General features: G+C 46.1%; 1 protein-coding gene across 1 annotated transcript; it reads left to right on the top strand.

The window, feature by feature from the left end:
* Positions 1-31,803: 31,803 nt before the first annotated feature.
* Positions 31,804-102,437, top strand: C7H5orf15 (chromosome 7 C5orf15 homolog). The gene is made up of 3 exons (XM_069199200.1): positions 31,804-32,026; positions 92,058-92,671; positions 100,009-102,437. Exons 1-3 carry the CDS (start codon positions 31,819-31,821, stop codon positions 100,138-100,140), a joined length of 954 nt encoding a protein of 317 aa, XP_069055301.1. The 5' UTR covers positions 31,804-31,818; the 3' UTR covers positions 100,141-102,437.
* Positions 102,438-144,179: the final 41,742 nt, after the last annotated feature.

Genomic DNA, 144,179 nt, shown 5'->3' with positions numbered 1-144,179 from the left:
ACGAGACAGACACCACGACCACAGACAAGACCACAGCCACACACCACCATCACCTATACACCATCCACGCACCTTACAGCACACACCCCAACACATCACCCCACACACCCTCACACACACCACTCACACTACACCCATGGCACCACAAAGACAACCAAGGTTCTCAGAGGAGAAGCTAAGGATCATGGTGGAGGAAATTGTCCGGGTACAGCCACAGCTATTCGGATCACAGGTATAGCAGACATCCATTGCTAGGAATATGGAGCATTGGCGGAGAATCGTTGACATGGTCAACACCGTGGGACAGCTCCCCAGAACCAGGGATGACATCAGGAAGAGGTGGAACGACCTACGGGGAAGGTGCGCTCCGTGGTAGCAAGACACCAAATAGCTGTACAGAGGATTGGCGGTGGGCCCCCACATCCTCCCCCATAACTAACAACATGGGAGGAGCAAGTCTTGGCAATCATGCATCCTGAGGGCCTGGCAGGAGTAGCAGGAGGACTGGACTCTGGTAAGTCAAATCTCTATTACTAACACCCCCCCCCCCCACACTTGCATGCTATCAAAAAAAAAACACCCGTACCCTCACTCCCATCACTCCACCACCTCACACATACTCCACCATCACAAACATCCAAATACCAAGCCCTGCATGTAACACCAATGCACGGACCCCCATCACAGACCTGCATGGACACCCATCACTAAAGCATGCACACTAGAGAGAATCACCTAGCCCACCAATTAACTACTCACACAAGGCTAAGCTGCATGGGCAATAGCAACCATAGAGGGCAACACACCCATACAGAAGATGTCACACGCAGAAACAATAACACTGCATTTACATCCCACAGGTCCCCCACCCAACCTCACCGGAGAGGAGGTGCCAGCAACATCCAGTCCCCCTCCTGAAGAGGCCATCAGTGATGACAGCAGCTCTGGCCGCCTGGATCTGGATGACCGATGTGTCCGATCAGTGACCTCCGGGCAGTCGGTTACCCAGGCACAGTCCCATACCACTACAGAGCCTCCCCCCTCAGGAAACACCAGCACAGCACCCACCCAGCGGGCCCATACCTCTGTCCCCAAGACACGTCAATCAGCTACAGTGACCCCAGGCCATCCCACAAACACAGGACAAACAGGGACCTGGGGTCAGTGGCAAAGGCACACAGTTCAGGGGACAGAGGCACAGGACAACAGGGAAGCTGGGAGGACTGCTGTGCGACAGAGGGAGGACAGGCCCAGGGAACCACCTTTCCAGAAGGCACTTGCAGGGATCCTGGGAGCACACCGCCATTCCCAGGAGATGAATGGCCAGATACTGGACAAGTTGCAGGAGACCAAGTGGCTGCAGGAGGGACAGTACCTGGGGATCAGGGAGGACTTGAAGGACATCAACACCACACTGGTCACCATTGCAGGGGTGCTGGCAGACATTGCCAACACCATGAGGGAGGCAGTGGCACACCACCAGGCCCCTACCACTAGCCAAACCAACAAACAACCCTCCACCTCCACTGCCGCTAGTGGCCAGGAGTCCCCGCCACATGACCAACAGGCCACCAGCACCCCTCCCCCTGCAGAAGGAGAACCACCCTGCAAACGGACCCTGCGATCCAGGCAGAAGCCAGAGACTATTGCCAAGACCAGGAAATAAGACTCTCATGATTGTCACCTTTGTGTCCCACTCTGTCACCCTGTCCACCATGAACTGCCATGGCTCCACTTCCTATGCCCACTTGGATAATGCACCTGTGATCCACATAGACTGGACTCTATCCTGGACATTCTTCCACCATCACCCCAGCCCATTGCACCCCCCCCTCTACTTATTGGCACTTAAATAGACACCATTTGAAACAATACAAGTATGGAGTCTGTCAAATGATTGAACTATGTATTCGTTTAACAAGCTTTAAACACTGCAATGCAACTCTACAGTAATGTATACATAGGAATGACCTGTAGTTGACTGCAGTCAACACACCAGGAGCGATAGTGGGGTACAAATATCTGAAAATAGAGATGCCAAAGGGTACAGTAAGTGGCCATAGAAGTGAGAAAATCAGCCTGCCAGTGACAATGTAAAACACAAAACTGTCATTGTAAAGTGCAGCTACAGTGTCTTACCTGTGTGTCATTGGAAGTATTGTCATATTATTGCACTTCTGTTGCCCTCATCCTCTGCCTCCTCATCTTGACTGTCCACAGGGTCCACTGCTGCTACACGGCCATCTCCAGCCTCATCCTCCTGCAGAAAAGGCACCTGGCGACGTAAGGCAAGGTTGTGAAACATACAGCATGCCACGATGATCTGGCAGACCTTGTTAGGTGCGTAGTACAGGGATCCACCTGTTAGATGGAGGCAATGAAACCTGGTCTTCAGGAGGCCAAAGGTCCTCTCTATAATTCTTCTTGTTCGCCCATGTGCCTCATTGTAATGTTCCTCTGCCCTTGTCCTGGGATTCCTCACAGGGGTCATTAGCCATGAGAGGTTGGGGTAACCAGAGTCACCTGCAAATATTGAGGGACAACTGTTAGACACACACTAACCCTTAGGGCCCACACCATACCCATACACCCACATCTATTGGGTGTGAACCAGGGCTCACCTATTAGCCACACCCGGTGCCTCTGGGGTTGAGCCATCACATATGGGATGCTGCTATTCCTCAGGATAAAGGCATCATGCACAGACCCAGAATACTGTGACACTGACATGTGAGATGCACTGGTCCACCAGGCACACTATCTGTACATTCATGGAGTGAAATCTCTTTCGATTCCTGAACACATGTTCTTTTCTCCTTGGGTGGGACAAATGCAATATGTATACCATCAATAGCCCTAATAATGTTGGGGATATGTCTCATTGCATAGAAATCAGCTTTCACTGTGTCCAAATCCTCCACCTGGGGGAAATCGATGTAACTGCACATGTGTTTAATCAGGGCAGACAACACCCTGGTCAGCACCATTGAGAACGTTGGCTGTGACATTCCTACTGCCAAGCCCACTGTTACTTGGAAGGAGCCAGTTGACAGGAAATGGAGCACAGATAGGACTTGACCAAGAGGGGGGATCCCGGTGGGTTGACGGATAGCAGATATCACGTCAGGCTCCAATTGGGCACACAGCTCTGTGATTATGGCCCTGTCCAGTCTATAGGTGAAGATGATGTGCCTGTCCTCCATTGTTGCCAAGTCCACCAGGGGCCTGTACATGGGGGATGTCTCCATCTCCTATTCATCTACAGCGGTTGCAATCTGGGGGGCAAAATGGTGAGCAGCTGGTCAGTATTCCATATTTCCAAACACTACACTACATTGCATGTTGTGACTGTAACAGTATATTGTTGTATACGTCCAAATGGTGCATATGTGTACTGTGACGCAGTTAGGTGCCATTGCCTGCCCCCCCCGAAATGACGTCCACCTGTCCTGTATGGAGGGATATGTGAAAATTAGGTAATTCTGATGACGTTGTGTGCCATTGCGGGAGGCGATCGAGAACCACCGTGCAACTCCTCATTGGTTAACATTGGGACCTATGGGTTACAGTGGCCAATGGTGATGTACGCCGGGGGTGATGGTACGCACCGCCACGGATGTGACTGCCATTTTATATCTGTTCACTAACTTGCTACCTAACCTTCAACAGGAGAGGACCTACACTGCAAGTGCTGCTGTGACCTGTGTCGGGAACCAACCATGTCTCGTGTCACTGGGGAAAGGGCCCCTGCCTTCACTGCTGCGGAGTTAGAGAGACTGGTGGATGGGATCCTACCCCAATGCCGAATGCTGTATGGGCCTCCAGACCAACAGGTGAGTACACTGTGAGGACGATGCATGGGGCATAAATGCATGGGGTGCTGCGTGTGAGGGCCTTGTGTGGGGGGGTTGGTGGAAGGGCCCTGGACAGCGTGCTGCATGGATGGTGGGCAATGTCTGTGTGTAAGGGGATGTGAGGGCTATGGTGGGACATGAGTGTAACAGGCAGGACGGTTTGATTGATACCTTTTCCTATGTGTATTTCTCTGCAGGTCAGCACCCATCACAAAAAGGGTATATGGTGTGCCATCGCCAAGGACGTGTGGACCCTGGGGGTCTACGGCAGGCGGAGCACCTACTGTTGTAAACCATGGGAGGACCTGAGATGCTGAGCATGGAAGACGGCGGAGGCCCAGCTGGCGATGGACTCCCAACGAGGAAGGGGTGTCCGTTGAACCCTGACCCCCCTGATGGCCTGCATACTGGCGGTGGCCTATCCAGAGCTGGATGGGTGCTTGGGGGCATCACAGCAGCCACAAGGGGGTGAGTATAGTTCTCTAATATACTACTTGCGCATGGCATCCGGGAGGGGGATGTGGGCCTGTGGGTGCCCGTAGGCCAGGCGGGCATTGCAGCGTAGGTCCTATGTTGGGCAGGGTCTGATGTAAACCTCCTCCAACCAAGCTAGTAGGCATCCACTACTGGGCAGGGGTCTGTGGGTCTCAGGTATGCTGCAATTGGTGTTAGGTATTCCTGTCCATTGGCTGGTGACTAGCATTGTGACTGTTAGTGCATTGCCTAGTGCGTAGGGCTGTTCCCTGTGTGTGTGTGTGTTGTGTACACCAACGGTGGTGTTGTTGCCTCCACTGACCAAGTGTATTCTTTGTCTCTCGCCCCCCTTTTTGTTTTGTCACCCTGTACTTCTGTGCATTAGCATCATCTGGCGGAGGAGCAGAGGGACCGGCGATGGAGGGAGCTGCATCCCACAGGGCCCAGGAGGCCGAATCCACCGACGGTGAGGGCACCAGTGGAACGGAGGGGAAGGGGAGCACCACGGCGGAGACTGGAGGGGACAGTTCTGACAGTGATACCTCCTCCGATGGAAGCTCCCTGGTGGTGGCAGACACCTCTGTGTCCAACCCAACTACAGGTACAGCCGCCACCCCCGTACCAGCACTGCCCTCCCAACAGCCCCTCAGCGTGTTTCCCGTGCCCGCTCACCCAGGAGGGTGGGCATCTCCTTCGCCCCAGGCACTTTAGGCCCTGCCCAGTTAGCCCTGCTGCCCTGAGTGAGGAGGCTATTGACCTCTTGCGATCCATCTCTGTTGGGCAGTCAACCATTGTGAATGCCTTCCAGGGGCTGGCGGCCCATTTGCAACAAACAAATGCATTCCTGGAGGGCATTCACTCTGGCCTGGTGGCCCAACAGAGATCAATCAAGGCTCTGGCCTCCTCTCTGATGGCAGCCGTTGTCCCTGTTTCTAGCCTCCCCCCTCCAACCCCACATCCATGCACACGCCCCCTGTGTCCTCTCCCACTGTGTCTATGCCCCCTCCTAAAGTACACAAACGCAAGCACTCAGACACCCAACAGCCATCCACCTCACAACAACATCCAGCCCATGTACCTGCACCCAAACACAGCAGACAAACACCTCCTACAACCATGTCCTCTTCCTCCACTCCCAAACCTTCACCCTCATCCCACCCCAATGTCCCTAAGTAGCTTTTCCTTCCCACCCTTGACCTCTTCCCTGCCACTCCACCCCCCTTGTCCTTCAAGTCGGCCAAGGGTGGTCAGAACCCAGGAGAGCACCTCAGCCACCCAGTCCACGGCCACAGTAGTGTCAACAGCTACTGCAGGAGGGAGAGGATCCTAGACACCAGCCAGCAACACTGAAAGAGTGCCTGCACTAGGTGCATCTAGGAAGGGCAAGGAGGCACCAGCAGCTGTGACAGGGAAGGGCAAGGAGGCACCACCAGCAGCGTCTAGGAAGGGCAAGGAGGCACCACCAGCTGCGACAGGGAAGGGCAAGGAGGCACCACCAGCTGCAACAGGGAAGGGCAAGGGGCAATCCCTGGCTGCTGACAGGAAGGGCAAGGGGCCTGCACCAGCAGGCAGGAAGGACAGGAGGCCTGGTGCTGGGGCTCATTCGGAGCCCCCGCCACCAACCATGGTGGTTCAGCCATCCGAAGCTGCAAGGGAAGGGCTGGAGCCTCTCCCAACCACTGACAGCACCAGCACCATAATCAGCCCTGCCACCAGCACCACTGCCAGCAGCAGCAGCCCCAGTGAGCAGCCGTCCGAGGATGCAGGGGATGGGCTGGAGCCTCCCCCCACCACTGACAGCACTGCCACCACCACCAACACCACTGCCAGCAGCAGCAGCCCCAGTGGGCAGCCGTTCGAGGATGGAGGTGATGGGCCGGAGCCTCGCCCCACCACTGCCAGACCCTCCACTGCTACCACTGAGCAGCCGCCACTGCCGGCGGACAGTGTCTAGTCCTGCCTCCATGGGCCGTTGTGCATCCTGGCCCTTGCAAGGATAAAGATCACTGGCAAAAAAGCCCCCTCCAGAACCAGTGGAAGAAGTCATCCACTAGAGAGACTGTGGCCTTGCAATCCCTAGGACCAAGCAGTGGAAAAATCACCCACTTGTGAGACTGTGGCTTTGCACTCCCCAGGACCAGGCAGTGGGCAAACAACCCACTTGAGAGACTGTTGCTTTGCACTCCCCAGGACCAAGCAGTGAGTAAACCAGTGAGTAAACCACCCACTTGAGAGACTGTGGCCCTGCACTCCCCAGGACCAGGCAGTGGACAAACCACCCACTTGTGAGACTGTGGCCTTGCACTCCCCAGGACAGCACACAGGGCATGTAGCCCCCTCCAGGACCAGTGGTGTTGTACCATCTTCAGGCTGAGGTGTCCCCCCATTCCTCGTCCCCCTGAGGTGCCTGTGTATTTTTAACCTGATGCCCCTGCAGTGTTCTCTCCGTGTTGTTGCAGGGGTGAGGTAGGGCCTTGGCCTATGTGATGTGGCCCTTGGCCCACGGACATTGAGGACTGGGCAGTGTCCCAACATTTGCAAATATGTAGATACGTTTAGATTGTGATGCACTTATTCATGGCATTTTATCGTATTACACTCACTTTCTTCAATTCCTTTTGTCCTTGCATTATTCCTTTGGGGTATGGGGTGTATATGTAATGTTATTGCATCTGGTTGTGTGTATGGTGTTGGGGGTGTTGCGTGTTGTGTGTGTGTGTGTGTCACTCTCTTTTTCCTCCCCCCTCCCTTGTGTGCTAGGCGGCAGTACTCACTGTGGCCGACGTTGATCTTCATAATGCAGCAGAAGGTAGACGAGTATCGGGAATATAAGCAACTCGGGCTCCATGATGTCATGGTTCTTCCTTGAGTCTCCACAGGTGAGTCCTTCTGACTTCTGTACAGTGTTTCCGCCAGGCTTTTGATGTAGTTGGTACCGCCCTGGAAAAGGCGGCAGATAGGCCAGTCGTAATAGTGTGGGCGGTACATTGTCTTCCGCCTGGCTGTTGGCGGTTACCACCGTGGTGCTTGTTGATTCCGCCATGGCGGTCGGTGTGTTAGAGTGGCTGTCTTTCTGAGCGGTTTCTGCAGTGGTCATAATTTCACCACGGCCTGTTGGTGGTATTACCGCTGCTTTATCACTGACCACCAGGTTGTAATGAGGGCCTTACTCTTTAATTCTTGGTGCATGAGGTTAGCATGTGGTTGGCAGACAGAAGCCGCATGAATGCTCATCTTATTTTAGACTAGAGGGTAATAAAGCACATTGAGTTCAGACAGGCATCTGGCTTGGGCTTTCAATGACTAACCCACCTCTACGCCACATGTGCTCTTTAGTTTGAGGACACCAACTGGCATTAGTCCCACTCCCACCCTGTGATCTGCACTGTGTGCACGGAGCAGTGAGCACATGTGCAGTGAGAAACTAGACTGGTAGGACTCCCTCCTGATGCCAACAGTGAGAGCAGTAGTATCCAAGTCACTGGCAACACAGACCGTCCCCAGCACCTAATTGTCTAGGTTAATGCTCAATGACACTGTCTGCTAGCTGAATTTTGATCCGAGGTGGACTGGTTTTAGCACTTCGCTCTCCTGCAGTCCTGACTAACCAAACGTCATTTGTTTTGAGTGGGAAGTGACGCTCTATTACAAGAAGTAATGAGATTTGTTCTTTTTTTTAAAAACAAAGATCATTTTAAATGGACTTTCCTTCATTTGGCTACCCTTCCACTAAAGCTCACAGCACACTTTGCAGTGTGTAACAGCGGTTTACGGGTCGAGCACATCAAAGTCAGGTCGGGTAGATAGTCACTAGTCTGTTCATATTTTAAGATTTTTTGAGCCCTGCTTATTTATGCATACACAGTAGGCATTCCCTGATTTAGATTGCAACAATGAATACTAAACTCGAACATACATTAAAAAAAAAGTAGCTCCTAAGTTGTAATTTTTCCATCTTAGCCATTACCTCAAGTTTCACCCATAAACTAATCAGTCATAGACTTAACAGTGAGCCCGGAATAAAACGCTTTCAGGGTAGTTTTAAAGTCTTACCAAAACCTATTATATTGCTTAACACTCAAAACTAGCGATTTTTTAATGGATTTGCAACTCAACCTCCCTAATGAATATTAATGAGGTAGGTCGCAATCTGCAACAAATTAGGTATCACAGTCATAATGGGAATGGTGGCCTGCTGAGGTCATCAGACCAACATATCTGTGATTGCTTTTTAACATTTTTTATAAAGCAAACTTTTTTTTTCAATGCAGTCCACCTTCCTTAAACGAAAACAAGATGTGTTTAAAAAGAAAAACTTTGAAGTTTCATTTTTTAAGAGGAGGCAGTGGTCCATTAGACCAGTGCCTGCTCTTAAAAAATATATTTTCCATTCTAAAGGGGAAGTGAGAATGGGTTACCATCTCCTTCAAAGAGTTGGTGAAGTATTAATGTTTAGCGACCAGCATTGTTGTCTATTGCAAAGCCAATAAAATTATAAGCAACTTACACAACAATATCAGGGGAATAATGAAAATGCATCTATTGAAGTTATCAGAGGTAGACTGTAACATGAGAAGTAGGGGTCACAAACAAGTATTGGAATAAAGTCTTGTTGGAAGCTGGCCTGGTCTGTGGTAGGTACCTAAGGTATTTACACCTTACACCAGGTCCAGTTATCCCTTATTAGTGAAATGTAGTCAGTGTCTAGTAGCCAGGCTGTCTAGAGGTAGATGTAGGCAGAGCAGCCAGGGCTGAACTAAGACAGATGCAAAGCTCTTGCAATACCACTGTAGTCACACAGTACTCACACAAATGAAAGACAATACTCAGTGTTACAAAACTAAAGGTACTTTATTTTAGTGACACAATGCCAAAAATACTTTGAAGACTACTCCCTTAGGAGGTAAGTAAATTACACAATATATACACTAGTGACCAAAAGCAGGTAAGTACACAGTAGGAAAACAGTGCAAATAGAGAAAATCACAACAGGTTGCAACGGGCCTAGGGGGAACACAAACCATGTACTAAAATAGTGGAATGTGTAAGTCAGTTTCCCATCTAGGTAAGTGTAGTGTATAGAGGGGCACTTGGAATGTATGAAAACACCAAAGGTAAGTAAAATACCCCACCCCAGAGCCCAGGAAAGCAGGAGTAAAACACAGCAAGTTTCCTAAAACACATTGAAAGTTGTGATAGAAGATAATGCAAGAACCAAAAGAGACTGCAAGACACCAACAATGGATTCCTGGACCTGAAGACCTGTGGAAGAAGGGGAACAAGTCTAAGAACCAATGTAGAGTCCAGGGAGAACAGGAGCCCTTGATAACCCGGATGAAGGTGCAAAAGAAAAAACACTGGTGTGAAGACAAAGTCAGTATTGCACCAAAGACGACAGATGCGGGTTCCTGGTTGGTGCAGATGTCCCACGCCGGATGGATGAATGCGGTCTGGTTTGCGTCACTGGATTCCACCAACAAGCCTTGGCTTACGCAAAACACGCAGTTGGCAGAAAATGGCACAGCCCGGGACCAGGAGGGACCTGGTGGCCTCTACCCAGGAAGGGGAGCCAAAGGGGGCTCTCAGCAACTCAGAGAGCCCTCAGAAGACCAGGCAGCGTGCACAGGAGTCCCACAGCATGGGGACAAAAGAGGTGCAAATGGAGGCCCACGCCGCACAAAACAAAGGATCCATGCCGTTGGAGAACCACTCAGGAATCTGTGTCACAGGATGGAGTGCTGGGGGCCTAAGCTGTGCTGTGCACGAAGAACATCTTGGAAGGACGCACACAAGCCTTGGCAACTGCTAGTCATGCGGTGCAAGGGGGTACTGTCATGCATGGGAGGCAAGCTCTTACCTCCACCAAAGTTGGACAGCTGGACGTTGGGATTGTCAGAGTCACTTTAGTCCACCACCCGTGTTGCTGGATCCACGCCAGTCACCTGGAGTGGGGACCCAAGCCACCGGTCGTCGCTGCAGAGAGATGCCTGCTCAAGCAGAGAAGTGACTCCTTCACTCCACGGGAGATTCCTTCGGTTCTTCTAATGCAGGCTGAAGACAGGCAGTCCTCTGACGATGCACAACCTGGAAACTGTTGTAGTTGCTGGCAGGAGCTGATGATACAGTGTTGCAGATGTCATCTTAGCTTCTTTGTTGCAGTTTTGTAGGGTTCCTGGAGTAGTCATCGGTTGATCCGTCAGTAGAAGCTAAAGTAATGGATGCAGAGGATTCCTGCTGGAGTCTTGCAATCTGAATGTAAAGAAACACCCAGAAGAGAGACACTAAATAGCCCTGAGAGGGGGATTGGTCACCTAATCAGGTAAGCACCTATCAGGAGGGGCCTCTGACTTTATCTGCTGGCACTGGCCACTCAGATGCTCCAAGAGTGCCCCACCACCTTGGAATCCAAGATGGCAAAACCCAGGGACACTTTGGAGGAGATCTGGGCATCACACCTGGGGTGGTGGTGGACAGGGGAGTGATCACTCCCCTTTTGTTTGTCCAGTTTGGGGCCAGAGCATGGACTGGGAGTCCCTTAACCGATGTAGACTGGATTATGCAGAAGGGCACCATCTGTACCCTTCAAATCATTTCCAGAGGCTCTGGGAGGATACCCTTCCCATGCCTGTAATACCTATTTCCAAAGGGAGAGGGTGTAACACCCATCTCCTAAAGGAAATGCATGGTTCTGCTTTCCTGGGATTGAACTGCTCAAGTCCCAGAAGGGCAGAAGCCTGTCTGTGAGGTGGCAGCAGCTGGGGCTGCCTGGAAAACCTCAGAAGGCTGGTATGGCAGTACTGGGGGTCCACAGTGGAACTCCCAGAGTGCATGGGATCGTGCAACTAATAATGGAATTGGTATTGGGGTACAATTCCCAGTTGTTAGTCACCTTACTTGGCTATATTTGGAGTTAACATTGTGATGCTGTACATTGACCTATGCCCAGTGTACACTTAAAATGGCGTCCCCACACTCAAGAAGTCTGGGAAAATGGGAGTGGACGACGTGGGGGCACCTCTACTAGTGCAGGGGTGCCCCCACACAGAGGTACTTTGCACCCAGCCTTCAGGGTTGGAATGATATAGGTGACTTGTAAGTGACCTGGTGCAGTGAAAATGGCTGTGAAATTGTGCACTCAGTATTTCACACAGGCTGCAATGGCATTCCTGTAGAAGCCTTTGCATGGGCTCCCTATGGGTGGCAAAAGAAATGCTGCAGCCCATAAGGATCCCCTGGAACCCCAATGCCCTGGGTACCCAGGTATACTAGGGACTTATAAGGGGGGACCACTATGCCAATTTGGAGTGACATACTGGGTTACCAGTATGTAAGGACACATTTGGAACCAGAGTGAGCATGAGCACTGGGGTCCTGGTGAGCAGGACTCCAGTGACACAGTAAAGTATACTGACATAAACAGTGAAACATACTGACAAGTAGTCCACAAACCATAAGCACTGTGTTCCTGACTAGCAAAGTCCCAGTGACACAGTCAAAACACACTGACAACCAGGCCACAAATGGGGCTAACCATGCTAGAAAGAGGCTACTTTATCACAAGTCTTTCCAGGAGGGCAATGTAGAAACCCAGAGGGAAGGGGTGGACAGGCCAGCATATAGCCAGGAAGGTTGTGCCACCATGGGGAAACTGTGGGATTGGGTGAAATAGGGCAGACAATGACTACTGCAAAAGTGATAGGGTTACCCCTAGAAGCTTTTTTTCACTATTGGTTTGGGAGAGGCCAGGAGTCATTCTCTCTGACCTTCCCAAAGGCTAATGCCAGGCATAAATGCAGCATCCCTCGGGACCCTCTCCAAGCCATTAATGGAGCTGTGAAGACAGAAGAAGGACTGCACCTGCTGTTGAGACATAAGACCTGAAATACTGGACCTGCTTCCACTTGTACCCAAGGATCCGCTAGCTGACCTCTTGTTAAGGTACAAGGAAAAAGCTAGCTTCTATAGCACTTTTTCTCAAGAGTCCAGCAGACCAGTTCCAACTGGACCTGCCCTGGACCTTGCTGGTGGATTCTGTTGGCTTCTGTCTTGCCCCTAAGTGCGTTTCCTGAGTTGCTGGGACCCTCCTGTGTCAAAGTGTACCCCTCCTAACATCCTGAAGTACCTGGGTCTTCTAGAAATCTTTTGGCTCCAAAGACCTCCAGAAGACCGGGACCAACTGGCACAAGTCAACCCTGACAAGATGCATTGTTGCTGAACCAAAGATACAGGTTTCTCTTACTCTAAACGTTTCTACAGCAGCAAATCCGTTTCAGCAGGATATCATGGAGAGGTTGGCTGGCCTCATTAGGTTACAGCTTGCATCTTTGTCCCACTGGAGGAGTCTGAGCTAAAAAAAGTGAATTTGTCCAAACAGAGAAATCTTCATTGGATGACACAAAAAGTATATAGCGGGCCAGAGACCTTGCTTAGATGCAAATTTTGAATATGCCCCACTCTGAACTCGCAATGGCTTCACCGGGACCTCGTTCAACGGCTAACTAGCCTCGTGAAACCCTTCTGGGCCACATCCATGTGCTGCTAAGGATTTTTGACTTGCATTTCTGAGACTAGTCAAATGGTAATACTTCCGACCAGGATAAACCTGGTTTCTGTACCCATGCTCTATTGCAGTCAGCCTTAAACTGCGCTTAGGTACAGGGCAAGCACCAACAGAAGACTGCGTTTGGTGCTTAATGCTTTTTGGTGCTACTTTTATTGAACATGTAAAAAAATCATATCTCTGGTTCCCTTTATTATTTTTTTCGTTTTGGTGTCATTTTGTTCATTAAATTATTCTTTATTTTGAGAAATTAGAGTGGAATCTTTATTGTGTTGTGTGTTCGATTTTTAAACTGTTGCACTTCTAAATGCTTAATCCATTGCATCTGCTCATTGTTTTCTTGTGTGGGGAAGATTTCAGCTTCTATGACTACCTAAAGCACCATGTAACCTTTGCCTGCAGCATACCCTCACCACAATGAGAACTACAAAAAGACTGGTATGGAACAGAGCACAAACTGAACAGCTACAAGCAGGATCCGAGCTCTGCTATTAAGTTGGGATTATCCCTATTAATGTGGCCATTATTTGTGTGCATATGAGTAGTGAGCAGTGTGAGCAGAGTAAATGCAGGGTAAGTGGTTTGCTTGTGTGTGTAATGTGTGACCAGTATGCCTGTGTGAGTGCAGGGTGAGCGGCAAAAGTGAAGGGTGAGCTGTGGGAGCGAATGGTGAGCACATAGTGAGAGAAGCAACTACAGGGTAAGTTCATTCACACTGTTCACAATCACCCAGCACTTACATAAGCGTACCTCTTATGCTAAACAAATAAAAAGCATTGGCAAAGCCCGATGTTGTATTCAATATGTCTTGCAAGTGAGAGTGCATGCTCAAGCATCACATGCGCTGTCACAGGGAAGACCTGAAAATTACCCACATGCCATGAATATACACATTTCTACAAAGGCACCCCGTTCTTTCCATAGAACTAGATACCTAGTCAGTTCCAGCTGTAATTACGTGGCCGGTGCTAGAAGGGAGAGTGAACTGAGGATGAGGGAGAACAGGGCTGAAGCTTTGGAGGATGGTGAGGGATTAAGCATCACGCTGAGGCATTAAGCTGGGATGAAGTGTTTATTAGGTACAGAAGGAAAGCACTTGCAAAGGCTGCAGAAGTGGGAAGGAGATACAACAGGCTAAGGATGAAGCAATTGTCAAGCCTGTTTGTCCCACAATGTTGATCAAGTTGCTTGTTCCCAATTCCCCCTAGATGTTGCGTGCCTTCCAAGTAAATGCACATGATCAGCACTGGAACGTCACGAGGGAAAGGGCATGAATGAAGAGAGAGAGAGAAAGACACTGGAGCTGCAGGTCCGGATCCTAATGAATAGTGATGGTTCTCGAAGAGCCAGAATTTTCTATGATAAATTACACATCAGTCAAAGAACTCTTTACTCATAACCCATGTATATACTAGTCTCTAACTACTATGTGCAAGCTAGTTGTGCCTGTAAGGGTCCCCTTTCTCGCTTTAGATGGCTCTCCCTCTCTCTCTAGGAGTTTTCGGGAAATGCTCTGGATTCGCTGGAATTAAATAAGAACCGTGAACCTCCTAAAGTATTTATGACTAATCCCACTGTGACCCCAGATTGGTCCCAAGTCACCTCAATAAGCACCTACCTAAATGTTCTTGAAGTTCTGTGGATACCTTGCTTGATTCACTTGCTGAGATTTCCCAAGATCTTGACTCACTTGACTTCATAGACATTTAAATAGATAACAATAATGACAACAAATTCTTAGGTAATTAGAGTCTGCAGGCATTCATGGGTTAATTACCACACTGTACTTAGAATTCCAAGGAACACGATTCAGTGTTTTTGATCATACTGGAAACATAGGATTAATATCAAAAGATCATGGTGCAAAGTTTGCATCACTCTGGGAACATACGGTTAATAACAAAAGATCACAGTGCAATATTTGCATCGCCCTGGAAACACATACTTAATATCAAAAGATCACAGTACAAAGTTTGCATCACTCTGGGAACATAGGGTTAATATCAAAAACACAAGCGATCTGTTTGGTCAGTTACTTCACAACGTAAATTGAGAATAGCAATGACAAACTTTCATGTCATACACAGAATGCTCTGTATCACCAGCATCAATTTAGAATTATGTAAATATTAAATTTAGCAATAACAAACGTATTCACAATACATTGTTTTAATAATGATAGCGTGAAGGAATTTCCTTTCTGCAAAATATAACAAGCTACAATGATAAGCATTACTACGTGACAAGCGGAGAACATCCCAGTGACCTTAAACGCCAATGATGTGCCCTTTTGGGTGCATCGAGCTCCGAAACATCCAACTGTCAAAGATTAAGTCAGCAAATGTCAGGTTTTCACAAATGAATGCCTTTTGAGTGCGTTACTGCATTTTTAGAAGCTACTTCTCTCGATCTCATCCTCTCCTTAGAAGTGGCATCCAAGATACTGGACTGAACGTGAGGATCAAACATGGAGAAACAGAGAATCCTTCTCTGTGACCTTTACTGCAAGAAATTCACTCATGCGGGGTGTGGTTTAAATACCTGCTGCATCCTGCCACACCCAGTCTGAGTCATAGGGAGCCACACCCAGTCTGAGTCATAGGGATGCTGGAGGCTTGAACAACATGTATCCTCAACAAGCATTGGTCTTAAACAAGCATTGGTTACAACAAGCATTTGTCTTTGTAAACAAGCAATGGAATCTGTCAAACATTCTTATGGGGTTACAATAAACATTGGTCACTGCAAAGGCAGATGATTGGCTTAAGAGTTCTTTACTGGAGGACATCCAGGTTTGCAGGCCCAACAGCAATATGACAGAAGCTGTGAGCTGGTGAGGGAACAGAATTGGGACTTTAAGCCAATGGTGGGGTGTGGGTGGGAGACGTAGCACTGGCTCCACAGGTTTTTTTTTTTATCCTTCACCTGGGCCCCCTTGCCCTGCATAGGAGTCTGGTGTTTTAACTGCTGCTGAAGCCATGACATAAATCTCTGACCTGCATGATGGCAGTGTTCTGTTGAGGCAGAGACCACAGTGGAGAGCTGTCTGAGGCTGTGCGCCCCAGCTTCTGTAGGACATTTGGGTTCAAGTATCAGCAATATTTCAGCTGAGAGGCTGGGGCCTGTGACAGCTCACCAAAGCTTCAGCTCTGCATGGGAACACAGGCGCCAGCACTGAGGTTTCCTGTTCATCTTCTCAGTTCCATCACGTTCAGTTGTTGCTACTACACAGCATGACTAAAGGGCTGCAGGTGATGCTAATGCATTGGCTCTGTAGCCCCTTGAAGCTGTCACTGTGATAGGAAGTAAATTTTTAGCAAGCTTCAGTGTTTTAAAGGAGTTTGGATGTTTGACAATTATCACTTGAATTTTAACATTTGCACACAACAAGAAATCTTTGCACTTTCACCAATTCATTGTTTAATCTTTGATTCAATTCTTTAAAAATAATGGTGAAAAACACAAAGTGAAACTTGTTTTTAAAACTTTTTGCATTGTTTCCAATTGTAGTGTGTGACACCTTCAGCCTTTCCTGGCTTTTCATATACCACAATGTTTCATTCTGGAACTATTGGCTTTTAGGTTTTTTTATATTGTATGTTGGGTCTGAAAATCCCAACATGCAAAGTCTTACTGGACAAAAAACATATCTGTCAAGAATTTCATAAGATTAATTGGATGCTGTGATATTATTATTTTTAAAAGAAGATAAATGTGTTTCCAATAGTGTAACTAGTAATACAGTGCTATAATAGTGCATCACTGCACTAAACAAGTACCTTAACTTTTTTTGACTGCCGCATGGAGCTATGTCATGGATTGCCATGACATAACTCATTAGCCAGAAGCAGTGCAGTGTTTTTTTTTAACCCTCTCAGTTTTTATTGAAAATAAGTTTTAATTTCTTTAATTTCATGCATTTATTGCCAATAATCTTACACAGTTCCTGTCTGCACCAATTGTGCCTTTGGCTGTCATTGAAATCCTAATAAGTGAACTACGTGGAGCTTAGGTAGTGCACAACAGACAGTTGTCCTGACAAAATATGCATTAGAATTAGAAGTAGACTGCAAGGAAAGAAGACTGGAGCCAAGATACCTGATGCCTGCCTTGCTTCATTGGAACCTGCCCCATGTTCTGTAGGGAGAGATGACCTGTTGCCTGAAGAGTGGACCGTGGTCAAGAGACCTAAACATGAGACAGGATATCTGAACAGGGAGAGCTGACAATGAGTCTCTGGATCGCAATGACTGTCCCACTGGAAGAGTTCACAGGTAAAAGGGTCCTCTAACCACAGTACTTAAAGTAGCAGTACCTTAGGACATCCTGATGCCTTGGCAGCACAAAGGCCTCTGTACTTTCCGTTGCTGTACTCCTGACAACATTGCATTACTTCAACCCTCCAAATGATTTTAGAACGCCTGCTTCCCTTTCCATTGTTCAATCACAAGTCAAGCAGTGATGCACAGTTCACTAGAAAACAAATTATGAAAACAACCACCATTTACTCACCTTTAATCTACTGACCACACAGGACTTCATTAAAGCTGTAAAAGGTTGTAGCAAAGCATGATCACCGGTAGACCCATGTCCTGCTCATATAAGCAAGAGTATCCTCATCAAGAGCTCTGCAGCTAAGCTAGGCAGAACTATCAACAACTTCTTAGATAAAGGTCTCTTCTCAAAAGAATTCCCTAAAACAAAAGGCCTTCAAACAATGGCTCCTTCTAAATTCCAGAAAATAATAAACTATTTCTATCAGTGTCGAGACAAATAGCTATATTCATCGAAGAAAGTAACTTTCTCTTTGATAACCGAAACAGAATCTGGTATAGATGTGGCACAAAGCAACAATGACTTCCACACTGAATGACCTAAACACTGTAATGGATTCAAATGGAGTATTGACACCAGCAGTGGTTCCTCCATGGGAGTGGAGGAACACCCCCCCCACCCCCATAATGCTGTACAGAAAGTGTCAAAAATAAAATGGTAATCAAATTATTTTATTTTTTATGCTTTCTGTCAGCAAATGGAGTGCGACGGCTGAGTGGGCCAGGGCCAGAGCATCATTGCTGCCAATGATTAGCAGCAGTGAGAAGTGGTCACTTAAGTCTGAAGTGCACATGTTGGTTTGGCTGGCTACCTTGCTACCGCCAAACCGACATGCACAGTTCAAACCTCTCCAACCTGGCTGTCTTGGACAGCTGGGTTGGAGAGCAGGCACAGGACTACAATGCCTTTTGGAGTGTGGATCCAGCCAGCTCCAGCCAATCAAGACGCTTTTTGCATGCTGCTTAACAGGAAGAGGGAATTGGCTGTGGGCTTCGCGCTCAGAGGACATGCTGCAGAACATCGAGTAAGGCAGGTGATTTTTTTTATATATTTATATTAGTGTGTATGTTATTGTGTATGTTATGTCTAGTTTTTTGTTGATGTGTTTTGCTCTCCTTCAATATAATTTGCCACCAACTGCCACTGACTGGCATGCCACTTACTTGACCTCTCGCTTGCCTTGACTTGGAATTGGACAAATCTTAAAAATAACTTTGTCTCTAGTTAGCTAGACCTCTGCCAATTGTAGTCCGTACAAGACAACTTGTTTTACCAGTTTGCCATTAGCAGTCTGGTGCATTCCTGCCTGGATGTGGCTCAATATGCTTACATACATGGGAACTGCTCAATGTGGCATGCTAATAACCACTGGATTTTTTAGTGTAGCACAGGTGTGTGGCAGTGCATGCAGTAATATTACCAACTCACTGGCACACAATTAACTAAGGAAAAAGGAATGGTATTTGGGTACACAAAGCAGTACTTAAGTCATAAAATAATAAAGGCTGTTGCCGAAAGATTTGCTCAGGAGCCTGTGATCAGCAATTTCAAATATCAGGAGAGACGAATACCAAGACTGCCTAGACATGATTCTATTGTGTGCCATTTTAATCCACCACCAGACACCTCCTACCCTATTATGTCACTCTTGAAGGTTCTTTTTGGTTTTTTGCTTTCTCCCTTTTTTTAAAGTTGTTTATTGGCTTTTTCAAAAACATTACATCTCATGTTCAATATTCATGCAATGTGATATTAGCTTCATACACAGAGTCAGTGTTACTAGCTCCCAGCTGGCATTGCAGTGGGTCTATGCCCATGTCATGTTATTACATTAATTCAGGATCAATCTTATAACATATGTATGCCTGCACGTCATAACTTATAGGATGTATATCAAATATCAAGGATGCATCAATGTCCCATCTTAACAAAGCAGAACTTCAAACAAACTCTAAACATAGCGCCTTTGGATCTTCTTTAGACAGGAGTTCTTATGGTAGTTCATCTGGGGGGGAAAGTACCAGTATGTGGAACCATCGCCTAAGGCTGTGTAGTCTCTAGTTTTAGTGGGTGTCCACGCTAGCTAATTGTGATGAGTCTGCAAAGACCATGCGTGTGACTAACACACCTGACTGCAACGCGCCACCCGTGGGTACCATTCATCCGTTGCTGCCACTGGTCGCGAAGGTGCTTACCTATAGGGTGTCCACTTAGGTGTGTCCCTCTCTCGGGGTCTCATCTACTCAGGGGTCGGGCCTTCATCTATCAAAGGTGCCCGCACCATAACTCCTGTCTCTCAGTCCTTATCCTACTCCCATGACTCCAACACCTCCACCTCCTCAGACCACAGAGAGGCAATGGAGCGCTTATGCACCCCCGCGATTCCTCCCTCTTCAATGAGCGTGTTTCCACCTGTGCCCACTTCGTCACATCTCTCCACCATTCCTCTAGTTTCGGGCCCACATGAGAATTCCAGGGCATGGATATCCAGTATCTGGCTAGCACCAATGCCAGATCCAGGAATCTGCTGCCAACCTTCCCAGAAGTCCGTCTAGGGAACAATCCCAACAGGCAGAGAGAGGGGCCAGCCGTCAACTGTTGGTTCAAAGTGCCCCCCAGCATTCCCAGAACCTTAAGCCAAAACTGCTGTACACCAGGGCACTCCCACGTCATGTGGTCAAAGCCTGGGTCCGGAGCATTGCTTCTTGGGCACCTCCTAGGTTCACCTCCGTACATTGTTTGGAACCTGTGTGTTGTTAGGTATGTCCTATGGATGTAGTTTTATTGGAGATATTTAAATCGCGAGCTCCGGGAAACTCTGTGGAGGTAAGCCAGGACTCTCTGCCGCTCGGAATCTGTCAAGCTCCTTCCCTAAGGCCCCCTCCCATCTGGATCTCAACGCCTCCAGGGACTTTAGAGTCAGTTTGTTTAGGGCCCTATAAATCTAGGTGACTAAGTGAGAACCAGTGCCCACTGACAGTAGGAGCTGCAGTACTCTATACACATCTGATTCTGCCTTCACTGTGTTCCACAGGCTCTGTATGGCTTGCGTCAATGCACTGTAGGTAATGAACTGCCAAACCCCTCAAGCCTGTCCCAGCAGTGAGGGACTCAAATGAGACTAGTACACCAGCCCAAAAACAATCCCCCAGTGTCGCCACCCCTACTTCCGTCCATGCCTCATCTGGCGAGTCGTGAAAATCCACACCGGAGTGCCATAAGGTACTCCCACTAGCGGTAGTTCGGGTGCATATGGGACTCCCATACCAGTGCACCTCAGGCTCCGCTTCCAGCAGGTCAGGGCCACCGTCAGAAGAGCACCAGGATGGAAATCCCTGAGTCGAGCATTCTAGCTATTAGTAGGTCACCATTAACCTTCCCAGTTGTTACACCAAGGTCTGTGAGATTCCTGCCTGCCAGCCACTTCGCAATCCACTATAGTTTGGCCACCAGAAAGTATAATTCAAAGTCTGGCACCCCCAGCCCGCCCTCACTCGTGGGACGACGGAATGTGGACAGGGACGTCCGCTGCCTCCCGCCATCCCAAAGTAATTCCCTAAGGAGGACATCAAGATCCCTGAACCAGAGTCCTGGAATGGACACTGGGAGGTTAATAAAAAATATAAAAAGCAGGGTAGCATAATCATTTTAGTCAGGGACACCCGGACCATCACAGGAAGCTTGAGGGAGTGCCAGAATGCCATGCAGGACTTCAGTGATCTGAGTGCTTTACCCAAATTACCCTCCAGAAGGTCCAGTGGCTCGTGGAATATTTGTATCCCCAGGTATTTGAATGTGTGGGGGGACCAGGGAATATTGGGGGGCAGGTGGCAGGACGGACTGTATCCGTGAGCAATGGAAACTCACATTTGTTTCCTATTCACCTTTAAGCCTGATGTGCCTCCAAACTCCTCAAGTATTTGTAAGTCCCAGGGAATCCGTGTTGTCCCATCCCACAGGTGTTCCAACAAGTCATCTGCATATAACGAGATAACATGATTAGTGACTCCTCAAACATGACCTTGCTGTTGGAACTGTGCTGCAAAGTGCTCAATAGCTATGGCAAACAGAAAGGGGAAAAGGGGCACCCCTGCCTGGTACCGCGATATATGCTGTAGGCCTTAGAGCTCGTCCTGCCTGTCTTCACCCTCGTCACTGTGGAGCTATACAGTAACTCCACCCATCAGTCACCCAATCCCATACGGATCATCACTGCCCTTAGATAGTCCCACCTCAATGAGTCAAATGCTTTCTCCAGGTTGACTGAAAGGTGCATAGCGCTGGGGTGCTGCAGATCCGGTGGAATGTGTAAGAGCAAGTGCAATCATCTAAGATTCAGGGAGGTGCTACGTGCAGGTATAAAACCATTTTGGTCGTCATGCACTAACTGAGTGATCTGTGTGGGGCAGTCGATTAGCCATGATCTTGCTCAATATCTTGAAGTCGTAATTTAGCATGGATAGAGGCCGGAAATAGGTCACCGAAGCTTCTTTAGATCAGGTTTTGGGCTAGGGGACCACCAGCGCCTCCCTAATTGTATCCGGAAGAATGCCTTTTGCGTACGCTTTTGTATATAGCTCAGCCAATTTGGGTGCTAGGATGTTGACAAACAACTCATAGAACTCCACAGGGAGGCTGTCTGTGCCTGGCGTTTTGCCCACTGCCAGCTGTTCAATAGCTGCCTTGACCTCATCCAATATTATTGGCTCTCCCACAGAGAGTCCCTTGTTTCAGGGTCAAGTGATCGCAACGGTAGTGTCTGCAAGTGATGCTCCAATGCCACGGGCAGGTCATCGTCTGGCTGTCTATAAAAGGGCATATAATAGGTTTTAAATGTGGCATTAATACTTGAAGGGGAGTACTCACATGTCCCGTCCGCCATTCGCATGCTAGTGGTCGGGGTATTCTCACTTCCTGGGTGCACCAGTCAGACAAGTGCCCTACTGGCCCTACCCTCCTCCTCGTGTACTGAGGTCAGGTACTTCTGGTAGTTGTGGTATTGCAGTCTTTCCAAGGTCTCATTGTATGCCTCACGTGTGTGACGTATCCTTTGTTGTGCCCCTTGGCTTGCACCTTGTTCATTGTCTCTGTCATGTATTTCCCGTTCTAGTCGGGTAAGATGTTGTTCAAGAGATCTCCGGATCCCCACAGTCTGGCTCATACAGTGTCCCCGTGTCACTACCTCTAAAGTCTCCCACTCTATGGTCCTGAATGCTGTGGACTCCTTATTAATGGTTATGTGCTATGTTAAGTGTGTTCTGAGAGAGTATCTAAAAGCCACATCTTCCAGTGCTGTCGGCTGGAGCTGCCAAGTGGGGATCAGGAGTCTATTGCTAGTGCAGTGCCAGGTTAACAGTAGAGGACTGTGGTTGGATAATGTGCACCTTAGATATTCGGTATGCACTACATCAGGACTAATAGATTTAGTGCACACAAAATAGTCTATTCTAGTGTGGAGGCAGTGGAGGTCTGAGTAATAGGAGTAAACCCTATCTTGAGCGTGTTGTGTTCACCATATGTCCTCCATACCCCAGTGTGCTACCCATTCTACCAGTCCCTTTGATATCTTGTGAGCCACAGCTCCAGGTAGTGGGGGCGTAGAGCGGTCCATTTCAGTGTCAAGGATACAATTAAACTGTTGTTTCTTGTATTCTTGCGTGTTGTTCTCGTGCCGCACTGGCTCGTGGGTGCACAAGAACAACACGTTTGATCAAGTGCAGGGATTCTATAACGGAAGGACACGCTGTACATCATGTGTTAAAATAAAAGCAATTGGATTCAAATTTACCGTGTATGGTGACTTCCATGTCTTGAGAATATTATTTGGCGACGAGTGGCGAGAACCTTTTCGCTTCAGCGTGTCCCTCAGGAGGTCTTCATCTCTATGTGTGCTGTTTGCTGGATCTTTATTCTTCGGCCCTTCTTCAGAGTTACGGGTGGAGTCTGGTCCTGGCTGGAGGAGCCTTAAAGGGGCAGGCAGCTGGAGCCTTAAAGGGGCAGGCAACTCGTGGATTGTGCTTTTATTGGAATTTGTATGAGCCTTAAGGAGGCAGGCTTGCACTTTCAACACGCTGCCAGTTGATCCCTTGGGCACGGAAGAGCCCTTAAAGGGGCAGTCTCCCTTCTGCATTGGTGCTGTTTGCAGAATGCTATTGTGATCCTTTGCCTTTCCATGGAGACTTAAAGAGGATGGCACTTTGTTGCTAGCTGTTTCTGGCTTTTCTTTGCAACTGGAGTATTCTTAAAAGGACAGGCTCGCTCCTGACAGGTTTTGCTATTGGTGCAAGCTCTGTGTGGGAATACAGGGCTGATTAATGGACTGAAATGGAGACCTCAACGAAGTGTTTGCTTGCAATTTTTGGATCTCTTTGTCTGTTGGGACAGTTTATCAGCTGATTCTTTCTGCATTTTTTTTCTTCTCTTCACCGTTGATGCACTTCTTGTGAGAAGCCTTGGAAGTGTCGGTTTTTCACTGTACATTCCGGAGACTGATATACAGACCTGGTGGATTTTAGAACTTATTTTACTGCAATTTATTTTACCAATGTATATTTCATTTTTGTTTTTGGTGTTTTCATTTCTTTCAAAGTGTTATGCACACTCACTTTGTGGGTGTTTAGCACTGTCAACATTTTGCCTTTAATGCATGTGTATTTTGTGTGCATGAGTGTAATTCTTTTGACTGGTTGGGTGTTTTCTTAATTAGTGCGTGGTCCATTTTCAGCAAAAATGTCCAATTTGCAAATGGCAAACTTACCTACTGTCTTTTTGAATGAGCTAGCGTTGCCAAAAGTTAGATGGAGCCAATGGTTAAGATCCTTCAAAAGCTATATGATTGCAATAAATGGGGAAGGGTTTCCCGTAGGCAGGAAAAAAGGCATGTTATATAATTGTCTAGGGATGGAAGGTCAAAGAATTTTTTATCATTTACCGGTTGCAAGTCCAAGTGCCCGTGTTGATCTGGATGAGTTTCATGAGGCTGTCTTAAGATTGGAGAGACATTTTGAGAAAGAACCTAGCACAATTATTGAAAGACGTACATTTTTCACACGCAAGCAGTATGAACATGAAACGATAGACAACTTTATTTCTGAGTTGAGAATCTTAGCTTCCTCTTGTGAATTTGTCGGTCCCATTGAACAATACCTTAGAGGTCAGTTGGTGGTGAATTGCTTTGATCTCAAAGTTCAGGAAAGACTTTTATGTTGCAGGAACCCATCATTAGCAGAAACACTTGAAATTGCAAGGGGCATAGAAAGATCTCGGGTGGCCTCCAAGGTATTACACAAAGACAAGGTTGCATGTGAGAATATCAATGCCGTTACATGTAAGACGAAACCTACATTACCAAACAAGGGTGAGGGGAAGAAGAGTGTGAAGAATACCTTATGTTTCAGATGTGGTTCAAAGTATCATTTAGCTAATGAAGCAAGTTGCCTTGCTGTAGGTAAATCTTGTTCGAAATGCAAAAAGATTAGGCATTTTGCATGTGTGTGTAGGAATTCAGCTAAAGTGATGTTGGTGGATGATGTTCAGGTGCAGGTTCAGTCTGATGTATTGACTGAGATAGAGTTTGATAAAAGAATGGTTCTTTCAATAAAAATGGTTGAAACCAAAGTAGATGCATGCAAGGAGTTGGGGGAACCTGTATGTGTGATTAATATGGGTGACAATTGTTTGGAAGTCACTGTGGACTCTGAGTCACCAATCACTATAATTTCAGATAAATTGTTTGAGGAGAAATGGCAGGGTGTAGTGTTGCGTCCTCCTGATGTGCGAACAATTACTTTTGGTGGTCAAGAGATCAATTTGTGTAAGTATTTCATGGAAAGATTGCAGTATAAGGCGAGATCTATTAATACAAAGGTATATGTGGCAAAACGAGGGTATCACATCTTGGGATGGAAGGACCAGGGTAAATTTGGGATGGTTCTTAAGCCTGCTACTGCACATCCAATTTCTTTGGTGGACAGTATGGGCAATAACTATAGCTCTTTGGAAGAGGTGATAACTAAACATAAAGCTGTATTTGAGGATAGGTTGGGGATGGTCAAAGGTTCTGCACACAAAATATACTGAAGACTGATGCAATTCCTGTCACACATAAGGTTCGCAATGTCCTGTTAAGTATTTGGCAGAAATTGAAAGATCATCTTACACAGTTGTGCAAGGATGGGGTGATCGAACCGATTGAATCCTCATTATGGATTTCTCCCTTTGTGGTAGCAGTTAAGAAGACGGGGGACTTGAGACTCTGTGTGGACCTCAGGTCTTTAAATAAAAATATACAAGTTGACTGCTTCCCGTTGCCTAGGATTCAAGACAAGTTGGCTCGACTGGGTGGTTCGAAAAAAAAATTGATTCTGGATTTGAGAGCTGCGTACCATCAAGTAGAACTTTGTCAGGAATCTAGAGATCTCACTGCATTTAATACACCATTTGGGGCTTTTCGGTTCCTGAGGATGCCATTTGGTCTAGCATCTGCAGCTTCTGTATTCCAAAAACTGATGCATCAACTTTTTGGGGGAGAGGAAGGAGTATTAATGTACCAGGATGACATTTTGATAAGTTCGGACTCTGTGCAATCCCATTTGGACAAATTAGACAGAATTTTGAACATTCTTGAGCTTCATGGGATGACGGTGTCTAAGCATAAATGTAAATTTATGTTGATAGAAGTGGAGTATTTGGGGCATCGAATTAGTGGACACGGCATCAGGCCCAAAAATGATCTTCTGTCTGCAATTGATAATTGTGCTTCTCCAAAAGACAAGGATCAATTGAGGTCCTTTTCGGGTTTGTGTGAATATTATTCAAGATTTGTACAGAATTTTGCTTCGTAGTGTGAACCTTTACGCAAATTGTTGCGCTAAAATATTACGTTTGAGTGGGGGGAAGAACAGTGTGAAGCGTTTAAAATTTTAAAGAGCCTTGTTATGAATGCACCTGCCATACAACCGTTCAGTGATAGTGCACTTTCAGTTGTGACAGTGGATGCAAGTAATGCGGGAATCGGAGCTGTTCTCACTGAAATCTAGGATGGTCTTGAACACACAGTCGCCTTTGCCTCACGCAGATTAACGAAGTCTGAGCACAACTATAGTACTATTGAGAAAGAGGCTTTAGCTTGTGTTTGGGGGGGTCCATCATTTTTCAACATATTTGTGGGGCCGGTAATTTGTGGTGCTCACTGATCATAAGCCGTTGATGTATTTGTGGAACGAAAAGGGGATGGGAAATGCAAGTCCTCGGTTGATTTGATTGTTATCCAAAATACATGTAATCAACTTCAGGATGAAACATATTCAAGGTGGGCAAAATTCCAGGGCAGATTTTTTGTCATGCTGCCCTGTCACTAATGATGCTGAAGAGTCAGATAATCGATCTGAAGACAAAGAGGTGGTCATTGGTATGGTGGATGGGATGGTGATGTCGGAAGGAGTGGTGTTGAAGGAAAGTTGGGAGAAGGAGGTTAACAATGATCGTTTGTCAAATATTTTGAAGGATTATATAAGGAATGGCTGGCCCAGAGGAGGCCAAGTGTTAGAAGATGTGAAACCATTTTTCAAGGTCAAGGATAAATTGAGTGTGGAGGGAAATTTGGTGATGAGAGGTACAAAGTTGATCCCTCCTGTTGTACTTAGACATAAACTGGTCATGTTGGCACACAAAGGGCATGTGGGTCTGACAGGCACCAGAAAGAAGCTTTGCCTGTACTATTGGTGGCCTGGAATGGATTCTAGTGTGGAAGCGATGGTTGGCAGTTGTGGAGTGTGCGTGCATGCTTAGAAGTCCGTATGTGTGCAGAACACCCCAATGTGTCCGGTCAGGTTTTCTGAGTCTCCCTGGGAGAAGATTGGTATCGATTTCATTGGTCCTATTGGTGTCATGAATGAGGGTAGGAGATTAGTTTTGGTTGCCGTGGACTATCATTTCAAATGGGTATCATATACATTTTTGAAGGAACCTTACACAACTGAAGTAATAACATTTTTGAAGGACCTATTTCATTCAGAAGGGGTGCCAGCGTTTGTGGTAACGGATAATGGGGTACAGTTTGTGTCTCATTCCATGAGGAGGTTTTTGGATGAGTTCGGAATTAAACATTTGACTCCAGCATTATATAGTCCACAAGGGAACGGCATGGTGGAGAGAATTAATTGCATGCTTAAAGACACAATTCAGATGGTGATGCAGGCTGGTATTTCCATTCAGGAAGCTGTTGCTGAAAGAGCATGGTGTTATTTGAACACTCCTCATGCCACAACTGGTGTTACTCCTTTTCCTTTGTTGAGGGGAAGACATTTGTTTAATGAATTGTCCCCTAAGTGGGTTGTTGAAAAGTCTGCACCGGACAAGTGCATACCTAATATGGATCTTATTAGGAACAAAGTGGAGATGTCTCAAAGTACAGCTAAATGCAGGTATGATGAACTTAAAAGAACCAAAGAAGTTGATTTCTCAGTGGGGGATTGGGTGAGAATAAAAAGATCTTTCAAGTGCAAAGGTTCTAAGTATTTCCCAGCGTGTAAAGTGGTGCAAGTGTCTAAGCATTCCGTCTTGGTTGATGGTGGGAAGTGGTGGAGCAAGAGGAAGGTAGTAAAGGCAAAGGGAGTCATGGGGTGTGAGGTGCATAGAAGTTGGAATGAAGATGAAGTTTCTGGTGGAATTCTTGGAGGTGATTTGTTCGAGATGGATGGTGTTGGCAGGGTGTTTGAGAAGGACTGTGAGGGCGGTTCAAGTTTGAATCTTATATGTGGAGAAGGTGAAACTAATGTCCTGGATGGGGAGGATGTTCAAAAATCTAAAAGAGTAGTTAGAAAACCAAAATATTTGGAGGATTATTTGTTGGGTTGATTTATTTTTGTCTATTTATTTTTGTTGGGGGTGTCTAATGTTTTTGGGTGTTAAGGGGGAAGGGGTGTTGTATCTTGTACTCTTGCGTGTTGTTCTCGTGCCGCACCGGCCCGTGGGTGCATGAGAACAACACACAAATGTGAGGGTTTGATCGGGGGCTGGGATTCTATAACGGTTTCGGGACGACGTTGAATACAGAGGCAGCACGCAGAGGGACACGCTGTACATCCTGTGTTAAAATAAAAGCAATTGGATTCTAATTTACCGTGTATGGTGACTTCCATGTCTTGAGGAACACAACATAAACTCCCCACCCAGCAGTAGGGGCCCTGTCAAGCGAGCCATCCGGCCCGAGAGGGCATGAAAATGGGATCTGGTCTTGGTATTTGCATAAATACATCCTAGGGTCACCTGTCTTCTATGCAATCTACCTTCCACCAGTACATATCAGCCATCCTGGTCTACATCTGTGGTAATAACTTCAAAAGGGACCCCAGCCTTCACCCATATAAGTGTGCCTGTGTTTGGCCCCTCCACCTACACTGGAGCCAGTCAGCCTTGCACGCAGCAATGTGTGTTTCTTGGAGTAGTGCTATGTGGACCCCTTTCCTTTTAAGATATGCCAGGATCTTATGGCGTTTAGCAATAGATCCCATTCCTCAGATATTCCACGTCACTATTTTATATCAGCCATATTGGTAAACTGAGGTCAATGCAGGGACGGTCCCTCGGCCCTCGGTACCTCTGCCAACGCTGGGTTTCCTTCTCCATTCGAAGGGTACCGTCTGTTACAGCCTCGTACGTCTTCAGCCAGGCCCATGCCTTGTCTGGCGTTTGATAGAATATGAATATTTTGCAACATCCAAATGGGCAAACTAAGTTCTACATTCAGTCATTAATGGGACAGAAGTACATTTCTGGACTTTCAATTATAAATATTTTGCAAGCAAATGTGTTAAAATAACTTTGTGAAAACATGTTGTTATGAATGGGGTCACTAGTTGGCAGTGGTTTACACCCTGTCCAAGTAGGGATCCACACTCCAGTCAGGGTAAGGGAGTAACACAGCTAAGATAACCCCTGCTCCCCTCATTTTGTAGCTTGGCTCAAACAGTCAGGCTTATCTTAGAGGCAATGTGTAAAGTATGTGTACACACACAAGTGAAAACACCACAAAAGTACTCCACACCAGTTTTGAAAAATAGCCAATATTTATCTGAGTAAAAGAAGACCAAAACGAAAAAATCCAACATACACAAGTAAAGATACAAATTTTCAAAGTTTAAATCTTAGTAAATCGCTTACAACACAATAGCTCCAACTGGGGCTATCACGGCATCCTGACAGAGTCGTTTCCAACAGTCCGACACCACTTGTGAGGCAGTCCGGGCGGTCTTGGAGTAGCAAGGACCCCAGGTACAGTATCTCAGAAAAAGATAAGGAAACAAAGAAGTTGCATAGAGCCGAGAAGAGGAGGTGTCACTGAAGCCGTTGCGGTGTTGGCTCCTTACTGCTACCAGGGAGTCGAGGCGTCAGTTCCCTATGACCCGGAGTGGTTGATAAAACCAGCAGACTAAGATGCAAGGCCTTGATTTTACGGTGTCGCCGTCATACCACGCGGCCATAGGTGCTGCAGCAGAGTCGGAGTTGGGTGTCCTAGACGTCGTGGACACGGCACTCGGGACTCACGCTGTGGCAGGACCTCAAAGGCACTGCAGCAGCATCGAGCCTGTGTTGAAGGTCACGTCATTGCACTCAGCAGGGACCACGGCTCCAGTGCAGGCAGCTGCGTGGCATTAGAGAGCGGTGCCGATTCTGAAGTTACTCTGGAGTTGATGTGCTTAGTTTCTTCTTAGTTGCATCCATGAACTGTATTTAGCACCACTTGGCACGTCAGGAGTCTCAGCAAGAGAGCCCAGGCGCTGGCAGGTGACGTCTTTGATGGTCCTGAGACTTCTTAACAGGAGACATGCTCAGTTCAACCCCTTGGAGAACCTTGTAAAGCAGGATGTAGAAAGCAAAGTCCAGTCCTTTCACTCCCAGGACAGAAGCAGCAAGCAGCAGGCCAGCACAACAAAGCAACAGGCAGAGTAGTAGTCACTCCTACAGCATTAAGCTCTTCTTCCTGGCAGAATGTCCTCAGCCCAGAAGTGTTCTAACTCTGTGGCGTCAAAGGTCCAGTACTTATACCTATTTCTATCTTTGAAGTAGGCAAACTTCAAAGATAAATTTTTGTAGTGCTCAAGACCCTGACTTTCCCTGCCCTGGCCCCAGACACACTCCAGGAGGTTGGAAACTGCTTTGTGTGAGGATAGGCACAGCCTTATTCAGGTGCAAGTGTCAGCTCCTCTCTCCGCTCTAGCTCAGGAAGACCCATCAGGAAATGTAGGGCACAACTCAGCTCCCTTTGTGTGACTTCCTACAGTGAATTCACAAACAGTCCAACTGTCATCCTGACCCAGATGTGTATTTCACAGACAGACAGAGGTACAAAATGGTTAAGCAAGAAAATATCCACTTTTTAAAAGTGGCATTTTCAAACTTACAATTCAAAAAACAACTTCACAAAAAGATGTATTTTTAAATTGTTACATCAGAGACCCCAAACTCCAAATCTCCATCTGCTCCCAATGGAAAATTACACTAAAAAAATATTTCAAGGCAATCGCAATTCCCCATGTTACTTTAAGGCAGGGGTCTTCAAACTGGGGGGGGGGGGGGGGGGGGGCTTAAGGTGGCCTCAAGTGATCCCAGGGGGGGGGGAGGGGGGGTGGGTGCCAGGCTCTGGCCAAAAGAAGCATTATGCTGATAATAGGGCTTGGCTTTAAGCTGCAAAAATGTGAGCAGCAGTAAATCACTTTTGTAAGGGCCATCACTGTAAATCGCTTTGTAATGGCCATTACTAACATGCTTTGTCATTCTTATCCAAGCTGGGATGTGTTCAATAGGAAAGGGACTCCAAATACCCCTCAAAGTCCCCACCCCCACTTCTACTAATCACACTGTGGATCATTTTACATTATTCGGCCTCATCTGACCAGAATAGTATGATTAGCATCATATATTTGATTGCATTTTTAAAACAGTATCAGTACGTTCAGACATAATTAAACATTGCCTATTTAGAGGAATACTTGTGACAAATTCGAAGGGGAGCCGATGATTTTTTAGATTGAGAAATGGCATGCAATTTAGGCTTTTTTCATAATGTGGCACTTTTGAGCAGCTCTGCAAGTGCCTTTATGATATGTTTATGACTGCAGTCGAGTCGAGTTAGCTGATTACGACACTGATTGTTCATCCTAAAATAATTTGTGTAACGTTGAATGACGGACAGGAGCAGGCGTTAAGTTGGAGGGAGAAAAGGAGGGCATTTGAAACTCTCAGGAAAACTAGAAAGTGCGACCCAGATTTAATTCACGTATAAGCTTTTACTTTTAATGTTATTTCTAATTCTCAAAAAAAAAGGCCAATAAACGCTGTTTTTTCGTGTACTAATGGCAGGATGTGGGTAACCATAGCCTCCGCAAACCTAGAGGGTAAACAAGAAGGGACAGAAGCCATAGGATACCTGGAACAGCATTATCCTAAGGTAAGACAAGGGATAGTAGTACTAAGAAGTAACCACTGTGGTGGCTCCTTGTATCTCTGACGGCAAACTTTGTAGAACCGCCCTCACATGCCACGGCCAATAAGGCGCGTCCGCTAACACTTCGGGCGTGTTCGGAGGCGCGTGAGATGACACGTCACACAGCCTTCAGCAACCAGCCTCCAGTTGCCAGACAGGAGCAGCAGCAATCTCAGTCGTCGTCCTGTTTGGTGACGCTATCCATGGCCGCTTGCAGGATGGAAGGGAGTGTTACGTGTTACCGGGGCGCGTGGGACCGCCGCACGTTCGTATGCTTGCTCGCGCTGTTGGCCTTCCCGTCATGCATCGCGCCCCCGGGTGAGTTTTAATAAATCGCCGCATTTTTTCCTGATGTTGGCTGCTGTAGACCTTCAAGGACTCGTTTCCTGGTTGGGAGGGCGCTCTGCTCTTTGCTGGTTCGCGGTCCTACCTACTCCTACATACCAACTAAACATGAAAGCGTCAATTACAATATAGATTAGTGTAGTGGGACAGTGCCCGGCGCTTTTTTCACGCTTCTTCGCCTAGTGAAAGCTCTGTGAACTTTATCTGGATTTATCTTGTTTGATGCTTGTAGTAGGAATTGTAACCTAGTAACACGTCGCTGGCTTTAGTAATAAACCTAAGTATATAAAAGGCAAAATCAGTGTCCGTTAAGCTGATGTGCAACTGTACCTTTCTGCATTAGCATGCCATTTCTTATACCTGCCCTTTTATAGTCACTTCCTTAAGGGAATTCCTTAAGTTATTTTGACATATTAGCTCCGCCTCATGGAATGGAATTTATCAGTTTTCGATGAACTGTGTCCTTGTGTTCTCTCGAGTATTCCATTCACCCTGTTTTTTAAAAGGGCTCCTACGATTTCAAGGTTACACAAGTGAATGGTTTATTTTCTATTCCGTGACAGACCAATGTTCAATTTATTCGTCTAGGGATCGTCCCATAGATCCGAATATGTTCCACCCTCTCATATAATCATCAGCAATAATGAGGCGCGGTCATCGACAGTGCTAATTTGTCAGTACAGATAGTAAGTACAATTTTTCCAGGTACTGTTTCATGTATTTGTAGGGTTAAGGTTCACAGAGTTAGAGCTCGTTTGCAAATCCAGAGCATCCTTCTAGTGTCGATCATATTTTACACTAATTGAGCCTGTGACGTTTGATCTGACGTCAATGGCATCTTTTATTTCCATATATATATTCTCTCGCCAAACACTAATCCCTTTTATGGATTTATGTTAGTATGGTGCTTAACGTAATTTGTAACTCTCTCATGGATTATATTCTACACACAGATTTTATAAATAGTAGTCTTTGCGCCTTACCTTTGGCTTTCTGAGGCTGCATACCTCATGATGGGTTCTTCCTTGCTTTATAATTGATTTTTGACGGGGAAGAGGGGCAAACATTGGGGGATAAAGTTCATTTTTGAGAGTTCAGTCTTTTTTATTGTGTCACTTTTGTAGGATTTCTTGCTACCAGTTTAAACACCTCTTCGGTTGTCATAATTTTGTGTTCTCCCGTGGCTCCTTGTCCTGTGTTTTGTTGATTGCCCTTCATCTCATGTTTCCAGCATGGAGTATAATAAAGAGGTCACAAGGTCTTGTGAGTGTTCTACTTCTAGGCTGATTATTATATTAAGACCGTTCATTTTGATGGACTAAGTAGAAAAACGTTACCATGTTACATCAGAATTACAACTTGTTTTGTGGAACTCTCCGGGCGAAACATTGAGGAAAAGCCAGGCTCGAGTCACTATAGACACAGAAATTCCCACGTTACTCGTTAAAATTTTATAACCCCCAAAACTGTATAATCTCCATTAACAGTAATTCCGAAATTACAGGAATGTTATGAGATTTTAATGACTAGCATGAGGGGATTTTTGGTTCCGTGCTGATGCAAGCATGGTTTTGGGGCATTCCATGGTATTTATTTTCTTGTGTGAGATGTGGATAGTCGCACACGGGTGTTATAGGGGTGTGCGTGATGTTTGGTTTGTTGAATGTGGAGCATTGTGAACGAGGATACAAGCAGTTGGTGAAAGGAAGACTTACTTGCTGCAATATCTCCTTATTGCCCCTGTTATCTATTACTCAATAAATGTCAGCTGTGTCTGCCCTTAAGTGCTTGTCTTTGCTTCCTCTTGCAATATTGGAGACAAGGAGCAGCGTTGGGTTTCTTTAGAACCTATGCCACCGTTGGAATTGACAGGGTAATTAGGGGAAGGAGGAGATTACCCATAGAAAGGCATTTACAACTTTCAAGGAAGAGATAGTTCATGCTCTTTGTCTCAAGTTGTTTGATGTGGTAAAACAATGCATCGTAGCAGTTGATGCTAGCAACAATTATATTAGTAGGGTTTTGAGTCAGTGTGATAGGCAAACTGAAATGTAGATTCGCAGCTAAACTCCAGGCTTTCCAGTTTACTGTCAAGTGTGTGCAGGGTTAGAAAAATGTACAGGTGGATTGTATATCCTGGTTACCTTTTTACGAGGGCCTATGACTCAAAGTAGAGCTTGAAATGTGAAGTGGCTTAAATGTTTAAGGATGCGGAAGTGAGAATCAAATAATTTCCTGCTACAGTGACTTTGGAGGAAAATAGGAACAGGCAAATAGAAGTAAATGTTGCCAGAGTGTTGGCCTGAGGAACCTAAGCTCCAGGGTGATTTGTGATCATTTTGTAAACTTAGAGGAAAATTGGCTAAGGAAGGAGGAATGCTATTGAGAGGTTATAAGATCTTTCACCAGCGATTGTATTGTGAAACAAAGTTATGAGGGGCACCCTGGATTTCTGGAAATCAACAAAAGCCCAAAGAGAGTATGGTGACCTGGTATGGATCAGGTGAGATGTGAATTTGGCATTGCAAGTTGTACAAGGTCACTGATAAATCAGGGAAAACTTCTTTGGCTCACTCGCGTCCAGCTGGATTATGGGATGGCCCTTGTTTGAAGTTAGCAGTGATAGTATTGGCCCTTTTGCTCTTTGTTCTGACCTATGTTTCTTGTGGCAGTCAATTTTGTTGTCAGAATTGCTAGAATTAAGTACAGGGAAAGAATGATCTCTAATGTTGGGATTAATTGTTTCAATTAAGTTTTCTGCAGGTAAGGAACCAGTATCTGGGTTCTGAAAACGGCCCACTGTTTGCGAGTATGAAAATGAAGGAATTGTTTTTGTAGATGTAGGATTCAACTAAAGAGAATTGCAGTGTCCCGTTCTGCGGTCAATTGATGTCCTTAACTGGGTTATCAAAGAATCCTTTTGCGGTGATATCCAAAGGTAAATCAATCACACCGTGATGAATATCCCAACGTTAGATGAAGTTTATTCCATTTTTAAGGACTCTATTCTCCAGTACATCTCCTCCCTCTCTCCCATTCCACAGAGTCACGAGAACAATGAGATCAGAGAGTTTCATTACACAAGCAATTGTAAAAACAGCACCCCCAACACAAAACAAGATAAACCCAATAGCTAAAGAAAATAAATAAAAATAAACCTGCATAAAGGAAGAGACGCTAAATTATAATAAAGCTTCAAATCTAATAGTTCAATTAAGGTAATGGAGTAACCTATAGTAAAAATGGTGAATGAACCCGGCCCACGCAGACTGCAATGGCAGGTCTGCAGAACCCTTTGCGTGGGCCCCCTTTGGGTAGCATAATAACTGCTGCAGCCCCTGGGGATCCCCTAGAAATCCAATGCCCTGGGTACCATATACTAGGGGCTTATATGGGGGCACCAGTATGCCAGTTGTGGATGAAATACAGAGTTATGGGAGTGAGAGCATAATCAGGCAGAAAAAGGGGGTAACCATGTCAAGAAAGAGGGTACTTTCCTACACCTCTCTGTGGACATGGAGGCAGTTTTTAAAATATTCAAATATGGTGACTGTAATGAGTGCCAGTCGAGCTATTGCCATGCAGCTTTACCCGACTCTTCGGTGAGCCGTTGATTTGGCGATTTCCACCTTTTGAAACTTACTAATCAAATCAATTTACCTTGCAGACCAAATTATCGAACCTGGCTAGTTTTAAATAAAATTACTGCTTTATATTTATCAAACGCTAAGATTTTTTTCGAAGTACGGGGGCCTCACGCCTACGCTGGTATCACATGTTTACTTAAACAATTATTTATTTAATGACTACCTTCATCACAGTTTACATGCCTTGTTAGCCTAACTTCTCAATACATGTATTTCTAGGAATACACAGAGGCGTGTTTCTGTTGCAATGTAGGCGTCCCAATTAGCATTTACTTAACATTTTGTAACGCATATTCACGGACCTTTACCATATCCAGACACATGGGCATATCCTCATATAAAAATAGTACACCATCAGTCTGCAGCAACATGAACAATGCTGACTTTTTTTTTTTTCTTCTTTTCATTACATGCAGAACATAGAGCGTGGACTTACTTTGACAACCAATATCAGTCAGTAGTAACCAGCCACATTAAGTATGTCCAACTTTTTTTCCCATCATAACTGAACATCAAGTGTGGGATCGTTTTAACAAACGATATTAGCTTACAGTAACCAGCAACATGAACTTGACAAACTTCATGTAAAACTTGATATCGCAGTCAGTTTAGAACTGTTTGTAAGGGAAACCTTCAATGTACACGATAGCACCTTTCCTGATACTGAACACCTTCCACTGCTGGATTTTACTTACGAATATTGGTGTTTCATTAAATTCCAGACGGCATTCACAGCACGATCCTAACACTAATGCACATTAGGCACGATGACCATTTTAATACTTTTGCATGCTGCTATCTGTTAATTAATCTGTTTACTGAGGTTGAATGGAGTTTGCTCACATAGATGTTGGATGTTTTACAGATACATTGACACCAATTGTCACTACATTCTACTCCAATTTACACAACCTTTATCCCACTCAACTCTGCTCTACACCACTCCACAAAACTCTATTCGGTACTCCACAACACTCCACTCTGTTCAACTCTACACCCTTTCACTATACAACACAATACTCCCTACACTACCCTCCGCAATACTACATAACAATTTATAATACTCCATACCACTCAACTCTACACCATGCCACTCCATAACACTACACGCTACTCCACTTTACAACACTTCACTATACGCCCCCTTACACCAATAGATTTGAGCCATTCTGAAAAGCAGCCACACTAGTGTGTACAACATGTCTAAAACATATTGGCAAAGCCATATGCAGGACCTATTGGCTATGCCAATGCTTGTTTAAGTTTGATGTTGTGCTTATCATTTTTTTAAACATCCAATTTTCCTTGAAAACAAATGAGGAAATTCTGCTATAAGGTCTAAAGCAAACAGATCATTACAGTTAACCTGAACCCAAGGATTACCATTGGGGTTTAATGTATTACCCTGGAGTTTCTGATGAGGCCAACTAAGAATAGTATCCAAATAAATAGAACATAGACTTTGCCTTCTGCCATACTGACTTTAAAATTGAAACAACCTTCAAAATAACCAATTAACTATACCACTGTAGACCCAAGTCGTAACAGCCAGTTCAAACTACTTGACTTTTCCCTTGAAATATTTGTCAAAGTTCACATCAGATATTCAAGTCAATTTTGCTTCAGAATCCATCATCATTTCAATGTCCATATCATTTACTAAAACCACATCAGAGGGATGATCTACTTCATTTTTATACCATTAATGGTATCTTCAATTTGTAGAAGAAAAGGCTCCTCACCAACATTATCTTCATTGATCTTTGTACCATTATTTTTTTTACGATTGTCAGATACTTTCTCATTACTTATACCACTCTTCTCAAAATGCCATTTTCCCCCCACACATTGTATACACCTCTGATTGCTGGACAGTCTTTACTGTTTGCCCAGATTCTGGCTGTACCATACCTGAACCAGACACCTTTATTCTTTGGCTCCAGCTGTCTTTGCTCAAGATTGGATGCTTTCATGTCAGTCTACCCCGCTTTGCTCTTATTCGTTGCTTTCCTTCCTTTCTGTGTTTGACTTGCCCACAGGAGCTTTTTGGTTTCACTATGTAAATTCATCTTGCTCCTAGCGCAGCATTGTATGTAAGACATCAGTTCCATGTTTAAACATGTTTGCTACATTTAGGTGCATCCAATTAGTCACTAGAAAAACTGTAGGAACAGGTGCATGGTTGGAATGGCTGAATTTTTCTCAGCCACAGAGGTGGCTGTATTTCAGTTTGGTTTTTCACACACCAAGTCACTCTAGACAGAGGCCAGCATAAGCAAATCAGTTTTGACCCTGCTACTCATAGGAACAGTGTGTCTCAAATTGCCAGATGGTTTCACCCTTCTTGGGGCCCGTCAGTAGATTGTAGCTTGGGTCCTGTGGCGCAGTGAACAAGGGATCCACATTTTGGCATACCCATCACAATTTAGGCATCTGCCTCAACAAAAAGAAGTTGATGAATGAAATTCTTGAATTAATCTCAATAAATCGCAACTGTTTCAGACTGCATTGAAGTCCATCATTTTTCACCCCCACCATGCCACGCTTGATACAATTCAGATCTGAGCCTGCTTCACATGGAAACAGTCTGTCCTGAACTGCCAGATGAGTCCTGCTCCTGAAGGGTCCACCAACCGCCCCTCACTGGTTTCACCCTACTTGAGGAGACTGCCAGTCGGATGTAGCTGAAGTCCCTGGGAACAGGGAGCACGAGACCCACACCTGGCATACCTGGTGTACTTAGGGTGTGAACTGCAACAACAAGAAGAGGATGGATTAAATGCTCAGTGTTAGAAATTGGGTTTTTGGTTGGCAGTCAGGTTGCCCTCTGTCCAAGCAAGAACCCTCACTCTAGTCAGGGTAAGTCACACACAATCCAAAATCAGCCTGTGCTCACCCTCCGGTAGCTTGGCACGAACAGTCAGGCGTAACTTAGAAGGCAATGTGTAAAGCATTTGTGCAATAAATCATACAACACCATAGCATAACACCACAAAAATACACCACACAGTGTTTAGAAAAATATATAATATTTATCTGGGTATCTTCAGGTCAAAACGATCAAAGTTGCAATAAGAATTTGTAAAGATATCACTGAAAAGTGATATAAAGCGTCTTAAGTCTTTAGAAAGTAAACAGAGTCTCTTTCAAACACAAAGTACCTGGTTTCTGGTGGAAAATCTCCTCAGAGGGCCACAGGAGAAGAGGTGCGTGGAAAAAGGGTGTGTGCGTCGATTTCTCCCCAGCACACACGGACTTACGTCGTTATTTTTCACGCGGGGAAGTCGGCGTCGTTTTCCGGCGTGTGGACAGTCTCTTTCTGTGGATCGCGGGGATTACCAGATGTCCCGGGTCTGTGCGTGGATTTTCCTGCTTGTTCTCCGGCTGCGCGTCGGACTGCGGGGCTGCGCGTCGAAATTACGATCTCACGGCAGGCGTCGCGTCGATTTCTCCTCTAGACTTCGATCTGCGGGGCTGCGCGTTGAAATTACGATCTCACGGCAGGCGTTGCGTCGATTTCTCCTCTAGAGGTCGGGCGGCGTTGTCCTTGCGAGGCCGTGCGTCGGATCTTCGATCGTCCCCAGAGCGTTGCATCGATCAGCGTTGGAGTGCGGCGTTTTTCTCGCCGCGAAACAAGCTGTGCGTCGAAATTTGCGGCGCACGGAGCGTCCAAGTAAAAGAGAGAAGTCTTTTTGGTCCTGAGACTTCAAGGAACAGGAGGCAAGCTCTATCCAAGCCCTTGGAGAGCACTTTTACAGCCAGACAAGAGTTCAGCAAGGCAGCAGGCCAACAGCAAGGCAGCAGTCCTTTGTAGAAAAGCAGACAGGTGAGTCCTTTGAGCAGCCAGGCTGTTCAGCAAGGCAGCAGGCCAACAGCAAGGCAGCAGTGCTTTGTAGAAAAGCAGACAGGTGAGTCCTTTGAGCAGCCAGGCAGTTCCTCTTGGCAGGATGTAGTTTCTGGTTCAGGTTTCTTCTCCAGCAAGTGTCTGATGAGGTAGGGCAGAGGCCCTGTTTTATACTAAGTTGTGCCTTTGAAGTGGGGGTGACTTCAAAGAGTCTCTAAGAAATGCACCAAGCCCCCTTTCAGCTCAATCCTGTCTGCCAGAGTCCCAGTAGGGGGTGTGGCAGTCCTTTGTGTGAGGGCAGGCCCTCCACCCTCCCAGCCCAGGAAGACCCATTCAAAATGCAGATGGATGCAAGTGAGGCTGAGTACCCTGTGTTTGGGGTGTGTCTGAGTGAATGCACAAGGAGCTGTCAACTAAACCTAGCCAGACGTGGATTGAAGGGCACAACAAGATTTTAGTGCAAAGAAATGCTCACTTTCTAAAAGTGGCATTTCTAGAATAGTAATATTAAATCCGACTTCACCAGTCAGCAGGATTTTATGTTACCATTCTGGCCATACTAAATATGACCTTCCTGCTCCTTTCAGATCAGCAGCTGCCACTTCAACAGTGTATGAGGGCAGCCCCAATGTTAGCCTATGAAGGGAGCAGGCCTCACAGTAGTGTAAAAACGAATTTAGGAGTTTTACACTACCAGGACATATAACTACACAGGTACATGTCCTGCCTTTTACTTACACCGCACCCTGCTCTAGGGGTTACCTAGGGCACACATTAGGGATGACTTATATGTAGAAAAAGGGGAGTTCTAGGCTTGGCAAGTACTTTTAAATGCCAAGTCGAAGTGGCAGTGAAACTGCACACACAGGCCTTGCAATGGCAGGCCTGAGACAGGGTTAAGGGGCTACTGAAGTGGGTGGCACAACCAGTGCTGCAGGCCCACTAGTAGCATTTAATCTACCTGCCCTAGGCACATGTAGTGCACTCTACCAGGGACTTACAAGTAAATTAAATAGTCAATCATGGATAAACCAATCAGTAGTACAATTTACACAGAGAGCATATGCACTTTAGCACTGGTTAGCAGCGGTAAAGTGCCCAGAGGTCAAAAGCCAACAACCACAGGTCAGAAAAAATAGGAGGAAGGAGGCAAAAAGTTTGGGGATGTCCCTGTCAAAAAGCCAGGTCCAACATGACCCCCTACCAGCCTAAAGCCAGGGGAGAACAATCACTACCCTGATGTACCTACCTGTTTGAGGCGACAGAACAAGGACCCAGGCCCACAACAGCAGGGGCATGCTCCAGTTTTTCGCCTTCCGGACTCCAATTGGATCCCTCTGTCCATACTCTCAGGGCCCACTAAGCCAACCCATGGGGAACCTTTCTCCTTACCTGCAGATCCCATCTGTGCAGCACCTAACCTTACTTTGCTCACAGATGTATCCTAGGAGCAGGATAGTACCACCATGACCAACACAGTGGTGTTGCCCACTCTACCCCCGGGGTGTGACACTTGTCCCCTCCCCAGGGATAACTCTGTCCACCCGGACAGCAAGCCACAGTGGTTACTAACAGTTGCCAGGGATGAGAGCCAGGCCCCAGGCCCCAGGCCTCTCAAAGCTCTCCCCCCACTGTGGCTGTGGAGAGTGGGGGGCGGTAGCCCCAGGTGCTGGGCACCCTTTAACCACTCTCCCTTCCACCAGGTCAGGGATGACAGCCTGAACCTGGTCCTCCCCTCTGGGGCTCTGTACCCTCCCTCCTGGAGCGGTACCCCCAGAGTCCAACATGGTCAGGGTGCTTATAGAAGTCGCCCTGTACCATTCCTCCACCAGTGCAGGGCTGTTTTTTTTTTAAATCTGTTTATTAAACACAATCTTCACACAACAATACAATAGCTGTTCGCCATTTTGCAATACGTTTGTACAATTGTATAATTTTACACAGCATTGCTACACCGTAAGATGTCAAAGAGAGAAGAGGGGAAGGGGGGATAGAAAGAGGGGAACGAGAATAACTGAAAGGGAGAACATTTATAACCAATCCTAAGAGTGCGAGAAAATTAAGGGCGGAGTGAAAGGAGGGTACAGTGGCATTTAGCGTGAGAGCTATTATGGGGAATGATTGCGGCTTAAGGGGGTCTGGCCAAACTCTGACGGCATCCGTAATTGAGGTGAATTACATCTCAAGGGTGTAAAAAGTGTCTGTGGTATTGACAGATACAAGGGCAAGAATATTTTACATGTTGTAAATGTATGTTGCATGCCTATGTTAGCGCGTGGGGTGTGAATGGGTGCAGCTGGGAAGTGTCATTTGAGAGAGAAGGAGAATATTAGCAATGAGTTCAGTTAAGGACAATCAGAACTGGTACCGTGTAGCTAAAGTATTAACGGCGTCAGCTCAAGCTGTGTTGTTTGTATGTTGTATCCTGTTCACGGGGGGTACATGTCATCTCTGGCCTCTATTGCCACCACAAACGTGTCCCAAATCTCCGGGCCCGAAAGAATGAGACCTCTGTGCTGTAGCAAGTGCAGCGTCTGTGCTTCAGCTTGAGATCGGCTATGTAACTCCCGTAGCCATGTCGCGTGGGAGGGGGTATGTGGGGCTTTCCAATGTGTTGCTATCAAACGTTTATACACCACAAATGCCAGGTCTATAAACCTGTGCGTATGTTTATCTTTTTTGACACGATGACATATGCCGAGTAAACAGGAGTCAGGTGTGGGTACCAGGGTGTGAGATGAGATCTCTGCTGTGATCTCCGTCACTCGTTGCCAGGCCAAGTTTATGGGATGGCAACTCCAAACCATATGATAGAAGTCAGCTGCTGGTGTAGCGCATCTGGGACACGTTGGTGTTGTATTGGGGTAGATTTTTTGGATGCGAGCTGGTGATAGATATGATTGGTGAAGATAATTAAATTGGGTGTAACGTAGGCGAGGGTTACGGGATATTGATTTGATTGTTGCAAGGGCAGTAACCCAGGTCTTCTGTGGTAATGGGGTAGAAAGGACAGAGTTCCAACGCGCTTTCGCATGTGGCAGTGTTGTGCATATTGCCTCAAGCAATGCTTTATATAGTGTGGTAATAATGCCCTTTGAGCTGCCAATAGTTAGGATAATGGTGAGCAGTGAGGATTCGGGAGGTTCCGAGTCTCCTACGCCCCAGATGTTGTTGAGCAGTAGCTTTATAGCATTAAATGTTAGAAAGGCCCCATTTTGCATAATGCCTGCAGTCACCAGTTCCGCGAACGTATGCATCGCGGAGCTAGAGTATAAATCACCTATTTGGAGCCTATTCATTTCTCGTGTATCGTGGTGTAGTGACAGGGTTTGGGTACCCGGCAATTGAAGCAGTGGCAACAGGGGCGAATAGGGGAGAGATGTGGTCTTATTTTGGACATATCTGCGCCAGCAGAATCGGGCTGCCTCTAGTAATATTAGTCTGGGAAGCGTGTGAGGAGCGTTAGTTAGTATCGAGAGCAGCAGCCCCTGTGGTGCTGTATGTGTCTGTAACATCTTGCTTTCAACCGACGGGGTGTCACGTAACCATGTGGACAGCCAAGATAATTGAGCGGCTGCGTAATATCTTTCGAAGTTAGGCATTCCCAGTCCACCCATCTCCTGCGGGTGTTGTGTTATTAACAACGCCACTCTGCGTCTATCCTTACCCCAGAGTAAATCAGTTAGCATTGATTGTAGCTTATTAAAAAAGGAACGTGGCAAGCACAGCGGGAGGTCTGTAAAGTAATACAAAAACCTTGGAAGGATGAGCATCTTGGCTATCGCCACCCGGCCCATTGGTGACCGAGGGAGTGAGCTCCAGAAGGATATTGAGCCACGAACAGAGGCAAGGACCCTATCTATGTTTCCTTCTTTTAGATCTATAATGGAGTGATAGATCTGCACTCCCAGATATTTAAAGGTTATATACGACCAGGGTAATTTATATTGCGGTAGTGTCGTATGGTGAGCTACCGGGGATGGAGAAATGGGGAATATGCTTGATTTGGACCAGTTGACGTGCAGTCCAGAGGCGATGGCGAAGGATTCTAGCAACTGCAATACCTCCGTCATGTGGGCCGAATGGTCACGCAGATATATTAAGGCATCATCTGCATACAAAGATACGATGTGGTGGGTATTAGACTCCGGGATGCCCCATATATGTGCGTAGCTCCGTAGTTTAATCGCAAGTGGCTCCATGGCAATAGCGAACAGCAATGGGGATAATGGGCAGCCTTGTCTAGTGCCCCTGCCTATGGGGAATGCTTCAGAGATGACTCGTCCATTTTTGACACGGGCAGTGGGCCTGGAGTAAAGCGTTTTGATCCAGTTAATAAAACCAGTGCCGAAACCAAATGCTTTGAGTGTGTGTAAAAGATAATTCCAGCTGAGTGTATCAAATGCTTTTTCTATATCTAGGGAAAGAGCCACTGCTTCCGAGTTTGCATTGCTGTGTATTATATGTAAGAGTCTCCTAATGTTCAGGAAAGTGCTTCTGCCAGGAATGAAGCCTGATTGATCATGGTGTATTAAAGACGGTAAGTAGGGGAGGAGCCTGTTTGCGAGTGCTTTTCCTAATAATTTGCAGTCTGTGTTTAGCAAAGAGAGCGGCCTGTATGATTTGACATCTAGAGGGTCACGACCCATTTTTGGAAGAACCACTATCAATGCTTCGCACATTGAGTCCGGTAGTTGTAATTTACGATGTGCTTCATTGAGTACTTCTGTAAGTGGGTGTAGTAAGAGGGCGGCGTGGGAATTGTAATATTCTATCGGTAGGCCATCTGACCCGGGTGTTTTATTACGTGCCATTTGTGATAGTGCAAGCCGCAGTTCTTCAATAGTGATAGGGCCGTCTAGGGTGGCGGAGTTGTCAAGGATAGGTTGATTTTGGGGGACCAGGTATAGTGTGTTAATAAGATGTTGCTGTGGAGGGGGTGTATAGAGGGTGCGATAATATGTGAAGAAGGCGTCGTTTATGCCTGCTTGGGTATTAACGATGGTGTCAGAGTTATGCGTATTGCGCCAATGGGTGTTGATTGTGATGGCTGCCGAGTCAGCCAAGCTAATAATCTACCAGATCTGTCACCTTCAGCGTGTTGTCTGGTCATATAGTGTCTATAATCATGTTTACTCAATCTATTGTCTGTCTCCTTGTGAGTAGACCTAAGCAGGTGTAGTGTTGCCAGTGCGGGTTCGGTGTTATCGTTTGCATTCTCTGCGCTTCGGAGCTTTGTTTCTAAGTCTTGTAATTCCTTAATGAGTACCTTCCTGACCCCTACCGTAGCCGAAAGGCAATGACCCCTTATCACCACTTTATGAGCGTCCCATTCTATGGCACGAGATGAGGTTGTGTTTTTATTTGATAGGAAGTAATCAGTTAAACTTTTGGAGATATCTTGTTGAAAAGGAGGATCTAGGAGGGCTTCTGGTTGCAGACGCCATGTTGGTATCCGAGTGTGCATGTGTCCCCATGTCAATGTCAGGCATAATGGGTTGTGGTCTGATATTGTGCGTGCCAAATATTCAGATAAGCAAATTTTATGATTAATAGTGGTGGATACAAAGAATATATCTATCCTAGTATGCAGTTTATATACTGGGGAGAAGTAAGAATATTCACGGTGAGTGGGGTGGTGCACCCTCCATATATCTCTTAGTCCATTGTTTGATGCCCACTGCGCCAAAGTCTCTGAGGCGCGATTAGCGGGGGCTGCAATAAGTGGGGGAAATGAGCGGTCCATTTGAGTGTCCAGGACACTATTGAAATCACCCCCCCATATGCATTCCAGTGTGGGGTCGCTAAGGTTGCCAGTAGTGAGCGTGGACAAGAAGTCACGCTGGTTCGCGTTTGGGGAGTATAGTGCGACCAGAGCTAATGGGGACCCGTCTAAGGCGCCTTCAAGTATTACATATCTACCATTTGGATCACATTGTGTGCGAGAGAGTACAAACGGGACACTAGGTGCTATCCAGATGGCTACTCCGCGAGCAAAGGACGAAGAAGTGGTGCCGTATAATTGACCCTTCCATTTTGAACGCGCAGTGTCCAGGATGGATTTGGTGAAATGTGTCTCTTGCAGCAGAGCTATGTGTATTTGATATCTTGTAAGAAAAGCATGAATTCTTTGGCGTTTTCGAGGATTAGCCATACCCTTAACATTCCATGTGAGTATTTTGTATTTCAGGGTCCCTTGGTGCTTGTGAGTAGCCATAGTTGTTTTTTGTATATTATATAATCTGAATTATAATTATCTGTCAACCCGATCTTGACATTGTTATGGGACCCAGTCACTATGATTGGCTGACCAGTAAGTAACAAGCTGTCAGCTGTACATTTGTTACTACAGTAAGCGTTCCATATGTGTTTGCCGCTTTTTTTATGTTTAACCCGCCTACTGTAAATCCGTACTCCTAATATAGAGGTGCACACTAAAACAACATACAACAAATAAACCATTAACATATAGAAAACGATACCGGAAAAATCCAGTGTGAGATACTTGTCCATATGGAGCAGGGGGGTGGCAATTAGCGTTGGTGCAAGAGTGCGGTCTTACCCTGCCCGGGTTTCCTATGGTTTAGAAAACAAAGCGCACCAGTCGGGGGGGGCACCCATTGGCTGCAAGACTGCGCGCAAGAGCATTGAAGAAGCTGTGGTGGAAACTTTTAGACGTTAAGTAAGCAAGTCCGACCTTTCAGCAGATATCATCCGCCGTGCGTGGAGTAAGGAGAGGACCACGTGTGGACTCGGTTGAGTCAGAGTTTGTATCCTGTTCCAGATCGATTTCCGTTTGCAAAGGTAGTACAATGGTAGAAGCATTGACAAAATTAGATGTTGCCCGGAGGAGCTGAGAGCGCTCGGATTTTGCCTGCTCAGGTGAGGGTCCGGCTCTTTGTTTCTTGCGTTGTTTACGGTTCAGAGTAGAGAGAGATCTAGTGTCATCCTGAGTACTTGCATCCAGCGGGTCTGCCAGGCCTTTAGCATGCAGCCAAGTCCAGGCATCTTCTGGGGTAGTAAAAAAGAAAGTGCGAGAGTCATCCTGTACTCGAAGTCTGGCTGGGAACATCAGTGAATATTTGATATCGTGTTTGCGGAGGCATGTTTTAACACGATAGAAGGAGTTGCGTTTTTTTTGCACTTCTGCTGTAAAGTCCGGGTAGGCTGTTATCGTAGCATTTTCGTAGCACACTGGACCTAATTTCCGAAATAGTTGGAGGATAAGGTCTCTGTCTCGGTAGTTGAGGAGTCTTATTATAAGAGGACGTGGCTGTGAGCCGGGTGCTGGAGGTCTGCCTGGGATCCTATGTGCTCTTTCAACCGAGAAGAACTTCGGGATATTGTTTTTAAAGATTGTGTCTATGAGCCATTGTTCAATGAACAGTTCCGCGCTTAAGCCCTCTGTGCGTTCGGGGACTCCGACCAGGCGTATGTTGTTGCGGCGGGACCTGCCTTCTGCATCTTCCGTTCTGCGCTTCAGGAGATCAACTTCTGTTGACAGCTGCGTTAGCTGTGTTTGCAGGTCTTTCATGGAGCCAGGTAAGGACGCCGTGTCTTTTTCAAGTTCGGATACTCTATCGGCCAAAGCATGTTGGTCCGTGCGAAGGATGTTGAGATCTTCTGTTACAGAGCCTATTTTGGCTTCCAAGGTGGTCTTAGTGTCTAGAATGGCTTGCAAGATTTTTTCGAATTGTGAAGTGTGTGATTGTAAAGTTAGCTCCAGCTTCTGTAACGTTGCTTGCGCAGTGATGTGGGCTTCTGGAGGGGGTGTTATAGTGTGATCCATTTTGGTGAGAGGTGCTCTGGTGGTCTTTGGTTTCACCATTTGAGGACTGCAGCAGTGTCCGTGAGTTAGTATTGGGTTTGGAGACCCTGCAGTGAAAGCCGCTTGGTCAGATGTTGAGGCAAGCCAGCCGATCTGGGCACACGTCCGACGAATAACTTGGGGAGGATCAGCCAGAAGCGTTGACTAACAGCTTAAGGAGGACGCAGTTAGTGGTGCCAGCCAGGTACCGCACTGTTGAAGAGGCGTGGATTCGGCGCTTTTAGACTAGATAGGAGCAGTGTCTGTGCCTGAACTTTTGAGTTTTTGAAAGGAATATTTGATGTATTATGAAGTTTTGATCTGAGGGGTGTCGCCAAGAGGCTCACCTTGCGTTATTGGCTGCGCCCCTTGTGCCGCGGGTATCTGTACGCAGTTTGTTCTGCAGCTACCCCTTCACTACTAAGGAGTGGAGTGCGGTAAAATTGGTGTGGGCACGGACTGCCTGTGTAGGGTGATTCAACTTTACTGGTTCTGTTTTTCTTGGTGTCATAGGAGGTCACGGTGGGGCTTGGGGTGATATTATCACACAAATATGGTCAAACAGTGCACCAGGCGTGCATAGCGTTTGTGGGGAGGATGCTGAAGCAGTGTTATGCTCTTTGCCGACGAGTTAGTCATTTCTGGGCCGAAGGATCACGGCCCCACAAATTGTTAAAGCACCCAAAGTGGCGGCCACCGATTATGGGATCCTTTTGCGAGCAATTTTCCAGGACGACAGCATTGCTTGGCTTAAATTAATCCCAGATATGAGACAAAACGTCTGTGGGGGATGTTTAAGCAGTGTGGTTTCCTTTGTCGATGGGTTCGGCACTCCTGAGCCATAGGATCCCGGCCCCACAAAGTTTTGAATCGCCCAAAATGGCGGCCTCCGAATATGCGGACGTCCGATCAAAGCATTCGTTTTTTTTTTTTTTTTTTTTTTTCCTTCCCCCGTTCTTTAGGCCGGCAGCGGTGCTTAATTTAAATTGGTCCCAGGTGTGGGACAAGTCTACGGGACGCGCGGGCGTCCGATGGGTGCCTGGGCAAGGGGAAGGAGCGGCACGAGCAGACGCGCTCCAGCGCGGCTCGAGATTGAGCAAGGCCGTGTACGGGAGGACTCGGCCGGCCCTGCGCACGCCGGGGAGCCCTCCGCGGGCTAACGATCAGCCCCGGCGCGCGTGGCGGAGGCGCAGCGGCGAGCTCCTACCTTTGTGGTAGCGACGGGGACTGGGCGGCAGCTCCAGTTCAACCGAGCATGCGGCTTCGATCTGCTGGGCCGCGCTGACTTGAAAGCGAGCACGGGTTTTCCTCCGGGAATACGGCGGCTGCAAAGTCGCAGTCGCGGTCGGCGATACAGTCCTCCGGGGCCCCCCAAGCGGTTACCCCACCCTGCAACAGGGGGAGGGGGCTGGGGGCTCAACAGCAGGATAATTGTGCGGGCTGGGTGACGGAGCTGCAGTTTATGCTGCCGCTCCGATCGCCATCTTGGCCACGCCCCCCAGTGCAGGGCTGTTAACCTGCAACTGGCCCTCCAACCTGGGGTCTGTACCTTCAGGTTGGACTAGGGCCCGGGGTGAGGCTTCCCTCCCCCTGCCCTCCCTTCTGGGGTCCAGCACCCTCCAACTAGGAGTGGCCTCCTCAGAAGACAACATGGTAGGGGCACTGTTACCAGTAGCCCCTCCCTCCAGGTACGGGGGGACACCCTGAACCTGGTCTCCCAGCCCAGGGTCTGTACCCTCAGACTGGATCACTGCCTGGCAAACCAGGACTTTCTGGGAGGCACACCTACCCCCCACCAGGTCAGAGGTTAACCTCTGCACCTGACCATTCAACTCAGAGTCACCGCCCTGAAGTTGAACAATTGCCTGGCACACCAGGACTTCCGGGAGGGCACACTGACCCTCCACCAGGTCAGAGTTTAACCTCTGAACCTGGTTCTCCAACCTAGGGTCACCACCCGGATGTTGGACAACTGCCTGGTACACCAGGGCTTTCTGGGGGGTACACCTACCCCCCACCAGGTCAGAGGTTAACCTCTGAACCTGGATATCCAACCCAGAGTCACCACCCTGAGGTTGAACCATTGCCTGGCAGGCCAGGACTTTCAGGGAGGCACACCTACCTCCCACCAGGTCAGAGTTTAACCTCTGAGCCTGGTTCTCCAACCCAGGGTCACCACCCTGAGGTTGGGCAATTGCCTGGCACCCCAGGACTTTCTGGGAGGCACACCTACCTCCCACCAGGTCAGAGTTTAACCTCGGAACCTGGTCATCCAACCCAGAGTCAACACCCTGAGGTTGGACAACTGCCTGGCACGCCAGGACTTTCAGGGGGGCACACCTACCTCCCACACGGTCAGAGTTTAACCTCTGAACCGGGGTATCCAACCCAGAGTCACCACTCTGAGGTTGAACCATTGCCTGGCATACCAGGACTTCCTGGGGGGCACACCTACCCCCCACCAGGTCAGAGTTTGACCTCTTAACCTGGTAAGCCAACCCAGAGTCACCACCCTGAGGTTGAGCCATTGCCTGGCATTCCAGGACTTTCTGGGGGGCACATCTACCCCCCACCAGGTCAGAGTTTAACCCCTGAACCCGGTTATCCAACCCAGAGTCACCACCCTGAGGTTGAATCTTTGCCTGACATGCCAGGACTTCCTGGGGGGCACTTTCACCCCCCACAAGGGACACATGGTCCCCAAGGGCCACACAAGTCTGGTTGGCGCAGGTCTCCCGACCTCTGCCCATCCGGCAGAGTCTGGGTTTCCCTCAAACCAGAAACGGTCTCACCTGGGTCATTCCTGGGGGGCTCTGCTCTCAGAGCTGACCCCTGACTCTCAAGATCCTCCACTGGGGTCTGCCACCCCCTCTCAACCCTATGTCTGGACTTCTGCACCCCCTCACTAGGAGTGGTACTGCCAGACACCAGAACTGTTGGGATGCTGTCTACAGTCACCCCCCCCAAGTTCTTCTGACACTGCGGGGCTTCCCTCAAAAGGTGGCCCTACGGTACAGGTTAGGCTCTGAGACCTACCTGGGACACTACAATCCTCTCCCACCTCACTTGGTCGGGAACCACCTAGACCACTCCCTTCAGGAGTACCCCCAAATGCCTCTTCAGACTCTCTGGTACTCACCCAGAAGTCTGCCTCCATTGTAGGTTCCCTGGGGTCAGAGAACTCACACTCCACCTGGTGTTGGCGTAGCTCTGGAAAATAAGGACCAGACATATGCACTCCAGCAATTACATCACTCTGCCCTTCACATGTATTAACCACAGTACCCTTCACCCAACCACCCAGTAACTCAGCCTTGGAAAAGCACTCGACATCACCCTCCTGAGACTGGTGAGACAGTATCTGCCTGTCCCTGACACTCAACCCATACTCTTCTGGGATGTCTCTACACTCTATATCCAGGACGTCCACCAGGGGGGAACCCTTTTCTCTGTCACTCTCTGCTAGAGTCAGTAAAGTGTCCCTCCCCCCAGTAGGAATATGACTCCCTGTGCCAGTTCCCCAATCCTTCTCATGGACCCTGTGCATAACGGGAACTACCTCATACCCTTGAACCGCCTGGGGTGTGTCAACTCCCTTCTTCAAGTTGGGCACCAAATCTCTGGGCTTGTGCCCTTCTTCAGCAGTACTAGATGCAAGATTTTTGCTGCCACCATCTGAACTGGACTCAGCCCTTCCGGCCTCCAGTTTCAGCTCTTTACAGCTCAGCTCTTGAGCTGCAATCTTTTCTTCTTCCAGGGCTAAGAGACTCGCTGCCTCAGCCCTTTCAAGAAACTCATCTAGTTCTTCCACCCACCGCTCTCGAGCTCGGAGCCATTCTGCTCTCACTGGATCTCTTTCCTCATCTGAGTAGTCATCCTCCTCATTTGAGTAGTCCCCCTCCTCATCTGAGGGGTATTTAGTCATTTGTTTTTTTTCTGCCTCTCTCTCTGCCCATCTTTCTTCCTCCCAGACTATGTAGGCATGTAGCATTTCCATCTTAGTAGATTTCCTTGATACAAGAAGGCCCCATTTTCTGCAAAGCCTCCTTAAGTCAGCCTTAGTGAGGTGGTCAGTAGGCACAAAGAGTGAGTAGGTAAGCAATCCCATTCTGATAAGATCTTACTAGCAAAATCCAAAGTCCCAAATATCAATAGTATATCCAGGAGGACATCGGAGAACCAAAAGCAAAAAAAGATGAAACATCAAGTTGACCTTCAACTGTGGGTAGGTAGTGAAATACTTAGCTACTGTATGTCACTGCACAAACACAAGTCCTATCCTCACCGCTGATCACCAATGTTAGAAATGGGGTTTTTGGTTGGCATTCAGGTTGCCCTCTGTCCAAGCAAGAACCCTCACTCTAGTCAGGGTAAGTCACACACAATCCAAAATCAGCCTGTGCTCACCCTCCGGTAGCTTGGCACGAGCAGTCAGGCTTAACTTAGAAGGCAATGTGTAAAGCATTTGTGCAATAAATCATACAACACCATAGCATAACACCACAAAAATACACCACACAGTGTTTAGAAAAATATATAATATTTATCTGGGTATCTTCAGGTCAAAACGATCAAAGTTGCAATAAGAATTTGTAAAGATATCACTGAAAAGTGATATAAAGCGTCTTAAGTCTTTAGAAAGTAAACAGAGTCTCTTTCAAACACAAAGTACCTGGTTTCTGGTGGAAAATCTCCTCAGAGGGCCACAGGAGAAGAGGTGCGTGGAAAAAGGGTGTGTGCGTCGATTTCTCCCCAGCACACACGGACTTACGTCGTTATTTTTCACGCGGGGAAGTCGGCGTCTTTTTCCGGCGCGTGGACAGTCTCTTTCTGTGGATCGCGGGGATTACCAGATGTCCCGGGTCTGTGCGTGGATTTTCCTGCTTGTTCTCCGGCTGCGCGTCGGTCTGCGGGGCTGCGCGTCGAAATTACGATCTCACGGCAGGCGTCGCGTCGATTTCTCCTCTAGACTTCGATCTGCGGGGCTGCGCGTTGAAATTACGATCTCACAGCAGGCGTCGCGTCGATTTCTCCTCTAGAGGTCGGGCAGCGTTGTCCTTGCGAGGCCGTGCGTCGGATCTTCGATCGTCCCCAGAGCGTCGCGTCGATCAGCGTCGGAGTGCGGCATTTTTCTCGCCGCGAAACAAGCTGTGCGTCGAAATTTGCGGCGCACGGAGCGTCCAAGTAAAAGAGAGAAGTCTTTTTGGTCCTGAGACTTCAAGGAACAGGAGGCAAGCTCTATCCAAGCCCTTGGAGAGCACTTTTACAGCCAGACAAGAGTTCAGCAAGGCAGCAGGCCAACAGCAAGGCAGCAGTCCTTTGTAGAAAAGCAGACAGGTGAGTCCTTTGAGCAGCCAGGCTGTTCAGCAAGGCAGCAGGCCAACAGCAAGGCAGCAGTCCTTTGTAGAAAAGCAGACAGGTGAGTCCTTTGAGCAGCCAGGCAGTTCCTCTTGGCAGGATGTAGTTTCTGGTTCAGGTTTCTTCTCCAGCAAGTGTCTGATGAGGTAGGGCAGAGGCCCTGTTTTATACTAAGTTGTGCCTTTGAAGTGGGGGTGACTTCAAAGAGTCTCTAAGAAATGCACCAAGCCCCCTTTCAGCTCAATCCTGTCTGCCAGAGTCCCAGTAGGGGGTGTGGCAGTCCTTTGTGTGAGGGCAGGCCCTCCACCCTCCCAGCCCAGGAAGACCCATTCAAAATGCAGATGGATGCAAGTGAGGCTGAGTACCCTGTGTTTGGGGTGTGTCTGAGTGAATGCACAAGGAGCTGTCAACTAAACCTAGCCAGACGTGGATTGAAGGGCACAACAAGATTTTAGTGCAAAGAAATGCTCACTTTCTAAAAGTGGCATTTCTAGAATAGTAATATTAAATCCGACTTCAGCAGGATTTTATGTTACCATTCTGGCCATACTAAATATGACCTTCCTGCTCCTTTCAGAACAGCAGCTGCCACTTCAACAGTGTATGAGGGCAGCCCCAATGTTAGCCTATGAAGGGAGCAGGCCTCACAGTAGTGTAAAAACGAATTTAGGAGTTTTACACTACCAGGACATATAACTACACAGGTACATGTCCTGCCTTTTACTTACACCGCACCCTGCTCTAGGGGTTACCTAGGGCACACATTAGGGATGACTTATATGTAGAAAAAGGGGAGTTCTAGGCTTGGCAAGTACTTTTAAATGCCAAGTCGAAGTGGCAGTGAAACTGCACACACAGGCCTTGCAATGGCAGGCCTGAGACAGGGTTAAGGGGCTACTGAAGTGGGTGGCACAACCAGTGCTGCAGGCCCACTAGTAGCATTTAATCTACCTGCCCTAGGCACATGTAGTGCACTCTACCAGGGACTTACAAGTAAATTAAATAGTCAATCATGGATAAACCAATCAGTAGTACAATTTACACAGAGAGCATATGCACTTTAGCACTGGTTAGCAGCGGTAAAGTGCCCAGAGGTCAAAAGCCAACAACAACAGGTCAGAAAAAATAGGAGGAAGGAGGCAAAAAGTTTGGGGATGTCCCTGTCAAAAAGCCAGGTCCAACACTCAGTTATTGGCAATTGCTCAGATCGCATACCAGTCCATGGTTTTTCCTCCCACCGTGCCACTCTAGTTTAAGTCTCTTCTTATGCAAATCAGTACTGACCCTGCTTCTCATGAGAACAGTCCAGACAAGAACCCCTCCAGAAGGGCACTGAGTAGTTGGTTACCAGTGACTGTGATTAATTCCAGCATCCACCCATCACTTTTCTGTTTGCTTCAGTGGGCCGCCCTAAATGCGATAAGACTGCCCCGATATTGGTCCCGTGCTCACTGTGCCAGTGGAACCAAGGTGCACCCCACGAAGAGCGTGAAACCAAGCTTGTTTTGCTTGTGGTCCGGTTCAGAGAGCACCTGCTTTGGGTGTTGAGACTGTACTGGTCTTATTGGAGTAGGACTAAAGCTATTTCGTCTGTGGCTGGGTCTTTTTTGAGGTAGCATGGCGGGCAAAAAAAGCAATGGACTGGAATGCGGCCTGATTAATTACTAGTGGCTGAGATGTATTCAAGCATCCCACCCATCACTTTTGTGTTTACTAGAAAAACTGCTGTAGGAATGTGGAAAGTATAATCTCAATCTTAACAGACATTGAAGACCATTATAAATCGTCGCAATGCCATTTGGTTTCACTTGTATGTTAGAGTAAGCGCAACTTATTGGCATTGCCAATACTTATTTCCATACATGTTTCTTTTTTTGTCTGACCCGCAGAACTTAATTTTATTTTCTTAATGTGGTGATCTAGATTTTCCCCTGCAAACTCAAACAAGTATTGGTAAATTCAATAGGTCTAGCTGTGCCATCCTTTTGGCTATGTCAATAGTTTTGTTTTGTTTTGTCATGGTTTTTGCAAAACTTGATTGTTTTAGAAACTGCTAAGCTCACGTTATTATAAAAAAAAAAGAAAAATAAAGAATGGCTAAAAACAAAAAAATATTTTTTGATCATAAAAACATACTACTCAACTTTGGAAAATTCTTCAAAGTCACCAGTAGACTAGACTACGGCAACACTCTATGCCAACATCCCCAACCACCTCCTTTATCAACTTCAGACTGTCCAGAATGCCGTACCTAAATTCATCCTGGACATCCCATGGCTCACCCACATCATGCGACACCTCTGAGAATTCCACTGGCTGCTGATACAAAAGCGCTACAAGTTTGAACTCCTCACACATGCATACAAGGAACTGCACAGCATTGGTCCAGCTTACCTCAATTGCAGCCTCCACTTCCACCATGCCAACATACTCTTATGCTCTGCCTCACTCTCTATCTTGCATACACCCTTCACAGGATAGGAGGCCTAGCCTTCTCCTACCCCACACCCAAAACTTGCAGCAAACTCTCTCTACGCCTATGTTCCTTCTTGCTTCTGGAGCTCCTCAAGAAGCTGGAGACCTGGCTCTTAAATTCAACCTGGCAGATGGCCTACACACCTGGTCCAGCACCTGGATACCTTTCAGATGATAAATCGCGTTTAACAAATCCAAACAACATAAAATTCAAAAAGCACACATTTTCATTTAGTTCTTTGTACTTAAAGGAACTGCTTTGTGTGTGCGTTTGTTCCACTTCAAAGGGCCGGTTCCACTTAATCACTTGTTTTTCCAACATAGTAATAGCTCTGCCATAGTTTTCGGGCCGGTATCTCTGGTGATCCAGATCCCTAAGTATTTCACTGCTGAAGAAGTCTGGTTCATTGGAAATTGGAGTTGAAACTAGACAGTGGCCAAGGTCAGAGGGAAGATACTGGTGAGGTAGCTGATCTTGATGAATTCTATCATAGCATGTAGTGTGTTTATCGCAGGGTCTTGAATATACAGAGAGAAGTTGTCCACGTTCTATGACACCACCAATTGTCTGGCCTCAAATTTAAGTCCTCTTGTGGGGGGATGTTGGTGAAATTTGGCTGCGACTATCTCCATCGTCCTCACAACTAGGATAGTGGATCGGGGGACAGTCTTCCACACCCTGTACCCCCTGTAGATTCCCAGTCATGCGCTTAATTGGGAGGAACTGTCTCCGAACAGCCAGCACAGCCAAGGGGAAGTCAGTTTAAATGGAGATGTGGTTACCTTGATAAGAAAACAAATCCTGTCCCCACACCAGTCTCAAAATAATATTGTAATCTTTAAAATTCAACAGGTGAGCAATGATAGGGTGAACGGGGTGCTTCAGCCAAGGAAGAGTGCATGTGTTCCACTGAGAACATGCGGGTGAGTACAGCTCCCTTGAACATAGTTTGCAGCATTATTTCTACATATATTTCATTTTGATCCACAGCTAAAGATTCATGAAGGCACAGGATACGATACATCTGTTCTATTGAATTCTGGCTTCTAGATCTTCGTTATTTGCCTTTAAGAACTCTAGAAACTTTTTCATATGCAGAAGTCGTTCATTGCAGTTACTAGCATCATCCTCAGTATCCGGCCCTGGTGTTCTAAATGGTTGATCTGGTCATCGTGTTTGTGCTTTCATGTGGTCAAGACTGTCTGTAAGAGTGCCTGTCTTGGACTCCATCATGATTAGGCTTTGATTCATTTCAGTCTATATGCAAAGTAAATCTTGGTCCAAAAGGGCAGCAGTAGTAAGCCATGTTTAAGGGGTAACCTGATTTAGATCCTCCTTGGTGTGCCTTGCAATACACTTGTTGTCAAAGACGAGCTAAGCTTATCTGTGATAATGCCTGTCACACTCTGCTATATTTAGAGGATCAGTTTGAAACAGAGCTGCCTGCTCCCTCTGTCTGCATGCCACCAAGCAGAAATTCAGTGGAGCACGCTGCTAGGGAGCAGCTGAAGCCCAAAGTAAATCAAATTTCAAGGGTGAGTGTTGGGCATGACATCCCCCAAACTTCTCATTGTCAGTGTCCTGCCACTCCCCGAAGTTCTGGTGTTCCATCCTACTTGCCATGAGAGAGCATGAGTGTAGGAAAGTACCATCTTGCCTGGCATGTTACCCCCATTTTCACTGTATGTATGTTTGTTTTTGTCTGTGTGTCACTAGGATCCTGCCAGGCAGGACCCCAGTGCTCATAATGTATGCCCTGTATGTGTTCCCTGTGTGGTGCCTAACTATATCACTGAGGCTCTGCTAACCAGAACCTCCGTGTTTATGCTCTCTCTGATTTTCACAATCTAGGCTAGTGACTATCTTCACCAATTCTCAATGTCACACTGGAACACCCTTATAATTCCCTTGTATATGGTGCCTAGGCACCCAGGGTATTGGGGTTCCAGGAGATCCCTATGGGCTGCAGCATTTCTTTTGCCACCCATAGGGAGCTCAGACAATTCTTACACAGGACTGCCACTGCAGCCTGAGTGAAATAACGTCCACGTTATTTCACAGCCATTTTTCACTGCACATAAGTAACTTATAAGTCACCTATATGTCTAACCCTCACTTGGTGAAGGTTAGGTGCCAAGTTACTTAGTGTGTGGGCACCCTGGCACTAGCCAAGGTGCCCCCACATTGTTCAGGGCAAATTCCCCGGACTTTGAGTGCGGGGACACAATTACACATGTCCACTACATATAGGTCACTAGCTATATGTAGCGTCACAATGGTAACTCCAAACATGGCCATGTAACATATCTAGGATCATGGAATTGTCCCCCCAATACCATTTTGGTATTGGGGGGACAATTCCATGCATCCCTGGGTCTCTAGCACAGAACCTGGGTACTGCCAAACTGCCTTTCCGGGGTCTCCACTGCAGCTGCTGCTGCTGCCAACCCCTCAGACAGGTTTCTGCCCCCCTGGGGTCTGGGTAGCCCAGTCCCAGGAAGGCAGAACAAAGGATTTCCTCTGAGAGAGGGTGTTACACCCTCTCCCTTTGGAAATAGGAGTGAAGGGCTGGGGAGGAGTAGCCTCCCCCAGCCTCTGGAAATGCTTTGATGGGCACAGATGGTGCCCATCTCTGCATAAGCCAGTCTACACCGGTTCAGGGATCCCCCAGCCCTTCTCTGGTGCAAAACTGGACAAAGGAAAGGGGAGTGACCACTCCCCTGACCTGCACCAACCAGGGGAGGTGCCCAGAGCTCCTACAGTGTGTCCCAGACCTCTGCCATATTGGATTCAGAGGTGTTTGGGCACAATGGACTGCTCTGAGTGGCCAGTGCTAGCAGGTGACGTCAGAGACCCCTCTTGATAGGTGCTTACCTCGTTCAGTAGCCAAACCTCCTTTTCTGTCTATATAGGGTTTCTCCTCTGGGCTATTCCTCAGATAATGGATGCAAGAGCTCACCAGCGTTCCTCTGCACTTCCCTCTTCGACTTCTGCCAAGGATCGCCCGCTGACTGCTCCAGGATGCCTGCAAAACCACAACAAAGTAGCAAGACGACTACCAGCAACATTGTAGCGCCTCATCCTGCCGGCTTTCTCGACTGTTTCCTGGTGGTGCATGCTCTGAGGGCTGTCTGCCTTCACCCTGCACTGGAAGCCAGGAAGAAATTTCCAGTGGGTCGATGTAATCTTCCCCCTGCCAACGCAGACACCAAACATCTGCATCACTGGTTCTCTGGGTCCACTCTCATCCTGACTAGCGTGGTCCCTGGAACACAGGAGCTGGGTCCAAGTGTCTCCTACAGTCCAGTGGCCTTTCTGTCCAAGTTGGTGGAGGTAAGTCCTTGCCTCCCGACGCCAGACAGCAAACCTTTGTACTTCGTGATTTGCAGCTGCTCCGACTTCTGTGCACTTCTCCAAGGATTCCTTTGTGCACAGCCTAGCCTGGGACCCCAGCACGCCGTTCTGCATTGCCCAACTCACTGAGTTGCACTCCGACGTCGTGGGACCCTCCTTTGTGACTCTGAGTCGACAGCTGTCCTCAGATCTTCCAAGTGCCTGTTCCTTTACTTCTGCGGGTGCTGCCTGCTTCTGTGGGGGCTCTCTGAGTTGCTGAGTGCCCCCTTCGTCTCCTCCTCCAAGGGGCGACATCCTGGTCCTTCCTGGTCCCCAGCAGCACCCAAAATCCTCAACCGCGACTCTTGCAGCTAGCAAGGCTTGTTTGCGGTATTTCTGGCTGGAAACACTTCTGCCACCTCTAGCACGCCGTGGGACATCTTCCACCCAAAGGAGAAGTTCCTAGCCCTTTTTGTTGTTGCAGAATCTTCGGCTTCTTCCACCCGGAGGCAGCCCTTTTGCACCTTCATCCAGGGTTTAGTGGGCTCCTGCCCCGCTCGACACGTTTGTGACTCTTGGACTTGGTCCCCTTCCTTCACAGGTCCTCAGGTCCAGGAATCTGTCTTCAGTGTTTTGCTGGTGCTTGTGGTTCTTGCAGAATCCCCTATCACGACTATTGTGTCTTTCTGGGGTAGTATGGTAACTTTACTCCTACTTTTCAGGGTCTTGGGGTGGGGTATTTTGGACACCCTTACTGTTTTCTCACAGTCCCAGCGACCCTCTACAACTTCCCATAGGCCTGGGGTCAATTTGTGGTTCGCATTCCACTTTTGGAGTATATGGTTTGTGTTGCCCCTAGGCCTATGTCTATCTATTGCATCCTATTGTGATTCTACATTGTTAGCACTTCTTTTCTTACTGTTACTTACCTTTTTTGGGTTTGTGTACATATAATTTGTGTATATTACTTAGCTCCTAAGAGAGGGTATCCTCTGAGATACTTTTGGCATATTGTCACTAAAATAAAGTACTTTTATTTTTGTAACTCTGAGTATTGGGTTTTCTTATGATATTGTGGTATATGATATACGTGGTATAGTAGGAGCTTTGCATGTCTCCTAGTTCAGCCTAAGCTGCTTTGCCATAGCTACGTCTATCAGCCTAAGCTGCTGGAAATACCTCTATTCTACTAATAAGGGATAACTGGACCTGGCACAAGGTGTAAGTACCACAAGGTACCAACTATAAGCCAGGCCAGCCTCCTACAATGAGCAGACCCATCAACTCACCAAGGCCAGCATTCATGCCCCCTAGTAAGCCTATCTTAAGATATGCATGAATAGCAACAGGCTATATATGTCCCTGGTTCCCATCATCATTCTGCACCCTCACAGGATTCCCCCAGCAGGTCCGAATCCCTCACAAATGTGTGCTAATCCTCAGCAGGTCAGGGGCCCCGGCGCTCCCAGCAGTAACCACACTCCCAGGCCCACGTTGCACTGAGCACAGGCTGCCACCTGGAGTGGCACCCCCTCTGGGCCCCATCTCTGCCCCACGCAGTCATTAGATGGGCCTTGAATGACAGGATGCACATTGATTGACCAGGCACCAATCAATCACTACACTTGTGAAGCGCGCTACTCACCTGTGAGGGTCTCAAGGTGCTGAGGGGATGGGGGTGTTGTTACTGCTCGAACAGCCAGGTGTTGAGTAGCCTCCTGAAGGTCAGCAGGTCTTGGGTCTGTCGTAGGAGCAAGGGGAGGGTGTTCCAGGTTTTGGCAGCGAGATCAGAGAAGGATCTGCCGCAGTTGGTCACTCTTCGTGTGCGAGGGACGGTGGCGAGGGCGGGGTCGGCTGAGCGGAGCTTGTGGTTCGGGGTGTAATAGGTGAGTAGTCTGTTGAGGTAGGCTGGACCGGTGTTGTGGAGTGCCTTGTGTGCATGGGTGAGGAGCTTGAAGGTTATCCTTTTGTTGACGGGGAGCCAGAGGGGAGTGATGTGGCTGTGGCGGATTGTGTTGAGGATCAGGCGTGCAGTGGCGTTTTGTATATGTTGCAGTCGTTTGAGGAGTTTGGCTGGGGCTCCCGCGTAGAGGGCGTTTCCGTAGTCAAGTCTGCTACCGACGAGGGCCTGGGTGACTGTTCTTGTTTCTGTGGGGATCCACCTGTAGCTCTTGCGGAGCATGTGGAGGGTGTTGAAGCAGGAGGAGAAGACGGCGTTGACATCAGGGGTGTGGAATTTATTAAAATATCTACTTGTCCACGGGACAGGTTGCTTCTCAAATCTACTTGTCCTGTAAAAAGATCTACTTGTCCCTTTGGTGCCATGTAGTGTGGCGCCTAATTATGGCAGCAATCTCATTATGTATGAGCTCTGATAACAGCCTCTCTGATTATGCCAGGGCTACTACCATAGTAGGGCTTGAATACTTGCAGTTTCAATCCCTACTGTAGCAATTTCCTTATTTTTCCACCTTTCTGCAGATCTGCATACTGGGGCTGGAGGAAGCAGTAAACAATAGTTCCAGGGCTGGAATGCCTTTGAGTCTGCAGACCTACTAACCTGCATGTTTTAAAGATCTTCACCAGCTTCTCTCTAATATTTTCCCATAATAAGAAAGGTTGGACATTTACTCCTGACAATGTCAGAATTAGAACTTCTTCCAGGGTTGGGAAGAAAGTGGCTGGAGGGAAAATGAACTTGCAAATGCTCAATAGATTTTCACATAAGCAAATCTACACATGCGTATTTACCCATGCTAAAATACAGTTCACAAATATTTTATAGGGGTACGACATATACCATGGGTGCACTTTTGTGACTTTCTTTAAGAATTTGGGGCCACATGTAGGTAGGTTCAGATTTGCGAATCCGAATGTAGGATGGTGTCCCTAACACAATCCGTGATTCGCAAGGGCTTCACAAATTCACACCTCATGAATAATCATGAGGTGGGTCGCAATTTGCGACCCCCTTGCGAATGGCGGCCTCACAGGGATGGTGGCCTGCTGGAGACCGCAGACCACCATGTCTGTGACTGCTTTTCAATAAAGCAGTTTTTTTTTTTTTTTAATGCAGCCCGTTTTCCTTAAAGGAAAACGAGATGCATTACAAAAACGAAAAATGAAACGTTTTCGTTTCATTTTTTCAGAGCAGGCAGTGGTCCTGCGACCACTGCCTGCTCTGAAAAAATGTTTACAGTGACATTCACAATGGGGAAGGGGTCCCAGGGGGACCCCTTCCTTTTGTGTAAGTGTTAGCACCCATTTGAAATGGGTGCAAACTGCGATTGGTTTGCGCCCGCGTTCGCAAAACAATCCTACATTGCACTGCGAGTCCTAATTGCGAGTCGCAAACCCGTTTTGCGATTCGGTAACCAGGTTACCGAATCGCAAAACTGGGTTTGTGCACCGCAATGTGCTTTTTGCACGTCGCAAACAGCGAAAGTCGCTGTTTGCGACATGCAAAAAGCTACCTACATGTGGGTCTTGGTCCCTAATTAGGTCTGGTGTTAAAGACATTTTGTTTTTATTAAACTTCTATTTCTCTCTCTTTCGGCTGGCTTTACTGTGAGTGATCGCATTCTTCTCTTCCACAAGGAGCATATTGGCCCACAAAGTAGTTTTGTTCAGTGTCAGGAACTACAGTGGTAATCAGTGACGTAACGAAACTGGAGGGTGCCCCTTTGCAAAGAACACGGAGGAGCCCCCTCTCCAGACCTTTGTCATGCCACTGGTGGCAACGTGCGCTTTTAGAGTTCAAAAACGTTTTGGTTTTTTTTTGCCAGTATTTGTTACAATGTTGAGGGCCTGGTAGCTCCCACAACAATAAAGTGTTACAAAAGCCATGTCAAAACAAGACACGCATTGATGAAACTAAAAGACTTATAAAAATATGTCAGATCAGTTGGCTTTGTCAGTGTTTGTTTATTTTCATGCTTCCCATAATCGTGTTGAAAATGGTTACACTGATTTTCCATTAGAAATATTTTTGGGAAATACTAGCATGCATCAAAACATTTTACTAAATGACACCTCATTTGCATCTAATCAGAGAGCATTCTGGGAGCATTATACTTAGCCTCATAGCCTAAACTTTTCAAACATGTGTATACACGTTTTTTTTATTTGTACTGGAACCAACGTCAGTAGTGAAGTGTGACCTTAAAACATTTATTTACAGCACTCACCCTAATAATGAAGGTTTTCAAATAATGAACCATAAATACAAGTTCGAACAGCATTATCTTTTGGAAACGCATTACCTCAACTGTAGAGAGTTCCACTCTCTGTAAACAGGCAGCCAAAGGGTTTGTGCTGCAGAGGGTTGGGCCTACTTGTCCCAAGGACAAAGTAAACATAAAAACTTGTTGTCCTTGACCCCAAACAAGATGTCCCGGGCGTCGGGCGATAGGAATTCCACATCCCTGGACATGCTTGGTCATGGAGAGTGTTGAGTCAAGGATGACTCCCAGTTTGCATGCGTGGTCGGTGTGTGTCGGGGCTGCTCCCAGTGCGGTCAGCTCCAGGAGTCGTCCCAGGCTGAGGAGTTGGTGCAGAGGATGAGGACCTCCGTCTTACCATAGTTCAGCTTCAGTCTGCTGTTCTTCATCCATTTGGTGACGGTCTTCATTCCTTTGTGGAGGTTGGAGGTGAGGGGGTCCTTGGTGAGGGAGAGGATCAGTTGGGTGTCATCGGTGTAGGAGAGGATGTTGAGGTCATGCAGACGGGCGACGTGGGCGAGCTGAGCCATGTAGACGCTGAATAGTGTTGGGCTGAGGGATGATCCTTTGGGTAAGCTGAAGATGATCTTGGAGGCTTCGGATCGGAATGGGGGGAGGCGGACACTCTGGGTCCTGCCGGAGAAGAAGGAGGTGGTCCATTCCAGGGCTTTGTCCCGGATCCCTGCATTTCGGAGGCGTGCACATAGGGTGCGGTGGCAGACTGTCGAAGGTGGCAGAGAGTTCCAGGAGGATGAGGGGCACGTTTTCACCGTTGCCAAGCAGGGCTCTGATGTCATCGGTGGCGGCGATGAGGGCAGTTTCGTTACTGTAGTTGCTGCGGAACCTTGACTGGGATGGGTCCAGGATGTTGTTCTCTTCGAGGTAGTGGGTCAGTTGTCTGTTGACGATTTTCTCCATGACCTTAGGAGCAGGGAGATGGGCCGGAAATTCTTGAGGTCTCTCGGGTCTGCCTTGGGTTTCTTAAGTAGGGCGTTGATCTCCTTGTGCTTCCAGCTCTCAGGAAAGGTCGTGTCTCGAAGGAGATGTTGATGACTTTGCGAGGTGGGGTGCGATGGTGGCGCTGGCTTCATTGAAGATGTGGTGCGGGTATGAGTTTGACGGAGAGCCGGAGTGGATAGTGCTCATGGTTTTGATGGTGTTGTCGACATTCACGTTGGCCCAGGCAAGCAGGAGGTTGTAGTCGATGGTGGGTGGAGAGTCTGAGGTGTCAGTGGGTGTCAGGGTGGTCTGGTTGTTGAAGCTGTTGTGAATGTCTGTGATCTTGTGGTGCGGGTATGAGTCTGACGGAGAGCCGGAGTGGATAGTGCTCATAGTTTTGATGGTGTTGTCGACATTCACGTTGGCCCAGGCAAGCGGGAGGTTGTAGTCGATGGTGGATGGAGAGTCTGAGATGTCAGTGGGTGTCAGGGTGGTCTGGTTGTTGAAGCTGTTGTGGATGTCTGTGATCTTGTGGTGGAAGAAGGTGGCGAGGGAGTCCCACAGGTCTTGCGATAGTGGGATGTTGTTGGTGTTGGAGAGTTCCTTCACAATGTTGAAGAGCTCCTTGCTGTTGTGTGCGTTGTTGTCGAGGGGGCCTTTGAAGGAAGTACTCTTGGCAGATCTGATGAGGTGATTGTGTTTGCAGATGGTGTTCCTGTGGGCTGCGTGGCTGTCCGGTGTCTGTTCCCGGTGCCATTTCTTCTCCAGCTTCCGGCAGGTTTTCTTGGAGGTCCGAGGTGAACCAGCAGGCTCTCTTACCAGCACCTCTGTTGGAGGGTTTCTTGAGCGGGGCAAGAGTGTCGGCGCAGTTGCCGACCCAGTGCCTGAGGTAGCAGGCTGCAAGGTCGAAGTCGGTGGGCGAGGCCGGTGTTTAGCAGGTCTTTGGTGACTTTGCTCCAGCTTCGGTGTGGATCAGTTGGGTGTGTGGTGGGTTTCTGGAAGGTGAAGTGGATGCAGCGATGGTCGGTCCAGGGGATTTGGGTGGTGTGGCTGAAGATGACGTGGGAGCTTGCGGAGAAGACTGGTGCGTCCAGCATGTTGCCGTCGGAGTGAGTTGGTGTTGTGACGAGCTGTCCGAGTCCGAGGTTGTCGATCAGGGTGGTGGAGTTTGTTTCGTCGTTGTTCTCGAGGTGAAAGTTCGGGTCTTTGACAAGGATGTAGTCTGCGGAGCCAAGGGCATGTGTGCCGACGAAGTCGGCGATGGAGTCGCTGAACTGAGGCCATGGTCTGGGGAGTCTGTAGATGAGAGTTCCTCTGAGGGTGGTGTTGGGGTCAGTGTGGATCTGGAAGTGCAGGTATTCGGTGGTGCTGAGGATGTCGGTGTAGGTTGTGACTCTGATGGTGTTCTTGTGGACGATGGCGATTCCAACTCCGTTGGTGCGGTCCCTGCGGGTAATCTTGTATCCATCCGGAATGGCTATGGCGATATCCAGGGCCAAGGAAGCGTTCATCCAGGTCTCCGTCAGGAAGGCGACGTCCGGGGAAGAGGTGTAGAGCAGGCCCCGGAGTTCGACGGTTTGTTTGCGTGTGGAGCAGGTGTTCAATAGGAGGTGGTTGCGATCTTTCTCGGCGGGTGGTTTGGCGGTTCGGAGACTGGTGAAGCTGCAGTTCCGGCAGGTGAAGGGTCCCAGGGTGTGCTTCGGGGTGGCATGGAAGCAGGTGTGTGATCGGCCGGTGTTGAGTGCGAATAGGGTTCTGTGCGAGGAGGGTGCTGACGTCGTAGTGGCGTCGGTCATTGTGGTGGTCGTGCGGACCAGGGGTCTTGGCGCTAGACGCGGACGGGTGCAGACAGGCTTGCCTAAGGTGCGCCTTTGGTGCGCCAGCGGTGTGGCCGCCATATTAAGGGGAAGTGGGAAGGAGGGGCAGCTGGGAGGCCGGAGCGGGGCGGCAAATGGGCGAGCAGGGGGCGGGAACGCAGCAGCGGGAAAAACCGGGTGAGGAAGGCGGAGGGAACAGAAGGCAAACAGGGCACAGAAAATAATCAGGAGGGGAAAAAAGGAATATACAGCAATAGCAAATGAGAAGAAAACAGCCAAAACAATACAATACAGATGCAACCTAAGGCCTTCCACTGGCCACCAGGTTTGAGGCGCAGTTGGTAGCCTGCGGGTAGAGGAGGGCCTCGAACTCATGTCAGGCAGCAGCAGCGAGCTCGGGGGGGGGGGGGGCGGTCACAACAGGTGGTGCTGTTGCGGCGGCGCGAGGAGTGACCTGTCTGAGAGCAGGGTTAAGGGTCAGGAAGTGATGTGCATGCCTTTAAGTGGAGATGGGCTCTCGGTGTACCGGACTCATGCTGGATTTGCTGCTTGACCGGCAGAGCTTCAGCCAGGGGTGGCCATCTTGTAGTCTGACTCGCTAGTGTCCTAATATATATATTTGAATGTTATCACGTTGATATCCAATTATGTGCCATATCTATTGTGCTGGTTGTGTGAGCTGGTCTGTCTACCATGTATTGTTGGATTCATGTTTACAGCTTGTGATAATCTTTGAATGTTGTGAACAAAGTGAAACCCAACAATACAACATTTCTGTGCTTTAGATAATGCGTATATAATGTGATCTCTGTGTGTATACAACTTTCAGTCCAATATGTTGAAAGCTCTGCATGAGGTATGTGATATCTGGTAAGAGATGAGTGCTATCTTGAGCATTGATATACCAAAGAGTACAACATATTGATGGTAGTTGTGTATGCAGTGTTGTGACCAATGTGTCCTGCTGAGTGCATTCGTAAATGCTACAGAATTTCTGTTGCCTGAAATAGTTAACCATTAACATACAACATTAATTGAAGGAGAGCCTGTTAATATGCTACCAGCACTTTTAACTGAGGAAATGGCAGATGGACATGGTCATAGGTGTGGATGTCCGCTCACAATTCATTGCTATGGCATTGTTGGAGTTTGCCTTTTCCCCCAGGCTTGTTCTTTGTGGTTATCGAGTAGCATTTGAGGCCTCAAGTGCTACAGCGGGTAGTTATGTGTCTGACATGGTACCATGGTTTTCTAGGGGGTAGTGATAGGGCTCTGTAGGATAAGGGAGAAACCTCAATTTGCAGGGATTTCAGGGAAGAAAACGGGACAGGTATACAGGGACAGAGGATATGGAAGTGAGGCAATGCCTAGGACTATGCAACTTTCATAAGTAGTATCAGTAGAAGGCCTTTCTGATTTAGTGTACGTCATGACGGGTGTGGCATGCAGAGCATGAAGTATCTCAGGCTACTAGTCTTCGATAGGCAAAGTCTGATGAGCTAGGGTGGCAGGGGCCAGAAGGAGGTATATAAGAGCATGGCTGGAGAAGCGAAGGCGCAGAGCAGGAAAAAAGGAGAGCTAGCAATGGACCAGATTCAAATTGTCACTTTACTCAAATAATGGGGCAAGCAAGGTGGGGTGGAGAGTGGATTAGTATTCTAATTGGGAGTGTAGAAAATTGGGTTACTGGTTGAGAGGGATGAAACCCTACTCTCGCAGAAACCACAATTTCTTTTAGGGTTAAGTCACTAGTAACCCCACATTAACCTGTGCTTAACCTTCTTGTAGTTTGGCACAAAAGCAGTCATGCCTAACTTAGAGAGAACGTTGAAAGTATTAATGCAGTTCACAAACAGTAATAAAGTGAAAACACATCACAAGAAAAATAAATCATCTTTGACCAAAATGACAAAAATGCAATCAGTAGATCCAGAGAGATGCAATTTTAAAGATGTAAGTGAAAATAGCTCTTAGAAGCCCAAAGCCCCAACTGTGGTTATGTTTTGCTGGACTGGGACAAAGACACAAGTTCAGATTGACCCAATGGAATATGGGCTAGATACAGGGACCAAGTTAGGTCCACGGAACAAAATAGTTTGGATCCTGGTTGTGGAGCATTGTGAGATCCCACGTCGAGGATGAGTCACAAAGCAGCAGTTCTGAGGGGCAGTGGGCGGCGGAGTGAGGTCCTGTGTCAGAGATGCATTGCGCAGTAGCGGTTCAGGTGGGGCCGAACCTAGTACAGACCATGGATAGGACAAGGCCATGCTTTGAGACGATCTAGGTCTCTAAATGGTTTGTTCTTCTCTGTCCGTTAAATAGGGCATTGTGCCCTTTTTCAACTGTTCGTATGGAGTGTAAAAATATGTTAAAAGCTGTTTATACCTGAATGATGTATGTGGAAAAATAAGTATGAGAAATCATGTTGGAGAAATACTCTGAAAGAGTATTCAAGATTATTGTGTTAGTCTTAAGCACCCCTTGGTATGAACAGCAGAGTAATGTATTGGTTATTATTGCAACAGATGCACTATGTATTTGCAGGGTAATGCTAGGCACACTATTAAAACAATGTAGGTTAACAATTTCCATGAGAAGCAATGCAACCTCTTGTAGAGCATTAAAGAAAAGGAAATAAGTTGTATCTGACGGGCAGATGTCATATAAGTCTCAGGTGAACATAAGTGTAGGATATACACCCACACTCCACCTCTGTGTCCCTTGGTTGAATACTGTGTTGTATTAGGATGGAGTTCAAAAGCCAGTCGAACACAGATTTAGGCGCTAGGGGTGTTAGATATTCTTTGGTGGTTATTCGCTATGGTGTCTATATTGGCTCTGATTAATTTGGATAACCGTCTCCCCCTTCGGCACTGCTTAAATTGTGAAAATTGGGCTCAAATTGTCAAAGAAGTAGTTTGGCCAAGAACGTGACTCATACAACCTATAGCATCAGTGGCAGAAATCTCAATGTGACCAGAATAGTTAGAAAACATGTAAGTATCCTTATCAAAAAGTTTCAGAAGAGCTATAAAGATTTTATATAGGTAAACGCCGAAGCAACAGACTTCTGGCCAAACTATATGTAAAAATCACCTAAAATAATCGTGCAAGAGGTTTAAGCTCTTAAAACTGTTTTGCAGTATCAGGGCCCTGCATAAAGTGTGGTTTACAGCATTGGCGCGGCATAGTAAGGGTTCTTTGTGCCCTAATGCAAGCAAGGAAAATTCCACTTTAAACCAGTAGTAGGGTGTGGTAATGGCCATCTTTAATTATGAAAGTTACTCTGGATCCCAGTGCCGCTGCTCTCGCTGCCCCAAAGATAGCTAGGCCCATCCTACACTGAGATTTGTAGTTTACACAAACCAACTCTCCCAATTTAGTTAGAAGACTCAGTAAGCAAAAAAATTGCTGTTTTTATATTCCGCCTAAAAAAAAAAAATCATCCAGTAGAATGCAGATTAGTGAGAATATTCAATTGCCTCCATATTTTCTAAATTGAACAAATTATTTTCTAAATCTACATCTACTCTTACATTCTCAAATGTTGCCTTGCATGCTATAGAGCTAAAATGGCTGTCATTCGTTAAAAAGGGAAAGATTGAATTGTGACAAAATTCAATGTTTAAAAAACTTGCTTTTCGTATGTTGTCGCTAAAAAATATTGCCAGTGCTTCCTTGTTCTGTCACAGTTTATTTTAGATTGTAACCAATGCTAGCGAATCTGCAGCATTTACCTTGTTGAACTGGTAGAGAGCAAGTCAGCTGTCCCCTTGGGTTAACACTGAGTAAATATGCTCATTCAAACTCTTGACCTATTTTTCCGAATAAAAAGGTACTTTGTGTTCAATGTTATTATAAATGTACACCAGTCCATGAATGACTGAATTCACAGGCGCATCTGGGCAAACGTTTGCTTGTACATTGGTACTGTATTCTGAGTATCTAGGTTTTGTTTTTTATTTTTCAGATTATGTGAGAGTTTACACATCTGAAATAAATCAGTGTTCATGCCCTTAGAAGGCTATTTTATATTATAACTAATGCCTGCGTTTGACTACTTGGCCAGCATAACATTATATTTGTTCATAAATGATAAGCTGTTGTGAACAACCTTACTCTGAAATTAGGCTAAAATTCAAATCTTTATCAAATGGTGTTATATTTATTGCGGGTCTGCAAGACTTGGTATTTAGGGAATGCTGAAGATACATTTTGATGATGCTCTTTGCCAATAGTTAAACCCTTTATTTTTATTTTTTAAATTTTCACATAATCTGACTTGTCCTGACCCAGAAAAAACGGTCCTTTATAAAACATAAAATCCATCTGATTAATTTTAAAGCTATTCAGACGTTTGATCAAACTGAATAGTCATTCAGTAATTACAGGCACATACACATACAATTATCAGCATTATTTGTCAGAATGGAGGTGAAGGTACAACTTTCTTCCTTTTAATTTAAAACTGGATGGATTGAGCTCATTAGAGCCCTCTAGGCACGCGTAGTGTGTAGAGGAGCACCAGGATTGTAAGAAAACACCAAAGGTAAGTAAAATACCCCACCCCAGAGCCCAGGAAAGCAGAAGTAAAACACAGCAAGTTTCCTAAAGTACACTAGACGTCGTGATAAAAGATAATGCAAGAACCATAAGAGACTGCAAGACACCAACAATGGATTCCTGGACCTGAAGACCCATGGAAGAAGCGGACCAAGTCCAAGAAGCACTGAAGAGTCCAGGGAGATCCGGAGCCCCTGCTAACCTGGATGAAGGTGCAACAGAAGAACCACTGGTGAGAAGACAAAGTCAGTATTGCACAAAAGAAGACAGATGCGGATTCCTGGTTGGTGCAGATGTCCAACGCCGGATGGATGAATACCGTCTGGTTTGTATCGCTGGATTCCGCCAACAAGCCTTGGCACTGGCAAAGCTCACGGCTAGCGGAAAATGGCACTGCCCAGTACCAGGAGGGACCTGGTGGCCTCTACCCAGGAGGGGGAGGCAGACGGAGCTCACAGCAACTTGGAGAGCCCTCAGAAGACTAAGCAGCGCGCACAGGAGTCCCACAGCATGGGGACAAAAGAGGTGCAAATTGATTCCCACGCAGCACGGCACAAAGGATTCCCATGCCGCCAAGAACCACCCAAGAGGCTTGCGTCGCAGTATGGAGTGCTGGGGGCCTAAGCTATGCTGTGCACAAAGAACTTCTTGGAAGGTCGCACACAAGCCATGGCAACTGTAAGTCACGCGGTACACTGGGGTTGTCTTGTGGGGGGAGGCAAGCTCTTACCTCTACCAAATTTGGACAACTGGACGTTGGGACTGTCTTAGTCACTTTAGTCCACCACCTGTGTCGGTGGATCCATGCCTGTCGTCTGGAGAGGGGGCCCAAGCCACCGGTCGTCGCTGCAGAGAGGTACCTGCAGAAGCAGGGAAGTGACTCTCGCTCCACGGGAGATTCCTTTGGTTATTCTGGTGCAGGCTGAAGCTAGGCTGTCCACTGAGGATGCACGACCTGGAAACTGTTGCAGTTGCTGGCAGGAGCTAAAGATACGATGTTGCAGAAGTCGTCTTAGCTTCTTTGTTGCAGTTTTGTAAAGTTCCTGGAGCGGTCAGCAGTTCATCTTTCGGTAGAAGATGAAGTAAAGGATGGAGGGGATTCCTGCTGGAGTCTTTCAATCCGAATCTGAAGAAACACCCAGAGGAGAGACCCCAAATAGCCTTGTGAGCGGAATTAGTCACCTACCCAGGTAAGCACCTATCAGGAGGGGTCTCTGACGTCAGCTGCTGACACTGGCTACTCAGATGCTCCCAGAGCACCCCACCACCTTGGAATCCAAGATGGCAAAACTCAGGGGCACTCTGGAGGAGCTCTGGGCACCAACCTTGGGGTGGTGATGGACATGGGAGTGGTCACTTCCCTTTCCTCTGTCCAGTTTCGCTCCAGAGCAGGGACTTGGGGGGGGGGGGGGGGGGGGGAGGGTCCCTGAACCGGTGTAGACTGGATTATGCAAGGAGGGCACCATCTGTGCCCTTCAAAGCATTTCCAGAGGCTCTGGGAGGATACGCATCCCATGTCTGTGACACCTATTTCCAAAGGGAGAGGGTGTAAAACACTCTCTCCTAAAGGGAATACGTAGTTCTGCCTTCCTGGGATTGAGCTGCTCGAGCCCCAGGAGGGCAGAAGCCTGTCTGTGAGGTGGCAGCAGCTGGGGCTGCAGTGGAAACCTCAGAAGGGTGGTATGGCAGTACTCTGGGTCCACTGTGGAGCCCCCAGAGTACATAGGATTGTGCAACCAATACTGGAATCAGTATTGGGCTATAATTCCCAGGTTGTTAGACGCCTTACTTGGCCATATGCGGAGTTACCACTGTGAAGCTGTGCATAGGTATTCGCCTATGTACAGTGCACACTTGAAATGACATCCCACACTCACGAAGTCTGGGAAAATGGGCCTGGCTGACGTTAGGTCACCTCTACTAGTGCATCAGTGCCTTCACACACAGATACTTTGCAGCCAGCCTTCAGGGTTGGAAGACCTGATATATAGGTGACTTATAAGTGACCTGGTGCAGTGAAAATGGTTTTGAAATAGTGCAAGTACTATTTCACACAGGCTGCAATGGCAGTCCCTGAAGACGCCTTTGTATGGTCTCCTTATGGGTGGCAAAAGAAATGCTGCAGCCCATAAGGATTCCATGGAACCCCAGTGCCCTGGGTACCTATGTACCATATACTAGGGCCTTATAGGAGGGGGGTCCAGTTTGCCAATTTGGTGTGAAATACTGTCACTAGACTGTAGTGACAAATTTAGAAAGAGAGAGAGCATGAGCACCGACGTTCTGATTAGCAGGGCTCCAGTGACAATTTAGAAAACAGTGAAACACACTGACGAGCAGTCCATAAACCATAAGCACTGGGGTCCTGACTAGCAGGATCCCAGTGACACAGTCAAAAACACACTGACATCAGGCATAAATTGGGGGTAACATTCCAAAAAGAGGGTACTTTCCTACACATGTATTTTAGGCGAGCATGCCAGGTGGGGACCTTGGAGTCTGTGATAACAAGCATGCTTCTCCTCCTTGTACCTATGGAGCACTATTAAGTGCTTAATAAATACTCATTTACGGACACCAAGTAGGTGGTTTAGTTTTGCTTTACTTATGTATAGTAAATTCACCAGTTACGTCAGCAATATGGAATAGATTTGAATTATGGTAGTACAGTTGGTCCTGACGAAAGCCTTCAGCATTTGGGAACACAAGTGGCAGAAAGATGTTGACCCTATGGGAAAGTAGGGCTTACTACAGCATTCCTAACTTTTTCTGTTTTTAATCATACTGACTGATGCCCATTTTAAAATGTTAGGGCTGCCAGACCGGTATTTTAAGAGTAACCATACCCAACTAACTACCCTATTCCTTTTTCAGCAAAGTGCTCACAGGCATCTCACAGGCTGTGGTACGCCCAGTTCCGCAACGGAATTGGAAGGAACTCTGTGATGAAGCATGCCACCAAGAGGGACCCCTGGTTAGGTGCCACCAAGGGGGACCCTGGTGGGTGAGTTATTTTAAGCTAAATGACTCTTTTCTCCTTAGGTCCAAAGGAGAGTTCTTAGGTTGATCCAATGGAGTTGGGCTGTATAGTTTGTGTGAGCCTCTCCTCTTGCCCCGCAACTTGACTACAGCAGACCACAATATCTGTGCCTTAATTACACGAGGCAAGGTTCATTAAAATAATGTTCTTAGTTGATATTATGAATAACCCCTTTATTAACTCCTTAACTCAGTAGGTCTACCAATGAGGACGACCTGGGATGTCAGTGTTATCAGGTCAGATCTCTTGAGTTTCTAGTTCAGATGATACTGCCACAAAATACACTTTCTTAGTTCACAATGAAATTTTCTAAAACCTACAACTCCAGTAGTTTTACAGATTACACCAGACCGAATATATTCTATCACTACTATGTCTTTATGGCTATTACCATAGATCTGAATTTTTATATTCTGTACTGATGTTACTAGGGCAGTGCCTCAGAACATAGGAATTAATTTTTCAAGTTTGCTGTGCAGTCTTTACACCATTAATCCGTCCCTTGCTGAAAAAACAAATCCATGCTCTTGGTATTTTCATAAAGTCTGTAATCTGTTCCAGTAAGGACATTCAAACAGCCTGGAGATCATGTTTGAAAGCAGTGACAGAGAAATCATGAGTTTGGATAGGTTTTCTTGCATGAACTGTTTAAGAAGTCATGCTTTTTAGCATCCCACATTCATAATATACTTACAGGTCCCAATAGTCACTGCAAGTAGTCTTTAAGAATAATATTAATTCGTCCAACCTTGCAGCAGTTTTTTTTTTTAATTGCCCATTCAACTCTTTAGGTGGACAAAAACATATGCCATAAATGCATACAGCTGTGCGTTAGGTTATGCTATAGAGCGCTGTAGCCTTGAAAATTTGGCTTAATTTGAGGTAAGATCTGAGACAGTAGAACCTCTATCATACCTGAGATGGTTCTCAAAAGTTAGTATTCAATTTTGTCAAATTCGGGTACGTGGTTACTGAAACCACTGGTGTGCCAGCAGCATTTACAGACATCAGTTTAAAATGATAAACTTCCACTGTTGTGTGCAGTCATCAACTGCGTATGCCAGAAAGTATGTAGGTAAACACATTATTCAGTGCACAGTACAAGTGGGAGCTCTGAAATGTCCAAATTGAGCAAGACTGCGGCAGGCACGCACGCAGTTTTCACATTCAGTGTTTCACTTCTAGTCGCCAGCTGATATTCATCTCAGAGTATCTGTATGAGAAACTCTGTAATAGCCAGAAGACAATTAGGAATCCAATGCGCTACTCCCTTTAACCACAGTCTAGTCTGATCTAGACCTTGTCAAAAGCAGTGAAGAAGTCCACAAACACTCAGTATAAAAGTGCTGTTTCTCCTTTACTGTCCAGTGGTAGAACCAGCACTGCTTTCAAAGTGGATCCTGAGAAAATGCAAGAAAGTATGTTAACTACCCCAGTCTGTCTGGTAGACTAACAGATGCTTTGCAAAAATCTTTAATTTAGAGTGCACTATGGCAACTAAACAATAACTTGAGAAATAATTATATGTTTCTTTCTTATGTGGAGGACAGAATTTCTCCTTTGCAACCCTCATGGACTAAAGTAATACTTTCAATTGACCAGAATAGATGGGTCCAGTCATTAGCTCTTCACATTAGGAGGAGTGGAGCCCGAGACCCCGAGTATAATACATCAGTTCATTTTTCCCTACATTTATTTTTCTGCTGTTTCAGAAGAGATAATTCTCATCAAACTTTTAACACCCCTGTTTTTCATAAAACCGATTATTCTCTCTGTGTTCTTGTAATGGTGTGTGCCCTTTGCAAATGTTTTTGAGTTGTTTTTGCTTTTCCAAATCTTGTAGACTACGTCGTTGATTGGGAGACCAGTAACTTCAGTCTGTTGCAGGAATCTCCGATGTCTTTTCTCGTCTTCCCATTGTATCATGGTGAACTTTTCTAAATAGCTAGGCAGAAGATAAATATGGCTTGTCCGAAGCTATATTCAGAACTTATATAAATTAATTGGATCCATAAGACTGTCTTTAATACTAACTGCACGCAGACGTGCTGTGGTAGATCATTTCCCTGTGCCAGAAGGAAATTAGCCATTTACATATTGAGGTTACTTTGGTAATGATAATCAGCTAATTTAACAATCAAAAATTCTGAACTCACTATCTTAACATGAATCAAGTCCTGTAGTAGGATTTCGCTACACCAGTTAGCATGCCAACAACTGTCATTTATCTACTCTCCCTTAATTGCTGTTAATTTTCCAGTTCCCTCCAGTTGAACATCATCATCTTCCCACTTCTCTCAATTTTGTTGGCGTTAAGAAATACTTCACCATCTCTGAGTTTTGACCAGTGGTCCACACGTCCCACATCCCAGGAAAGTAGTAATGACCGTTACCTCTTTAAGAGCTTTGAACAGAGACTTCTTCTTTTTGTTTTGAATGTGTCTCTCATGCCGTTAGGGACCTATAATATGCGTTTGTTCCTGTCAGGTCTCCAGACCATCGTGGTTACCCTTCACAACTTGACTTTATATATGAAACTGTCTTTTAACAATGTTGAGAGGAAAAGTACTGATATTATCCAGCAATTACCTTTTACCTCTCCAGCCATTGATAATCATTAATCAGGCAAATGTCTTGAATCTGGTAATACATGCGTGCATTGTTATTTTTTTTTATGCAAAAAAACAAAGCTTTATCCCTTTTGAGAACACTTGTTTATATAAATTTAATGCGAGTAAGTACATTGTAATGCCACTTTCCTACTAAAGAAGCAAGGAGGATGGCTTTGAGTCCATGAATAAAGTGATACTAAATGGGTTGTGGTTGAGAATCATAATTTTTTTTTAAACATTTTTTTAGTTTTGGTGATGAGGGCAGGACCCTGGTCTGTTTTTTAGGTGCCGGGCAACTAGTCAGAGAAAACAAAAAATCCATATGAACTTGCTGAAACTGACTTTCATAGTCTTATCCGTGCATTCTATCCCCGTAGTTCTCGAAGAAAATGTAACTGCCAGTCAACACTCTCCATTAGATATGGCCTAATGCTTGCCGACCATCTTTACTGGACATTTGGGCAGGTGTTTCACCCAATGTGAATGCACAAGTCGTGATTGATGGCACGCACAATCTTGGCTACTCATGAAAGGTCAAACATTCTACCCATGAATTAGGCCACTGCCTAGTTTCAGCCATGTCAGATATTGAACCTGGGCTCAAAAAGTCCAACCACACCCTTATGAGTTTCCTTATCTCAGATAAACAGAGTGTTTGCAACCAGTACAATGTGGTCTCTGTGGTCTCTTGCATAGAAATTTGAGCAGTATCAATGCTGAAACCTTTTGTCCGACCTGTTTCAGAAATTTAAACTCCTACATGCCAGCGCCTCATCAATCGAGCATTGACGTAGCCAATAGCTCTGGCCACCTGCTTTATGGCAATTCTCGTTTTGTTTTTGTCATGGTTTTTGCAAATTCGTATTGTTTGGGATATCTAGGACTTTGATCAATCTGAAAACACATTGCGCCAGGCAAAACAGTTTTGTTTGTCTGAAAAAACATAAATTTCTATAGTACTCCCTGGCACTGAAGGGAACTACTTAAAATATCAATCAGGCTGGCATTGGTTGCACATTTCTTACCTTTGAGAGAAAGGAAAAGAGAAAGGAAAAAGATAAGCAAAGAAGGCTGGCAGGAAAGAAGGCAAGAAACAAAAGAGAAAAGTGACAGCGAAAGAAAGGTAAAAGAGAAGGAAAGAGATGGCATGAAAAAAGAAGGCAAGAGAAGCACAGAGGGAAAAAAGAAAGGCAAAGAAGGTAATAGAAACAAAAGAGAAAGAAAGAGGCAAAGGTTGGCAAAGAATAGAAAGAAGTAAAGACAAAAAAAGAAAAAATAAGGCAAGAAAAATAAAGGCAGGGATGAAAGAAAGACCAGGAAAGTAATGACAAGAATTAACAAAGGAAATAAGGAAAGATAAAGAAGGAAGAAAGAAAAAGAGGATAGATTGATACAGACCAGTTTCAAATGGGCACAATCTGGTATGCTATGCAATAGCTGCACTCAGAAAAGCAAAACACTCCAAAAGGAATTTACAACAGCATTGGCAGATGAAGACGAAATGTGCATTGGAAGCATTCTGCTATCACTTCAGGCTCTAAGCACAAAGGCAACACTAAAGTAATTATAAAGAAATAAAACAGGCATTTACAATGCAACAGGTCTTGCGTTTGCTCATGTTAGAGCTGATCGCGTTGTAAACTCATAGCCCGACTTTTCACCTATCGGGCAAAAGTGCATTTATGTACATAACCCGAAAAAGTGAAATTAACCATGTAAAGCGCTCGACTTCTGCCAAGCGAGATCGCGCTCGTAAATTAGAGAAAAAGAAGTCCACGAGCCCGATGGAAAACCGCGAGCCTCGCATGTTTTCTGTACTTGGTTGCTGCGCTCGAGGAGGGCTAGCTACCGGAAAAGGCATGACCTTCGATTAATGAAAGCAAGCAGATTTTATTAGGCAAGCCCACGAACCAATAAAAAACACTGACGTGAAGTTGACAGGGCTCCGAGCCCTTTTCTAAATACTAAAGCGTCTTGCTGCGACGCATGCGCGAGCGCATGCAACGCAGGCTCGACCCTAAAAACACTAGGAGTGAAAGTAACTAGCCTTTGTGCAGAGGTGTTCCTTTTGAGAGAGTGAAATTCAGTCACTCAAAGTGAAGTTAACAAGTGGCTTAAGTAGGCTGTCTAACTGCCCCATGATGTTTGAGGTAGTGGATTGAAGCAAAATGTGAATGACACTACAAAAGACCAATGGATGAACAGAGTTGGCTGAAAGGTCCGATATGTATGTATATTATACATATTTAAGTAAAATCAAAAGGTCTTGGCTAACGCCAGACCTAAAAAGGAAGCCCTTGTGGGTAGACATGCACCCACACCCTTTCACAAACATCCTACACCAACTGGAAGGAAATCTGCAGTAACCACAAAAGTGCTTCTCAACTCCACTTCCTTTAGCACTATGGTATTCCATCAGTAAAATGGTGGAGGAAGTTGCATCATCCCACCAACTGCGCAGCATGCGCTTTACTTTACTGGTGCTTCAAGTGTGCTTGCCTTCTCACAACAAAGTTTGTTTCTAAACTTGAAGATCTGAAGCCAGCAACTCGGCCACTAAACGTTTCAGGGAGTACCATAGACACATACGCATTAACTTTCACATCTAACATTTTTGAACACATAAATTCTTACCACAAAAGACACTTCATCTACCCAGTATAAGTTTTGTTTCTCATAAAAGTCCAGCTTGTGGTTTGTATATCTGGATGGCTGTTTCCCTCGCTGGGCCTCTTATTCTTGCCTTTAAGAGATCAGGGGCTCACTGACAAAACACTATTAAAGGCCTTTGCATGCACCACGTTGTAAAGGTTCTTTCAGTCACCCACATCCCTTTTTTGTGCATTAGAAATGTCTGTATAAGTTTGTCCTGCAGTATTTTTATCTGACAAACGATTAGTCTGATGTTCTTATTTGTATATGGGCACTGCTTGTTTCACTGAGTGAACAGGTATAGTTTGCTGTCTTTGCTTATAAAAGGATCCAGCAGAGTTTTTTATGTGAGGGAAGGTGTTTGAATAATTTATATGGATAAGCTTATTTCTCCTTTGGCCAAGTGTTGAGATGTAGGTCTGTTCGGAAGTTTCAGGAGTTGTAAAATCTCCTACAAATGTGATTTTCTTAGGTAGTGAGGAGTAGTGTTTTTCATGTGTTTTAACACAAAGCAGAGGATTTTGGAGGTTTTGCTGGACTACAGAGAGTGTTGCTCCCTACAGTAAAGGGCATTAATTGCTAGCAGCATCAAATTGGCTGGTTGCCTAACATAGTGGCACAATGTTTTGTGGACATTGCAGAAGTATCTAAGATGTCTCTGCTGAAAGAAGACTTTCTATCATATTTTAACTCCAGAACCATTACCATTTTAGACACACTGATATATTGGGTTGCACGATGCTTTGTATATTGGTTCTGCCCTATTGTTTGTGTGTAGAACAACAACTCTCCCTTCATGTTAGAATTGGGGCCTCTGGCTTGCAGTGGTTGGCACTGTGTCGAAGTAGGGACACTCGCTGTGGTCATAGTAAGGGAGTCACACAGCTAAGATAACCCCTGCTCTCAACCCCTTGGTAGCTTGGCACGAGCCGTTCCGGCTTATCTCAGAGGCAATGTGTAACGTACTTGTACACATACACACAGTAATACAGTGAAAACACCTCAAAGTGAGTCCACACCAGTTTAGAAAAAGACCAAAACGACAAAATCCAACATACACCAGATAAGATATCACTCTTAAAAGTTAAACAAGTTCAGTCCATAGAAATCAATGGATGCGTTTGTTTTAGGGCAAAGTACCTAAGATGCATCAAAAATCAAAGACAACAACAAGCGCAGTGAAGGTGAGGCGCCGGAAAAGCAAGCGTAGTGTTGGTTTGTTACTGCCAGAGGAGGTGGTGCGTGGTTTCTGGACAGGCAGCTTCAGTTCCTTACCACAATGCGGTGTCGATGAAGAAATTGGAGCCAAGGGACAATGTGTCAAAAATCCAGACACACTGCGTTGGTCTACAGCAGCAAAGCAGGCAGTGTGTCTATCCTGCAGGGGCGGATCTTTACGACGATGCGTTGACACCCAGTGACAAAAAGAGGTGCTGTGTTTGATCCGTCCAGTTATGCGTCAGTTTTACAGCAGCGCTGGGGGTCAATGCGTGGATTTTCTCTTTATGATCACCGGAACTCACTTCCAAGGCCTCAGGGACTGAATTTGGCACCACCTGGCAAGTCAGGACTCTCAGCAAGAGAGCCCAGGTACTGGCAGGTGAAGTCTTTGATGGCCTTGAGACTTCTTAACAGAGGGGCAAACTCAACTCAAGCCCTTGGAGAAACTTGGAAGCGGTTTGTAAAAAAAAAAAAAAACCAAAGTCCAGTCCTTTCACTTCCAGGACAGAAGCAGCCGGCCAGTAAAACAAAGCAAAAGGCAGAGTGGCAGCCCTTCCTACAGCATCTAGCTCTTCTTCCTAGTGTCAACTTCTCCCACCACTCTAGCTTACGAAGACGCATCAGCCTGGTGATGGGTCATCAGGATACGCATGGCACACCTCAGTTCCCTTTGTGTGACTGTCTAGAGTGAATGCACAAACCGCCCAACTGTCATCCTGACCCAGACGTATATTTAGCAGGCAGGCCGAGGCACAGAATGGTTAAGCAAGAAAATGCCCACTTTCTAAAAGTGGTATTTTCAATCTTACAATTCAAAAACTAACTTCATGAAAAGATGTATTTTGAAAATGTGATTTCAGAGACCCCAAACTCCATATTTGTATCTGCTTCCAATGGGAAACTACACGTATAGGATATTTCCAGGCAATCCCATATTGCCCTATTGGAGAGCTAGGCCTTGCAATACTGAAAATCCAAATTAGCAGCATTTCACTGTCCGCACATATAAACACACCATGGCATGTTCTACCTTTTAAATACCCTGTTTGTACCCTGCCCACGGGGCTGCCTTAGGCTCACCTTAGGGGTAACTTTCAAGTAATAAAAGGGTAGGTCTGGCTCTTTAAAATGCATTTGCCAGGCCGGAATGGCAGGTTAAAACCGCATGTACAGACACTGCAATGGCTTGCCTGCACCAAGGCTACTGAGTGGGTGGTACAACTGGGCCCTGGGCACACGCATTGCAGCGTACTAGGGACTTAGTAGTAAATCAGACCAGGGCAATGCAGAAAATGTGCACTTCAGCAGTGGTAAAGTGCCCGGAGTCCTAAACCAGCAATAACAAAATTCAGCACATGATCGAAAACAGGTGGTCAGAAGAGAAAAGACAGGGGAAACCACGCCAAGAGCTGCCCGGTGAGATCTAACACTTCATAAGTACATTACTTAAAGTTACCTCAATCCTTTGTACTATTGATATGAGGAGCTGCATGGGAATTAGGAGGCATAACCATTAGGAGGAGAGATAATGCTTTGATCATCTAGGAGTAAGGCAAACCTGGTGGGGCCATAGGCATTTGGGGTCACTCACATCACCTTCCATCTCCAACAAGAATCACAATGAAATGGCTCACCTGTGCTCCTATCGCTCACCCTGCCAGATTCATAGGTCCACAAACCGCTCTGGAGGCTACAGCCTGAGATGCTATTGGGCATAGCATTTAGGGAGGAGATTCGCTGTATGATTCGATCCTACTTTTCATTAAATATTGGCTCTGTCCCTAAAATGGTGACAATCTGGGAACCCTTCAAGGCTGTTATTCGTGGAGAGTGTATTGCCAAAGGTCACTGTATCTTCAAATATATCAGAGGGAGGCTTACCAGGTCAAAGCAGGAACTCCGTACTCTAGAGCTTAGATATGATGAGACCTCAGAGCGGAGTCCCTTAGACCCTATGAAAACTTTTCTAACAGAGTTGAAAGGAGAGGCTGACAGAGGTGAAGTTCCTAAGCAAACATGCGCTGGCTAGACAATATGGCGAGGGAGGCAGATCATGACACACTCTTGCAGTCTCCTTAAACCCCTGAGATCTGGTAATTACAGTCAAACCATTGACACCCTAGATGGGCGTGCTTGCCACACCCCTGACAACATAATGAGGGAATTTGTCAGATTTTACCAAAAGCTATGCACTTTATCCACGCAGGGCATGTCAGAGGAGGTGAACAGTTATTTGCAAAGGGCCACACTAGCATGGATGAAGCAGTCACACTGAGAAATACTTTGCAGACCTCTAACAATTGAAAAATTAAATAGACTGTTACACAGCTCACGAATGGAATGGTGCCCGGGAGCGGTGGTCTCCCAGCAGAATTCTATAAGACTTATGCTGTCGAACTGGCACGATGTTGCTTAAAGTCTATTTAGAAGCACTCCAAGAAGGTCTACTCCCACAGACAATGCAGGAAGCCATTATAATCCTATTGCTTAAGCCAGATGAACCTCCACAAAAATGTGATACTTATCGACCCCTATCTTTAATAAACTTAGATAGTAAGCTACTGGCCACGTTACTGACCAATATGCTGCTACAGCGGATACCCAATTTAATACGCCCCGACTAGTCTGGTTTTATACCGGGCCATTCCACGGCAGATTACCTTTGCTCTCTGTTCACCCTTAGACCCACAATGCCAGCATTTGTAACCTTCTTGGATGCCGCTAAAGCAGTTGACACGGTTTGATATCCATGCTCACTAGAATGGAGCTGAGCAAATCCTTTGTAAAGAGGTGAATGTGCTAAATACAGATCCTGGGTTGCGACTACGTTTAAATGGGGGCTTGTCTGAGACCTTCACAATTGGTAGGGGGACACCTGGCAGGGCTGTCCTCTATAGCCCGTGCTTTTTGCCCTCACTGTTGAGCCCATGGCGTGTGCCCTGCGTGAACATAGTCATAAACGCGGGGTCAACATGGGATTTCAATATACTTTGTTGTCTATGTATGCTGACGATGCACTGTTGGTGATTAAAGATCTGAATGTTAATTTAAACCCCATCATTCAAGAGATAATTCAGTTAGGCCGTCGGTCTGGACTGAAGATCAACTAGAACAAGTCCATTATGTTCCCCCTTACAATAGCCACCACTAAACCTAATACTCAATTTCAACTACAGTGGCAGACCAACCCGGTGCGATAGTTGGACGTGCAGTGTCACACTAACATTCCACTTTGATAAGGGAGAGCTATGGGGTTTACCTAGATGCACTACCGGCACTGACAGGTGGATAACCCTTCCGCTCTCACAGACTGGCAGAGTGGCTTAAATGAAGATGATTATCCTCCCAAAACTACTTTACCTATTTCAGAAAATCCCAGTCCCCCTGAATAAAGGCTTTTTTTTTTTTTTTTTTTTTACCCTCCTGGTCCGACTGGCGTGGGCCGGTAAACAACCTCGCATTGGTTGGCAAAACTTTTCAACTCCTGTATCATAAGGGTAGGTTGTCGGCTTCTAATTATGAGGCTTACTATTTAGTTGTACAGCAACAGTATATCCACCATCATTGGTTCCATAACAGCAGACATCCCCCCCGCCCCCAAGTGATTATTGAAAAGGGCTTGATGGACCCTACGCCCCTACCGTCTATCCATTTTATACACCTTACCAGACCAATTAACGAGATTCATACATGTGATCCATTGTATGGGCCTGGCACAAACTGGCAGCCTGCGTCACTACACCCTACTTCAAGCATACACCCATCAAGTATTACTGCAAGCTTATCCTGTGTGCCGTTTCAGGTTTTTTATCCTCACTGTGGGAGAGGCTGTAGGAGGCTAGCCTGGTTTGTAGTGGGTAACTCATACAAGATCGAGTTATCCCTTATTAGTGAAGTAGTAGTGTTCTAGCAGCTTAGGCTGATAGAAGTAGCTATAGCAGAGCAGCTTAGGCTGAACTAGGAGACATGCAAAGCTCATGCAATACCACTTATAGTTACACAGTACTTACATGCAAGTAAAGACTATTCTCAGTGTTTCCAAAAATAAAGGTATTTATTTGGGTGACACAGTACCAAAAATATCTTAGTCAATAACTCCTTCTGGAGGTAAGTATTATACACAATATATACACTAGACACCAAAATTAGACAAGTAAATAATCATAGAACAATGGAAACAGTAGGAAATCCTATAGAATGCAATGGGAGAAAATAGGTCTAGGGGCAACACAAACCATATACTAAAAAAGTCGAATGTGAATCAAGAATTCCCCCTAGACAAGTGTAGTGTGTGCAGAATTGCTAGGAGAGTAAGAATACAGTAAAGGTCAGTAAATTACCCCACCCCAGAGCCCAGAAAAGCAGGAGTAAAGTACTGCAAGTTTCCTTAAGACACACTACACCTAGTTTTTGGGATTTTGCAGCAGCCAACCAAGTTTGCAAAGAACAACTGCTGGATTATTGGACCTGAAGACCTGCAAAGAAGGGAACCAAGTCCAGAAGTCGAAAGAAGTTCCAGGAAGGACAGGAGCCCCTGCCAACCCAGAAGACTGTGCAAAAGAAGAGTCCCTGGTTAGTCGAAGACTGCAGAAATGCACCCTAGGAAGATGCCAGCGGGTTCCTGCATGATGCAAAAGATGTCCCACGGCGTGAAGATCGTTGCAGACGAGATTTCGTTTTGGAAGGCACCAACAAGTCTTGGCTACGGCAAAAGTGCGTTTGTCATCAAAATGGCACTGGATGGACCCAGGAGGGAGGAGGAAGAGGGGGCTCTCAGCACTCTATAGAGCCCTCAGGATGCCAGCCAGCACCCCCAGAAGCCACAGGATCTGGGTTCAAAGGAGGTGCAAAACACGGTTGATGTAGCACAACAAAAGCGAGTTGAGTGCTACAGGGTGGAGTGCTGGGGACCTGGGCCAGGCTGTGCAGGAAGGAATTTTGCAAAGAGTGCACAGTGGCCTCAGGAGGTGAAGAAGACACAGTACACAGGGGTAACGTCGTTCTTGGGGAAGGCAAGGTCTTACCTCCTCCAAATTGCGTCAGCAGGACTTCAGGACAGTATTATGTCGATGATGTCCACCCTCCGTGTCCTTAGGAGCATGCTCGTTGCCGTGAGAGGAGTGCCAGGGTACCGGTCATCGCCTTGAAAGGTGCCTGCTTGGAGCAGGGGAGTGACTCTGACAATCCACAGGAGATTTCTTCAGTCTTTCTGGTGCAGGATGAAGACAGGGAGTCGCCAGAGCATGCACACTGTGGAAACTGTTGAAGTTGTTGATTTGGAGCTGAGGTTGCTGAAGAAAAGTATCTCTTGTAGACACTTTGTTGTAGTTACAGAGTTTCTTGGAGCAGGCTGCGGTTGATCCGAGGTCAGAAGAGTCTCTGAAGTTGTTGCAGAGGATTCCTGAAGGAAACTTGCAAGCAGAATTTGAAGAGAACCCACAGGAGAGACCCTAAATAGCACTGAGAGAGGATTGGCTACCTTATCAGGTATGGACCTATCAGGAGGGGTCTCTGACATCACCTGCTGGCACTGGCCACTCAGAGCCTTCCAGGGTACCCCCACACCTTGCAAAGCAAGATGGCTGAAGTCTGGGACACACTGGAGGAGCTCTGGGCACCAACCCTGGGGTGGTGATGGACAGGGGAGTGGTCACTCCCATTTCCTTTGTCCAGTTTCCCGCCAGAGCAGGGGAGAAGGGGTCCCTGAACTGGTGTAGACTGGTTTATGCAAGGAGGGCACCATCTGTGCCCTTCAAAGCATTTCCAGAGGGTGGGGGAGGCCACCCCTCCCCAGCCTGTAACACCGGTTTTCAAAGGGAGAGGGTGTAACACCCTGCTCTCAGAGGAAATGCTTTGTTCTGCCTTCCTGGGATTGGGCTGCCAAGACCCAAGGAGGGCAGAACCCTGTCCGTGAGTTGGCAGCAGCGGTAGCTGCAGTGCAAGCCTCAGAGAGCTGGTTTGGCAGTACTGGGGTGCATGGTGGTGCCCCAGGATGCATGGAATTGGCACTCCAATACCAGATTTGGAATGGGGGGGACAATTCCATGATCTTAGACATGTTACATGGCCATATTCAGAGTTACCATTGTGAAGCTACATCTAGGTATTGACCTATATGTAGTGCACACGTGTTATGGTGTCCCCGCACTCACAAAGTCCGGGGAAATTGCCCTGAACTATGTGGGGGCACCTTTGCTAGTGCAAGGGTGCCCTCACATTTAGTAACTTTGCACCTAACCTTCAGCAAGTGAAGGTTAGACATATAGGTGACTTATAAGTTACTTAAGTGCAGTGAAAATGGCTGTGAAATAACGTGTGCGTTATTTCACGCAGGCTGCAATGGCAGTCCTGTGTAAGGGTTTGTCTTAGCTCCATATGGGTGGCAAAAGAAATGCTGCAGCCCATATGGATCTCCTGGAACCCCAATGCCCTGGGTACCTAGGTACCATATACTAGGGACCTGTATGGGTGGGGGTCCAGTGTGCCAATTGAAATTGGTAAATTTAGTCACTGGCCTAAAGTGACAAATGTAAAAGCAGAGAGAGCATAAACACTGAGGTTCTGATTAGCAGAGCCTCAGTGACACAGTTAGGCACTACACAGGCATACACATTAGGCCATAAACTATGAGCACTGGGGTCCTGGCTAGCAGGATCCCAGTGACACAGTAAAAACACACACTCACAAACAAGTGGGGGTAACCATGCTAGAAAGAGGCTACTTTCCTACAGAGGCACTTACTTACCCCAGGTAAATTATTTAAAGCTAATACATTTAAGACCCATCAGGAATAGATAGAGGACGGACCGGCCAATGTTGGAGATATAAATGCTTATGATAAACTTGCCCATGAAGCCAAACAGCTATTTCCTATGTTCTACAGCGAACCTCCTGAATGGTCACCCTGAACCTTCTAAGCTTGTTGCTACATTGTATAACGCTGCCATGGAGTATTGGGGTCCAAACCATCATAAGCTTCGTCTGGCGTGGAAGAGTGATCTGGGGCTAGCTACAATATGCACAGTGGGAGTTTTGCTGCCAACAGACTACGGAAGTCTTGTCGAATGGTAAATTCCACTTAATTAATTTCAAATACTTGCTTAGAGTATACCTCTCCCCTATGGATATAGCATAATTCTACCCAGACGCCTATACCAGATGTGCCCGTTGTGGGGCTCCACATGCAAATTCTTTGCATTTGGCGTGGACGTGTCCTGAGGTAGTGGCATTTTGGACCCATATTCAGGATGCTTTGCATGCCGTATCTGAACATGAATTTTGTTGCATCCCCATGGTGGCATTACTAGGGTAGGTGCCTGAAGTCCCAAAAAAGTACCAAAGACTCATTACTCTTGCTGTGCTACTGGGTAGACGGAAAGTGGCAATGAGATGGGGGACTAGGCTTTCCCAAAATTGAATGAATGACTGAGAGATATGATGCTCTGCGAGAAATGGGTGGGGATATATGCAGAAACGCAACCGTCGGGACTACTGGACCCATTCCAAACATACCTTTCAAGATTGCATCCTGATTAGCCAGCAGTACTAATTGCAGAAATCTAATGCGAGGTCTTGTTATATGGGAAGGGAGGTTACTGGATACTTGAACAAGTGATGAACGACACTTGTGCTATTGTATCATTTGCTATACTTATTTGCTGATGTATTTTGTGTATTTTCCGGAACATATTAGACTTTGTTCTGTATTTCTGGATAAGAAGACATAGAGATGAATCATCAGTATAACCTGTACCTACCATGCTGCTACGAGTTGTAGTTTGTTTCACCCACCGCGGATATTGTCAAATGTATGATGTTTGTCAACAACTGAGAAATGCTAATAAAAAATAAAATAAAAAAGTAGTATGGTAAAACTAAGCACTGCTCACAGCTATACGTGAAGTGTAAGTGTTAATTCATAAAGTATGGTAAAACTAAGCACTGCTCACAGCTATACGTGAAGTGTAAGTGTTAATTCATAAACCCCTTTGCTGCTAAGCCTTTTTTTTGTGCTTTCAACCTCCTTCCAGTCAGTGCCAGAAATGGATGTGAAACCAGTGGTGGATCCCAGAAAGCTGTACACTTCTGAAACTTAGACAAAATTCTGAATTTAGCAAGGGGTCATTTGTGTAGCTCAGTCAAGGTTTTTCTATAGAAAGTAACAGTTGAAATAAAAAAATTTAAAAAACGGCCTTTTTTGTCTCATTTTCATCTGTAACTTTTTCCATTCATGGCAGATTTTCAAAAGTGATATACCGTTACATCTGCTGGACCCTTCTGATTGTGGAGCTACATAGGGCTTGTAGGTTCACCAAGAACCCAAGGCACCCAGAGGCAATAAATGAGCTGCACCTTGCCATGGGTTTTCGTTGTGTACTGGGTATACAACAGTTCATTTGGTAAAATATAAAGAGCAAAAAATATCTATCAAGGAAACCTATGTATTTCCAAAATGGGCACAAAATATGGAGTTGAGCAGCAGTGGTTATTTGTACATCTCTTCGTTTTGAGGTGGCTATACTAGCATTTGAATTACAGGGTATTTTTCAAAATGACTTTCTTACACACTCTTACATTTGGAAGGTGCAAATGCACAGAAAGACACTTTTTCTGCGTTTCTGTGTTCCCCCAAGTCTCCCTATAAAAATGGTACCTCTCTTGTGTGGGGGCCTAGTACACGCAACAGGAAACGCCCCAAAACACAACGTGGACACATCACTTTTTTCCACTGAAAACTGATGTGTTTTTTGCAAGGTGCCTAGCTGGGGATTTAGGGCTCTAGCTCAGCCGGCACTTACGGAAACCTAGCAAACCTGTACATTTCTGAAAACTAGACACCTCAGGGAATCCAGGATGGGGTAACTTGTGGGACTCTCACCAGGTTCTGCCACCCAGAATCCTTTGCAAATCCCAAAATGTGTCCACAAAAACACATCTTCCTCAAAGTTCAGTGATGCAGAGTTCTGGAATCTGAGGGGTACCGCAAACTTCCTTCTACCCAGAATGCCCCCAAGTTTCCCAATAAAAATGGTACCTCACTTGTGTGGGTAGGCCTAGTGCTCGCGACAGGAAACTGCCAAAAAACGCAATGTGTACACATCACTTTTCCACAAAAAACTGATGATTTTTTTTTGCAAATTGCCTAGCTGGGGATTTTGGGCTCTAACTTAGCTAGCACTTAGGTACGTCTAGCAAACCTGTAAATTTGTGAAAACTAGACACCTAGGGGAGTCCAGGATGGTGTGACCACCCAGAGTCCTTTGCAAACCTCAAAGTTTGTCTAAAAAACAAATTTTTCCTCACATTTTGGTGATGCACGGTTCTGAAATCTGAGAGGAGCCGCAAACTTTCTTCCACCAAGGGTTCCCCCAAATCCCCAGAGAAAACTGGTACCTTACTTGTATGGGTAGGCCTAGTGCCCGCGACAGGGAAGGACCAAAAATGAATTGCAGGGACATCAAAATCATTTATCACAAAATGAGCTGTTTTTGCAAAAAGGTGGGGGTGTGGAGGCACCTGCGTTGTTGGTTCCGGGCTTGGCAGCCATCACACACAACCTTGAAACCCAGACATTTCTGAAAACTAGACTCCACAGGAGTCCAGGGAGGACTGACTTGCGTGGGCCCACCGCGTTTTATTACCCAGAATCCCCGGCAAACCTCAAATTTAGCTAAAGAATCACATTTTCCTCTCATTTGTGTGTGCAATCACCGTCAGCACAAATTTCCTACCACCCACTGTTCCCATTGGTTTCTCGATAAAAAGGATACATCACTTGTGTAGATGGGCCAGGTGCCTTTGACAGGGAAATGTCACATATGTGTATAAATTGAGGGGGAACCAAAAAAGGGTCCAAAAAGACAGTTTTTTTTTTTTCTGAAACGTTTTAGCCTGGCTCTGCTTTGGGAACCCACACAAGTGAGGCAGATTTTTATTGGTAGAGATTGGACAATGCCTGGTGTTAGGAATTTTGTGGATTCATGCAGATTCTAGATGTTTCCATCACAGAAATGTAGGGAAAATGCCTGATTTCAGGCAAAGTTGGAGGTTTGCAGGGCATTGTGGGTAAGAAAATGGTGTGGGGGTGCATTTGAAGCACACCACCCTGGACTCCCATAGATGTTTTGTTTTCAGATGTGTCTGGTAGGCTTTTCCAGCTGGGAGTGTACCGATGTCTAAAAAGTGCAGCCGCTCACTGTTGCAAGTGGAATGATATTGGGAGTTAGCCAAGCTCTCTTGGTCCAAAAGTAAAACTCTTGCTTTCCATTGGAATGAGATGCTTTAGTCTGTGGGGGCTGAAAGGCTGTTAACTCCCTTCATTTTAGGTGGGGGGCATTACCATTCCCATAGTGGTGGGCAGCCCCACCCTCTATTTTTTTTATTTTTTTTATTCCCTGGTGTCTGGTGGGCTTTCTGTCCCCCCTCCCCCTCTGTTGGGCAAATCGGGGGTAATAACCCCATCTGCCCCCCAAGGGCAAAGTCAAAGACAAAGTCTGTGTCACCGTTTATTTGGGGTTGGGGCATGGCCATAACCCCACCCTTCTCTTTTAAAGAAAATTCTTCCCTGTTGTCTAGTGGGCTTTCTGCCCCCTCCCTTACACTTGCTGGGGGCTGCGCTCGCACACGAGAACCATAGCTGTGGATGGCCCCCAGCCATCCTCTGCACCAAAGGGGTTAAAGCAAGGTATATACTGAGCACAACTTGTGATTTGCAAATGTATGGTTCAAATAAGTTGTGCCTTAATTCGAAGGCCTGTTACCAAACCTATGTCAAAACAGGTAAATATTCTCCTTACAGTACATTACTCACCTGGGGATTTCTGTGTATGTGTTGATGTCAAAGAGTTGACATGTCGAGCCACAGACAATTTCAGTAAAAAGTAAGATAAAGGGGAGCTGTTTTTTCCAAATGTTAATGACAATTCTGAGACCTACAATGTTGTTGAATGTTTAATATATGGCTGACTCATTTACTGACAGTTTAAATGGTAGTATGATTAAAATGGTGTAGTGTATGCTTTATGGTTGCCTAATGTGTCAAAGTGAAGCCGATGACCTAAAATTATGTGTCCGATGTGGTATTTAACAGTCACATATAATGAAGGTAAATAATAACCACATTCTGGATTTGAACGGTATTCAAGGTTTACTATATTGCTGATATCATTAATTAATTTCTACATTGCCATTCCATTTCTTATGCACCTCAATACCAGGTAAAAAACAAGTTTAACATCTACTTAATATGGTTTGCTAACAGCTTTGATTCATGCATGATCTGCTTGTAATAGGATATACCCATAAGTTCTGCAGATGGAATATTGGATCTACCTGTACCTTGCTAAATATCTTCCACTTTGAAACACAGCAGACTTTCATGTTTTTTGGATTGTGTCATATGTGATGTAATTTAAAATGTTGTGAGTGATTTAATATGTGAGTTCATAAGCACTGCATGGCAGGGGTCTTGTTATAGTTAGCTCAGTAAACTATAACTAGTGAATTATTTTTTTCTTTTTAAACATTAGTTTTATATTATTAAAAGACCTAGTTATAACGTCACTTTAGCCTTTTTTCATTGAGTTTCTAGTTTTTTTTTGGGGGGGGGGGTTTACAGTAAGCTAAAATCTTTGTACTTTACCTAAGTATAACTTCACTTTATCATTTATGTTTGTGCATGCTTTCACAAAATACATTACTCCAGAAATATTTGTACTTTATAGTTTATCCTGCTACCCTCTGTATCAATTGCCTTGAAGGAAAATGTTCTTGTCATCCATACCTCAATGGTTTCTAATATTTTGGGATTGGATTCTAGTTGGTTTTGGGCTACACACACTAAGGGAAAGATATGAGTGCCATCTGTGTGGGAATCTTGTTCCCATATTAGTCCCATGAGATGAATATTTTATATGATGAACAGGAGAGTCAAGAGAAATGAAGCACTGGGCTATTTCTCAATGGACTGGAAGTTATTTAGAGGAGACAAGTCAAGTCAAACTCACAAGTCACTCATGAGTGATGTGTACTAATAAAGGTCTAGGTGTACGAGTATAGCCTGTTTACCTTTTCAGATGCAAGAGCCTATCAACAAAGTCTTGAAATACAAACAACAGCTTTACATGTTTAAGTATGCATAAATGGTACACTGTTAAGATTAGGTATGAAAATATGTTTGTATAAAGTCGCAATTTTAGCATTTACTTCTCAGAATTACAGAAGAGACAGGCTGATGTAGTACAAACCTTGGATTTAAAGACAATTTAAAAAACAATAACTGTGTGATTCTACTTAGTCCTTAACACAGATCCACTTTCAAGTATTTGATGGAGCTGTCTTGAAAATTTATATCTTATCATTGCTTTAGTTTTAGTTTCATGTGTACCTTACATTTATTTGTAATTTAAGGACATTCAGTTTTGCAGTATAGTTGTTGAAAATCTGTTGATCTGGTTTATTTTTTTTTGTTGCTCAGGTAATCTAAAAAGCTCTTCTGCATTGGTCAGTGATACACCTGGTACGCCATTGCAGACACCAGACGATCAAAATATGAATACTTCCCATTTAATACAGTCTACCAATGTTAATGAGACAGAAGTAACCAAAGGACACACAAACTCTAGCTCGCTTCCCAATCCTACCGTAACTGCTCCATCTACTCCAGTCAACAGAAAATTTACTTCATCTACCTCATCAACTTCTCATTTTACTACTGTAAGTGCCACACCTTCAATCACGGGAGATACCACAGAAGAACCTACAATTGAGGAGGAGGACCTAATTCCAGAACAAATAGGCAATTCTCTACCCACTGAAACTGTAGATCAGGACTTTGATGACGATGATGATGATGCTCTGGATACACTTAATTATGACACCAGGACAAATATAGGGGCAGATGATGCAACTAATCGTGAAATGCTTGAAGATGACACAGAAGACTCAATGGATGCTGGTGAATTACCAGAATACAATGTCAAGATTAAGCCTGTGTCTAGTTCAGATGGAGACACCCATTTCTTTTTTCATCTAGTTATTATTGCTTTCTTGGTAGCTGTTGTATACATTACTTATCACAACAAGAAAAAGGTAGGTTTGAAGATTCTGGTATTTGAAAAATAAGTCATACTTGATATCTGATTGTATCTCTTGTATGCTCACACACAGCCATAGCAATGCAGTCTAAAACACACATTGGATTCATTATCATTAGACGTTCAGAGGTGACCACCCTATATTAGGTCTTTACTGCATGTCACTTAATATAATAAAGCAAAGTACAGAAGTGAGCATTCAAAGAGGAAAAGAGCATAAATTGCAGGGATATATCCATATGTGTATAAATGTACTTTATCAATCAACACAGTTCCCATATTATGTATTATTTACTAAACTGATCTGAACTTAATCAATTCACTGCAGCATAATGCCACTTGATATTCTGGAAAATATGCCTTGTTAATTTTACTCCACCACTCAAAAACATTAGATGGGGAGGCATTTTCATGTTTTTCACTATTAATGCACAAGCACCACTCCTAGCATAAAACACTAGCATATTTATTGAATGATCAAGGAAGATTTTAGTGGGTTTGGACTTCGTGTCTCTCTGTACTGTATGATTTTATTACAGTTACATAGCAGACCAATTTACAAAGAGCAGGGCATGTCGCAAACTTTTAAAGTCTGTTGGCCTTAATTTAGCAGCCTCTGAAGCATTTTCTCTTTGTTTTTTAATTCCATTTGGCTGTTCCGGAGAGTGTAATATAGAAATCATAGATCACCAGTATTGTTGTAGTTTGAGTATTGTAATGGTAAACCAGTGTATTAGGCCGTCAGGTGTTGTTTACCTTAGACACGGGTAGAAGATCTATATCGAGGGCACTGAATCAACCTCTAAGAGCGATAATCTTTTAGCAGAATATGTGTATATGTACAGTATAATAAATAATTTACAGTTGGTGGCTGAGGCAAAATACAGCATGCTGCACACTGTCTAGAATCACACCTTAACAAAGTCGGTGTATTTCACCAGTAAGATGGAGAAGCAGGGGCATGAGTAAGAGGGAATAACCACCACACACCCTTTAGGAGGCTGGCCTGGCTTATAGTGGGTACCAGATGGTACTTACACCTTGTGCCATGTCTAGTTATCTCTTATTAGGAGATTAGTAGTGTTCTAGCAGCTTAGCCTGATATAGAGGTAGCTATAGCAGAGCAGCTTAGGCTGAACTAGGAGACATGCAAAGCTCCTACTAAACCACTTATATTGTATAGCACTATATCATAAGAATCACAATACTCAGAGGTACCAAAAATAAAGGTACTTTATTTTAGTGACAATGTGCCAAAAATATTTCAGAGGATATACTCCCTTAGGAGGTCAGTAAAATACACAAAATATACACACAAACCAAAATCAGGTAAGTAAACAGTTAGAAAAGTAGTGCAAACACTGTAGAATACAATAGGATGCAATAGGACTTGGGGCAACACAAACCATATACTAAGAAAGTGGAATGGAAACCACTTAGGGACCCCAGGCCTAGTGTAGTGTGTAGAGGGTCGCTGGGAGTGTGAGAAAACACTAAGGGTGTCCAAGATACCCGAACCCCAAGACCCTGAAAAGTAGGAGTAAAGTTACCCTACTTCCCCAGAAACACATGAAAGTCGTGATAGGAGATTCTGCAAAGACCACAACTGACTGCAAAGCACTGAAGACGGATTCCTGGACCTGAGGACCTGCAAAGGAAGGGGACCAAGTCCAAGAGTCACGAAAGTGCCAGGGGTTGGGGGGGGGGGGGGGCAGGTGCCCACTAAACCCCGGATGAGGGTGCAAAATGGCTGCCTCCAGGTGGAAGCCCTAGCAGCTGCAGTTCACGCAGTACACAGGATTACTGTCTGGCGTGGGGAGGCAATGACTCACTTTTCAGTGCAACATCCATGACCCTTTTTGCCAAATGGATTGATATTAGAGTAATTGGGCCTCCTGAGTTCCATCCAGAAAGATTTGGTAGTGCTTCTGATTAAATATGACTGAAACACTAATTTTGACCCAACACCAAGTTTCTTGGAAGCATATAATTTTAAGGATTTTTTCCATTAATTTGGATTTCAAAAGTCACCTTGTCCCATGTACATTCCATGTAAACCATAAGTGGCTATGATGGGAGTTCTTATGTTAGTCTGTATTGTTGAGGCTACAAAATTCCTGCATACTCGTTCCTCTTAGATTTATGCATGCAAATCTATTTCCGATCATTAAGTGTGAATCCTGTTTGTAGGGTGTTATTATACCCAACTATTCTTTGTAATTGATTCAAATTTCATTCTTCCAAGACCAGATTTACTTGCCTTTTGTCTAGACCAGCATGACAAGTTTGATAGAGACTTCTAGCTGAAGATTCTTTACCTTAGAATTATCTCCAGCGTTAGACTGGAGCTGAAGATTTTTCATGAGCAGCACCCCTGCTGTGCCGGTAGGTGATGTCGTTCAGCTCTATGTAGCGTCGTCTACATAGGAAGTGATGTGCACGGTGCTTATATAGGCGCCACCCCAGCACATTGACATCAGTTCTTTTCTTTGCGCCGTCAGATCTTTTATTTGTGCCAGTCAGCACAGTTCCGGAGAAGATCTGCCCTTTAGTCACTTTTTGACTCAACTTTTTTTTTAACTTTTTGGTTGTCTTTTTGAGGTTGTCACCCTGGTGTGGCAGGGACGTAATTTCAGAAGGCTGGATTCAAACCATTCGGCGCCTGTCGCAGATCGATGTCTGTCTGTGACTGACCCGTATCTTAAATGCCTTGGGTGCCTCAATCCAAAGGTCTGCTCAGATTGCAGCGCCATGAACCTGAAGTCCTTGAGGGAGCGATCCCTCAAGCTCCTGTAGGCTCGATGTGCGAGGCCAGAGCAATCAATATTTCAGCTAGGAGGAAGTTCCCAGACGTGGTTGCGAAGTGCGAGATCCTCATCGCACTTAAGTTTCAGTTAAATTCCAACACAGGAAGAAGTCAAAGAGATCTTCACCTCGTCCATCGGCAGACGAGAGGCAGGAATGTCGATATTTGAGGCCTGGCTCTGCGGTTGAGTCAGCACTTGGGCTGTCGCTGCGCCTCCCCAAGTTTCAGAGAGCTGTGCTTCAGCCAACAGTGTCCCCTTCAGATCTGCTTCTCCCATATAAAGAAGCTCTTACTGATGTCCTGTTTTGGACCTGGTGCAAGCCCAGCACAGGGGCTCCTGTGAAAAGGACAGTTGCCCCCAACAGCACTCCACCCCCGGGTACCCCAAGTTCCTCACACAACACCCTACCCAGGAGAGCTTGGTGATTCAAGCCTCTACCTCCCATGTAAATTCTGGCACTAACAATTTTGATCTATTTAATGGTCTCACTTTCTTTCTTCTGTTCCATTCCTGTATCCCAGTGCATCCCACTTGTTTTTTTCTCTCATTTCAACAATACAGTGCAGTGTAGACGCTATCACCAAATTCTAGAAACATTAAGAAGCCATGAGAGAGTTACATACAGTATACATCAGCCGATCATTGAAACATACATTGTAGTGGGATTATAACATCCATAATATGGCAGTCAGTGCAGAGACCCAGACAGTGTAACAAAACCAATGTGATCAGACTATAGACGGGGATTAATGTATTGGGTAGCTGGTAATCCCTTTAAATATATCAGATCCCACTATTTGGTTCAGTGCCCTCCAAGCAGGAAACAGTAGTCTGCTGTAAGAAATATATTGTGTAGGGCTGCCATACGTCCTTGAGGGAGGGGGTAGCATGTAGGCATACAGTTCAAGTTGGACATTGCAGTATGTTAATTCATCCCACTTGTTGTTTAACCTCAGTAGTTACCTTATTTATTTTATTTGCAGCCCTAACTACCTTTAGTTGACATTTGTGGCCTTGGTTCTTTGCTCTGCGGCCCTGATTACATCCATTAGTCAGATGGTGAGAGGGTCCACCTTTCTGTTTTGATTTTTAATTACTACTAAGGTCATGTGTCCCTATTCTATTTGGATTAAGGGTATTACCAGGCACTTTTGGGGTTTTTCCCTTTTGTCTTTCTATCACTTTTTTTTTTCTGGGGTGATTCCTCTTTAACTGGGTTTGTGTTTGTATTCTCTCCTATACTCTTTTCCCTGTTACTCTTTTTTTCCCAATTTTACCAGTTTGAGTCTTTTGTTTTTCTTACTGTTTCCTCTTTGAGTCACTGCCCTTCTTCTGTGGTGTATGTAGTCACCTCTTTTTTTTTTTTTTTTAACCAATATTGGGACCTTTGAGATGTGTATATGTAAGAGCTGAACCCTCCCCTGGGTCATTTCCCACTTCCCTTACACCTCATTTTGAGCCATTAGTGGCATTAATGGGACGTACGAGAGAAGGCATACAAGAATTGATGGCTTTTAGCTCCTCTGACATCCTTTTCAGGTAAGCTGGGTTGTTTCTTTTATACATCATTGTTTGAAAGCACAGAATCACAGATCCCACATAAGGTTTTCTGCATAAGTAGTAGGACATCCAGTATAGAGACCCCCAGGACTGCAGAAATGTCCAAGTTGGAAGAGAGCAGCTGATTCAATTGACAAAGGGTAAATTTGCTTCAGTGTTTTTCATTACAATTTCTGTTCCCAGCAACCTTTTCTTTACTTGTAAATTGTCCCTCCTGCAGCTCTACTGGAGTCAAACTGTTACCACTTGGGTGCTGAGGATGGAACGGTTCGGCCCTCAGCCATAATGGGCGTATGTCCTCTGTACTCTCATAGGGAATCCATATGGTGCTTGCACCAGAGGGATTTCCTTTGGATATTGAAACTGAAAATATCCTCACCCTGTAATGATGGTTGGCACGCTGTGTGTGCTGAAGTCATTACAGGGCAGATGGGCTCAATTACTTTCATTTCCATCCGTGCTTGGGGGCACCTCTTCAACAGAAGAGGTACAGTTAAAAAGGGGAGGACCTCCCCTTTCCAATGGTACCATTCCTTAGTGGATCCCTGCTCGGGGATCGCTACAGGAGGACGATCCCCAAGCGGGGATCCACCATTAGACACGGGGTGGTGGAGGGGCGGTAAGCAGCCCAGTAAAGGGTGTTCCCCCCCCCCTAAATATATATATTTTTTAATTGTCTGGGGGCAGATGGGATTAATAGCACCAGGAGCTATTTTTTTTATTAGGAAAGGGTGGGGCTGCCCACAAGGGGCGTGACAATGCCCCCAAACCACCTCCAAAGATGGTCACTGTCTTTCAGCCACCCAGGGGGCTGATGGGCGTTAATACCCTTGATCTGCCCCCTTCGGGGGGACGGGGGGGGGGTGGTTCCTGGTGTCTTGGGGGCAAAATGCCCACAAGACACCAGGGAATTGTTTTCAATCTGAGCCACCTGAAACTGTTCAGTCATCACTAAACAGCTTAGATTAGCTATTGAAACGTTCTCCAGCAGTGCTCAACATTTTGCCAGTCGAGTGTTAGCCTATGTTTTTGTGGGGCTTTTACATAAAACACCACTTTCGCCTCAACATGTGCTGCTTTTATCTTCAACCTTTTTGCCGTATAGTTTTTTTAATTTTTTTAATGCAGTTGTGACCAAGACCCCCATGTGTGAGAGACCCTGACTGAGATATACAGTGTCAATAGAAGTTGTCTAACAGAAAAATAACCTGCAGTGGTAAATAATAATTATTTATCCGCCCTTTGGATTAGTCGAGGATTCTTGGAGGGTTCCATTAATTTATTTTCGGGCCTTTCTTGAAAATGAACCTTTTCAGCGGCCTTCTGCTCCTAGCTCTAAACTTTGAAATGTTCATCACAACTGACACCGAGTGTGATTCGACTGCCGCAGTTGGCCTTCTCTGATAATTAGCAGTGAAATTATGAAGATAGGTCTTGAGCGACAAATTCTTTTTTTTTTTATTGTTTGCATTCAATCTTGGAAGTGGACGGGGTTTCTATTGTATTTAAGTACAGACCTGATGTACTCTCTCCTGCCCTTCAGTTATGGCAAATGAAGATTTTTATGTTTGATTGGTCCTGCTCTTTGAGTCCCCTTTGTACCAGTTATTTGCTATTGATAGCTGTCCTAGATAAGGTAAGTAGACACCCTTGTTGTGCATATATATATATATATATATATATATATATATATATATCCTATGGTATGAATGCCTGATGGATTGAACCTTTCCTGTTGTGTGATGTTCCAGGTAAGCCAGAAATAATTTGAAGTTGTTGGCTTATGGCTTACTGTCTCATAATGATGGCTGCAAACTGGAATCACATGTTTGTGCCTAGGTTTGCCAGCCAGACGTATGGCCATATACCTTCCACATGCACTTATTCATCACCTGTTGAAGAAGCAATATAATTTTCTACATTAGTTTTTCAGTCGAAAACTCTTTTCCTTTTTTCAGTACTCAAGTTCCTGTTGGTGGGAAAAACACACATTTTGTGATGTTGCTTGCCTTTGCCATATAATTAGGTTTCATTATTTTATTTGTGACATTTGTATGGTGTTCATGACTGTTTTAATCTGTGTTTTGGTATTCTGACCGGATAATTTGCTCATTTTTTAGATTTTACCATTGGCGATGAGCCATCTGAAATGCAGTTTCCCGAAACACTTTAGTGCTATACATTTAACTTCCTTTTAGTGTGGATGTCTTATTTCCTCCTTAACCTGACATTTACTTTTGCTGTTTTACTCTGATGGCCCATTATGCACATTGAGTGGCTTATTTTTCAGCAGCACAATACCAGAAGAGGCTTGTAATTCTTTTGATTCTAGGTATCTTGATTGCTAGACTGTTGTGGAGTGTGCAAGTAGTGAAATGAACAGATAAGCACTTCTAACAAGAACCCCAATTCCCTTGGTTGCACTGTAAGGACATTTTTGGTATTTCACTGTAACTCTACTTGTATATAACGAAGTGGTTGCCATAATTACATAAAACACGAGAAACAGTCTCTAGAAATAGCATTTCAAGAAATGGTTCTCAGTCATCCATATAGTCGTCGTTTTGCCTGGCCGAACTGGAAAATTGTAACCAGTTGGTGGGGATTTTTGATCCCAGGGAAATTAGTTGCACTTTTTTTATTAGACCTTTTTAAGTTTTCCAAACAAGCCAGTGGGCAGAGAGAACAAATGGTTCTCCTGTCTCCAACAGTGGTTGTCAGTAGCACTGTTGAGACACGAGTGCCAGGGAACATAGCAATGCTGGTCCTAGGACTAGTCCTGATCCATTAGCAGCTATGTAGAGAACTTTCTAATCCATGTGTGGACGCTGTACAGAATTTTAATACATTAAAAGGTTGCCATGCTACTCGACTTTGTGCCATTTTACATTTCTACAAAGGCTAGAATTCGTTTTTTTAGACATATTTTGTCATCTAATGTGTCTGTTTTGTGTTTTGCTTCTAGATCTTCCTTTTGGTGCAGTCTAGAAGATGGAGAGATGGTCTTTGTTCAAGGACCGTTGAATACCACCGTCTTGACCAGAATGTGAATGAAGCCATGCCTTCTCTGAAAATGACCAATAATTACATTTTTTAAGAGCACTGTCCCTAAAAATTGTTTGCTTTTGATTTTTGTTTGACTTCCTTTGTGTATATAAAAATCATTTTTGTAAATTGTAAATAGTGGTTTCTAATTTAATTTTTTCCAAATGATAGACTGCCTTTCTATTGGTACATAGGACATAGGACTTTGGTTGGGTGTTGGCAGTTATTTACTGAGTTATAATCGGTACGTGCAACATCAAAAATAAGAGTTAAATTGTCCTTTTCTACTCTTGTATACTGTGTTCTTAAATTGTATGTTTGGAACAACAGCAGTTGTATTTCTTATGACATAATTAGCGTACCTGTAATTCATATCCTTTGAAAAATATGTACTTTTTGGTGTTTTGTATTTTGTTTTGTTTTTAATTTGGAGAGATATTGATACCGAAGCCTCGTACTGTGCAATTTATTAAAGAGGGCATTAATAATTGCATTGCAAACGGAGACGTATCATTAATTGGAGAACTTGTGTAAATTAAGCCAAACTCTCTTTGTTCCCTAATTAAAAAAAAATACATGTCCTTATGTGTTATTGCCAAATACTGTGGACGTCTTCCTGCAACATAGACAGCGTAATGGTCATTACCTCGAAGTGCCAGACCGCTAGGTGTTTTCGCATTGAGTAAGGTAATTAAATGCACAAGCGTGTAGGCATGTTCATTTTAGTTGAGGCCATCTTACTTCTGACTCCGTTAAAAGGCTCAGGTCCTGGGACCCATGCCATTTTGCTGCTCTTTAGTCATATTTCACCTGGTAGGCTGCAGATCAGCAGCCAGTGGTTCAGAATGGTATATCCAAACGCTGCGCGTGTGGAACTAAACCCTTATCGACAGCTGAACTCCCCAAAATGCCAGTATCATTCCTGCCTGGCAAAGCACTTGTTCACTCTAAATGGAGAGGTCAGTCCTTCAAGCCAGGGAAAACGTCTGTTTTCATCCACCCTGGGCAAGTAGAGGGTGCCTTGCATGCTTCTTTCTCATGGTCGCATGCTTCTCTGGTCCTCCAGCTTAAAACCCTTTAGAAAAATAGGGTTTTTTGGTAGCTTTCCACTTACACTCCTTTGCTTATTCACAGTCATACTTTTCCGATTGCACGATTTACATAGCTGAGATGACGTGAGATTGTGAGCTGGAGTCCTGTCTGTAGAGGCAATTGGGAGGTGAAGGGAGATTGGTAGAGAAGAGGACAGTGGAATGGAAGAGATTAGTGACACACATTTATCATGTTTCTCTGAGAAGTTCCCTGTTTTAAATGAACAGCTCCTCCTCTCTAGCCAAATGATATTGCTGGTTTATGATATTTTCACTGCATTAGCCATCTTTCCTCTTATCCCTCCCTCTACCATCCCTGCACCTCGGTTCACCAACATAATTTAACTATCATTTGAAATTGAATTTGTATTCCAATATTTAATTGTTCTGTTGTACCTCCTCCCCTGCACTTACTCTTGTGCAGCATTCTGCTGAAACTATTTCTGACACCTGGAAAAAATGATTGTTCCTTTAATTACTATAATGAGGTACCATGACATTCTTTACAGCAGCAGCTTTTACTTGACGTCTAGGAAGGGGTTTCTTTTACCAGGTGTCCTCCAGCGGATGGTGGAATCTCCATGTGAGTGGAATTAAGTTTGGTGTTCTATGTATGATCTCTCCGTAGTAATAATTTGCCAATATAAGATATTGCTGAACGTATCTTTCGATTTATGTTAGTCTTATCTTTTCTTGCACTTTTTAATTCATGTTAAGCACTCTGTGAATTCAAATATGCACTTTGCATATATCATCTAGTAACATAGATGATTCTAGCAGACAATTCAACCATAGTCCTTCAATTGAAAATATCTGTTGTGGGCAAAATATTCTTTCCGTTTTGCCATTGAAGGTATTTCTATTTTATGTACTACTTCAAACTGTATTTACATCAACAAACTATTTCTGTGATCAAAGTGATTTTTTTTTACTTTATAATATTACTAATGTGTCCCATGATAAGTGACTCAGAACTTTAGTATTGTACTCTTGATAATAAAAGAAATCATTAGCTAAATCATTTGTTGCATGTGAAGTGCTGATGGGCACACTAGTGTACAGTAATGGCTGAACTATTTCAGCTAGTTAAGCATGGTAGTTAAAATCCCATCAGCAATTGATTTTAAATGAACAGTCAAATACTGAAGCACAACTCAATCGCAAGATTTTTCTTTCCTTGCAGTAATTTGAATCATATTTACAGCTGCATCTGTTATTTTGATAATGTTTAAATAAATACAATATTTTAAGTTTCTGATATTCTTCAACAAATGAGTTTCATTTTAGACATGTAATTTAATTTGTTTTTGTGCCTTTACAAAAGTAGGGAGACTGACCCAAAATTGACAGAGACCGTTTGAAACCGAGTCATTGGATACCAGTTGTTAGAAATGGGGTTTCTAATTGACAGAGGTATACACCCATGTCCAAGTAGGAACCACAATCCTAGTCAGGGTAAGTCGCACACAGTCCAAATTATCCTCTGCCCACCCACTGGTAGCTTGACGCTGAGCGGTCATGCTTAACTTAGAAGGCAATGTGTAAAGTATTTGTGCAATAAATCATACAGTAACATAGTGAAAACACCACAAAAATACACCACACAGGTTTAGAAAAATAGATAATATTTATCTGAATAAAATAAGGTCAAAACAACAAAGATCCAATAAGCACAAGTTGAAATATCACTTTTAAAAGGTTAAAAAGAGCCTTAATCCTTGGAAATAAACAGTTGTCTCTTTGTTACACACTTTACCTGGAATGTGTCAAAAATAACAAGGCACGGAGACCGTGGAGGAGGAGATGCCTGGAAAAATGTTCCGATGCGGCACAGACGATACATTGTTACTTTCCATGCTGCGAGGGGGTTGCGTCGTTTTTTGGTGCGCGGTCTTGGTTCTTCACTGCGATGCAGAGATATTTTGACACCTAGGGAAGATGCTGGGGAAACCCTTGACGCGTTGGAAGAAGGCACGGGTGATGGGTTGATCTGGTAGGCGATGCATCACATTGTCCGTCACAAGGAAGGCACTACTTCGAATTTCTACTCAGTTGGTCGGACTTCGTCGCTCTGGTTGGCTGTCCAGTGATTCCTCTTTGTAATGTAGGCTTGCCGTTGATTTCGCCAGGCGGTGCGTCTATTTTCAACGCACAAGGAGTTCCTTGAAGAGATTAAGTCTTTCTGATGGATACAACTACCTGTGGATTCCTCACCTAATCAATACTCCCATGGCGCCAGCATTCGACGGAAATCTTCTTCCTAGCTTCTGCACGTCAACGAGGACGTCACATTAGCCCACGCGACGCCGTCTGACATCATATAGGCAATAAGAGGTCCTCGCCGACGTCAGTTCCCTTTTTTCTGTGCATTCGAAACGGTTATCTTCGAGGGAGTTACAGTGTATTTTCTGCTGCGTGAATTTTTCTCTGCGGTTATTATGTCTCAGAGGAAGTCGGGTTTCAAGCCCTGTCGGGAGTGTGGGGGCAACATGTCAGTTACTGACCCTCACTCCTACTGTTTATGGTGCTTAAGCTCTGACCACGACGTCGCAACATGTGATTCATGTCAACACATGAATCCGAAAGCCCTAAAAGAACGAGAGGCTAAACTTTTCATGGCGAAGTCGAAAAGGAAGGAGAAAAAGTATCATAGGAAGTCTTCTTCGCCGAGGTCTCATCGGCGTCATCGAGACTCCCGGCGCCGTAGGGATTCACAGCGTCATTCCAGCAAGGAGTCTCGTTCGAGGTCGCCTTCGGCTCGGCGTCGAAAGACTTGGGAGGTCAGTCCCACGGTCACACCACATCCGTCGACGCCGTTGCCTTCTCCAGCTTCGCCGACTTCGCCTGGACAGACGTCAGTGATTGAAGTGACGCAGCCTCAGATGTTTTCTCCGGCGCCGCAGACGTCGAGGCTGGCGTCGGGGTCGCCTTCGATCCAGGCACCCCAGTATCCGTCTTTTCCTGCTTCTGGAGCCGATAATACCGCATTTCTGAATGTGATGTATACCATCTTTCAGCAGATGGCTCCAGGCGGTGCTCCAGCTGGTCCTTCGGGCCGTTGGCTTTTACCTTGGGTGCTCCAGCGCCTTTACGGCCGGCACCCTTTATGCCCTTTCTCCCTTTAGGGAATGTGGGCTCGGCGCCGGTGTCGACGCCGGTGGCCGCTCCGGTGGCTCCAGAGGTTTTGGCCCCGGAGGTTTCCATCCCGTCGACTTCGGGATTTCGGCCAGTGACTCCGGCGGGACCATCGAAGACTCCAAGACGCGACTCTCTTCGTCCGGCTCCTACCTCGGCGCCGAAGCTGCCTGTGGCACCTGACATGGCGTCGGATGGATCCGGAGATCGGCGCCGATCCTCTACTTCGGCGGATGCCATGTCGACGCCGCGTATCGAAGAAAGGCTGCATTCTAGAAGACGTGCTCTCTGTCTTTTGGAAGAGCAGGAATACCAACGAGTCTTGGAGGAAGGAGAGATTGAGGACTCTGGTGAAGGGCTTCATGGTCTGGATACAGCCAGTGGGCTAGATACTTCCCCTGAGTGGGACCTGTCATCTCCAGGGGAGTATACAGAGGAGGCGGCTACCTTTCACGCTGTGGTAAGAAAGGCAGCTAACTTTCTGGAACTGCCTTTGCCGGTGGCAGAGGCGAAACAGAATTTGTTGACTGAGGTTCTACATCCGGCCTCTACTGCAGCGGAGCCTCTTTTGCCATTCAATGAGGCTTTGCTTGATCCGGTGTTGGAGGTGTGGAAGAAGCCAGTATCTTCCTCAGCTGTTCATAGGGCTGTAGCCAGGAGGTATCGGGCTGTGCCATCTGACCCTGGCTTTCTGTCCAGACACCCTACGCCGGAGAGCTTGGTGGTTCAGGCCTCCTCTTCTTCTAGATCTGCGCCTGGATCTTTCCCGACAGTGCCGGGGGACAGAGACTCCAAAAAGTTGGATGCACAATCCAAGAAGATGTTCTCGTCCTGCAGTATGGCGTTGAAATCCACCAACGCGACTTGTATCCTGGGGAGGTACATCCATGCTTTAATGGACGACATATCATCTTCGTATACGGAGCTTCCCCAAGGACTTTTGAACATTGTTTCGGATGCCCAGGCTGCCGCAACCCAGATTATCCAATCTGGATTGGATACGACTGACTCGGTGGCTAGGGCGATGGGCACGGCTGTGGTGGGCAGGAGGCAGGCTTGGCTCCGCAACTCAGGGTTCTCTGCGGACGTGCAGTCGACCCTGTTGGACCTCCCGTTTGATGGGGACAAACTGTTTGGAGCCAAAGCGGATTTGGCCTTGGAAAGATTTAAAGAAAGCAGAGCCACAGCCAAGTCACTGGGACTGCAAGCTCCTTCTTCTGCCTCCTCCAGATATTTTAGGAGGTTTCGTGGTTTTGGACGGGGCTCTTCCTCCTCTTCCTTTCGTGGGAGATACCAGCAACCTTCCTCTTCTCTCACCTTTAGATCGATTAGAGGGAGGGGTAGGATCCGCACCAGGGGAGCCTCTCAGCAGCACTCTGCCTCTTCCTCGTCCTCTGGAGGGGTGCAGCAGGGGAAGCGGCCTTAGGCTTCCACCAGTCCCCACTCACTCCTCTCCTGTAGGGGGAAGGTTACGGCACTTTCTTCACAAGTGACAGACTATTACATCGGACACTTGGGTTATCAGCGTTGTAGGGAAAGGCTACACCCTTCCCTTTCGGGAGTTTCCGCCCCCCATCCCGCCCGCCCATCTTATTGTTCAGAAGAACACCTCCTGTTGTTAGAACAGGAGGTTCAAGTCCTCCTATTAAAGGGCGCGGTGGAGTTGGTCCCAGAGCAGGAAAGGGGTCGAGGTTGTTACTCGAGGTACTTCCTTATTCCCAAGAAGGATGGTCAGTTGAGGCCAATCCTGGACCTGAGGATCTTGAATTGGTTCCTCAAGCAGGAAAAGTTCAAGATGCTGACCCTAGCTCAGGTGCTTTTGGCGTTGAACAATGGAGATTGGATGGTGTCTGTCGACTTGCAGGATGCTTATTTTCATATCCCGATACTCAAGTCGCACAGGAGGTATCTCCGGTTTGTGGTGGGGTCGCAGCACTATCAGTTTGCGGTCCTCCCGTTCGGTCTTACTTCAGCACCCCGAGTCTTCACAAAGGTGATGTCGGTGGTTGCGGCAGAGCTCAGAAGGAAGGGGATAGCAGTATTCCCTTACTTGGACGACTGGTTGATCAAAGCCAAGTCCCCGGAGCTTGTGTCGCATCATCTGCAGTCAACAACCCAGTTGTTGTTCGACCTGGGCTTTTCGGTGAACGTGCCCAAATCTCACCTAGAGCCCTCTCAATGTCTCCTGTTCATAGGGGCAGTACTGGATACAACATTGAATCGAGCCTTTCCTCCGCCTTAGCGGATTCGAGATATTCAGGAGTTGGTTCCAATGTTTCGAAATGGAGCGGTCATTCCAGTCCTCAAGGTCCTTCGTCTGCTCGGTCTGTTTGCCTCCTGCATACTGTTGGTCACACATGCTCGCTGGCACATGAGGGCTCTTCAGTGGTGCCTCCGAAGGCAGTGGTCTCAACACAAAGGAGATCTCGAAGGTGCTGTTGAAATCTCCAGAGATGCTGCTGCGGACTTGAAGTGGTGGATTGCGGGCAACAATCTTTCGCAAGGAAAGCCATTCGCGCAGTCTCAACCGGTGACCACGGTCATAACGGATGCTTCCACTCTAGGGTGCGGAGCTCATCTGGGGAATCTGGAGATCAAAGGGCTTTGGTCTCTAGAGGAACAGATTTTTCATATCAATCTGTTGGAGTTGCGGGCTGTACGTCTGGCTCTCAAGGCCTTCCTCCCATTACTTCGCGGTCAGTCTGTTCAGGTCCTAACGGACAATACTACCGCGATGTGGTATATAAACAAACAGGGTGGAGTAGGGTCGTACCTTCTCTGCAGAGAAGCTCTTCAACTATGGTCCTGGGCAAAGGACCATCAGATTTGCTTGGTACCGAATCATCTGGCCGTAGTCTTGAAAGTACGTGCGGACGGTCTCAGTCGCCATTTCTCAGCCGACCACGAGTGACGTCTCCATCCAGATCAAGTTCGTTTGATCTTCCAGATGTGGGGGTTTCCTCAAATAGATCTGTTTGCCACTCGGGAGAACGCGCATTGTCCGTTATACTGCAGTATCCGGTGCAGGGGGCTTTGGGGGACGCGTTTCAGAGAAGCTGGTGCGACCAGCTGCTTTACGCGTTTCCCCCCATACCCTTGATTCCTCGAGTATTGTGGAAGATTCGCCAAGACCGGGCCCTAGTAATCTTAATAGCTCCGGATTGGCCAAGGAGGGTGTGGTATTCCGATCTTCTCCAACTCTCAATGTGCCCTCCGCTCCGTCTCCCTCTCAGGGCAGAACTCCTCTCGCAGTCGCAGGGGCAGGTTTTACACCCCAACCTCCAGAGCCTGCACCTTCATGCCTGGAGATTGAACGGGGCAACCTGAGTTCCTTCTCTCTCCCACCTGATGTAGTGGATGTTATTTTAGCGGCCAGGCGACACTCCACTAAAACTATCTACGCTAATAGTTGGTCTAAATTTGTGGTATGGTGTGGAGAGAGACAGATTGATCCCTTACGTGCTCATTTGTCAGATGTTTTATCTTTTGCTTTGTCTCTAGCGCAGAAAGGTTGTGCAGTGGCTACTATTAAAGGTTACTTGTCTGCCTTGTCAGCCTTCATTTGTCTGCCAGACCAGCCATCGCTGTTTAAATCTCCTATTGTTCTTAGATTTTTGAAGGGCCTTCTGAATAGATATCCTCCAAAACCATTCGTTATGCCTCAATGGGATTTGTCCTTGGTCCTGACTTTCCTTATGGGGTCCCCTTTTGAACCTATGCATTCTTGTCCCTTAAGGTACTTAGTTATTAAAACAGTTTTCCTGGTAGCCATAACATTTGCAAGGAGAGTGAGTGAGTTGCAGGCTTTATCAGTAAAACCCCCTTATACAACTTTTTATGTGGATAAGGTGGTGTTGAGGACCAAGGCTGCTTTCCTTCCGAAGGTTGTTTCACCCTTCCATTTGGCCCAGACAATAACTTTGTCCACGTTCTATCCTCCACCTCATCCTTCAAAGGAAGAAGAAAGACTTCATCGCTTGGACCCAAAGAGGGCGTTAAGCTTCTACATTGACAGAATGAAGGATTTCAGGCTGGAGGATCAGCTGTTTATCGGATACGTGGGCAAGAGGAGAGGAAAGGCAGTCCACAAGAGAACACTCTCCAGGTGGGTTGTTCTTTGCATTAAAATCTGTTACTCTTTAGCAAAGAAGGATCCTCCTGATGGTATTAGAGCTCATTCCACCAGAGCTAAGTCGGCCACTTCGGCCTTGGCTAGGGGTGTTCCTGTGGTCGACATCTGCAAGGCCGCAACTTGGTCGTCCCTTCACACTTTTGTGAAGCACTACTGCTTGGACTCTGAGGTCAGAAGGGACAGCCATTTTGCACGGTCAGTGCTGCAGGATTTCTTGGTTTGATCATACAGGCACCCACCACCGAGTGCGGTACTGCTTTGGGACTCTATTCATTAGGTGAGGAATCCACAGGTAGTTGTATCCATCAGAAGAACGAGTTACTTACCTTCGGTAACGACTTTTCTGGTGGATACATTAGCTACCTGTGGATTCCTCACGGTCCCACCCGCCTCCCCGTTGCCTTTTTGGCCTCACCAAGTAATCCTTGAGTGTGCTCCTCTTGGTCTTTAGGACTGCAATAGATTTTGTATATATGGATACTTGTATATGTATATATTTCTTTGTGTATATACATATTTGGTATATATAAATGTTTTGTCTTAAAAAGATGCAAAAGTTTTATTAAATCTATAGCCATTTTATCGAAATGTTGTGTACTTTGCAATGTTATGAGATGTTGCCTTGATCTTTCATTGCATAGGGTTATTGTTCTCATGCACGTAAAAAATGTTGGTAATGATGTCGGCACGTCGGCGAGGACCTCTTATTGCCTGTATGACGTCAGACGGCGTCGCGTGGGCTAATGTGACATCCTCGTCGACGTGCAGAAGCTAGGAAGAAGATTACCGTCGAATGCTGGCGCCATAGGAGCACTCATTAGGTGTGGAATCCACAGGTAGCTAATGTATCCACCAGAAAAGTCGTTACCGAAGGTAAGTAACTCGTTCTTTTGGCCCAGAGACTTCAGAAAACAATAGTCAAGCTCACTCCAAGCCCTTGGGCAGCACTTTTGGGGAAGGCAGAGTCCTTCTCAGCAAAGTCAGAGGCCAGCAGGGCAACATGGCAACAGCAGGACAGCAGTCCTTCTTAGCAAAGCAGGCCAGATGAGTCCTTTGGGCAGCCAGGCAGTTCCTCTTGACAGGATGCAGGTGTGGGTCCAGGAGTGTCTGGTTTGGTGGGGTCAGAGACCCAGTTTATATACTCAAAAATGCCTTTGAAGTGGGGGAGACTTTAAAGAGTTGTTTTGAAGTGCACAAGTTCCCCCTTTCAGTTCAGTTCTGCCTGCCAGGGCCCCAGTAGGGGGTTAAGCAGTCAATTGTGTGTGCAGACCACTGACCTTTGAAATGTAAGTGTCAGGCCCTCCACCCTTCCAGTCCAAGAAGACTCATTCAATCTGCAGATGAATGCAGGTGTGCCTCAGTGTCCTGTGTTTGTGGTTGTCTGGGTGAAATGCACAACGGAGCTGTCAACCAGCACACACCAGACGTTGATTGGAGACAGGCTGTAAGGCACAGATGGTTTTAAGTGCAGAGAAATGCTCACTTTCTAAAAGGGGCATTTTTAAAATAGTAATATAAAATCCAACCTCACCAATAAGCAGGATTTTCTATTATCATTCTGGTCATACTAAATATGATCTGGTTACCCTTTTCAGATCGAAATCTACCACTCAAAAAGTATATGAGGGCAGTGCTAATGCTAGTCTATGAAAGGACCAGGACTCACAGTAGTGGAAAATGAATAAGAAGTTTTTCACTACCAAGACACATAAAACTCATGCGTACATGACCTGCCTTTCACTTACAAAGCACCCTGCTCTATGGGTTACCTAGGGCCTACGTTAGGGGTGACTTATATGTAGAAAAAGGGGAGTTTAAGGCTTGACAAATACTTTTAAATGCCAAGTCCAAGTGGCAGTGAAACTACACACACAGGCCTTGCAATGGCAGGCCTGAGACATGGTTCAGGGGCAACTTATGTGGGAGGCGCAATCAGTGCTGCAGGGCCACTAGTAGGATTTAATTTACAGTGCACTTTACAAGGGACTTATAAATAAATCAAATATGCCAGTTGGGGATAAACCACTGTTACGATATTTAAGGGAGAGAGCATATGCACTTTAGCACTGGTTAGCAGTGGTAAAGTGTGTAGAGTCCTAAAACCAGCAAAAACAATGTCCGAAAAGTGGAAGGAGGCAAGCAAAAAGTTGGGTGGTGACCACCCTGAGGCTGTAGGGTCTTAGACCAGTATATAATATTTTAGAATCAAAGCCTTGTTGCATCGTTCACACCGTATAGCAGAGGCTCTATACTAATACCCTCATTCTGAGTTGGCCAGTTATTGAACTAGGAGGTACTGGAGCCGGAGATACTGATTGCACTTTATACTTCTACTTCCATTACTGGTTGTTATGAATTTTCAGTTCCAGAATGAGGATGAACATGCTTGACCCAGCATTACAGCGGGCAGCTCATCTTATTTTCTTTGATTTTAGGCCACGTTCTGTGCAATTTCTACACTTTCTTTTAACTACAGAAAAAATGTATGGAAAGCGTGTTTGGTGTTACTGGGTACGTTCCCGCACCTGGTAAAGCGTAATTCTGATGGATACATCTACCTGTGGATTCCTCACCTTTTGAATTATCCCAGTGCCCCTTATTTCTCCTCGTCAACGAGGAGGTCACAATGAAATGGCTCCACACGTGACTCCGTCTAACGTCCTAGAAGCCGTAAGTAGTCCTCACCGGTGTGATGTCAGTTCCTTTTTATCTGCACCTTCAAACCTATGTTTTTCTACCTCTCCAGGTGTTACACTGTGTCGTCAAGGGAGCTTCTTCGTCGCATTTTCTTTGTGCTACAATGTGTCTCCCAAAATATTCGAGCTTTAAGCCCTGTAGAGTGTGAAGGTCATATGTCAGTCACTGCACGAAAATTGCTTCTGGTGCCTGAGTTCCGATCACGACATTGGGGGATGCTCCTCTTGCCAGAGTATGAATCTGAAGGTTTCGAAGGAAAGAAAAGCAAAACTGTACCTGGCAAAGTCCAAAAAGGAGATGCGGGCCATCGAGGATCCAGGTATTGAGAGGAGTCGTCTTCCCATAGGTCTTCGAGATCACATAAGAAGCAGCGTTTCCACAGTTCTTGGCGTCACTCTTCCCGAGATGCTAGCCTGAGGTCTTTGTCACTGGCTTCCAAGTCTCCGAGCCATTCGACCTGGGAGGTGATCCCCACTATTTCTCCTCCACAACCGAAGTCACCAGAGATGTCGCTGGCGCTGTCTTTGGTTGAGATCTTGGTGTCGCCCTCAAGTCCAGCGGCTCAGTTCTCTCCTGTTACACTATAGGAGATTGAGGAGCAAGACTCACGTCAGGACCAGCCTCAACAAGAATATCCGGCATTCCCTACTCCTGGTGCAGATCCATCTGCCTTGTTTAATGATATGTTCAGCATTTTCAACAGGGCGATGACCCCTATTGGTGCGCCTGCAGGCCCAATGGGTGCTTTGGCCTTTTTTTGCCCTCAGTTCATCACCTGAGGGATACGAACGTCAGATAATACTTGTTCAGCGTCGAGGCACTCAACTCCTTCCCGGAGTAAAATCCCAGCACCGGCAACAAACATCCTTGACGTAGGCGCACTCTTTATCAACGCTTCGATTGGAGTCTAGATTAAGATCTAGCGGGAGGCCTTGAGGCTCTTGGAGGAGCAACAAGATTTAGAGTTAGGAGAGATCCCTTTGCATTCTCATGGCCTTGAGGGTATTGAGGTGGCGAGCGGACTGGACACTTTTGAGTAGGAGTTATTGTCACCTGGGGGTATTCCGCCTCTGGAAGTTACTACTTATGGTGTGATCAAGAAGGCTGCCAACCTTTTTGAATTGCCATTACTCACACTGGGACTGAAGTCCAATATCCTGACTGAGGTTCTCCACTCCTCCTCTGGTGCATCAGAACCTTTGCTGCCATTTAATGAGGCTTTTGACAGAGCCGGTTCTGGATCTGTGGCAGAACCTGTATTTTCTCCAGCTGTTTCCAAAGTAATTGCCAGAAGGTATAGGGCCCTGCCAGGTAACCCGCAGTTACTTCGTCAGCATCCAACACCTGAAAGACTGATAGTCCAGACTTCTAGGCAGATAGGGAATTTAAACGCATAGAACAATCTGCTAAAAAGGTTCTTTGCATCATGTAGCATGACTTAGAAATTGGTTAATACTACACGTGTGTTGGGTAAATATATCCATGCACTGATGGGTTCGGCTTAGGAGGTGGCTCCCAACTGCCACAAGATGTGCAGGAACATTGTAAGGAGCTGCTGCAGGATAATCAGGCAGCGGCTAAGCAGGTCATTCAGTCGGGCTTGGACACTGTGGACTCTGTTGCCAGAGCAATGGGTACATCGGTGGCTAGCAGAAGACATGCGTGGCTTAGGGGTGTGGGGTTCTCCCCTGGTGTACAATCCACCTTAATGGATCCCTAATTTGACATGTCCAGATTGTTTCGAGAGAAGGCAGAATCGGCACTCGAAAGGTTCAAGGAGAGCAAGGTCACAGCTAAGTGTTTAGGTCTTCAGTCACTCTCCTCAACCTATAGACCTTTCTGTAGGTTTACAGGGTTTGGCTGCAGCTTCTCCTTTCGTGGGAGGCAGCAGTTCCAGGGTCAACAGTCTGCGAACCCCCTCTACAGGTCATACAGAGGTCCAGGGAGCCTTAGGCAATGTGGTGCTGCTCAGCAGCCTTTCTCCTCCTCCTCCTCCTCCTCCTCCACTGGGAACCTTTAAGGAAAGCACCTTCTAGTTATCTTCCCTTTCAGCAGCATGTGTTGCCTGTGAGGGGGGGAGGTTAGTTCATTTTTTCAAAGACTGGAAGTCAGTAACATCACACCCTTCACTTTTGCGGGTTTCCACCTTTCTTTCCTCCCCAGCATACTTTTTGTTCAGAAGATCATCTGCTGTTGCTTCAGCAGGAGGTACAAAATCTGCTTTTAAAGGGAACAGTGGAGTTGGTTCAGGAGAAGGAAAAGGGTCAGGGATGCTATTCAAGATATTTCCTGATCCCCAAGAAAGATGGTTGTCTGCCGCCCATCTTGTACCTGAGGATTTTGAATTGGTTCCTCAAACAGGAAAAATTCAAGATGCAGACCCTAGTTCAGGTGCTAATTGCGCTGGACAAGGAAAACTAGATGGTGTCTTTCGACTTGCAGGGTACGTATTTTCACATCTCCATTCTCCAGTCACACAGGAAGTATCTCTGATTCACGGTACATCCCTTTGGTCTTACTTCTGCACCTCGAGTCTTCACAAAAGTAATGGCAGTGGTTGCAGCGCATCTCAGAAGAATTGACATATTGGTATTTCCTTACCAGGTGATTGGTTGATCAAAGCCAAGTCTCCAAAGTTGGTGCTGCATCCTTTTCAGGTAACAACCTAGTTGTTGTTCAACCTGGGCTTTTCGTTAAACGTGCCTAAATCTCACCTGGAGTCCTCTTATTGCCTCCTGTTCATAGGGGCAGTATTACGAACAACATTAAATCAAGCCTACCCTTTTTGTCAGAGGATTCTGGGCATTCTGGCTATGATTCCAATATTTCAGAATGGATTGGTAGTTCCTGCTCGGTCTGTTCACTTCCTGTATCCTGTTGGTCACTCACGCACATTAGCACATGAGGGCCCAGGAGGGACCAGGCTGTCGCCACTTGGATGAGGAGACGGAGGGGGTGCCCAGCAAGTCAGGGAGCCCTCACAGAAGCAGGCAGCACCCGCAGAAGTACCTGAACAGGCACTTGGAAGAAAAGTGAACCGGAGTCCACCCGAAGTCACAAAAGGGAGTCCCACGACGCCAGAGGACAACTCAGAAGGTTGTGCACTGCAGGTTATAGTGTGGGGGACACAGGCTGGGCTGTGGACGAAGGAAATCCTGGAAGAGTGCACAGGAGCCGGAGCAGCTGCAAATCAAGCGGTACCCAGCAATGCAGTCTAGCGTGGGGAGGCAAGGACTTACCTCCACCAAATTTTGACTGAAGAGTCACTGGACTGTGAGAGTCACTTGGACAGAGTTGCTGAGTTCCAGGGACCACGCTCGTCGTGCTGAGAGGGGACCCAGAGGACCAGTGATGCAGTCTTTTGTTGCCTGCGGTTGAAGGGGGAAGATTCCGTCGACCCACGGGAGATTTCTTCAGAGCTCCTGGTGCAGAAAGGAGGCAGGCTACCCCCAGAGCATGCACCACCTGGAAACAATCGAGAAAGCCGGCAGGATGAAGCGATACAAGGTTGCTAGTAGTCGGTTTGCTACTTTGTTGCGGTTTTGCAGGCGTCCTGAGCAGTCAGCGGTCGATCCTTTGGCAGAAGGTGAAGAGGGAGATGCAGAGGAACTCTGCTGAGCTCTTGCATTCGTTATCTGGTGAGATCCCCAAAGCAGAGACCCTAGATAGCCAGAAAAGGAGGTTTGGCTACCTAGAAAGGAGGATTGGCTACCAAGAGAGGTAAGAGCCTATCAGAAGGAGCCTCTGACATCACCTGCTGGCACTGGCCACTCAGAGCAGTCCAGTGTGCCACAAACACCTCTGTTTCCAAGATGGCAGAGGTCTGGGACACACTGGAGGAGCTCTGGGCACCTCCCCTGTGAGGTGCAGGTCAGGGGAGTGGTCACTCCCCTTTCCTTTGTCCAGTTTCACGCCAAAGCAGGGCTGGGGGATCCCTGAACCGGTGTAGACTGGCTTATGCAGAGATAGGCACCATCTGTGCCCATCAAAGCCTTTCCAGACGCTGGGGGAGGCTACTCCTCCCCAGCCTTCACACCTATCTCCAAAGGGAGAGGGTGTTACACCCTCTCTCAGAGGAAGTCCTTTGTTCTGCCTTACTGGGCCAGGGCTGCTTGGACCCCAGGAGGGCAGAAACCTGTCTGAGGGGTTGGCAGCAGCAGCTGCAGTGGAGACTCCGGAAAGGCAGTTTGGCAGTACCCGGGTTCTGTGCTAGAGACCCGGTGGATCATGCAATTGTTGGCATTGGGGTGACAATTCCATGATCTTAGACATGTTACATGGCCATGTTCGGAGTTACCATTGTGACGCTGTACATAGGTAGTGACCTATGTACAGTGCACGCGTGTAATGGTGTCCCCGCACTCACAAAGTCTGGGGAATTTGCCCTGAACGATGTGGGGGCACCTTGGCTAGTGCCAGGGTGCCCACACACTAAGTAACTTTGCACCCAACCTTCACCAGGTGAAGGTTAGACATATAGGTGACTTATAAGTTACTTAAGTGCAGTGGTAAATGGCTGTGAAATAACGTGGATGTTATTTCACTCAGGCTGCACTGGCAGGCCTGTGTAAGAATTGTCAGAGCTCCCTATGGGTGGCAAAAGAAATGGTGCAGCCCATAGGGATCTCCTGGAACCCCAATACCCTGGGTACCTCAGTACCATATACTAGGGAATTATATGGGTGTACCAGTATGCCAATGTGAATTGGTGAAATTGGTCACTAGCGTGTTAGTGACAAATTTGGAAAGCAGAGAGAGCATAACCACTGAGGTTCTGGTTAGCAGAGCCTCAGTGAGACAGTTAGTCATCACACAGGGCACATACTTATGAGCACTGGGGCCCTGTCTGGCAGGGTCCCAGTGACACGTACACTAAAACAACATATATACAGTGAAATATGAGGGTAACATGTCAGGCAAGATGGTACTTTCCTACAGCCGCCATTTCAGGGGCCCACATGGCTTTATTTTTAACTGCGTCACACATACCTAGGCCTTGCCTCAACACTCATACAGGCAAAATTCAAGTTATGAATGGTTTTCAGAGTAAGCTGTGTTTACGTACCTCTGAGTTGGTTGACTCTGTGCTCGCTGTTCTCCTCCATAGGCACTGTCCGCTGGGGCATGTGAGGAGATGGCGGCATCCTCCGGTGTACAGACCGCTGGTGGACCTGTCGACAATGGAGGAAAGACATGTAATCATCACATACCCGCTTGATCGTGCAACAATCCAGGAACTGTGTGCCCAGTTGGAGCCAGACCTGATATCAGCTATCTGGCATCCCACAGGAATCCCCCTTAAGTGCAGGTGCTGTCAGTACTCCATTTCCTAGCAAGTGGGTCTTTTCAAACAACAGTGGCCATAGCATCAGGGATGTCCCAGCCTATGTTATCCAACGTGTTGTCTGCCCTGCTGAAACACATGCGGAGCTACATCGTTATCCCTCAGGTGGAGTATTTGCCTACAGTGAAAGGTGACTTCTATGCCCTGGGACATATCCCGAACATCATAGGTACAATTGATGGGACACGTGTCCTTGGTCCCCCCCCTGCAGGAGTGAACAGGTGTACAGAAACCGGAAGAGTTACCATTCCATGAATGTGCAGATGGTGTGTTTGGCAGACCAGTACATCTCCCATGTTAATGCCAAATTCCCTGGCTCAGTGCATGACGCTTACATCCTGTGGAATAGCATCATCCCTTATGTGATGGGGCAACTCCAGAGGCACCGTGTGTGGCTATTGGGTGAGGACATGGGCCCTATACAGTGTGGATAGTTGTCTGTGTCTGGGGTTGTCCCTAAGGGTTAGTGTGTGTCTAACAGGTGTCCCTCGCCATTTGCAGGTGACTCTGGCTACCCCAACCTGTCATGGCTACTGACCCCAGTGAGGAATCCCAGGACAAGGGCAGAGGAACGCTACAATGAGGCCCTTGGGCGGACTAGGAGGATTATAGGGTGGACCTTCGGCCTCCTGAAGGCCAGGTTCTGTGCCTCCATATGACAGGTGGTTCCCTATTCTACTCACCAAAGAAGGTGTGCCAGATCATCGTGGCCTGCTATCTGCTTCACAACTTAGCTTTGCGACTACAGGTGCCTTTTCTGCAGGAGGATGGTCCAGATGGAGGTGTTGTGGCAGCTGTGGAGCCTGTGGACTGAAGACGAGGAAGCAGAAGAAGAGGACATCGACAACAGGAACTCTGTAATCCTGCAATACTTCCAGTGAGACACGGGTAAGAAGACAAACCTGCCTACTAAATGTACTTTAACACTACTACCTCTCTACTGTCTGTCCTTTTCACCCAGTGTATGGTCACTGAGTTGTCACTTTCCCTTACGATTTCACAGATGTGGGTCCCACTGTGCGACATCTGCTTTGTTTCCTTATGGACTAGAGCTCTGTGACATAGGTATGTTGATATTACAATTGAAAGAGCATTTTGTCACTGTAATTGCTAATACACTATTTCGAAATCACAGACTGACTCCAGATTGTTTTGTGCTTTAAGGGTGTTTAAGTGCTCAATATTGGAGGGGGTTGTAAAATGGTGAGGGGTGATGGTGGAGGAATGTCCATGGCAGAGTCCAGTCTATTAGTCTCACAGGTGCATTGTCCAAAGGGGCATAGGAAGTGGATCTGGGGCAGTTTGAGGATGGACAGGGTGACAAGGTGGGACAAAAGGATGACATTCAGGGCGGTCTCAATTCTTGGTGGGGGTCTTGGCATCGTTCTCTGTCTTTGTCCTGGATCTCAGGGACTGTTTGCGGGTGGTTCTCCATCTGCAGGGGGTGGGGTGCTGGTGTGGTGGTCCTGTGGCGGTGCCTCCTGTCCACTAGCGCCGGCGGAGGTGGTGGGCAGTTCATCATCCAGGCTAGTGTCAGAGGCCCCTTGTTGTGCCCCAGTGTCCCTCCTGGTGTTGAGGACTTCCTTCAGCACCCGTATGATGGTGCCCAGGGTGGAATTGATGGATCTGAGTTCCTCCCTGAACCCCAAATACTGTTCCTCCTGCAGCCGCTGGGTCTCCTGAAACTTGGCCAGTACCGTTGCCATCGTCTCCTGGGAATGATGGTAGGCTCCCATGATGTTGGAGAGGGCCTCGTGGAGAGTGGGTTCCCTGGGCCTGTCCTCCCCCTGTCGCACAGCAGCCCTCCCAGTTCCCCTGTTTCCCTGGGCCTCTGTCCCCTGAACGGTGTGCCCACTGCCACTGCCCCCTGGTCCCTGTTGCTGTTGGGGTGGTGGGTTAGCCTGGGTTCCCTGTAGTGGTGGACACACTGCTGATTGACGTGCCCTGGGGACAGAGGTATGGGCCCGCTGGGTGGGTGGTGTGCTGGTGTTTCCAGAGGGGGCAAGTTCAGTAGTGGCCTGTGCAGGTGTGAGGGGAACCGACTGTCCCGAGGTCCCAGATGGGCCGGGCTGGTCGTCTAGATCCAGTTGGACAGAGCTGCTGTCATCACTGTGGGCCTCTTCTGTTGGTGGTGTGGACATGTGTGGACCCTCCTGTGCGGTGATGTTGGGTAGGGGTCCTGCAGGGATGTAAAAGCATGATTATTGCATCTGTGTGTACCATGGTGTGCAATGGGTGGGTGACCGTGTACCCCAGTGCTTGCATTCCTGTGTGGGACCTTGTGTCATGATGGTTTAGGGGGGTGTATGGGTATGTGCAGTGGCCATGCATTGGTGATGGGTGTCCATGCTTTGTTGTTGCATGCAGGGCTTGGTGTTGGGATGTATGGTTTGTGATATTGGGACATTTGTGAGGAGTAGGAGTGATGGGGGTGAGGGTGGGGGTATGTGAGGGCATGCAGGTAGGGTGGGGGATAAGGTAGTTAAGGTTTGACTTACCAGAGTCCATTCCTTCAGCTGCTCCTTCGAGGCCCTCAGGATGCAGAATAGCCAAGACTTGCTCCTCCCAGGTTGTTAGTTGTGGGGGAGGAGGTGGGGGTCCGCCGACAGTCCTCTGTACCGCAAGGTGGTGTCTGGAGACAATGGAATGCACCTTTCCCTGTAAGTCGTTCCACCTCTTCCTGATGTCATCCCTATTTCTTGGGTGCTGTCCCACTGCGTTGACCCTGCCAACTATTCTTCGCCATAGCTCCATCTTCCTAGCTATGGAGGTGTGCTGCACCTGTGATCCGAATAGCTGTGGCTCTGCCCAGATGATTTCCTCCACCATGACCCTGAGCTCCTCCTCAGAGAACCTGGGGTGTCCTTGCCATGCCATGGGGTGGTGTGGGTGAAGTGTGGGTTGGTATGTGTTGTAATATGTGGTGTGATATTTAGTGGTGTGTGAGGTGCGTGGATGTTATGTGGGTGATGGTATTGTGTGTGGATGCTTGGTTGTTGATTGTAGTGTCTCTCTCTAGCCTTCAGTCGCAATTGTTGTCGTATGGGTTTGTGGGTGATGTGGGTGTGTGTTTTATATTGTATTGGGTGTGTGGGAGTGGTGTGTGTATGTGTATCAGGTGTGTGTATTTCGAATTGTCCAATGTGGATGTGTTTTGTAAATGTGTGTGTATTTTGAGCGCAGCGGTGTGTACCGCCAATGGAATACCACGGTTGAAAGACCGCTGCATGGATTCGTGGGTCGTGATAGTGTGGGCGTATTTCTGTTGGCGTGACGGTGGAAGTTTTGTTTTCACCACTTTATCACTGACCTTTGGTGTGGCGGACTTGTGTGGGTGTCTCAATTTTGGCGGATTCCGAGCTGTGGGTCATAATGACTGTGGCGGAATTCCGCAGCGGTGTGTTGGCGGCCTTCTGCACGCGGTAAGCGGCTTTTACCGCCAATGTTATGAGGGCCTAAATCTTAGAACAGTCCTAACATTTTCTTTAAGTTCCTACCACACTTCTACCTGTTACTCCCAAACAATGAAATTTCTTGGCAAGCCAATGCCCCAATTAATCCATCCAAACATTCTTATATCAATTGCTAAAAACAATGACACACATCACTTGCCAGATCAAATTGCATCCTCCTAAATAGGTATAAACTGGAGTACTGAAAGTAGTTAGATACATTGTCTGCCCATCCATTACCACTTGATGGTAAGTAATTGTTAAATCCAACTTTGAAAATAGAGCTGCTCCATCCAAAGTGCAAACCATTATGTGAATTTTGGGCAGCAGGTTTTGATTTACTCACATAGCCTCACTACTGGTGATACTTATGGAAAGCATTCTAAGGGTTCTTTTCTTCCCTTACTACACGTCCCCTTTAGTATATCTTTCATTTTACTTCTATAGTTAACTGGAATGTTCCTAAGCTATGGCTTGTTGGGAAAGGTAAAAGGAACTGAAGTTAAGTCACATGGTGATTAATTTGTTTCTCCTAGAACACACCTAGTTGAGGACTGATTTAGAAATGTATCCACTGTTTCAAATGTATTCTCAACAATGGTGCACTGTATACCTAAGCAGCCTTATTACCTATCACAACATTGATCCACTGCTTGACACACTAAGGCCCATATTTATATTTTTTGACGCAAAACTGCGCCGGCGCAGTTTTGCGTCAAAAATATTACTGCCGGCTAACGCCATTTTGGTGCGCCGTGCGGGTGACATATTTATACTTTGATGCACGGCGGCACAAACAACAGGTGGGAGTCATTTCACCGCGGCGTCAAGTCGTAAAGGAAAACGACGTTAATACAGCGGAAATGACTGTGGGTCGATTTACGACACCGCAAACCGGATATGCGCTGTTTTTTTTGACGCAATAGCGTTGAAAAACACAGCGAACACAGCCATATCACCAGAGGAGAGCCAAAATGGATCCCAGATGCCACTACAGACCCCAGGAAGATGACAGCAGACCAGGAACCAGCCAGGAGGAACCACACAAGAACCAGGACACTTTTAAGAAGAAAAGAAAGTGTCGCTTTAGTGCAGAGGAGCAGGAAATTCTGGTTAAAGAGGTGACGGAACACCAGCACCAACTGTTTGTCACATCAAAGTTGCCAATCAGTAGGAGAGAGGCTATATGGCAACAAATTGTCTACAAGATTAACAGTGTGGCTGAAGTACGCAGAACAGTCATCGAGTGCAAGAAACGCTGGCATGACTGCAAACGCAGGACCAAGGAAAAGATGGCAAGGAACAGGCAGGCAGCACTGCAGACTGGAGGGGGGAGTCCAGCACACCAGGAGGCCCTGGACCACATGGAGGAGATGGTCGCAGCCGTCATCCCTGAGGCGATCGTCACAGGGATTCAAGGGCAGGACAGCGCAGACTACCAGGAGACAACGCACATGCAGGGTAAGTCGAATGGGGAATTAAAATTCACAAATGTTAACTGCAAGCGGGGGGGATACCGACTACAAAATTCATGGAAGTCAACATATACATGGAGTGGCATGGGTAAAGGGGCATGGCCTGCACAGACAGAAGCTGGGGTACACCATTACACTACACCAACAACAGTCCCATGGGGGCATCCTGTCATGACAACAATGGAGCAAAGGGAAAGCCACGACAGGAGGGAAGGCCACTACGTCAAACTTACATCCTGGCACTTGTCAGCCAACATACCTCCTACATTAACTAGGGTCCTATTAGCAATCCTCTAGCCAAACCGACATCTGCAATGTAACTGTGACAACAGTTGCCACTACCACCTCTGATCTGTGTGCAGCTTAAGTAGCCAATGGCAGTAACCTCCCCATGGATCATACACACCTAAATTAGGGGGTGAGGATGACAACTGCAACAATCCCCAGAAACAAGACAAAGGCCCCAGTACTCTCAAATGTCACTGCCCATAGTTGTCACAAACATCAGCCAAAGTAAACAACAATAGGAGCGACACAGCACTAAGGACACACCCATGCTGCATATGTCAGGATCCATCCTGTGCGTGGGTAACAAGGCAACATCCCAAATGTCATACTGCCCAGACAACAGCATTGAGGAGGGGACACATGTAACTGGTCACTGAAATACACCTGCACAGTCAGAGGAGGAAATAGGACACGGATACGACTATCAGGGCAATCCAATGTAACACACATTACCCAACATCAGCAGGACCCATTAACAATGTCAACATCCATATCGGATCCTAACATTGCCATGCATAGGATATGCCACATGTCAATTACATTTATGTCGATGTGAACGATCAGGGATTGGGACAGGTCCAGATTGTTAAGTGTGCTGCCAGGGCCATCAGAACACCCACAGCCAGTGAAAGGTCTCACCATGAGAATGGATGTACACCGAGGGTTGAGTAGGAAAAGAAGGTGGCAATTCTCTATTTGGCTAAAATCAACACCTAGAGGCGATGAGGCTGATGAGTCTAATAACTCAATAACATACATGTGACACACAGTTGGGCCATAGGCCTCAAACAATGCCCATCTGAAGGACTGCAGATATTAACACAAAACAAGATCACCAAGTGAATTCATCAAAAGGAAGGCATGCCAGGATCATGAGCGGCAAGAAATGTGTCACCAGCCAGATGAAGCCCCCCAACTCCTCTTCCCCCATCCTGCCAAGACGTGGCCTATCAGACATACTTATAGTTGAAGATAAGGAATAGGGGTAAAAGAAATAGAAGGGGGAAATGGGTGAAAGTAGGGGTATAAAGACAGAAAAAAAGGAAACCTAAACACTAAAAGAGCCCAACTATCCCCAAACTAACACTACCCACAACAGACTCCCACCAACAAGAAATACACAAGATAAATGGACAAATGTAGACAAAACACAGTACTACATTATACACAATATTTATTTCACAAAAGAACTTTACAGATAGCACACAGGACAAATACAGCACAAAATCTCTGGACAACACTCTACACAGCCACACAGTCTAGAAGGATCATAGACTGCAAAGTGAAAGTGAAAGTACACCCACTGTACATGATCTGTAAACAGGATATCCTATTACATCACTTCCTGTATGAAAAGTCCCACCTTTTTCGCGTTATGCGTAATTTTTTGTTGCACAAAACTGTATTTGCGACATTTATTTTGACGCACAGACGTGAATAATAACCCGCATCCACATAATGATACATGGACTGTACAAATATCTGGATGCGGGCTAAGTTTCACTCCTGTGCGTCAAAAAAAATGACACAAATACAGTTTTGGTAAACAAAAAATGACACACACCGCTAGGGACGTCAAAATTACAGTGCATTAACTGGTTTGGGGCATTTTTACTTGTTTTTTTGGTTATTTTACATTTGGAACACATCAGAGATTGGCTAATTGAAGACAGTATGGTGTTGATGGTGTATGCTCACATGTGTGACATCATACTGCAGCGGAACATCATCCACTACACCCTTCACATTATGTTTACAGTTGGCTGACGTCATAGATGGTCATAAGTGTGGCCTACATATATGTATGGCACAAATTGTGCATGTTTGTCATAAGGAGAGGATAGCAATGTGAAGCACATATGTACAATACCTAAATGCCTTTGGCTCAAAGTGTGTGCTTTGACAACTAATGTGTTGGTTGACCAAGTGTGTGTGTGTATCACATGAAGCATCATTGTACATATGGTTGTATGAATGTGACGTCCATGTGTCCAATCCTAAGATGCAAGTCAAATTTGGAATGAGCAACGGCATGTGTTAGTCATACATGTAACAACACCCGTAAAGTATACTTCCAAGTTTTAGGGTCACGTAGACACCACATGTGACATAGCATGCACCAGATGGATGGCAGACACATGTTCATGTCAATGGTCCACATTTTCTACATCCTATGTCCTAGAGTATTGGTAAGAGCTTCCTAGGCACTAGTTGATGAATCCCGCAGTGAGTCATACACATGCATTGAGGAAGTGGGTACCATGTTGATTGCACAGACAGAAAAGGGTCAATTTCATATGTATGATGACCCAACAGTTGAGGCCATAGACGTAAGCCCCAACTGTCAAGTGGCTGTGGTGGACCAGCATACAAGACAGCACGTGTCCACATACTTCCAGTGACCAATTGTACATAAGTGTCTTGTTCATGTGTGTGGTCCAAAGATGATCCTGTAGATTGTTTGGGGTGTAATTTGTCACAGTTCAGACCAGGACTCATCATGAGTCAGTGGCAGCTATTCCTGTAACTACTGAGTATCCTTTGTTGATCAATGTGAGTGAAGTAGATGTGGACATGTGAACCAACATGTGGATGGTCCCACCCGGTCACTAAAGACGTGTAATGAGACAGTCAACAGGGCAACCTTGGTGTGCTGAATGAGATAATGTCTCAATTGTCATGTTCCGGCAGGTGTCATTACAACATTTGTACACCGGTTGGCCTCTGCACTTCCCACTGCATCTGGGAACATCATAGCCTCTCTGCTGTTTATTCTCGCAGCTATTCACCACACACAGCCCATCACTATGTTGTGCGCACTGTGATGCTGTGTGTGAACTGTCATGGTTCTGACATTTGTGTATTATTCATGTACATTATCAGAGGTTGCTGGTTGTGCTGCAAGCCCCGTTACCAATCCCTGCCTATGACCCTGGGACACTGTCACACTTTGTCATTCATGCATATATGCAACCCAGACAAGGGATGGGCCATGAATTTTGCATTTCCAAGAGGATGTAACTCAAATGGTACAGTTAAAAGGCAGATGATGCTATACAGTGCATTTGGGTATGCATGGAAGAAGCCCATGCCCAATGCCTCCTGATGAATGGGAGGTTTTCTTACGCACATGTGGTACATATGTAGACACAGGAATACTTTAGTGTGACGCACAGACAGTTGCCAGTCAGGCTGACAGAATGCAAGGTGATTTAGGAGCCAGCTACTGGACAAGTTTCATAATCAGTGGTCTGACTGAGACTGTTTGGAGGACAAACTAGACAGTTGACATGTCAAACTGTGTACATCCTGTGTTTTTGAAGGTGACAAATGAACCCAAGGGCTGTGTTACACGGCTTAATTAGTATCAATGGTTGATGGTGTATTTGACATAATGGCAACTCCTATGCTGTTCCAGGCATCATCAGGGGCAGTGCTTTTTGAAATGGGTGGTGTGCATGGAGGTGATCACAGCTGTGGGCTGCATCTGTTTCTCACCAGTCCTGTAGGTGAGACTTGCATTCTAAGGGCCAACAGACATTTTCACAAGGGCAAGCAATCTACATGTGCTAACAGGGCTTTGAAACTAGAAGACAGTGTATAAATTGACCTGACGTCCATGCAGTCAGATGTTATAAGACAATGGCATACCGTAGGAAAGGGTGTAGCACACTGGTTTGCTAATGTTGGTCTGTGTGTGTAGAGGAGGTATTATCAGGGTACACATCTTAGTATTCCAGGGACCTCTTCCTCAGGTGGGTTGTGACCAGGTGCATGGGTGTGTCAGGAGTTAGGAAATGGGCTGACATGTGCATGGAATGTCATGTGCGCAATGCATGTCATATGTGTGGCACTTGTGCTGTCTCTGTTCTGCTTCTATGGGACTCTAGTCACAGATATTCCTTGTAAATATTGGATGCAGTTGGGCTAACTGCTGTCAAGGGTCTTGTCAGACATTCCTGTTAGTGATGCCAAAGCACATTGACTGCCTCATGTATGAGGCTTGTTTTCCCCTTATTGAGTGATGGTGTCATAGTTGTGTCCCATATGCTGCGTTGGACCTTGCTTTCAACATGTATGTGTGAAATAGTTGTGGTCCTCTGCTATTGGCCTTCAAAGGAGATATGTACATGATATATGTCATTAAGAGTGTGTGCATGTGACCATTGTATGTTAGGCATCACATTAGCTCTGGGATGTCCCGTGTCCTACTCAGTATTTCAGCAATGCTCCATGAGGCAACCCTCTTATTCTGATAAGTAGAGATGAAGGTGTGCAAAAAGGAATAGCCAGACCATGATATGGTGATTAGAATAGGTGTTTATTTAAATTAGTTAACTAAAGTGGTGAAGGTGATCATATTCAGAAGAAATTATTTACAATCTTTTGCTGCCTGCGTATACCAGCAGCTGTGTTCTGTAGTTCCCCCTCCTGTTGCAGGCCAGCATCCTCCTCTTCCTCCTCTTCGGGCATGTGTGGCTCTGGTTCCAGGAGGGGAATGTTTCTTTTGATACAAATGTTGTGCAATATTGCACATGTGAGGATGATCCTACAGACCATCTCGGGGGAATATAGGAGGCTACCACCAGTGATGTTGAGGCAGCGGAACCTTGACTTGAGGATGCCGAAGGTCCGCTCGACAATGCTGCGTGTCCTCCTATGGGCCTCGTTGTATGCACGCTCTGCAGCTGTACTTGGGTTGCCAAATGGTCGCATAATCCATGCTGGATGCCATACCCCTGATCAGCTGCAAGAGAAAATGAATGGGATCATGTTGATGTAGCTGGCACTATTGAAAAGACCTTTCATGGCAGTAGTTGTCTTGTGTTGTCTGTGACTCTTTTGTGTACTAATGTGACATCCTATGCTTGTAGGCTGTACCATCTGCATTGTGTTGTTTCCTTGGCTGAACAAGTGTTTGTCTGCTAACCGTTTGTCAGCAGTATGTTTTGGGATTTGCAGTACAGTGTGCCCTCCCTAGCATTGTGACTTGTGATACAGGTGTCCGAGTGTCTTCACTGGGGGTGAGATGATAGTTCCATGCACAGTTAAAATTTAAAGGGTTGTTAACATGTTCATAATCAAAGTACCCTGGACAACCCATACCTTGACACTTATGCAATGTATTAATGTAAAGGTCATTGGGACACTTACAATTTGCAAGGTGACATTTAGGCAACCACACTCATTGACGTCTTCACATTAGGCTGTACAGTAATTTCCAATGTGTGACAGGTTCAATGGTGACTTAAGAAACGTGGCTAGTGATGTCACGCCCTCAGTGTGTTCCTGTTGACATGTTGCTGTTGTGGTGTATGTATTGTGTGTCCTAGAGGGTTGCTGTGCAGTGTGTATATAAGTAGGTTTTTGTACTTACCAACAAGTAGTCCATTGCCATACTGTCCATCCTGGAAGTGTTCATTGATGGTGCAGTGACAGAAGATGTATAAGTCATGTACACTCCCAGGATATTTAGCCTCGATGTTGGTGATCAATCCCTGGTGATCGACTATGGCCTGCACATTGATGGAATGTGTGTGCTTCCTGTTGCGGTAGAGGTGTTCAGTTGCAGCAGGTGGCACAAGGCGTACATGTGTGCAGTAGATTGCACCAAGGATGTGTGGGAAGCCACTGATTGCGTAGAACCCCTATTTTGTTTCCTGCTGCTTCTGCAGTGTGTTAGGGAAGCAGATGTGGTGGGGTGTCAGTCGAATGATGGCATCCAGTACTTTGGGCAAAAAGGCGGAGAATGATGGTTGTGATATTCCGCCAACCAGGGCACCAGTTGTTTGGAAAGAGCCACTTGCCAGCATGTGAAGTACATCAAGCAGCTTGGTTTCTGTTGGGATGGTGCGGGTGTCACCAAAGTGGGGGCCAACTGCAGTTCAATGTTTCGCAGCAGCTGCTGAATGGCCTGCCAGTTCAACCGGTACCTCTGTATGATGTCGTGTTCCCTGAGGCCCTGAAGGGTTGTTCTTGGGCGGAATATCCTCTCCTGCCTTCTGCGCTGCCTTTGGGGTCCCTGCTGGTGTTGTTGTAGCTGCTGTTGTTGCTGCTGGGCTCTGCGTTTGCGTGCACGCTGGATTAGAATCACCTCCATGGCTCCCTGTTGCTGCTCCGCTGCTCTGCTGTTTGTTCTGTGTGTTCTGATTAAATACAGGTGTGTTTGCCCCATTTTAATGCCTGCCCTGACCCAGGCGTTAATTTTTGATGCAAATCGGGCTGTGCGTCATTTTCTGGCTCCGCCTCCCGGCCGTGTGTCATTTTTGCCCGAAAGCATAAGTACGACGCACAGCCGTTTAAGGCATTTTTTGGACGGGAACACCTACCTTGCATATAATTAACGCAAGGCGGGTTGCTGCATCCAAAAAATGACGCACACAGCGGAATTTTGTCGTCCGCGGGCGTCAAAGTTTTAATACGGGGCAATGTTTGCGCTGATTGTGCGTCAAAAGTTTTGACGCACAATCGGCGCAGACGGAGTATAAATATGCCCCTAAACATCTTCTGTGGTAGAGTTGGGATATATAACCGAAACATCATCCAGATTATTTGTATAACACACAGATCCGCCATTCAAGCACATAGGAGTACCAATCCTAACAGACTAGCACAGTGGTAACTGTTGGAATGAAGACTTTATGGCCGGGACAGTGATACTGTTTACAAACTAAAGGAGGAAGATCTAATCCTACAAACTAACAGTATCTGATAGAGAATTCTAGTTGCAGATTCCTTACCTTAGAATTTCCCAGGGGCATCAGACTGGATCTGGAGATTTTTCTTCGAGCAGTACCTCTGCATGCCATCAGGTGACGTTGGTTCCCCTTTCTGCACTATGCTCAGAGGTTCTCCTCTTCATTCTTTCTCTTGCCCAACAGGGCACTGCTCTGGGCACCCTCAAGGGTTATTTGTCTGCCATCTCTGCCTTTTTAAGGCTGCCAGACAAGAGAAACTTTTCTGTTCAAATCTCCCTTAGTTGGGAGACTTCTTAAAGGACACACCCATATGTTCCCTCCTATCCCGTTCATAATGCCCCAGTGGGATTTGAACTTGGTCCTCACATATCTTATGTGTGCTCCTCTCGAGCTACTCCACAACTGTCCCCTGCGGTTCCTGACTCTTAAAACAGACTTCTTGATTGCCATCACCACCTCTGCTCGCTGAGTGCGTGAGCTACAGGCTCTCTCTTCAAAACCACCATTTCTGGCTGTCCATCCTGACAAGGTGGTGTTTCGTGCTTCGTACCAGGGCTTCCTTCCTTCCCAAAGTGGTGACACCATTTCATGTAGGCCAATCAATCACTTTGCCTACTTTTTTATGCACCCCCCACATGAGGAGGAGAGACTCCACCATCTGAATCCAAAAAGAGCGTTGGTGTTCTACCTAAATCGCACCAAAGATTTTCAGGCGGTTCAAAAGAAGACCATCTCACGAAGGGTAGTCCTCTGCATCAAAATGTGCTACGCTTTGCCAAAAAAACAGCCCCCTGAGGGTTTGCATGCACATTCTACTAAAGCAACTGCTGCTACCATAGCGTTAGCATGCGAAGTTCCAGTCCTGGATATCTGCCACGCAGCAAAATGGGCATCCCTGCACATGTTTCCTAAACATTACTGCCTGGATAGTCGGGTCCGCAAAGGCGGCTACTGCGGCCATTCGTCCTGCAGGACTTTTTGGTGTGATCTTAATTTGCAGCCCACCACTGGGGATGGTATTGCTCGGGTATGTATTCTCAGGTAAGGAATCTGCAACTAGAAGTCTCTATCAGATTAACAAGTTACTTACCTTCGGTAACGATATATCTGGTAGAGATGTATATTCTATTTGCAGATTCCTTACCGATCCACCCATGTTCCCCGCTCTGTGAACTAATTTCTAGGGACAGGAACTTCCCTTTAAGGGCCCTAGTTTTGGCTCACCATGCTCGGTGTTCGTCATGGCACTGTGCCACTGGCATGGAAAGTTGTGAAAAGAAACTGACATCACTGTGCTTGGGTGGCGCCTATATACCACAGCAACGTCATCAGAGCGACCACGACACCAACAACGCCCGTGGAGTTGACCAACGCCACCTGATGACGTGCAAGGGTACTGCTCAAAGAAAAAACTCCAGATCCAGTCTGACGCCTGGGGGTAATTGTAAGGTAAGGCATATACAACTAGAATATGCCCTACCACATATATTGTTACAGAAGGTAAGTAACTTGTTCCTCCTCTTGTTGCAAGTTGAAAAAGTAGCAAATTGGGGCTACATGTATATATAATTTTGGCTGATGTAGCACACCACCAACCCCATAAGTTATTGATTCTGGATGGCCAAAAGGTAAACCACTTTCAAGAGGCAAAGTTGTGAATTAAAGATCTGAGAAGAGCTACCACTAAGAAGAGCACTAAAGGGAGCTGAATCAAAAGGTGTTGGAAAATTCTAGTGAAGTGAGCAGTGAAGGGTAATAGAACAGTCGATGGGATGTGATTGGATTTTTTTGTTATTGATACTTATCACCAAGAGGGTCAGAATCATTGGCTGAGACTGAGCAAGCACATCTCATTGTGCTTAAAAACACTCCCTCTCGGAAAGGAATGAAGAGATTGCACATAATAAAACTTCTAAGAAAATCAAGTGTCTCTGTTTTTTAAGAGACTGACATGAAGCCAATACTCAAAAGGGAGCTCGTTGTTGGACCAATTCACTGAAGTAGAAATACTGGGTTTCACACGTCTTTCAATTGAGAAGCCTCAAGTAAAGAAATGCAGTTGTTTCGACCATGGCTGATGGTCTGCCCGCTGCTAGGATCCACACCTGCCCGTCCGGGGTGCTGTGAGCTTTCTTGGCAGCTGCCGAATCGGTGGCTCTTCTCACAGCACTACAGGTTTGCCTAAATGGTGCTATTGGCAAACGTTTTCGTTAGGAGAAAACAAGCTCCCAGATTGGGAAGATGTTTTCTCTCAACAAAAAACAAATGTGCATTTTACATTTTCTCTGTATCGCCATTCTGGCATAAACCATCCCCTTTGCCTTCCCAGCAGAAGACCCTCCCGCATAGAGTTTCCTGTCAGGCAAGATCACTGCGTTTGGTGGAGCTGTCCCCAGCTCTATTGAAGAATCGGAAATGCAAGAACTCTGGATCAAACCTGCAAGTTTATTTGCTCAGAATTGTACAAGTGATGTCCTAGGATGTGCTTTAGCAACAAACAGCCAGTACTGTTTGTATCAACTTTTACTTTTGCAGAGAAAACTATAATGTTGAGGCTGTGTCAAGACATGAAAGTCCATCCAAAACCATGCGTAGCTATTCTTGTTGCTGGCCAGCCTACTTTCTTTAGCAGTTTGGAACGTCTGATGCTGAAAATACTAACTTTCGTGAGGCAGTTATTCCAAAAGTGAAGTTTAAAAAAGGTTTTTGGGCAACCTCAGAATTTGGATGTTCCAGTTTTTTTCAGGTTCTCCCATGGTGGTGTAGATTTTCTTTGGCAGGACTGCTCGCCAACTAAAGCAAAATACTTTTCCATATTGGGCTCTTCATTAATATTTGCAAACAATGCATATGTACTATTCCCATTTGCTTTGAATTCTTCAAAGCAAATGGGAAGCAAGCAAGTTGGCCCATATCGAGTATGGGGAAAATGCCGGGAAGTTGTTAGCCTGGAAAGGCAAAGCGGACCGTGTCAGGAATTATATTAAGGAGGTTGAAGCAGAGCACTCAGGTGAAAAAACAATAGAAGGGGCGGTAATAGAATCGGCTTTTCCGATTTTTTTTTCGCAACTGTATTCCGAGAAGTTGGAGGTGGATGAAGGTATGATAACAGATTGGTTAGGGGCTGATGCATTCCCTGGTTTATCGCGGCAGGAGAACGAAGTGTTGAACGCCCCAATAACAGCCGATGAAATTAGGAGAATCCTGACTAGCAGTAAATCGGGAAAAGCGCCAGGCCCGGATGGTATCCCAGTGGAAGTTTATAAGGTACTAGAGGATTTAGTTATCCCAGTGCTGACAGAATTGTTTGGAGGGATCCTGGAGTTTGGCAACGATATTCCTCTTTCATGGAATGAAGCAGTGATCTCCCTAATTTTGAAACCGGGTAAAAACCCAGCGAAGTGTGCCTCATACAGGCCTATATCTTTGTTGAACAGCGATTATAAACTGTTAGCTAAGCTTTTAGCAGATAGGCTAAGTAAGACAGTGAATACTTTAGTGCACCCTGATCAGAAAGGGTTTTCACAAGGTAGATATTTGCATGAATCAACTTTCGAACTGATCGGGGCAATAGACATGGCCACAACGTTTGGCTCACCCTTGGCGGTTATGATGTTGGATGCAATGAAGGCTTTTGATCAAGTTAATTGGAAGTTTTTGAAATCAGTTTTGAGGCGGGCTAATTTAGGTTCAAAGTTTTGTGGTATAATCAATCAGATTTATACTTCCCCTTATGCTAAGATTTTGGTGAATGGTAAACTTACGGGCCCTATTTCCATTTCAAGAGGTACAAGGCAGGGTTGCCCCTTGTCCCCGGTATTGTTTAATCTATATATTGAGCCACTTGCTAGAAAAATCAGACAAAACCCTCTTATCCCATCCTTCCGCTGCAATGGTTGGGAAAAGAAAATTTCTTTATATGCAGACGATGTACTAATATATACTAATAACCTGACCCTCGCTTTTAATACAGTTAAAGATTTGGCTGAACAATTCGGAAGGATATCAGGGTATCGGATCAATGCGGGGAAAACAGAAATTATGAAGTGGAATATGGTAGGAGGGCTATCAACAAATAAGCAGGAAATACGGTACCTGGGTATTTTAGTGACCCAAATCTTGAAGGACTTAGCAGAGAAGAATACTCGAAGGCTATTAGTCGAATGTAAAAGTATGCTACAAAAATGGGCATGTCTCCCTTTGACGATCATCGGGAGGACAAATCTAATTAGGATGTTTATTCTGCCCAAATGGAATTTTGTGTTTTCAGCTATTCCTTTGGCAATGCATAAGGCCCACTTAGATAAAATGCAGCAAGCAATAAGTAGTTTCATTTGGAACTCAAAGGGGCCGAGGATATCATGGAAAAAGCTGCGTAGAAGAAGGGAAAAGGGAGGACTGGCTCTTCCTGATTTGACATATTATGCGTGGGCTTTTTTGTTTAAGGAATTCAAGTATGCTGTTTAGATCCCCAGACGACTCTACAGTGGGCAGAATGTATAAAGCTATGGTGTCATCTGAAAAAGGGGGCTCACAGTCATTTTTATTTAAATTTGGTGACCCGAAATTTTTCAAAAAAGTTAAACTAAAAGTGCTGCAAGGGATAGCATGGAGCTGGTACCAGTTGAGGCGGCAGTTGGGTGTACACTATTATAGTTATCAGGCCCCTATCTGGGATTCCCCGGGCACTCCAGTATGCTTCCAGGATATTCTTGTATTACCACTTAAAAAGGCAGGTGTGGAAAGGTGGGGGGAGATTGCGCGAGAAGGTACTCTACTTTCCTGGGATGAATTGGTAAGAATAACGGATGGTTCTCTGTCCAGGTTAAAATATTTACAGATAAGACAGTGGGAAAAAGTAACTAAGGAGGGATTAGGGGTGGTAAATGTTTTGGAGGACTCTTTTTTAGACCTGACAGTTTCGGCTTGGGGGAAAAAGGTGGCAGCTTGGTACTGGGAAATATTAGAAACTCTGGACGAGAACTTCGACCTACCAAGCAAGTTATGGGGCAAGGTGATGATAGGTGATAAGATCGGGTTGTGGTGGAGGAAGTCGTGCATGACTTTATATGAAGTAGTAAAGCCGGCCCCACTAAGAAAAAATCATCTTTACACTCTACATAGAGCATATATATCTCCAGCAAAACTTTCCAAATTTAAGAAGGGGGAAGAGATTAAGTGCCCGAAATGTGGTGGGTTAGGAGCAACGGATATACAGTACATATGTTCTGGGACTGCCCTTTGGTACGGCTGTTTTGGGAGGAGGTTTTTAGGGCTCTGCCGAGTATGTTGGGCTGGAAAATCAACACATCACTCCCACTAATTATCTTTGGGCAGCCCCAGGATGAGGGGATATGGAAAACAGTGAATAAAAATAGTCGTGCACTTTTGTTTTATGTAACTGTGCTGGGACGGTATGAAATCTGCAAAAAATGGCTGAAGGAGCACCCGCCGAGCTTTACAGACTGGTTGAATGCCGTTCTTCGTGTGGCGAATCTGGACCTAAATGTGCAGGGCCCAAAGAAAAGTGTAGAAATGTGGGCACCATTATTAAAATGGGCAGAGCATCGTCTAATTTTGTCTTCTTGAAAATTGTTCTCGTTAAAATTTTCACTGAAGGGGATTTATCTGGAATTGTAGATTGGAGTTTTTTCTTTGCCTTAGTCCAATGATTAAGCACCGTGTGAAGCCTTGGCAGGTCTGTCTAGGCGGACCAAGTGAAACAAAGGTGCACCCCTGACTCGACTCTCTCTTCTTAGGTAAAAGGGCGAAGAGATTACAGGAATGAAGAGAGATTCTAAGCGGGGCTGAATGAGGACAAAAAAAAAAAAAAAAAAAATGCATATGTACTATTCATAGAATCCTAATGTATTTCTTCAGCAAAGATAAATAAAAGCTCCAGTAGTAACAAAATGGTGTCTGTGTTAAGGCAAAGTTATCTTTTTATTGTTTTATCTAATTTTAGAAGCGTATGCAATCATATAACAAATGAAAGCAATCAACGAGCAATCTTACTGCTCAAAATATGAAAGGGCATTTTTTGCTTGGGCATTTACATGCTCTCACAGAAAAATACTGTAATGGCGCTTTTAGGACAGCCAAAGGCTTCGAATACCAGTGAATGACAGACGCACATGGCTTTTTTTCTTGCTCTTTGAGTAAGATCCCTGAACAAAAAAATGTCCTCATTGACTTATTTACCATTTTATTTTATTTAGCAAACTTTTGTGCTAGAAGTTTTCTACTATTTCCTTTGTGATTAAATAGTTTTCTGTGTAGTAGGTTAGAATTTCCCTCCAGTTTTTTCTGTTTGTCTGATCATAATACTTTCAAAGCTTGATCTTTGAAAGGCTTTTTTTGTGAGATTTTCACCTTGGGTGCTCCTTGGCTTTGGGAAAAGTGTTTTGTCTTCATTGTGTTCGGTGCTTTGTGGGGATAATATAGAGGTGCATTAATGGGCCAGGGTTCAATGACTTAAACAGTTTACTGTGCAAGTATTTAGGGCCAGGTAGTGTAGAGTCATGGAGGAGCTATGCAACTACCCAGGTTCTTATGGTCCCACTCTGACTTAAAAAAATATGTTGAATGCTTCCTCTCCATTTTATGCCCCTTTTGACATCTACTGAATTCCCTTAGCTCTATTATGTTGCTCACCTGTCGTCGTCGTCATCATCACATTTCTTCTACAGTGCTGCTAACCTAACAAGCATTTACAATGCATCGGGTCTCGCGTTTGCTCATATTAGAGCTGATCGCGTTGTAAACTCCTAACCCGACTTTTCACCTATCGGGCAAAAGTGCATTTATGTACATAACCCGAAAAAGTGAAATCAAGTATGTAAAGCGCTCGACTTCTGCCAAGCGAGATCGGGCTCGTAAATTAGAGGAAAAAAAGTCCACGAGCCCGATGGAAAACAGCAAGCCTTGCATGTTTTCTGTACTTGGTCGCTGCGCTGGAGGAGGGCTAGCCACCAGAAAAGGCATGACATATGCTTGCCTTCGACTAATGAAAGCAAGCAGATTTTATTAGGGAACCCACCAACCAATAAAAAACACTGACTTGAAGTTGACAGGGCTACGAGCCCTTTTCTAAATACAAAAGAGTCTCCCTGCTAAACGCATGCGCGAGCGCATGCAACGCAGGCTCGACCCTAAAAAGGGCCTCAGAGTGCAGATTTCATTGATGAGATGGCCTGTGACATTAAGGGGTGGACCTAGCTGTCATGTGAGAGTCCTTGTCCTCAGAGGTTTCTAGTCTGAGGCTAGTGGTTGAAACATGTTCAGTTACTAAATAGCAAAAAAGAAACGGATTGTTCAGAATCGGGTATGCTTGCAGATACGTTCATGCACACTTTTTGGATGGGTAATTTTGTGTAGAGCCAAAATAAGCAGGCATTCAAATTTTGCATCCAAATAACGTAGTCACAATTATCGCCTGATACAAATATCGTGCCCTAAATCGTATTTACAAAAATATTGTCCCATTGCGCGTAGATTTTCTGTTAACTGTAGCGGCGATATATTTTTTGTAAATGATTTTTAGGATGTGGTATTAATGTTAAACTAACTTTTGACTGTGATATTTTGCTACCACTCCGGTTCCTAAGGGCTGATAGATAAAACATTTTTTGCATTCCATCTTTGTGGTAAGTGGTTGCAGTATTTATTTGATGCAGCAGACAAGGCAACAGCAGCACACAAAGAGCAGTCTGCTTCATCAGACCAATGTGCCTGACCATTCCAGAACCTTCATGGCCTACACCAACAGGTTCTGGACACGAGATAGACGTTTCTTCTTAAACACCAAACAACCCCCGATCCTGTTCTTCGTACATAAAAATGTAATACATAACATTTAATGAAAATAATTATTTGCAACACAAGAACACAAATTAAGCTAAAAGAAAATTCTTGTACCTCAAAGGAAACGTACATCTTCTCTGTGATTTTGTGTCCTTCCATAAGTTTGCAACTTCTTATCCAGTGTGACTTTAGATTGAGGTGGATGATTTCCAGTAGTGTTTGCATTATCAAATGCAGCTTTAGACTGAGAAGAGAGATTTCTGGCATCAATGGCGACATCCGTTTCTTTCAGTTTGACCACTCGTTTCAGGCATTGACCGTTCTCCCGCGTTACCCCCGACCAACTGCACTTATTTCCATCACATCACGTACCTGGATAAACTTTTGATTACCTTTCATAACTTGAATCTTAGGCCATTTCATATGTACAAGATCTCCAACAACTCACCAGCTGTTTTTAGTGATTTTCTTTGCATCATATTTATCCTTGCCTTTTACATTACTATTCATGATGTTTTTGCTTTATCAAGAATCTGAACGCATTCCTTTTCTCACAACTCACTCACTGCTTCTTTGACCATGTTTAACCACTTAGGAAACTGCATATCACAAACAGTTCATCTTCTCAAAGCCATAAAAGGCTTTACCCTAGTGACACTGTGGGGTGTGTTGTGGTGTGCCCATAACATTGCTCTTAACAAATCTTCAACACAATGGGCCTAATTACAAGTCTGGTGGTCACTAGAATGTCAGACTTGCTGTAGCGGTCTGGACCACCGCTGCTGTGGAGGTCCAACTGCGACATTACGACCCAGGTGGTCCAACTGCCAGGGTACTGCTGTCTCTGCCAGGATCGGTGATCCCGACGGGCTGACGGCGGGTGCAGGTTCCAACCATCCAGGGTGGTACTGCACGCAGTGCCGCTCTGCTGATTACAACTTGGTTCTCAGCCAGCCTTTTCATGGCAGCAATGAAAAAGCTTGTGCAGAACAGATGCAGTGGGTCACGTGGGGGGGGGGGGCTAACGGGGTTCCCCTGTGCAGCACCCTCGTAATGTGCGCTGTCTGCTGTGCATACAGTGCGCATTACAAGGGTGACTGTTCACCCTGTGGGCAGCAGCATTGCCCACTGCCTTGATTACCAGCAGGGGACAATGTTGTTGCTACTTTCATGCTCGGCTGACCGGGGCAGTCAGCCCATCGGGGAAGTCATAATGGGGCAGACGGGAAGGTCACCACTACAGTGGCGGCAACCCTGTTCGGAGTTTGGCAGATGGGTGTTCCTGTCTGCCACACTCTTAATCGGGTCCATAATCCTGTAGTGATAGCACCTATGATATATTCACTCACTAATTTGTTCATGCTGACCACAAGCCCATTGCTTCGAGAGTGATACAAAGTGTGCCTCTTGTGCTTAATCGCAGCATCATTCAACAACTCTTCCATTTCATGAGAGAATCGTACCCCATAGTTCAAAACAATTTCTGAAGGGAAAACTCTTTTGAAGACATCTGTAAACAACTCAGACATTCTTCTTGTATTAGATTCCCTCAAAAACTTCACCTGCAGCCACTTAGAAACATAATCAACCATGACTATCACATACCTCTATGGTGGCAACACCAAAAGGACCAAGAAAATCAGCACTCAGCCTCTCTTATACATCATTGGGACATACAACATCTCCCATGGAGTTCTGTTGGGCAGACAGTTGCTCTTATCATTACACACTACACATCTCTGAATCCAACATTTAACAGCTCTATCCATTGCAGGCCACTTAAACCTTTCTCTCAACCTCTTTTTTCTGGCCGTCACTCCAAGATGTACTTCGTGAGATAAAGCTAATAACCTGTTTGGATTTTGCACAGGGGAACTAGTTTGTCATTGTGGAATATCAAACCCTTCTCTAATGAGGCTCCAAACTGCGCTTTACTGTAAGTTTGAAACTCACTATATAGTTCATGACTTTGGCGAGTTCACAATCTTTAGGCAATTAATCTCTCCATTCAATTTCACTCACATTTTTGTGAGATGTCCAGAACACACTTGCAACAAAATATGTAGTGTCTTTCTCATTCTGCTCATCTGTACAAGCAGACTCAGGCTCCTCACTAACAGACAGACGAGAAAAACAAATTTGCTTTCCTGTTTTTACACCGAGTAAGTTTTCTACTTCAAAATTGTATTCCAATTTTTTTTTTTAACTTAATCTTACCAGCCTTAATCAAATTTACATTGCTGCCATTCAAAATTGATACTAATGGGTTATGATCCATCTGCAGAAGAAATTTAGTTTCCCGGATATATGGTCTAAACTTCAATAGCCCATGTACAAGCAAGCGGGTTTTAATGTATTAGAATGAAATGCAGCGGTGTAGTCACTGCAGTCTCTACTTTGTGGTCGAACAGCCCTCATTCCCACTCTACTAGCATCAACGGTGGCACATAGGCCCTCATTTTGACTTTGGCAGTCTTTTTGAAAGGCTGCCGAAGCCGCTGCAGCCAATGGAGTGCCAGTGCTGGGGGTATGCTGACCACCATATTAGGAGTCATTGGAGGACTTCAGCCCATTTATGAACGGAAGTCCACCTCTGAAGAGGTGTTTGCACTGCCACGCCAGCAAGAGTCCGCCTGCCGTATTATGAGCCATAATTCAGCTTAGCAGAGTCTTGCTGGCGATGCAAGACCTCCAGGACCCATCCCCTCCCGGAAGACCTCCTAGACGGAGAAGGTCAGTGATCGTCCGAGATGAGTGGCTGGGGAGTTTTGGGTGCATGTGTGTGCGTGTATGTGTGTGGGTGGGGGTGTATGAGTGCGTGTTAGTGAGTGAGTGGGGGTGTCTGTGCAAGTATGCAGATGAGGGTGGGTGTGTATGTGTGAGCGCAGGTGTGTAAATGGATGTGTCCGATTGGGGAAGAGTTTGTTGGTGTGTGAATGCGGTGCGGGGGAGGTGTGCATGTCTGCATGTGTGAGTGCGAATATTCAGGTGGAGGGGCGGTGAATGCGTGCATGTATGTGATTGAATGTGAATGTGTGTGTATGTGCACGTGAATGGGGTTGTGTGTCTGCATGTATGCAAGTGAATGGATGTGTGTGTCTGCATGTATGCTAGTGAATGGGGGTGTGTGTCTGCATGTATGCGAGTGAGTGGGGGTGTCTGTCTGCATGTATGCGAGTGAGTGGGGGTGTCTGTGTGAATGTATGCGTATGCCGAGGGGTGTGTATGTGAATGCATGCGTGTGTGAAGGGGTGGTGTTTGTAAGTGTGTGGATGGGTGGGGGGGTGTCTGCATGCATGTGGGGGTGCATGTGCCAGTGACGTGAATTGGGATTCCTGTTGCCGGGTGCCTTGCCGCCAGGGTTTTTGTAGCGGGGTGACCTCTATGGAAAGCCTGGCAGTCTGCAGTTGTGTAATCCGGCAGGCAGGCTGAGGCCAGCCGTGGCAGTGCGACCGCACCGGCGGGCAGACGGCGTTGTGGAGGTTTGGCATCTGCCAAACCCCACAACTTGTGATGTAGCAGGCTTTACCGCCGGGTCCACAGTGGTAGGACTGCTACTGAGAGGCTGGCGGTCTGATGACCGCCAGTCTCGTAATGAGGGACACAGTTTTTACCCCAGGAACCTAGGAGCACAACAGCGGGACATGCACCAAGAGTGGCTCATTTTAAGCAAATGCATGTTGCTGCTTTTTGCCCCCACAGAAATCGTACATTTTTTAAATGAACTAGTACTTGGGCATGGCAATGGTTTCCAAATTGTGAAGGAATTTAGAGTAAAATTTACACATTCCCATGAATGCTCACAATTGATCATGATCAGTAGGAATAGGCACATTCTTAATCGCCTCTAAAAGAAGCTCTTGCTTTAACCCTATCTCCAGTAAACACATGACCAAGGTACTTGATAGCCTCAACTTCAAAAACCTCTTATCCTTACTGAGATTTTCTTCAAAAACACAAACCAATCTTCTATTTGTTCTTCCTCATTTCCCCCATACATAAGAATTTAATTTTGAAATGCTAACACCCCTTTTTAATCCATGTAAAATGTGACCAATCTATCTCTGGAAAACAGACGCTGCTAAAGCGAGGCCAAATGGCCCTCAACGAAATTCATAAACTCCATCAGGGGTATCAGAAGCTGTCAAACAGCAAGAGTCTTCTGTTAGTACCACCTTCTAAGAAGCAGATAAAAATTTCAGTTTGGAAAAATAAGCTTGCTCCTCCTAAGGTGGTAACCATGTCCTCAATTTTAGGCAAAGGTTACACAATAACTCATATCGCTTTGTTGAGACAGTGTACGTCAATAAACGTCCTCAACTGTTTGTTCATCTTCAGCACTACAACAAAAGGTGACCACCACAAAGAAGATTCAGTGAGTTCTCTAACACCATCCTTACACATTTCTTATAAGGTCTGATAACTCACTATGTACACTGAATGGAATAGATCTTAGTTTGGGTTGAACAGATCTTAGTTTGGGTTTAACTGGTTGTAGGAAAGTACCATCTTGCCTGGCATGTTACCCCCATATTTCACTGTATATATGTTGTTTTAGTGTATGTGTCACTGGGACCCTGCCAGCCAGGGCCCCAGTGCTCATAAGTGTGCCCTGTATGTGTTCCCTGTGTGATGACTAACTGTTTCACTGAGGCTCTGCTAACCAGAACCTCAGTGGTTATGCTCTTTCTAAATTGCCACTACCAGTCTAGTGACCAATTTCAGCAATTCACATTGGCATACTGGAACACCCTTATAATTCCCTAGTATATGGTACTGAGGTACCCAGGGTATCGGGGTTCCAGGAGATCCCTATGGGCTGCAGCATTTCTTTTGCCACCCATAGGGAGATGTGACAATTCTTACACAGGCCTGTCAGTGCAGCCTGAGTGAAATAACGTCCACGTTATTTCACAGCCATTTACCACTGCACTTAAGTAACTTATAAGTCACCTATATGTCTAACCTTCACCTTGTGAAGGTTGGGTGCAAAGTTAGTTAGTGTGTGGGCACCCTGGCACTAGCCAAGGTGCCCCCACATCGTTCAGGGCAAATTCCCCGGACTTTGTGAGTGCGGGGACACCATTACACGCGTGCACTGTACATAGGTCTCTACCTATGTACAGCGTCACAATGGTAACTCCGAACATGGCCATGTAATATGTCTAAGATCATGGAATTGTCACCCAAATGCCATTCTGGCATTGGGGGGACAATTCCATGATCCCCTGGGTCTCTAGCACAGAACCCGGGTACTGCCAAACACCTTTCCCGGGGTTTCACTGCAGCTGCTGCTGCTGCCGCCAACCCCTCAGACAGGTTTCTGCCCTCCTGGGGTCCAGCCAGGCCTGGCCCAGGAAGGCAGAACAAAGGACTTCCTCAGAGAGAGGGTGTTACACCCTCTCCCTTTGGAAAAAGGTGTCAGGGCTGGGGAGGAGTAGCCTCTGGAAATGCTTTGATGGGCACAGATGGTGCCCATCTCTGCATAAGCCAGTCTACACCGGTTCAGGGATCCCCCAGCCCTGCTCTGGCGCGAAACTGGACAAAGGAAAGGGGAGTGACCACTCCCCTGAACTGCACCTCCCAGGGGAGGTGCCCAGAGCTCCTCCAGTGTGCTCCAGACCTCAGGTGACGTCAGAGACTCCTTCTGATAGGCTCTTACCTGTGTTGCTAGCCTATCCTCCTTCCTAGGTAGCCAAACCTCCTTTTCTGGCTATTTAGGGTCTCTGCTTTGGGGAATTCTTTAGATAACGAATGCAAGAGCTCATCAGAGTTCCTCTGCATCTCTCTCTTCACCTTCTGCCAAAGGATCGACCGCTGACTGCTCAGGGTGCCTGCAAAACCGCAACAAAGTAGCAAAGACGACTACTGCAACCTTGTATCTCTGATCCTGCCGCTTTCTCGTCTGTTTCCTGGTGGTGCATGCTCTGGGGGTAGCCTGCCTCCTTCTTGCACCAGGAGCTCTGAAGAAATCTCCTGTGGGTCGATGGAATCTTCCCCCTGCAACCGCAGGCAACAAAAGACTGCATCACCAGTCCTCTGGGTCCCCTCTCAGCATGACGAGCGTGGTCCCTGGAACTCAGCAACTCTGTCCAAGTGACTCCCACAGTCCAGTGACTCTTCAGTCCAAGTTTGGTGGAGGTAAGTCCTTGCCTCCCCACGCTAGACTGCATTGCTGGGTATTGCATGATTTGCAGCTGCTCCGGCTCCTGTGCACTCTTCCAGGATTTCCTTCATGCACAGCTAAGCCTGGGTCCCCGACACTCTAACCTGCAGTGCACAACCTTCTGAGTTGTCCTCCGGCGTCGTGGGACTCCCTTTTGTGTCTTCGGGTGAGCTCCAGTTCACTGCTCTTCCAAGTGCCTGTTCCGGTACTTCTGCGGGTGCTGCCTGCTCCTGTGAGGGCTCCCTGACTTGCTGGGCGCCCCCTCTGTCTCCTCATCCAAGTGGCGACATCCTGGTCCCTCCTGGGCCACAGCAGCATCCAAAAACCCTAACCGTGACCCTTGCAGCTAGCAAGGCTTGTTTGCGGTCTTTCTGCGTAGGAACACCTCTGCAAGCTTCTTCACGACGTGCGACATCCATCCTCCGAAGGGGAAGTTTCTAGCCCTTGTCGTTCTTGCAGAATCCACAGCTTCTACCATCTGGTGGCAGCTTCTTTGCACCCTCAGCTGGCATTTCCTGGGCATCTGCCCAATCTCGAATTTGTCGCGACTCTTGGACTTGGTCCCCTTGTTCCACAGGTACTCTCATCTGGAAATCCACTTTGGTTGCATTGCTGGTGTTGATATTCCTTGCAGAATTCCCCTATCACGACTTCTGTGCTCTCTGGGGAACATAGGTGCACTTTACACCTACTTTTCAGGGTCCTGGGGTGGGCTATTTTTCTAACCCTCACTGTTTTCCTACAGCCTCAGCGACCCTCTACAAGCTCACATAGGTTTGGGGTCCATTTGTGATTCGCATTCCACTTTTGGAGTATATGGTTTGTGTTGCCCCTATACCTATGTGCTCCTATTGAAATCTACTGTAACTTTACATTACTTGCATTACTTCCTTTTGCTATTACTGCATATTTTTGGTATTGTGTACATATATCTTGTGTATATTTGGCATCCTCATACTGAGGGTACTCACTGAGATACTTTTGGCATATTGTCATAAAAATAAAGTACCTTTATTTTTAGTATATCTGTGTATTGTGTTTTCTTATGATATTGTGCATATGACACCAGTGGTATAGTAGGAGCTTTGCATGTCTCCTAGTTCAGCCTAAGCTGCTCTGCTATAGCTACCTTCTATCAGCCTAAGCTGCTAGAAACACCTCTTCTACACTAATAAGGGATAACTGGACCTGGTACAGAGTGTAAGTACCCCTTGGTACCCACTACAAGCCAGGCCAGCCTCCTACACTGGTTCATCACATTCTTTCACTCTGATAACATGTTCAAAACCTTTTATTTCCCCAAACGTCTTCTGGAGCACCTTAGAAAATAAGAACAATAACTTGGAAATATTCAAGAGTAATATCCTCAGTTTCTCCCAACTACAAAACCTGTTGAGGACATCTTGGTTTCAAAATGCCAAACCACCTTGGTGATGCCAGACAAGGATATTGGGTCCCTTCACTGTCACAAACCTTTCCAAATACTATCCAGTTTGTGAACTCTGTAGAAGTTTTTTTTTTTTTTAAATTAAATCCTCTAAATTAGTTTTGGCACCATTGTACCCCTCAGGTTCAAAATAAGATCATGTGGTAATCCTTTTTGATCAATGGTAGCACGTGATATTCCAGTGATCTTAGGCCCAGAATCTGTCATCAAAGGAGCCTTTACTTCCCCTACACAGAAATCCCCAATTGGATCTTTGACCAAGGGCACATCTGTTTCATGTACATTCCTACACAACACTAAACTGTTCATATGGTCACCCAAACCTTGATCCCCTAGTCTATTAGCAATTGTGTTAATCTTAAT

Source organism: Pleurodeles waltl, chromosome 7 (assembly GCF_031143425.1).
Source record: "Pleurodeles waltl isolate 20211129_DDA chromosome 7, aPleWal1.hap1.20221129, whole genome shotgun sequence".
Classification (NCBI taxonomy): domain Eukaryota; kingdom Metazoa; phylum Chordata; class Amphibia; order Caudata; family Salamandridae; genus Pleurodeles; species Pleurodeles waltl.
This window is presented reverse-complemented; position numbering and strand designations above follow the sequence as displayed.

Coding starts and splice junctions, on each gene's coding strand:
- C7H5orf15 (XM_069199200.1), top strand. CDS start 31,819: ATGACACGTCACACAGCCTTCAGCAACCAGCCTCCAGTTGCCAGACAG. Junction 32,027..92,057: donor GTCATGCATCGCGCCCCCGG/GTGAGTTTTAAT, acceptor TTTGTTGCTCAG/GTAATCTAAAAAGCTCTTCT. Junction 92,672..100,008: donor CTTATCACAACAAGAAAAAG/GTAGGTTTGAAG, acceptor TTTTGCTTCTAG/ATCTTCCTTTTGGTGCAGTC.